Genomic DNA, 144,179 nt, shown 5'->3' with positions numbered 1-144,179 from the left:
GTATGACTTAGAATTTTAAATTGTGAATCTTCAAGGTTGAAATATGATACGAAAAAACCAAAACATGAAAAAAGGCAAAATCATACGTGTAAGTCAGAAATGTTTGATGCAAAATTGAAAATATGAAATGACAACATTAATTTCTTTTCTCACCTTCCTGACTTTATCAAATTATTTTACTCTTTATTTCAGATTTTTATGATTGAACAAGAATATTTAGAATCCTCAAGATAAATTTTACATTTTTATACTGGAGGGAATCTGCAGACCTCATACTGGTGGGCCAGTTAGAAAAGAAAGATTGATGATCTTGTGGGCCTGATACAACTGTACCACGGGCCAGATTTGGCCCCTGCGCCTTGAGTTTGACACCCCTGCTATACGTGCTCAACAACCCTCTTGTTGCAGTTGTAACAGTCTGAATTTTATTTTGAAATGCAGTCAGCTAAAAATCGAGTAGTAGTGATTAAAACAGTAGCAGTGGCCTAGAAATGGGATTTAATTGTTAAAAGGGTCATAAAAATGGTTAAAAGGACGTAAGTGTTAAAAACAGAATCCTTTTAAAAAGGTTTGAAACACTTTTAAAACTGTTTTATGTTGAAAGTACTCAGACTATAAGGATTTTCCTGTCATGGGTCGTTCAACTGTGCACCTCCTAAGTCTTTCTGAGAAATGCTGTCTGTGATTGATTAGTCATGCCTGCTTAGGCCAGAAGGGGGAGCTCTCCGCCATGATGCCTCATTCTTGCTGAAGCTGCTTGAATGACAGCATGTGTCAGAGCATCTTCATTCATATTATCATTTCTCAGGTAATAAATGAATATTTATTTGTGTTTATCCTTGAAAAACATTTGTAAAGGTTTTATTTTAAGTATTTTTAGCTGAAGCTTAAGCGTTTTGGTTGGGTTATTTACATTTTAAGACTAACTTGTGACTGTTTTAAGCTAGTTAGCTTGGTTCTATCTGTTGTCCACGCAGCACCACAAGTCATGGCACAATTCAGTGCGTTTGTATTTGTAAAACATGCAGCTGAGTAAGATATACAAGAAGACAGAGAAAGACACTATTTTGATTTGTTTCATGGATATATTTACAGTGCTTAGTTTGTGTGAGGAGATCTTATGCTTTATAGTTCACCTAAAAACAAGAATATAAGAAACAAGAAGTATAAAGATGAAAGAAAGACATAATAGAAGCTGTTAAACTAAGATATTGTTGTTTATTTACCTGTTTTTATTTTATTTGCTTGTAAAAGGAAAGTGATACTAAATTAATGAACAGTTTTTGTGAATGATTGAGTGATTAAGGAAATGCAAATGTTTCGAACCAAAAGAAACTTTGTACCTACAGTGCTTAACAAATGTATTAGACCACCCTAACCCTAACCAAAGTAAGGTTTATGCCACGGCTGCCCTAAATTAACAGCATTGGTAATTACTAATTAAAAATAGTAAAGCACATTAATATTTCTCGATTAATATGTCAAAGTTATTTACTTGCATTCCTGAACAGAAAAATTAGTTTTAGTGGTTGAATGTTATGCTTGATTCATTTCTGACTTCTCAGAGAAGCCCAGTGAGCCGGCTCAAATTTGGGTGAATTCAGTTTGAAATCCCTCATTCCTGTTCAAAATAGTAAAATGTGGAGAGCTCACTGAAAATGAAAGAGTCCGCATTAAAGCACTTCATGATGCTGGATGGTCTCTGAGACAAATATGACAGGTGGTCTAATAAATTTGTTAAGCACTGTATGTAAACAATTTTGAATTTTTATTAAATTCTTGTTGAAGCTGCTTGAATGGAAGCATCGTGTCAGAGCATCTGCATTCATATTATCATTTCTCAGCCTTTTGTAGGCTGCGACACAGTCTAACCACTAATGTTGAGTGACAAATTTAAAATTATAAATTATGTTACGTATGAAACGTATGGCTAAATAATACTGATATAGGATCAGGTGGTTCACATATTTGGCCAGCAGAGTTTAAATGAATGAGTTAGCCCAATTAAAATAAAGCCATTTTACACATAACCATAGATTTACTGAAAGAGAAGCACTATTAATAACCTACAAACATCAAATCTTTAACAGTCTTCAATGCATCCTCCATTGTTTTTTTCCCCTTTGAGTAAAATACCATGAGTTAAAGGCATATGAGAAAAGTCTCCAAAAGCAAGGAGTGACCTAAGAACAAAAGGAAGAATTGAAGAATTGAAATCCTTTGTGCTTAAATGTCCACATTTGCACCCTAACTGACCCACAGCACCACTAAATAATAATAGTAATAATAATAATATCTTGAATTTATATAGCGCCTTTCAAGAAACCCAAGGACGCTTTACAGGAACACATAGACATGGACAGACTATGTGAGGGGTAGGATGAGTGTAAGGGGTGGTTTAGTGAAGACTGTAGGCTGTGGTGAACAGGTGGTGCTTGAGATGTTTTTTTGAAAATGTCCAGAGATGGAGCGCTATGGATGTCTGCAGGAAGAGTGTTCCAGAGGGTGGGAGCTGCAGCACTGATGGCTCTGTCTCCATAGGTTCGGAGTTTGGTTTTGGGTATGGAAAGTAGGCCAGTGTCTGAAGATTGAAGGTTGCGGGATGGTGTGTATGGATGGAGGAGATCAGAAAGGTACTGAGGAGCCAGGGCATGGAGAGATTTGTATGTGAGGAGGAGGATTTTGTAGATGATACGGGACTTGATAGGGAGCCAGTGGAGGTGGATGATGGTCGGAGTGATGTGTTGCCAGGGTCTAGTGCGGGTGAGAACTCTAGCTGCAGAGTTTTGGACGTACTGAAGCCTGTCCAGGGTTTTGCTGGGTACTCCAGACAGGACTCCATTACAGTAGTCCAGGCGGGAGGTTATGAAAGCATGAATGAGTTTCAGCCACAGAATCAGGGAGTGATGGTCGGAGTCTGGAGATGTTGTTGGGATGATAGCAGGCAGATTTGGTCAAATCCTCAGTATGCACTGATTTTTCTGAAAATACTGCTCTAAGCTTTTGGTAATCCTTCAGACAAATCTTTTGAAGCTATTCACGATTTAGACCAATCAATACTTTTACAATTTTGTACTTTTTGTAAGGTGACCTTGACTGTCATGAAAGGCACCCTTAAATAAAATGTATTATTATTATTAATATTTCAGGTTATATTTCATGCAGCAGCACAACAGACCAAAGAAATGCACATGGTTTTTAAATGGGGCACGTTTTTATTGAACAGTATGAACAGCTTCAATAATTTTTACTTTTTATAACAAAAAGTAGGTGATGCCACATCTGCCAGGCGAGCCTGGCTCAGTGGAGGCTGATCCCAGGATGTTACCAACCAACACCAGAGAACGTGAATAAAAAGGTCATAGGACAAAGGAAGAAAAAAAAAGCTGGAAGGAAGAAAAAGAGGTGAGCAGAGTCAAGAGTCTCTGAATGAGCGGCGGTTTCCTCTGCACGCCATGTCAGCTGGCTCGATTGCACATGAATGGTCACGAGAAAAACATAACATTGTCCCTCTTTACTTCTGGGCGGGGATCATGCTGTCGATGGCCTCTCCCTTCTCCAGCTTCTTCTCCATCTCCACCATGAGCTTGACACCATCAACCACCAGCTGGACCTGCTCCACCTCGGAGGAGCCCAGACGGTCAGCGTTGGAGATGTCGAACACACCACCAACGGAGGCGGTGTCCACACCACCTAGAGAAGACAAAGAAGAAGTCATGATGAAAAAAAACCCCTCAATCTGAGCAAGTAACCTAGTAAGTGAAGCCAGTGGTCACCCTGCAGTTCCGGTGGCTGCAAAAGCCCAGAAAGTCCCAGTAACACCCGAATTAAAACACCCAACTTTAACAGCAGAATAGGCATTCTTACAGCCCAGCTTAAGAGACAATTTGGTCTGAACAGCTCGTTTGTTTGGCAAAATTTCTTATATCTCATCTATTTTCAATTTAATTAGGAGCATGCTTAATCTGACTGACAGGTGGATGTGTTGCAGCATTTTAACAGGAGGTAACCCTAAGATGAGTTGACTTTATTAGATTAACATTAGTGTCTTTAAAACCCTGTGACTGACGGCCAGCCTGCCTCCAATAACAGCTGGGATTTACCCCAGCATCCCCAACACTAAACAGGATAAGAGGTAGTCCTGGTCTCATTTACCTCATGGAGAGAAGTTAATTGACTAAAATTTGTTGGAAGCAGACAATGTGGCTGCCGAATATGTCGCCATTGCAGCTGAAAACTAATACTAACATGCTTGGTTTATTTTTATGAAAAGAATTATGAACTGAGCCTTGAAGCAGCATTAAAATGGCATTCAACAAACTGGCGTACGTCAGGGTTTGGTACGTGTAAGCCTCGTGGCACAGACCTATCAAAGAGCGATCAACTCCCAGGTCTCAAACACAAACAGGAAGTGAGAATAGAAGGTCTAATTATGATGTTAACTGATTGAAGCAAATCTTGCAGGTCTTTAGTTAATCTAAGTACAATCTGAGGTAGTTTGATGCCTGCTAGTTTGAGTTGTTGAAACTTCCTGTTTCATGGCGAGAGACCAAACACATCCTGAACATGAATTCAATAAATTTCCTGCTATGACCTCCTTTTAGGCTCTGTGCAAAATACACTGAAGAACATCATGCAGGTCTGAAGCTTATTATGTAAAGTCTGAGGCAGTTTGGAGCCTGTATGTTTGAGTAGAAGAAACTTCCTTTTCATGGACACCAATCCTTCTCAAGCCACAGATGAGCCATTAAGTTTAATACATGGGCCGAATTTCTTTCTATGAAGTCTTTTCAAGCTTTGTGCAAAACCAACTGAATCATCATGCAGGTCTTATGTTAAAAAAGTTAAGTTTGAGGCAGTTTAGAGCCTGTCTGAGTAGTAGAAACTTCCTGTTTCATGGTGAGATGCCAGTCTTTTACAGGCCACCAGAGACATGTCCTTTAAGTTTAAAACATGGGCCAAATATTTGTTTTTTTGTGAGGTCTGTTTAAGCTCTGTGCAAAATTTGAAGTGGATTGGATTCACTCTGTAAGAGAAAGTAAACATTAACACATAAAAACTACTGTGAATTTTTGACAAGAATAAAGAATTACATTTTCATGCTTCTTATTTGTCTGGTCTTGTTCCTGTAATTATCTTTTTTTTTTTCTTTTTTTTTGGTAAGAGTGGCTCTAAATATGAACTTTTCTGAGTTTCCTCCACTGGTTGTTCTCTTGTCCGTTTCTCGTGTTTGAAAGCACACAAATGTCACTTTCTCAACCGCTGAACTGTGATGCATGATGGTAAATATTCCTGGGACAGTAACAATCTGTTGTTCACTTTTTTCCCAGTGCACTGCGGGATAAAATGAGTGCACTAGATAGAGTATGATAATGCTCACACAGCATTTAACAGCTTTACAAAATGGTATTTTCACCACATAGTAGTATGGGTGACAGGGTAGAACTCTGTGCACATCAGAGTCTCAGTAGAGATCTCAGATGACTGACACAGGTAGATTCGTACCTGTGCCACGCTTCTGCAGACGCAGCCTTTTGAGGATCTCCTCAAACTTGGCGTGTGTGCTCAGTTTGGGCAGCTTGACGTGGACACCACCACGCAGGCCGGTTCCCAGGTTGGAGGGGCAGGTCAGGATGTACCCGAGATGCTCGTTCCACATGAAGCCATGGTTGTGCTTCTTGAAGATCTCCTCAATCTGGTAGATTAAAAGAAGCAGGAGAGTCAGAGAGACACCATTACTCAGTCAGACAGTCTATAGATGGAGTATGATCAGTGATGATAAAAAATACAATAAATGAAAGCTAGACTTGTTTGCATACCTTGCCCAGGCCGACACAGAAACGCCTGAAGACCTCCCTCATGTTGCCACCCTTCTGCATGGAGATGACACGCAGGTGATCCTCCTCGTTCACCCAGACCAGGAAGGTCTTGTTGTCGTTGTGCCTGAAAGGCATGCAAAGTATAAGCCCACATGTCATGGGGAAACACAAGGAAAACTGTTCTGAGAGTTTTCACATCAACAGATACTGGTCATACTCACCAGATGCCTCTAGCGTCGGGCCAGTCACGGGCCATACCAGCGCAGGTCAGCAGGGGAGAGACGGGCTTGTCAAACAGGAAGTGGTCAGCGATCAGCTGCTCCTGCTCGGCATCAGTCATGGACTTCAGGGGGTAGTACTTTCCCTTGAACTCGCCATCCAGGCTGGTCAGAGCTGAGGAGAGAAATCGGGCACATTAGGACTGAAAGTTCCTCACTGTTGGTTTGGGAGGGCAGACTAAAACTTTTCAGAACTCACCCTCAACGGACAGCCTCTCGATCATTCTGCGCTCGCCACGGCTGTTGTGGGGGGGCAGGGTGAATCCCTTGATGCTGCGGCCAGTACGGACACGGCTGGACAGGACATAGTTGGGGTCCAGGTCGTCACCACCCTGAAAGATAAAGTCTGATGTCAAACAGACGCCACAGACAAAGGCTCTGACTAAACCCTCAGAAAGCTGAAAAGAGATGTTTTATCACATCTGATTCTCAACATTTGATCACAAAATTTTGATATACATTTCGTGGGAAAAAATGTGTAACACGACTGCCCTCTACAGGTTAGAACCAGGCTACTGCAGTTGATTTTTTATTGGCTGAGCTGGTACCATGTGACATCGTCAGCCACTTTAGAATCAACTGTTTTTATGTAGCTGTTTGATTTAACCCTTAGAGGGCACTGAGGCCGTTTTATGGCTTTTTAAAATCTTTTATTTTAGAAATATTTTGACCATTTTAAAGCTAACAACATACATTTAGAAGGTTAGTGTTTTTGATAGAACCTTTAAATGTAACAGGTCAAGAATAAGCTCTGTAGACTTTTTGCACACACTCAGGGTGTTGGTGACCAAAAATGCCCCATTGAAACCCATTAAAACCACGATTTTTGATCCCCTAGCTATCACAGTAAAAATGTGCATTTCATAATATTAGGCTTTCATTCTGGAGTCATTGCTTCAAATTTGTAATTTTTCCTGTTTGACATCGATTATTATCCATTTTACAAACACCCGGGTTTTGCACTTGAACTGACATTTAAATGGTTAAATTCCCCAAAGCTTAATTCACATTTGACATTTATAATTAGGTCTGATAAATTTCGAAATAGATGCAAAAAAGATGGAAAAAAGGAATTGATATTATTTTTATCATTATTTATGTATGCTGCCATTTTTGGTCTTTGAGTGTAGAGATTTATTCTACACCAACAATAGGGTTTAATGCATAAAAAAATATTATAAATGCAAAAGGCCTTTTTTTTTTTCATTCCCAGCTAGATGCACCTCAGCCAAAAGTCTGGGGTTTAGTTATCCTTTAAGTCAGTGGGTTTTTTTTGTAACATTTTATTCTCAAGTGTGCAAAAGTAGAACTGCAGTACTGCACCTTCAGGTTCTCGAAGTTCAGGTCAGTCTTGTGCTTGTCAGTGGGCTTGTATCCACCATGACGGTCGGAGATGACGGGGTCCAGCAGATCCTTGAAGACCTCGTAGGACTCCTCATCACCAGCGACGCAGCCAACAGTCATGATGAAGGGGTGACCTATGGGTCAGTCGATGTTTAGCTGCTGTGGTACAGGCTCAGAAGTATTTCAGCCTTTTCTCTGAATATTTTAATGATTCTTACCGGGGTTGTCCACACCAGTCTGGATGACGTCATCCAGGGTGTAACCACTGGGGGTCTGCTTGTCCCTCAGCCTGCCATAGATATCCTTGGTCAGGGCAATGGCCATGTGGTTGTTGTGGTTTTTCAGGTCAGGGAACTCCTCCTCAACTTTGTAGTTGAGTTTGAAGTTGTTGTGGGTGTTTCCGAAAGGCATGATTGCTTTCTAACACTGCAAAGAGAGAGACATGTAGGATAATCAGATTTAAACTAAAACCTTCATGCTGGTCTTTGCCCAGCTGTGACACAGACATCTTCTACATTAGGAGATGTGTGTGATTCTGCAGGACAGCTGCAGAGTTTGAGCAGTGTTGGCAGAGGAATCCTGGTAACAAGTGTCACTCCATTCTCAGAGGCTCGGGTTTCTGGCTGAAATAGAGCTGGGGGGTGGAGTGGCTATTTTTAGCACCTACACATCTGACTGTATATATTCTTTCTTTAGGTGTCTGCAGCATGTCTGAGTAGCCTTTAATTCCTCCAGACACATGCACAACCCCAGACTCGCCAATTTTGAAACAACAGCAGTCTTTTCAAGGAATTTTCTGCAAATAATTCCCTTTTTTAGAGTTGCAGGAATATGATGAATGCATCATCATCTAATCCAGGTTGATTGCATGACAACAGACTGACTATGAAATAATGTCCTTGTGATGTCAAACGTAATGTGATCTGACTGAGAACAAGATATTTCTAACATTTTTGTGGTAGATATCACAATGCTAAAGCTAACTGTCTCATTAAGTTAAGCCCAAAAAGCCGCCCAATGAGTCTGACCCTTAAATGGATGAGCTTAATTACACGTTATCAAGAGCCGTCAGGCACCGTCTCACACTGTGAAGCACCTGTCCACATTAATCACTACCCACTGTCCACGTAGCATGCCCATTCACAGGGAGCTTAATACATGTAGAGTGACTCAAGCTAACCAAACAGCAAAGCAGCTTCTACTATGTTAAGTATCATCTTCATGCACACATTTTCCCACTTTTTTTCCCCAAAAAATTAAAACGCATTCAAAACTTTGCACAAAAACTTTAAAAAGTTCATCAAAGAATCCTCTTTGTCATCCTAAATGAAGGGACAGTCCTTTAAATCTGCACATGCTCCTCTTTAAAAGTCAACCATCTCAGATATTTCTTTACCTTCACACCAGACAAGAACAGAGGTAACAGTCCTTGGGATCAGATCCTGTTCACCACGGCCAAAATAGGGGTCACCCAACTCGGGGGGTCTCTGCTGCCTGCTTATATACCTGGCCAACACTCAGCCATTGGCTTTGCCATTTTAGTGCCTGCTGCGTCCTGATTGGTCAGATCGTTCACACTGATACTCTGAACACTTTATGAAAGGGACACATTTACATCTCAGTCATCCAACACGGGTACTGCAGCTGTACCCACACCCCCAGTCATTCCCCTCACCCTCCCCCTGGCCCAAACATAGCGCCAGTTGGATGGTGGGAGTATCCAAGGGGGGAGGGGGGTCACAAAGGTTGTTGGGGCAACTGTAAAAAGCTGAGCTTCACTTTTGCCTACCATGTTGTGGAAGTCAGAGGTCGACATGTCAGGCGTGAAGATTGGAGTTATTATCCTGGTTATAACATGGCTGCTATGTCCACAGAAGCGTTTGGGTAATCAGCATAAAGTAAGGCTGTCAGAGTTAATGCATTAATCACAATTAATAAAGTTCCATGCTTAGTGCATTACATTTTTTTTAAATTCCATGCTTTATTGTCCCTTCAGCACACCTTGGTTAAGCCACTGCAGCATCTCTCTACAGCCACAGAGACATAAAAGAAGTCAACCACTGCTCCTTAATGTCTCATTTCACTTTAAAAAGAAAGCACACAGACGGCTGAGTGGAAACGTGTGTTATCAAACATTTATCTTTTTACTGCCCCCTTATTTCCTTTCAGTCCATAACAAGTCCCTTTTCCCGTGGTTAAGTGTGTGTCATATGCTTCAATCCACTCAGTTGCTCAAGTTGCTCAAGGCATACTGCTATAACTTGCAGAATGTAGCTTTGCATTGTCTTGCTAAAATAGGCTGGAATATCCTTGAAAAAAGAGGTCATCTGAATGGAAGCATATACATATGCCAAAACCTCTATGTACCTCTCAGTATTAACAATGCATTCACAAATGTGCATGTGACCCATGCCATGGGTAATAATACACCCACACACCATCACAGATGCTGGCTTTTGAACTTTGCTTTGATAACAATCTGGATAGTCTTTTTCCTCTTTGGGTGCATCTTACAGGGTATTTTGTTTACCATTGAAAGGGGCATCCATGAGGGCACTTTATCATGTTTATTTTCTGAAGGACATTTTTCAGGGCAGTCTATCATGTGAACCTTATGTGGAATTATCTAAGAGGGCCCTTTATCATGTTTATACTCTATTGGGCATCTGACCGGACACTTTATCATGTCTAGCTTCCATCGGGATATCTGAGAGGGCACTTTATCATGTTTATCTTCTAGTTGGATATCTGGGAGTGCATATTTTCCTGTCTCGCTTTTATCGAGATATCTGACAGGGCACTTTATCATGTCTATCTTCCATTGGGATATTTGGGAGTACATTTTATCATGCTTATCTTCTACTGGGATATCAGAGAGGGCACTTTATTATGTCTAGCTTCCATTGGGATATCTGAGTGAGCGCATTATCATGTTAAAGCTCGATTTGGATATCTGAGAGGGCACTTTATCATGTCTATCTTTTACTGGGGCATCTGAGAGGGCACTTTATCATGTCTATCTTTTATTGGGGCATCTGAGAGGGCACTTTATCATGCTTATTTTCTATCTGGGAATATGAAAGGACTCTTTATCAAGTGAACTTCCTATTGGGATATCTGAGAGTGCATTTTATCATATTTATCTTCTAGTGGGATATCTGGGAGTGCATTTTATCCTGTCTAGCTTTTATCAAGATATCTGAGAGGGCACTTCATTATGTTTATCTTCTATCAGGAATCTGAGAGGGCACTTTATCATATTTATATGCTAGTGGGGCATCTGGGAAACGTTATTGTGTTTGCCATAGAATTGCCATAGAATTATCCAAGAGGGCACTTTATACTATTTTGTCTTCTATAAGGTGAGGCCAGGTTTGGACATTCTACCCCTACCCTGGCTTAGCACCTTGATTTAAAGGTAATTTCTGGGGACATTCATCCATGTATATTTGTGTGGTTAAATAGTTCATAATACCTTGCCTGTTTTCTCACTTATTTTAAAAATATATGATAACTTTTTGTGTTCTGTTGCCTCTCTACACACAGCATGTGCCCTTTTTATTATTTTTACTCATGCACCTCAACCATACTACTGTAAGTACATCACTGTTAACAGCACAGACACTGATCTTGTTGCTTCTCATGCCATTAACTCTGTCAAGTCTTAAATCTATATTTATGTTGCAGAAAAAAATGACGATTGCTGCAAACTAAACAGACCAGCAAGCAGCTTAAGCCTATCAATACTTTGGCCTGAACATTATTTGAATTACTGGAAAAGCACAAAGGTATGCCCCAATCACTGTATGCCTAATGTGGTATGTGTAGGATGTTTTTGGGCCACGTTGACTCTCTCTCCAGCATCAACAAAGCTGCTGATAAAGCAGCAATACAGAAGCAGTCAATGGCTGTTAGAGGGTCAAAGTTTAAGGAACACTGTTGTGATAAAGCAGACCATCCAAACTAAAATGTACTGTAGAGATAACATACTTTAGGGGCAGCTGTGGTTTGAGATGATGCAACTGTTTTTTCATTACTTTGTGTTCTTTACTGTTAGGACAGCTGAGAGATGAAAAATGTAGGGAGGAGTGAGCAGAGACCAAATGGTCACAGGCCAAAGAAACAGAGTTTGTCTCTGAGCATGCGGCACATGCTCCACCAGCTTGAAGGAAGATATTTTCAAGGGTTTTTTTTTCCAAGATGAAGCAGAGAATCGGCTCCAAATGTTCTTGATGACTGCTCGGTGGTTCATACACTAATGTACACTTGTCTTACATCCTCATGCTCAACTTTCAGATTAATGGAACCCTGGTCCTCGGGATCATTTTGGAACAGTTTGCACCCAATTAACACTTAACTGAAATCCATTCTGATACACATGCATGTTCCACTCTCAATTTACAGATGACTTTTGGAGGAAAACCTGCATTAATGACGACTGCATTAAGATAACATTTGAGTCATTTTTTTTCCCACTCCTCCTCTGAGCTGCAGAGAACCCACTTCAAACCATTCATGACCTGATGCTCTTAAATTGATGGCCATGTTATCAGATAATAGAATTTCTCTGGTAGCACTTACTGTCAGAGGGAATGCCGTTTATGAAAGATGATGCTCTCTTTGACATTAGCCTCATTAGCTCTTGATACTGTATTCTCTCACATGTCTCACACTATTTTACTAATGCATTGGCCCTGCAGCTGCTTCATGTATCACTTCATTATAATTTCATTCAGAAGAATCAGTAGTTTTTTGTTCCATCCAACTTACAGTAGCTTACTGTTGGGGCTTTTATTTGAATATTTGAATATGTGGAGGGCAGAGCTTCATGCTACATGTGAAATTTGAAGGTCATCAGATTTTCAGTATGAGAGTTGTGCATACTTCCTGTCAATTTGGCGAGATGTTGAAATTCTCAACATCACCAGTGAGACAACCTTCTATGAAACCTATCTTATGGCCAATTACTGAGGCCTTTCTTTCAAAATCAGAGCTTAATAGGTTAAGCTCAATAAGAGGAATGAGGATATGACCCATTTGTGTCACTTCCTGTTGCCAGTAGGGGGTGCTATGATGAGACGTTTGCATGTGGGTGTGTTCAGCGTGATACAAGAAAGAGCAGAAGATTGCAGATTGTTTACCCAAGTTATGATAGGTAAGTCATTTTGCACCATATAAACATGGGTGTCAAACTCAAGGCCTGGGGACCAAATGCGGCCCGCGGTGAAGTTTCACCCGGCATGCAAGATCATATCTAATTTGGAATTGGCCTCCTGCTATTTAACCTTAAAGATTAAACAAAAGCCTTCTCAAGTTATAAAAGTCTGAAAAAGTATAGAGTAGAAATAATTAGATAGAAAGTTAGGAATGAAGAAAATAAAGTAGTTTGTTTTCATTTCATATTTTCATTTTAAATCTCAAGAATATGACTGAAACTTGACTTTGACTTATTATTTCATATTTTGACCTTTTAAATTAATAATTTTGACCTTTTTTCTCATATTGTGACCTTCTAGATTCACGATTTTTCATTTTAAATCAAATCTTGAGCTTTTAAAGTCCTGACTTTGACTTTTAATTCCATGTTTTCACTTTTTAAACTCCTGATCGAGAATTTTATCTCATATTTTTACCTTTTAGAGTTACAACTTTGAATTTTATCTTCTATTTTCACTTTTTGAACTCTTGATTTTCTATTTTATAGCATATCTTGACCTTTAAACTCATGATTTTAACTCTCTAACTCATATATTTGCCTTATAAAAACCTTATTTTGACTTTTAATTTTGTATTTTGACTTTTAGGACCAATAAAGTTGACTTTTTATCTCAGATTTATTGATGCTGTGATATTTAATCATTTTGACTTTTTTTTTTTTTTTTTTAGAAATCTTAAAATCATTTTTCATCACTGTTTTATTTTCATTACCTGTGAAAACACAGTTGACAGTGTTCAGTTAAATCTTGACCCTGTTAGGCCCTCAGGTTAAACCTAAATTCAGATTTCGGCCTTTGCTTTGATTGAGTTTGACACCCCTGATCTGAAATGTCTTATTTTGAAATTGAGATGAAGCTGGTAGACTTCCTGTTGGGATTCGGGCATGGGTCCAGGAGGCTTTTTTGTAGGTTTTATAGTAAACCATATGCAGACTAGCCAAGGCTGAATGATGTCGGGGGTGGGGGTGGGGATATTTAAAGGGAAATGTAGCAAAATTAGAGGTGGAAATGTTCAATTGCTGGAGGGGGGCGCTGTGACAATGTGATACATTGATGTATACATGTTTTCAGGATCAACGTGTGATCACCCCTGTGAAGTTTGGTGATGATTGACATGAGCACTAAGAAGTTATGAGCCATTGTTAGTGTATTTTTACTGCAAAAAAATGTACAGTTTAAGTTTGGGCTCTGGTTGCAGCCCTGCCTTATGATGAAAACTCACCATTTCTACAACTTTGGTTCTCCAGGTTGTCTAGTATGAGCAAAAAAAAAAAAAAAAAAAAAAAATCAGGAGTCAGTCAGGCAAAATCCCTTGGACAAGTTCATGAAAATATAAAACTTGTGAATCGCCCAGAAAAAGCCCATATATGACACTTGGCTGTTTGTAGTGCACTTCCTGTACATTTTAGAGGATGGCCCTAAGATTTTTTCTGTCTAATCATTAGAGCTGTAAAAAATATCAATATGGCAATATATCGCGATACTTTGGCATCCGATACAATATCGATACTTCAACTCTTAATATCAATTTTTTGGTAAAAAATAAAAATTCATATTTTAGCCGAGTTTTTAGTAAAATACGACTTGCTCACACGTTTGTATGAGCACAAACAGCGAGTTAAAGAAAGGAAATGCCGTTTGCAAGCTCTGTCTTGCTGCCGTGAAATATAGCGGGAACACCGCCAACGCATTGTGTGATTTACATATACATCATCTCTATATTTTTCTTAGTTAACTGTGTAAAATATCGCAATATATCACAATATCATGATATCCTGATATATCGTGATACTATCGTATCATGACCCAAGTATCGTGATGCGTATCGTATCGTGAGGTTCTTGCCAATACTCACCCCTACTAATCATGATACGTATGTGTACCGATTTTCATGCACGTAGCTCTTACCCAGTTCCCTGTCTCACTTTTGGGGCCCATGCATGATAGACTTGCACAATTCGGCTAAAATACAAAAATTTACATTGCGGGACGATTTATAACTCTGTTATAACTTTGGTATATTCTGTGAAGGAAGTGACACAAGCATGGCAAGCATTTCAATATCTCACCAGTTTGACAGGAAGTATGTACAACTTTCATGCCAAACATCTGATTGCCTTCAAATGCCACATGTGTGATCAAGGTACGCCCATCTACAAGTTCAAAAGTTAATTTAATTTAATTTATTTTCATTGTGATGTGGCACCCATACTGGCCACAGGAAGTGATATGATTGGGCCATTTCTTTATTGGCAAGCAACTTGTTATCATTCCGTTTCACAGGACGTCACTATAACCCTTGAATGAAACTTGCATCAAGTCTCACATGTATGATTAGGGTCTGTAGCTCCACATTATGTAATAACGCCCCATTATGTAATAATGTAATAAATTTTCAATTCATTATGTAATAATGCCGCATTTTGTAAGCCACTAAGCGGTTAGGGTTAGGGCAAGGTAGTAGGGTATACCCTGGAGCCCACCTTAAGTCCTAGGGTTAAGGTTAGGTGTTAAGTCTAGAGCCCTGAAGGGGGGTTAGGTTTAGGCATAAGTCACTAAGCGGTTAGAGTTAGGGCAAGGTAGGGCATCCCTTGGAGCCCACACTAAGTCCTATGGTTAGGGTTATTACATAATGGGGCGTTATTACATAATGTGGTGCTACAGGGTCTGCCCCTCTACTTATTTAAATGTGTATGACATGCTTTTGCTAATGTGCCACCTACTGCAAGGAAACAGAGGCTTCTTGAACATATAGTGTCCTGTCTTTGTTCTAATTTTTAATAATAAATAACCGCTCTTGAAGGATCAACATGCTTTCTGTGCTCTGCCACAGTATACTGCACAGGTTGCTTTCATCCAATTATTCCCACACTCCTGTGGTTGCCACATGGCCCGACATGCTCAGGGGGGCGCGTGCCCTTCAGCGCTTCTTGCAGCCCTAGTGAAATTTTTTCAAACAAAGTTTTGGTTGATATTGGGAAACATTATTTTCAATCTGCCAAGGCACTTTCTATGTTGTCAAAGGTGCACGGATGAAATGTACCAGTTGGATTTATTTCAATATTTAAGCATCCCTATTCTGAGGGTTGAAAATGTGGTCACCCCAATCATTCACTGAAATCCACCGTAAAAGTTCTGTTTATTTAAGGTGTTTGAGGAACATTCTGGAGTGAGATGCTACATAGGAGAAGAGCATCAAACACATCAGAGATTCCCATGTGAATGAATGGACTTCTGGTTACACAGTAGTGGAAACAAGGCGGTACATTAGAAACTCAAATGAGAATCTCTGAGTGTTATCACAGGCCCTTTTCCAACATGGGGACGTCCCTCCATGTAGACTCTGCGGGACGTCCCAGCTGTCTCTGACGGACAGCTGACCGGCTCACACCTGCTTCTTCCAGTCCCACTGACCATTACCATCCCCCACCCCTGCCTACAGGAAGCATGGAGGACCCTCTCTCCTTACTAAATATCTAACCCAGCCCTGCAGCACACCTCGGGTGCTTCACCCCTACTGAACATAATGTTCTATAACGGTTCCTCATATACTCTGACAGTTGTTTTACTCGTTTTCTGCTCTCCACTCTGCAGATCGTGTCGAGCTGAGCGTTGGCTGCCCACTCTGCCTCTGACATAAACTGAAACCTCGTCTCCTGTTACCCAGCTGTCTGCTGCCCGTCCCCCTCTAAATGGAAGGCTATAAGTCTGACTGAGCTACACTAACAAGACACAATCTCATAAAATTTTGATCAGATTTTGAATTAAAATCAGTTAAGCTAAGTAAGCATCTTAATGAATGAAAATGATTCAAATGAATGTGTATTTTTGACAGCAAGGGATTTCCTTTCTTATGCGGGTCCTCGGGGGGACTCTGCTTTGTGTGTACAAATGTGAGTACGAGGCTTAATAGTTATGAGATTAGGGGTTTAAACACAACTGTCTGTAAGGTTGTAAGTATAAAACTAGCATGAACAGATATCTAAAGATCTGCTACAATAGTGTGGGTCCATTTTTACCAACTTCAAATCAATACAAAGTTATTTTAGTGGTCTTCCTTATGCTCCTGAGATGAGTAGTTTCTACATGATAGAAGTGGCCCGTTCACACATCATATTCCCGTCACACATGGTGTCGAGTTTTCTCTGACACACTCCATGCTTCACACTGCCAGTGATCCCAGAGAGCTCTCATAGCATTCTGACAGGCTGTTACAGTGATTTTACATTTAACAACTGTGGAACTCTTAAAGTTTTGGAGTTTGACAAAACATTTTTTCGTGTGATTATCACTTTTTGATGGCTCAGCAATGCAAAAATACTCTGAAAACCTCATGGCTGTTATTAAGAGGGCTGACATTAGCATTACAGGTTTACATTTCTCAACCAGCAATTACAAGGATTTATGTGTTTCTTATGACAATGTGTTACAGAGTCTCTGACTGTGGTTATTTTTGTCAAATACTTTGACCATGGTACAACCATGGATGATAAAGGATGGATGAATAGATTGATGGATGGATGAACAGATGGATGATGGTTGGATGAAAGATGATTGAACGGATGGACAAATAAATTGATGGATGATAGAACAGATGGATGGATGAACAGTTGGATGAATGGATGGATAGATTGATTGATGAATGGATGAAAGAACAAACAGATGGATAGATGGATGGGTTATTGATTGATGATGGATTACTGGATAAGAACAGATGTTTGGAGGGTTGGATGGGTGATGGCTTGTTGGTTGGCTTGTTGGATTTATGAACAGATGGACTGATGAAAGAACAAACAGACAGTTGGATTGATGGCTGTATGAACAAATGAATGGATGGATAGATTGACAGATGAATTAACAGATGGATGGATGATGGATGATTTGAATAAACACATGTATGGATGGATGAATGAACAGATGTATGGTTGGACAGAATGATGAATGAATGGAAGGATGGATGATGGCTGGATGAATGATGGATGGACAGATAGACCAATGAATGGATTACAGATGAACAGATGGATCAATGTATAGAAAGATCAATGGACTGATGTGTTTCTCAATTAAAAAATTAGGCTACCAAATTACTATGTTAAATAGTAATATGTTTGTTAGTTTAGTAAAAGCTCACTTTCTCCACCAGAAAACTCCAGAAAATGTGTAACAGCTGAGAAAAATGCATTATGATGTGGTCATTATCTTCATGACATCACCTCCTGTTCTTACCTGTTCACACACTGCAGACCAGGAAAGAGATATGCAGATGGACACAACACACTGACGAAAAGGCTGAACATTTTCTCGTATAAAAATGCCATAAAGCTGTAAAACATGATAAATCAAGTCAAAATCATATTTAAAGGCGTTAATAAATGTATTTTTTTAAGCAGAACACCACCTGTGTGCTGCAGGGAAACACTTCTGTCAATTTAAAAATCTATGAATACCTGGTGAGTTCATACCTGTGTTAGCCTACTGTTTGATAGCTACTGGATGGGTAAGGAAAAGAGACAATGTAGCCTGTAACATTCAAACTGTTGTAATAGACATGAGACAAAGTTAAAATGTGTGTTCACCAGTATTTTCTGTGTGTTGTGGTGCACTCTATGTAATGTTTTTAAAGCTTTAGAGATAGTAAACAATAATTTTTTGCGCGCGATGCTAACAGCTTAGCATGCCATGCTAATCGCTAATATATAATGTCAATATTTACCACAAAATGCTAACTGCTAATGCAGGGTGTTAACTGTTAACGCAAGATGCTAATCCACAGTTTTATGCTGAGTTACAGTGTATGCTTTGCAACTTTTTTTGTGGCTAAGAAATGCTAATCACGAAGCTGAATGCTAATTCTGGTCAGTGAAACAGCACAGACACTGGAGTGAAGCCTTAAAGGGCAATTCACTGATTTTGTTAAATAGTGGAGCAGATAAGTGAAATAATCGTTCAAATGGTGATACAAGCATGAAATTTGGTACATGTACTCTTCATGGTCTACATTTTTCAAAAATAATGCTGGCCACGCAACAATCCAAGATGGCGACCATTTTCCAAGATGGCAGACACATCACACCGAGCCCTGTTGTAATGGGTTAAAAAAAATTGAAGAAAAAAACAAAAACAATTATTGTCCAAGTCTAGGTTTTTGGACACTAAAATGGCAAGTGAAGGTAATTTTGTCCATGGCAGTTGCATAGTAGACCTTAATCAAGATGGCGTCCAAGATAGCTGCCGCAAAAGACAAATTTCGCCATATCTCAGCTGCTAATAGAGATAGACAAATGATTTTTGTGTCTAATCCTACCTTTTTTAGGTCAGAGAATCTAATGGACTTGTTCCAATAACCATAAAGGCTACCTGAACTGCTGCATCAAAAATGGCATTAAGGATGTCTGCCATGAAACATAAATTTTCATGTAAAAATATTGCCGGGCGCGCCGGTAGTCGAGTGGTTAAGGGCTTGAATCCGGCCCGAGGTCCTTTGCTGCATGCATTGCCTATGTTGTTTGATCCTGCCTTCCAAAGTTATTTATCCAACAAAGAAATAAAAAACACATCCATGCATATCCTGGCTTAAAAAACATATTTTCGGGGTTAGGTGATTCAAAGGAAAACTTTATAAGAAACTTAAAATTTTACATTCATTAAAAGATTTTGTCAGCTGCCATGTTAGTTCCACAAGAAGGCCAAAATTCAGCAATGGTACACTGGTTATTTCATCACACTTCTAATGGATGTCAAAGTAATCAAGAAGGTCTCAGTCAGAACCAGCAACAACCTTTGCAGTCAAGAATGTGGCATTGATTTATTGGTTAATGTAACCCTTTACAAATAGTGTAGGTCCCACCATCATAAATAACCACCAGGGTCAAAACTCAAAGGTACTTTTTGGTACCCAATATACGCTAACAACAGTGACTATTACACCATGGCATTTAAAAATAAATAAATAAACAAGTAATAAGAAGAGAATGAATTCAACTGACACATTTTTTTCATGTCACACTAACCCACCAACGTCATACTGTAAATACTAAAACTTCTCAAAGTGAAAGAAGATCTTATTGATGATGCATAGGAAACAACACAGATGTATGTATACATTCATGTTAGTACAAATAAGCACCATGATTAGAAATAAAGAAATAAAAAAGATGCCAAAGGAGTAAAGAGTCACACCTCACATTTGCAAGTGCACAGAGCTGTACAGATGAGACCCAGCCTGTAGCACTTGCACCTGCCACAACAGCCTGATTTGCAGCCGCATTTGGTCAGCTGTTGGCAACTCTTGGCTTTGGGGGAGTTGGCTGTCCAGAAGACCTGCCATTCTTCACCAACCTTTTGCCAACCCCAGTCAGCAGGACTCTCTGCTCCTGGCTGACACTTGGTTGCCTGGGCCCAAACATGGCCAGCCTGGTAGGCAGCACACCTGGTGTGCTGGAGCAGAGCTGCTTTGGTTGGTGGAATTGCCTCGTAAGCTTCTGCTTTCTGGCAAACATGTCAAGTCTGGCCTCATCCACAGTGGCAGCAGTGCTGGACCTGTCATACATCAGTAGGACAAACTTCTCCAGTATCTCCAGGTTTCTATCTTCCACTGTGAGAGGGTACTGGCTCAGCTTGGAGAAGACAGGGGAGGCCTCTGGACAAATGTCCATTTCTTGCCCTTGTTGCGGAAGGCTGTCCCTTAAGTCCCGTGTGACTGTAACTACATGAGCAAGTCATGTAGAGCCCCTTTACCCTTGGCTCAGCTCTCCTGCGCTGGCACGCCCTGTCAATTCAGGTGTGGCTATCTAACTATATCTAATAACAACCAACTACTGTTTACTAGCTAATTGATATGGGGCTGTTAGACAGCATTTGGGACAATAAACTAAACTATACTACAACTACTAGTCTAATACTACAGTATTAGTGAAGTTAGATCAGCTGACATTGAACCCCACGCTGAGTTACACAGCAGCGATGTCACCAGTGTGCCTTGGTTGTGTGCTGACATTCACTCTATTGCATTTGTAAGCTCTCATCATTGCCTCAGTTCTGTACTTACAGTGTGAAAATGGCTCCATTGGATTCTACGGCCCAAAAAATGTATGTGCACACCAAAGAAAATCATCTATATATATTCGGTAGTTGCCTAGGTATGAATACTTACTTGGATGCCATCTTTGTAATCAAAATTTATGTTATGACAATAATTAAAACTAAACTCATGAAGCTGGTCATCAAAATATCAAATATTTTTTTATCTTAAAAAAATGATTTGGCAACAGTTAAAAAAATGAAATAAAGCAAAATGTGGTCAGGCAAGTCAGCCATCTTGAAAAACGATTGCCATCTTGGATTTTTACATGGCCAGCATTATTTTTGAAAAGAGTAGACCTTGAAGAATACATGTACCAAATTCCATGCTTGTATCACTATTTAAACGATTCTTGTGAAATTTGCAATTATCCACTGCACTAAAATGAATGCACTGTTTTGGTGTAATTAGCCCACTTTAAAGGTTTAAAGTGCAATAATGATGTGGCTCAGATGAATCTCTTGGCTAAAGATGTTATTGTGAAGCTAATTTGTAGCAATTATCGCTTTTATTTTCATGTATTATGATGCAATAAATTAAAATGTGTAAGAAAATGGTTTAAAAAGGGAGAAAAAGAGGATAAATGGTTTGAAAAGACATATAATGTATTGAGTTGTTCAAAATTCCTTGTGATCATGATGAGTGGTTTATGTGTTGTTTAAAACTAATAGTTCAATATTTTGCAATTTTATTTAATGCTATTTTGATGTATTTCCTTGTTTTTGGTTATACAAAACAAAATACAATGAATTAGGAAAATAAGTCAATGAGGTCTCATGCTAAGAAAAAGAACTAAGTAACTTAAAATTCTTCATTATTTTTGTAGGTTTGCTTTTTAGTGGTCTTGTGAAGAACCAGGACATAGATGAACTTTGTCATGGTGAGCCACCCAGACGGTGAAGGACATGGTGTGGCCAGCCATATGACCTGATCCAGAGGACGCCAGAATCAACTGATTTGCTCGCTCTGCCCCAGATAATACACACACACACACACACACACACCTACACACACCCACACACACACACTTTCAACCTACCTGGGTAGTAACTAGTATTAGAGCTGACACTGAACACATACGCACTTGGATTCCTGCAACTAAAACTGAACTCTTTGCCCACTTAGAATTTTTTAAACCCCTCCTGACAGAGGAGAATATGAGTTGGGAGGCCACCTTAAAGGGACTCTTTATTTCCTTTTAGTTCTAAGAGAGCTCTATTTTGATTTGATTTCTTCTAACAGTATTATAATTAATGTTCGTTTATGCTGAGAAGTCATTAAATTTGTCTCGTCCTTTAAGTCATTTAAGGTGCTTACTCCTATCGAACCTGAAAGACCTGTAGTAGCTCATCAACCCAGTCAGATTAGGAGCAGAGGTGCTACAGCTGGATGGATGGATGAATGGACAAAAAATAATTGGAAAGAGAGAAGGATGGATGGATGGACAGATGGATAGAGAAACACAAAGATTGAATGATGGATGAATGAAAGGATCAACCACTTCATGGATGGCCGGATGGATGGATGGATGGATGGATGGATGGATGGATGGATATATGGATGGATGGATGGATAGATGGATGGATGGATGGATGGATGGATGGATGGATGGATGGATGGATGGATCGATAGATAGATGGATGGATGGAGGAACAGACGGATAAATCGATCACCAAATGGATGAAAGATGGATGGACAGTTGGAATGATTGATGGATGGATGGATCCATCAATCTAAGATGTTTGCAAGGATGGATGGAGGAACAGTTAGGTAAAAGAATGGATGGATGGGCAGGCAAACAGATGAATGGTTAGATGGATAAATCAATGGATGGGTGGGGGATTGAATGGATGGATGGATCTTGCAATCACCAGATGGATTGACTAATCAATTAATCATCAATATATGGCTAATGGTATGGATGGATGGATGGATGGATGGATGGAGGAACAAATCTGAATGGATGATGGATGATGGATGAATCCATCACCAAATGGGTGAAGGATGGATGGACAATTGGAGTGATGGATGAAAGAATGGATGGATAGATTGATGGATGGATGGAAGAATAGATGGATGGATGGATGGGTGCCTTTACTAATAGCAACAATTTGACAGGTGTCTTTAACCCTGTGAATGATCTGAGTCCTCCTTCACAGCAGTACAAAGTGGGATTACTGGTGCTATTCATAGCAAAGAGCAGGTTTAGACTGTACTGTCCACAGTTTGAGTCTCCAACACCGACTGAATCCCTTAAGGAAGGAAGGATTTGGCTGCCATAGAAATGTGGGTGAAGATAATACTGAATGATGATGAGTGTCTAGATTTGACACTCTCAAAAATGTTGGACCAATGTCAAAGTCTGCTCTACAAACCAGTGTTTTCCAATCACCATATGAAAGAATATCATTTAAGGAAGGAGGTTTAAAGCCTGGCAAGAGGAATTTTTATGCTGCATTTTTCCTTTGATTTGTCCCCTTTCTATAGTTACTACCTTCATGGTGCATATGTAGGTAAGGCTCACAAAACAGCCTTTAAACTTTTAATCTGCAGAAGGAAGTAGTATCACCTGCGAATGGGACACCAGATCGAGTGTCTAGCTGCTGACATTTTACCCAGAGCCATTGACTGATGTTGGTCTAGAACAGTTATGCAACAGGGCGGTGATATGATGATGACGATGTGCCTTCTCCTGATGTCAGCCAGGGAATTCCTGCAGCTTCACAAGATGCTAAAACACCCATCAGCCTACTTAAGTATTCCCTCATTACAGCTCCAAAGATTTAGACCCCCAGTGCTGCATTGTGCCTTGAGTGTTCAATTATGGGAGTATTTTAAAAGGAGCTTTGGCATTGGTGGCTTTTTTGTTTGAGGGGTGTTCAGTTTCATGACGCAGAATGGGTTTTTTTGAAACCTTATAGTGTTGACCTTAAACACTTTCTGCCATCTTATCCCACAGAGCATGTTGAAGGAAGTGAGCATTAGTTCATGGCCTTGCAGGACACTCACTTGAAACATATACAGCTTGACCCCTACAAAGGAATCCATGCCAACTGCACTGACCTGCGTCAGAATAGCTCAGTGTCACGCTGCAGCTGCATCCTGTGAGACGCTGCAAGTAGAGGTGGGAGCAAACTGTGTCACACTGGACAGGAACGGGAAAAATGTATCATTTAAATTTCTGCCACCAGTAGTCAGAGTCGTCAGTACTTCCTTCATGGAGATACATGGTTGGGAAAGTAACATTATGTGCTTGGCAACCACATACAATGACAGAGAGAGCCTCTATAAATAACACCTTTATGGCTGGTGTATTTAAAGCTTCACTCCTGCATTAAATTCAACACCTGTCTGTAGAGACAGGCTGCCTGGAGATACTGATCATGAACGCAGAAACTCATTTAAGAGATAAATCCTGTTCTTAAAGAGTAGCTTTTAAAGTATCCCTGTGTTTAAATGCAAATAAAATATCTGCTTTATCTAACCATGAAAAGAAGCCTAAAATCTCTGAATAATGAGTAAAAATGATAGCTTTGATAGCGAATAAAATGTTGAAAAACTGTCTAGATTTGATGTTATGCAAGCTGAACTTTGTTCCCCTGTTCTCAGGTGGGTTGCAGCCTTGGTGGTTGGTCGTACTCCATTGAAACTAAACCCAGCAGCGTCACGTGTCCATAGTGTGGTCAGGGGAGAGGCTATATTTAAACCAGGCTCACTGGTCCATCTGCACCCTGTCAAACAAGAGGCTCCGCCCACACCACGACTCCTGATTCAATTTCACAGCGTCAGTCCTGTACCTGTCTAAAACTTAACCAGACTTCTCTCAGCTTTGGTCAAACCCATCGTTTTGAAAAACCTTTTAAAGACAAATTAAGCTGCAAAATAAATGAAACACAGTCAGAAGCCAGACATAAATATGAGCACAGGGAGTTTTGCATTTTATTCATGAACTCAAAATGAGTCAAGAAAACCATGTGAAAAGGGCATCATAAACATACATTAGATGCATTATAACACATATATGATGCTGTATAACAATAGTTATAGGCACTTCTAATATGTCACAGTGTTATAAGCATTCATAAATATTTAGGACGCCTTATAAAAGTGTTTCTCAACCCAGCCCAACCAAAGAGCCAAAATGTAGAAAAAAAAACTTTGCAAGAGCCAAAATCCAAACCTGGGGGTGTCAATCCGATAATTACTAAAAACACAGTATATCAATCAGAGCATGCAAAGAGCTTAGTTTCACCTTTATTTCATCATTTTTCTTTAAGATAATTATTTGGGTTTAAAAGCTAGTTCAAGCCATTCCTTTGTAACTCTGTCAGAGGTTTTTAAACTCCGTTGTATGATAGTTTTGTTCATTTTACAAAAAAAAAAAAAAAAGGATAATCCTCTTTTTTTAAATTTTGCTTATTTGTTACCAGCCAATCTATATGAAATAATAACTGATATATTTTTTAAAAATACTTTAATATGGTTGATATTAAAGAGAATGTTAGAAATTCTTGAAATTTAGAAATGACATACAGATGAGTGATAAAAAAAGTAAGAATAATTTTTTTTTTTTTTTTTTTTTTTTTTTTACTGCATATCATGCATGAATACCAGCATCAGATTCATGAAAACTTGAGACTAGACACAAACATAAAAAAGTCTGTTTTGGTCTATCTGACAGAGTTGACAAACATTAAGATATGATTTGCAAATTAATCGTATTTTTTTGGAACATGTTTTGTCCCTTTTCTGAAGAATCAGTGATATTTATCATGTTCTTTCTTGCACACGTGATGGAAATTTACTGGCAAAATATAACGGTTTACTCTTAAATCTGACATTTAAAGCCTTCTGTCTAAGTGTGGGAAACAAATTAATTGATATGACTTGCAATGGATCATTCCTGGGGTCAAAATGATCTTTTCTTCAAGGTTTGCTGGGGGAAGTATTTTTCCAAGTAAGACGTGAAAGAGCCAAAAGTCATCACAAAAGAGCCACATGTGGAGGGCCTCTTAACATGGATATAACAAGACCACTTCCAGTCAATTATAATAACAATATAATTCATTATGTTAGTGATTATGATGTGTTGTAGCAGTTTTTCTCAATTGGAGGATCGAGACCCAACTGTCTCGACCCTCTGGAACTGTTTTCTGTGGGTCTTGATGGTATGCCTGGTAAAAACCATCGTCAGTGATGCAGTAGGCCTTAGCAGACATAGATCCATACATTTCATTTGACTCTGTTCTTAATGGTAACAAATCATTTGGTTGTTTTCTCAACATCTAAACTTATTCAACTCATTTGGGGGGGGGGGGCAAAACTGATTTTCTAAATTTTACATGTAAATTTTGCAAAATATCAACTAAGCAGCCAAAGTGTACAACTTATTATGCAGAAAAGAATAAATACAATAAATTCATGCATTGACTGTTCAGTGTTATCATAATGAAACCCTTGTCCTGTCTCTTCATTCAGTTACAGTGCCGTGAAAAAGTATTTTTCCCTTCCTAGTTCCTTAGTTTTTGAATATCTATCACACTTAAATGTTTCATATCATCAAACGGATGTTTTTGTTAGACAAAGATAACCTGAGTATATACAAAATGCAGTTTTTTTAAATACCACCCATCCATCCATTTTCTATACCCCTTATTCCGTTCCGGGTCGGGGTTTGGCTGGAGCCTATCCCAGCTGTCATTTGGCGAGAGGCGGGGTACACCCTGGACTGGCCGCCAGTCGATTGCAGGGCTGACATATAGAGACAGACAACCAGACACACTCACATTCACACCTATGGCCAATTTAGAGTGATCAATTAACCTAATGAGCATGTTTTTGGTGGTGGGAGGAAGCTGGAGTACCCGGAGAGAACCCACGCATGCACCGCGAGAACATGCAAACTCCGCACAGAAAGGCCCTGACCAGGAAGCAAACCAGCAACCTTCTTGCTGTGAGGCAACAGCGCTAACCACTGCGCCGCCGTGCTGCCCATTTTTTAAATACAATCTTGTTTATTAAGAGAAAAAAGCCATCCAAACCTACCTGGCCCTTGTGAAAAACTAATTTCTCCCTAAACCTAATAACTGGTCATTCCATCCTTTGCAGACACAACTGAAAGCATGCATTTGTGATCACTGGAAACACATCACTGTGGAGGAATTTTGCCCCACTTTAATTTGCAGAATTGTCTTAATTCAGTCACAATGAAGAATTTTCCAGCATGAACCTGTTTAAGGTCATGCCACAGCATCTCAATCAGGTTTAAGTTCAGACTTTGACAAGGTCACTCCAAAACCTTCATTTTTTAAGCCATTCAGAGGGGGACTTGCTGGTGTGTTTCAAATCGTTCCTGCTGCATAACCCAACCCTTAATGAGCGAAAGTAGGTTAGTAATGTCATAGTCCTGTCTCTTTGTGTGGAAAGGTTTTCTAAAAAAAATCATCAAGGTCATTCTGAATATACATCAGGAAAAACTGCAGATTCGGATTTGAAGAGAGACCCTCTGGAGCTACAGTGTGCACAAGTGTTTGTTTAAACCTTGGTCAAAGGGGACATTAGAGAAGAGTCAACAAAGACACCTCACTTTGCAGAGCTCTGATTGGTTATCAGCGTTGTCCTCCTGGTTTTATTTGACCGGCTGTCCTGTTATGTTAGTGAACTCTGATTCCCTGGTGCTCTGTCTGCCCTTGTCTCAGTGAAGTTGAACTGGTGTCCTCCCAGACTGAGAAGGACAACATGGGTACTGGACACTCGCAAGAGGAGATTAACAATGCAGTTTCTATGATCCATACCAATGTGATAAATAGGTACCCACACTTTCTACCAGATGCAGGCCTCGATGAGTCAATGCTGAAATACTCAGGTATTGACTCCAACGCTCAACTGAAAGCCTTCGCTAAACTACAGGCTGATGCCCTGCCAGGGTTCGTTGACAAGGTGGGGACTCGTTTTGCTCCGCTGACTGCAGTCCCTGGTGCTGTTGGACTTGGAGCATTGGTGGTTTCAATGATCATGGAGCTGATCATCAAGGCTGCTCCTGAGACAGATAGTTCATACGACATGTTCCGACGTGTTTTTGGAGAAGAGAAAGCCTCATCTGTCCGAGATACGATGTCAGAGTACATTGGGCGCCATCGCACATACATAAACAACGAAGGACGAATTAAAGAGGAACTAAAGAGACTTGAAGCTCAGCTGTACAGTCATCTCATCAGTCTCAGAAACTCCCTGCTGTATGATGGGCAGATGAGCACTCGTGGGTTCAAGATCTGGGTCAACGGAGCCGCCTTCCACATCCAGATGATGATCCACGAGGCTCGACTGAGTCTTCCTCAAGGTGGTAAACCTGAACTGGAATATGTCCAGGCCATCTCAAATGCTATCGACTTGCATCTGGCAGACCTGGACAGTTTGATTGAGAAATACAAGACCTTCAAGTTAAGTAAGACCTTCATGGGTCCAACCATCACGGGGTGTTCCGTAGAAGACAGAGAGAGTAATATATATCTCACTCTGCCTGAGGAAATACACCCTTGTTATAATCCTGTGAGGGAGCCTTATATCAATCTTGTTTTCTCTACACATAAGCCAATAACAAGCTTGAAGGGTCATTTTTCAGGAATCAAGAACAACCTCAGCGTCCTGATCAACCAACAGGATTCATTCCCTCTGGCACCAGCAGCCTGACGTCCCTCTGACACCACTGTTATAGTTCAGCCATCTTTAATAACAGCTGTGTTAGCATTAGGAGGAATGATTCTGAAAAAATGTAATTGCTGTCATCTTAACTCATTAATTGTAGAGATTTTTGGATAAACAAAAATTGATGTGATGTGATTTAACTATAATTCTTTTAATATTTCAGCCTTCATATAGACTTTGTTTGATCATTGGAGTTACATTCTTTTTACTTCGATGAGCTTGTATTTACCTGACACAAACATCAGTGTTGTCCTGAGGGTTTAGAAAAACCATGTATGACTATGTACTAGATACCTGTGAGACAAGAAGTTCTGCCTGTTATGTGACATGATGCATGCTGGATGTGTACAAAAGATGCCTGGGTGAAACATACTTTGCATGTTCTGCTTTTACCATTCTTCATGGCGTGGTGAGGTGTGTCCAACTGCAACGGAGCAAATAAAACCCAGAGAGTTCCTCTTGCTGATTGTTGTTGGTCTCTTAATTCCTTGTCTTTTAGAAAAAAAAAAAACCTTCTACAACAGCAGTGTTTACCTGAGGTGTTCCGGCATTTTTTCCTGGGTATCGGCCGATACCAGGTACTGATCCGATACCAGCATGAACTTTCTGGACTGACTGTGCAGACTAGCAAATTATTTTAGACCTATATTTGACTCAGAACATGGCTCAACAAATAGAATCATAATATACAGCATCTCTGGGACCCTAAAGTTGTTTTTCTGCTGATTATTGAGTTTTACTGCTAAATATTAAAACAACAAGAATACAGGGGGCTGCATCACAGACTCTCTCTCACTCTCTTTCCATTATGCTCTATTCAGGCAGCATCACATGATTACTGAACAGCCTGCCATTGGCTGACAGACCCTCACAAAGAGTTAACAGTATGAAGGTTAGCATCCTAGTAAGCATTCTAGCTAGTGGTAATAAATCATCGTAGTTTGATTAATATGGATAAAAAAGATGTTTAATATCGGGTTTACTGGTGTGAATTTAATCATTAAAGTCCCCAAAAGTCACACAAGTTCAAGGCTCTCTGAAAATGCTGCCCACAGTATTCAAAAGCATCAATAGCGTCAATGGGAAGGCACAACGGCTAGCTTCAAGAGAAAAAACAAGTAAGAGGCAATGATTTATAGTTCAAAAGTTATTTAACTTAACACCATTCTTTGCTCCTGCAGTGGATCCTTGCCTTCTTCTTCGCTGCTCTATAAACTGTAGCCTGTGCATGCAGTGCTTTCTGGCAGTGAAGAAGAATAGATTTCTGGTTTAAAGAGCTTACATTTAGCATGGCTAAACAAAGCAAAATATAAAGCTAAACCAGACTGTATCAGATTGGTACAAACTTGTGTACTTACCCATACCAATGTCTGCATTTTAAGCAGTATTGGACGTATTTTTCTGATACTGTTATCGGAACAACCCTAGTATTTACTAACATATTTCTGACTTAAAATTTCAGCAATGCACTATGAAGTATGCACAGCTATAGCAAAGTCAGGCTTAAGTGACACAATGAATTAGTTTTATGTGTCATGTTGAACTCAGAGGCATCTGGCTGTAGACCTCTATGGAGGGGTGCAAGGTTATAACAGTTTTGGATTTTTCATTAGTTTCTATTTTTATTTCTTTTTCACATTCTGTGTTCAATTTCAGGTTAGTTTTTATTAGTTTTGACTGCTGGTTTGTTAGTTTAGTTTAGTTTTTATTTTGCAAAAATGCTTTGTTTTAGTTTAGTTTTATTAGTTTTAGTGTTAGGGCTGACTGAGCGTCAGACATTTTTAAAACATAATAAAACAGGCTACTCTTTACTTATCTTTTTATTTACTTATTGATGATGTTAAAATTCAACTCCAGACATAAAACTACCACTGTGTGAAGTCTTAACCAATCAGATCAGGCAATTTTACACTCCCCAGACTTGTGTGTAGGTGCCAGTCAGTATAGTTGTGCCAAAGACTAAAACTAAGGATATTTTGTCTCCATCCAATGAAAAAACTGGCACAGGACTCCCTGTAAATAAGTCTGAATTCAAAACCTTTATTTAAAATGGAGTAATTTTATAGTATGATGAGAGGGTTTAACCATTCCTTCATTCTTCTGTCACATGAGAGCTACAGATTTAAAATCAAAAGGTTGAAGTTACCTTTATAAAGGGGGCCTACAGTCTACGTTTATTAGCCTATATTACGATACTTTACAGAGCCATATCACCCACTGCTTTGCTCTCCTCACGATTTACCTCTAGCTAGAACATAGTGACTCTGGTAGAGGAAAGCAAAAGCAGGATGGTAGTTTGGTTTCTGTGTGGAAAGAATTTCTCAGAAATTCAGGATGAAGATCATTTTGAGCACACATCAGGAAAACTGCAGATTTGGATTTGAAGAGTGATGGAAACATGGAGCTACAGTGTGCACAAGTGTTTGTTTAAACCTCGGTCAAAGGGGACATTAGAGAACAGTCAACAAAGACGCCTCACTTTGCAGAGCTCTGATTGGTTATCAGTGTCATCCTCCTGGTTTTATTTGACCGGCTGTCCTGGTTATATGTTAGTGAACTCTGATTGCCTGGTGCTCAGTCTGCTCTCGCCTTCCTGCAGTTGAACTGGTGTCCTCCCAGACTGAGAAGAACAACATGGGTCCTAGATTCTCACAAGAGGAGATTAACAACTCAGCTGTTGTTTTTCATACTTACATTGATAATTCGTACCCACACTTTCTACCAGATATAGGCCTCGATGAGTCAATGCTGAAATACGCAGGTATTGACTCCAACGCTCAACTGAAAGCCTTCGCTAAACTACAGGCTGATGCCCTGCCAGGGTTCGTTGACAAGGTGGGGACTCGTTTTGCTCCGCTGACTGCAGTCCCTGGTGCCGTTGGGCTTGGAGCGTTGGTGGTTTCACTGATCTTGGAGCTGATCATCAAGGCTGCTCCTGAGACAGATAGTTCATACGACATGTTCCGACGTGTTTTTGGAGAAGAGAAAGCCTCGTCTGTCCGAGACACGATGTCAGAGTACATTGGGCGCCATCGCACATACATAAACAACGAAGGACGAATTAAAGAGGAACTAAAGAGACTTGAAGCTCAGCTGTACAGTCATCTCATCAGTCTCAGAAACTCCCTGCTGTATGATGGGCAGATGAGCACTCGTGGGTTTAAGATCTGGGTCAACGGAGCCGCCTTCCACACCCAGATGATGATCCACGAGGCTCGACTGAGTCTTCCTCAAGGTGGTAAACCTGAACTGGAATATGTCCAGGCCATCTCAAATGCTATCGACTTGCATCTGGCAGACCTGGACAGTTTGCTTCTGAAATACAAGACCTTCAAGTTAAGTAAGACCTTCACGTATCCAGTCACTGTTGGGTGTGAAGTAAAAGACACAGAGCTTAATAAACATTTCGCTATCATTGGGTTGGATTTGGACTTCTGTTATAAACCTGTGGAGGAGCCTTATATCAATCTTGTTTTCTCTACACATAAGCCAATAACAAGCTTGAAGGGTCATTTTTCAGGAATCAAGAACAACCTCAGCGTCCTGATCAACCAACAGGATTCATTCCCTCTGGCACCAGCAGCCTGACGTCCCTCTGACACCACTGTTATAGTTCAGCCATCTTTAATAACAGCTGTGTTAGCATTAGGAGGAATGATTCTGAAAAAATGTAACTGCTGTCATCTTAACTCATTAATTGTAGAGATTTTTGGATAAACAAAAATTGATGTGATGTGATTTAACTATAATTCTTTTAATATTTCAGCCTTCATATAGACTTTGTTTGATCATTGGAGTTACATTCTTTTTACTTCGATGAGCTTGTATTTACCTGACACAAACATCAGTGTTGTCCTGAGGGTTTAGAAAGACCATGTATGACTATGTACTAGATACCTGTGAGACAAGAAGTTCTGCCTGTTATGTGACATGATGCATGCTGGATGTGTACAAAAGATGCCTGGGTGAAACATACTTTGCATGTTCTGCTTTTACCATTCTTCATGGCGTGGTGAGGTGTGTCCAACTGCAACAGAGCAAATAAAACCCAGAGAGTTCCTCTTGCTGATTGTTGTTGGTCTCTTAATTCCTTGTCTTTTAGAAAAAAAAAAACCTTCTACAACAGCAGTGTTTACCTGAGGTGTTCCGGCATTTTTTCCTGGGTATCGGCCGATACCAGGTACTGATCCGATACCAGCATGAACTTTCTGGACTGACTGTGCAGACTAGCAAATTATTTTAGACCTATATTTGACTCAGAACATGGCTCAACAAATAGAATCATAATATACAGCATCTCTGGGACCCTAAAGTTGTTTTACTGCTGATTATTGAGTTTTACTGCTAAATATTAAAACAACAAGAATACAGGGGGCTGCATCACAGACTCTCTCACTCTCTTTCCATTATGCTCTATTCAGGCAGCATCACATGATTACTGAACAGCCTGCCATTGGCTGACAGACCCTCACAAAGAGTTAACAGTATGAAGGTTAGCATCCTAGTAAGCATTCTTGCTAGTGGTAATAAATCATCGTAGTTTGATTAATATGGATAAAAAAGATGTTTAATATCGGGTTTACTGGTGTGAATTTAATCATTAAAGTCCCCAAAAGTCACACAAGTTCAAGGCTCTCTGAAAATGCTGCCCACAGGATTCAAAAGCATCAATAGCTTCAATGGGAAGGCACAACGGCTAGCTTCAAGAGAAAAAAACAAGTAAGAGGCAATGATTTATAGTTCAAAAGTTATTTAACTTAACACCATTCTTTGCTCCTGCAGTGGATCCTTGCCTTCTTCTTCGCTGCTCTATAAACTGTAGCCTGTGCATGCAGTGCTTTCTGGCAGTGAAGAAGACTAGATTTCTGGTTTAAAGAGCTTACATTTAGCATGACTAAACGAAGCAAAATATAAAGTTAAACCAGACTGTATCAGATTGGTACAAACTTGTGTACTTACCCATACCAATATCTGCATTTTAAGCAGTATTGGACGTATTTTTCTGATACTGTTATCGGAACAACCCTAGTATTTACTAACATATTTCTGACTTAAAATTTCAGCAATGCACTATGAAGTATGCACAGCTATAGCAAAGTCAGGCTTAAGTGACACAATGAATTAGTTTTATGTGTCATGTTGAACTCAGAGGCATCTGGCTGTAGACCTCTATGGAGGGGTGCAAGGTTATAACAGTTTTGGATTTTTCATTAGTTTCTATTTTTATTTCTTTTTCACATTCTGTGTTCAATTTCAGGTTAGTTTTTATTAGTTTTGACTGCTGGTTTGTTAGTTTAGTTTAGTTTGTATTTTGCAAAAATGCTTTGTTTTAGTTTAGTTTTTATTAGTTTTAGTGTTAGGGCTGACTGAGCGTCAGACATTTTTAAAACATAATAAAACAGGCTACTCTTTACTTATCTTTTTATTTACTTATTGATGATGTTAAAATTCAACTCCAGACATAAAACTACCACTGTGTGAAGTCTTAACCAATCAGATCAGGCAATTTTACACTCCTTAGACTTGTGTGTAGGTGCCAGTCAGTATAGTTGTGCCAAAGACTAAAACTAAGGATATTTTGTCTCCATTTTAATTCAGTTTTAGTTAGTTTTGTAAGTGCACTTTACAGTTTGAGTTAGTTTTTGTTTTTTTGGTAAAGCTTGGTTTTTATTTAGTTTCAGTTAACTAAAATGATTTTTGGATTTTAGTTTTAGTTTTTTAGTTAGTTTTAGTTAACTATAATAACCTTGGAGGGGTGTTTTGGGCTCATCTGTTGCAGACTGCTAAAATGGGGTGACCTCGACTGTGGGGCAGGAGTTGACGTACAAACAATTTGTTGGATTTTTTTCTTAGTTTGTGGTGTGTAATTTTGAATTTTATCCCCTTACACCTCGCCTGAACATTTTTGGTTCAGGTGTCTAACCCTAGCCCTTCTTGGGTTTCCCTTAGTGTGTGGTGTTTTTGTTAATTTGATCCCCTTATAACTTAACCTAAGCCTAACGTTTAGGGTTCAGGTGAGTGCCTAACCATAACCTTCTTAAGGATTTGCTTAGTATGTGGTGAGTCAAATTAAAATTGATACCACTCAACAAAGTTTTGATTTGATTCATAAAATTCTTTCACTGTGAAAAACTGCCACTTACTGTAACCTCTGACAGCGAGATGAAAATATATGTTATTCAGTACGTCATTCTGGTTCTAGCTTGGGTAATGTACATCACTTTCTGCCCCACCATAGAGGTCTGCTGCCATATCCTCTAGAGGACACTCTGCAGAGCCCACACCACACACCATGCAGCTGCGTCATAATCTCACCGCAGCAAACACACCGTCCAAAAAGACTGAAACATAGGGCTGCCTCTGGCCAAAAAGAGGCCCTAAGCAGACTTAGGCCCCCTGACTGCAACTCTCCGAACACTCTTGCCCATCGTAATCACCTCACATCGCTCCTACAAAACTAAAAATAACTTTTAAAATGAACAATAAATAATAAATACAATGTTGTTGCAATTTTTAATTAAACCTGAGATAGTGAAAAGAAACAACTGAGTTACAACAATGTCCCCAACAGGTATAACATATCAAAAACAACCTCTATCTAAACCTGAATCTGGAAAGAGTCACAAAAAAGCTCAACCAGTCTTTCTTTGATTGTAATTCATAACCTGAGTATCTCAAGATGCTTTACAAAGAGGGCCGGTCTAGACTACACTCTCTGTTGCGGCCTATTATATTCGACCAGCGTTGATCACCATGAGCACAGCACTAGCAGTATTTAGTCCCATTACTGTGGTGACATAAATCCTCCCTAAATATAGAGCAGGACTGTTGAGCAGTCCAGACTTACGTTAACGGCTCTCTGCCGAAGCTGCACTGGGATTGGAAAGGTCTTGAAGGAGGGGCGGGGCTGGAGAAATGCAAGAAGAGCAGAGGGACAAGAGAAACAACAAAACACCAAATGAAAGACATTTTTATGGCAGTTGTGACCAGGACTGTGGCAGGTACCAGACTGACTCCAGCTAGCCACTTTGGTCGGTGGAATTTTTCAGTGCCAAAGCTCAGCATTCTCTGGTGGAGATTTGTCTGAGTGAGAATTAGATATGTTTATGAAATCCACTGCATTTCTGATTTTAAAATAAAGTTAATTAACAGTAAGTGCTTTGATATTAGTATGAACTTAATATCCATTAAAGAGGGAAACGGAGCATATGTTTCATCTCATACCAGACGTTCCCAATGTGGCAAATAGCAAATAATTTCCCAACAACAAATCTGTGGCTCGTCGAAATGCTCAGTAGCTAGTAACTTTCAAAAATAAGTGGCCACAGTGGCCAGTGAACAAAAAAAATTAATGTCAAGCCCTGGTTGTGACCATAAACACATCTCCTATTTTTTAGGAAATTGCTATAGCATGATGATGTTGATGATGGTAGCAATATATGAAAAATTACCAGGAACAGCTTTGATTGATAGAAAACAGACATGATAGAAAACAAAACAATACAGTATTAGCATTAGTAGCTAGGAGGGTAACGAACTAATATTAATAAATATAGCAGTAAATATGCTTCTTAAACTGTTCTAGTAATGATTGTTGAAGTAAGGATCATGTTAATAAATTACGCTATGGTCGCTGTAATACTAGTGTTAGCAAAAATAATGCCAGTGAAGAGAAAGATGTATAAAAAATATATAAATATGGTAATAGCAATGCAGGTTGAACCATTTTTATATTCACTTAATGATATAAGATATTTATAGTAGACTGGGAGATCCAGTCAGTGGTTAATCAGTATTCCTGGCTACCATCACACCATGAAGACAAAAGAACACTCAGAGCTCAGACAAAATGTTAATGAGAAGTGTAAGTCAGGATTTCAGAGGCACTGAACATACCCCAGAGCTCAATTAAATCCATCATCAAACTAGAAAAGCACTCGGAGAGCGCAGACCTCCGCCATTAGTCCAATCTCCCAATAGTAAAGAATATGTTTAAAAAATTCCTGGATCCAGACGGTGATCCAGATCACTCCCAAAATGTAATCAGTTCTGTCTTATGCCATTTCTAACATTTCCAGAAAATTTCATCAAAATCTGTCCATAACTTTTTGAGTTATTTTGCTAACAAACTAACAAACCCTGCCGATCACATAACCTCCTTGGTGGAGGTAAAAGTGGAAGGAATATGGCACATGTGTAAATCTGCCTGGATCAGGCCATCCTCACAAACTGAGTGAGTGTGCAAGAAGGAGATTAGTGAGAGAGACCACCTAGACACCTATGACTTCTCTGAAGGAGCCTCAGCAGCTGAGATGGGAGAGGCTCTGCATACACCAACTGTTAGCCAGGTTCTTGATCAGTCCAAGCTTTACGGGAGAGTGACAAAGAGAAAGACGCAGTTGAAGAAAACTCAGATTAAATCTGAACTAGAGTTTGACTGTGGATCAAAGTGTAACGTGATGTTTCACACATTACTTCGTCGCCCTTATTACATAGAGCAACTAAAAATTTGTCAAACTACGACATACACTGCAATCCAAATTATCATGCAAATGATATTTTTCTCTGGTTTTCCTAAATAGTTAATGCAATTGTCAGAGCCTAATTCAAATTTTATTGAACAAACCTCCCAATGATTACTTTTTTAAAAACAAAACACAACAAAAACTCAAAATGCACTGTTCCACATTACTACGCACAACAAAGTTACAAAACATTTTATAGGTTGTAAAGAACTGAAAATGGTAATTTGTTGAATTTGCAGCATTAAGAGGTCATATTTACTGAAATCAAAAGCTATTTCATTAAAAAACATCTTAAAAGGCAAAGTTCCATGTTAACATAGGAGCCCTTCTTTGATATCACCTTCACTATTCTTGCATCCATTGAACTTGTGAGTTTTTGGAGAGTTTCTGCTTGAATTTCTTTGCAAGATGTCAGAATATCCTGAAAGAGCTGCTGTTTTGATGTGAACTGCCTCCCACCCTCATAGATCTTTAGCTTGAGGATGCTCCAAAGGTTCTCAACAGGGTTGAGGTCAGGGGAGGATGGGGGCCACACCATTAGTTTCTCTCCTCTTATGCCCATAGCAGCCAATGACACAGAGGTATTCTTTGCACCATGAGATGGCGCATAGTCATGCATGAAGATAATTTTGCTTTTCTTCTTTTTGTACCATGGAAGAAAGTGGTCAGTCAGAAACTACTTTGCTGAGGTCATTTTCACACCTTCAGGGACCCTAAAGGGGCCTACCTGCTCTCTGTCTATGATTCCACCACCTCCTTGCAGCCTTGTTGGGACATGGTGGCCATCTAACAACCATCCACTACTCCATCCATCGGGACCATCCAGGGTCACATGGCACTCATATTTCTACTCCCATACATCTAACTAGTCTGTGCTGTACTATTCAACAATTATAGCAACCTTTTTTTCTAAACTCATGATCAAAATATAAGAAATCAGCAATGAAAATAAGCTAAATAGGCTTATATAGAATATTGATCGAACTCTGAAATAAGAATTATAGCAAATTATTAACAGGTAACGTTTTATTCTACTATTAAAAATAAGAGCACTCAATGAAAAAACTGGCACAGGACTCCCTGTAAATAAGTCTGAATTCAAAACCTTTATTTAAAATGGAGTAATTTTATAGTATGATGAGAGGGTTTAACCATTCCTTCATTCTTCTGTCACATGAGAGCTACAGACTTAAAATCAAAAGGTTGAAGTTACCTTTATAAAGGGGGCCTACAGTCTACGTTTATTAGCCTATATTACGATACTTTACAGAGCCATATCACCCACTGCTTTGCTCTCCTCACGATTTACCTCTAGCTAGAACATAGTGACTCTGGTAGAGGAAAGCAAAAGCAGGATGGTAGTTTGGTTTCTGTGTGGAAAGAATTTCTCAGAAATTCAGGATGAAGATCATTTTGAGCACACATCAGGAAAACTGCAGATTTGGATTTGAAGAGTGATGGAAACATGGAGCTACAGTGTGCACAAGTGTTTGTTTAAACCTCGGTCAAAGGGGACATTAGAGAACAGTCAACAAAGACGCCTCACTTTGCAGAGCTCTGATTGGTTATCAGTGTCATCCTCCTGGTTTTATTTGACCGGCTGTCCTGGTTATATGTTAGTGAACTCTGATTGCCTGGTGCTCAGTCTGCTCTCGCCTTCCTGCAGTTGAACTGGTGTCCTCCCAGACTGAGAAGAACAACATGGGTCCTAGATTCTCACAAGAGGAGATTAACAGCTCAGCTGTTGTTTTTCATACTTACATTGATAATTCGTACCCACACTTTCTACCAGATATAGGCCTCGATGAGTCAATGCTGAAATACGCAGGTATTGACTCCAATGCTCAACTGAAAGCCTTCGCTAAACTACAGGCTGATGCCCTGCCAGGGTTCGTTGACAAGGTGGGGACTCGTTTTGCTCCGCTGACTGCAGTCCCTGGTGCCGTTGGACTTGGAGCGTTGGTGGTTTCACTGATCTTGGAGCTGATCATCAAGGCTGCTCCTGAGACAGATAGTTCATACGACATGTTCCGACGTGTTTTTGGAGAAGAGAAAGCCTCGTCTGTCCGAGACACGATGTCAGAGTACATTGGGCGCCATCGCACATACATAAACAACGAAGCACGAATTAAAGAGGAACTAAAGAGACTTGAAGCTCAGCTGTACAGTCATCTCATCAGTCTCAGAAACTCCCTGCTGTATGATGGGCAGATGAGCACTCGTGGGTTTAAGATCTGGGTCAACGGAGCCGCCTTCCACATCCAGATGATGATCCACGAGGCTCGACTGAGTCTTCCTCAAGGTGGTAAACCTGAACTGGAATATGTCCAGGCCATCTCAAATGCTATCGACTTGCATCTGGCAGACCTGGACAGTTTGCTTCTGAAATACAAGACCTTCAAGTTAAGTAAGACCTTCACGTATCCAGTCACTGTTGGGTGTGAAGTAGAAGACACAGAGCTTAATAAACATTTCGCTATCATTGGTTTGGATTTGGACTTCTGTTATAAACCTGTGGAGGAGCCTTATATCAATCTTGTTTTCTCTACACATAAGCCAATAACAAGCTTGAAGGGTCATTTTTCAGGAATCAAGAACGACCTCAGTGTCCTGATAAACCAACAGGATTCATTCCCTCTGGCACCAGCAGCCTGACGTCCCTCTGACACCACTGTTATAGCTCATCTTTAAAGTAACAGCTGTGTTAGCATTAGGAGGAATGATTCTGAAAATATGTAATGCTGTTATTTTACTTCACTGCAAATGCAATCTGAATTATGCTGAATTGTAGACATTTTTGAGAACTTCTCTAAACAATGGCACTTGAATGTTTGCATAAACTGTATGTCTAACATCTCTACTAGAATAAAATGTATTAAACCATTTTTAGACACACAGCTCAGGTTAAAGAAATCTCGCACCTTTTGTGGTTTGAAAATTGCAGTAGGCCATGCTGTGATGTAACCTAAATTTGAGTTAATTGCTCAGCCTTCGTATAGACCTACTTTGTTTGATCATTACAGTGACTGGCCTTTATTTGTCAAATCATGTTTTTGTGGAATAAAATCTCATTATTTGCACTGAACACCACTGTTTTACTCTCATCTTATGCTCTACATCACAGGTGATAAACTTAAGTTCTCACCTCGCCAGTGAGGGGAAAATGGGGGGAAATTAAAAAGAATTAAATAAAAAAAAAAACATATTAATTTACCATATGTACTACTGAAAGTCTGGGCTGTCTGTGGAATTGACTGGGCCCCTTGGATCAGCATTGGTGCTAGCATTCTTTTTGCAACTTTTAACTAGTTTTAGATATTTGCTGCCCTTTTTGCCCCTTTACTCATATTTCTGCTACTTTCTGCTACTTCTTCTTGGCATTTTTATCATTTTTTTTGCTGCTGTTTTATCAATTTGTGCCCATTTTTGGCCAGTTTTCCTCCTTCTTTTTGCCACCTTTCGGACATTTTTACCACTATTGTGTAACTATTTGGCCATTTTTGCCACTTCTTTAACGCACTTCGAACCACTCTTTTCAGTGTATTGTCCATTTTTTTGCTATCTCTGTTTTATAGCCCTGTATTTTGCCACCTTTTGTGGACATTTAACTATTTTTTTGCCACTTTCAATCTATTATACCAGATATATGCATATTGGCTGCTTTCCACTTATATTTGACACTTTTGCCCAATTTTTACACTTCTCAGTCTTTTGTACCACTATCATGCCACTTTTGCCTTTTTTGCCCCCTTCTTTTTGCCACCTTTATCCATTTTTGCTGCATTTCACACATTTTTGCCACAACTGTATCCTTTTTTATGAACAATTTTGCTTCTCTTCTTTGCTCTTGTATCCCATTTTCACTTTTTTGGGGGGGCCATTTTTGCGACAATTTTTCCCCTTTTGGCCCATTTATGCTACTTCTTTTTGGCACTTTTATCTAATTTTTGCCTGTCTTTGCCACTTTATTCCCATTTTGGCAACCTCTGTTTTGCCACTGCTTTTTTTTTGCACTTTTATCCACCTTTTTTGCCACTATTTTGCGAATTTCTACCCATTTTTGGACACTTTTCAACCATTTTAACCACTATTATGCAACTATTTGCATCTCAAAACCCACCTGTTCAGAATTGCTTATTCTTCATAATTTCTTTGTCCCATTTTACATTTTATAGTGTTTGCTTTTATCTATTGCTTTTATTGTACTTGTTCTTATATGTAAAGTGACCTTGAGTGTTCAGAAAGGCGCTTATAAATAAAATGTATTATTATTATTATTTTGCCATTTCTTTTTGCACCTTGAACCAATCTTTGCAGTAAATTAGAGTACATTCCAGTCTTCACTCATCCCATGTGGATGGCACCAAACACTGACATCAGGGGGTTATTCACAAATTATCAGAGGTCCACAGGTAATACTAGTCCCATGTGAATAGTAGAAAAATTAAAGTAAACATGTTATTGTGAAAATTCAGCATATTTGTACCATTTGTTCTTTCCCTTACTCAAAGCAAAAATGTTAAAGATGGATCTCAGACTCCACAGATTTGTCTGAGAAGAGATGAGAATGTGTTTGACTGTCACCCCTGTACTGCAGTATTAACACAAGAGAAGCTCAGGTGATGTTTCCTCAGTCATCACATGAGCTCCTCTCAGAAGGATTTACTGACCCAAACACATGAACAGCACGTGCTGCAGCTGGAGACGCTTTATTTAAGCGGACCAAACGTGTGAGTTCATTGAATGAATAAAGGCTGCACATTCCAGTGCTGGGAGAACAGTATGTGACCACAGATCATTGCACATGTGATGTGACCACATTCGACACGCTGTGCTGTGCAATGTTGTGCGCTCGGCTCAGCGCCAAAAGCCTGTGGAGAACTTATATAGTGTACGTGTTTCACCTTCATGAGTTTGTCCTCAGTCTGTGCTACAAAGGGCTGATTCTATTTAATTTACCTGTTTATTGATATATTAGACCAGGGGGTCACGTTTCAAAAAAGTTGGGACAGGGACACGAAAAGACTGGGGAAGTTGTTGACTGTTCAGAAAACACCTGGCACCTTCCACAGGTAAGTCGGTTAATTGGTCATAGAAGCTAGAACCATGATTGGGTAAAAAGGAACCTTCTGAAGGCTCTGCAGATCACAATCAATGATGGTGTGAGGTTCTCTAGTTTGTAGAAGTCTGTGGTGGCCAACAGTCCAACAGTTTATGAACAACTTTCTTTAATGACACTTATAGGAAATTCTAAGATTCCACCAGCTGCAGTCCATAACATCATTAAAAGATTCAGAGAATCTGGAGGAGTCTCTGTATGTAAGGGGCCAGGCTGAAAATCAACATTAAATGTTTGTGACCTTTGACCCCTCAGGGGGCACTGCATTGAAAACTGGTGCCATTTTGCCAGTGATAAATGATTTTTAGATTAGAAATGCCAACACATTAAACTGTAAGTCAAAGTAATGTTATTAAAAGGCAAATCAATGAAATAGAAAATTAAAACTGAGTTATAATGGTCAAAATATGAGATAATTTTTGTGCATATATATATACATATATATATATGTATATATATATACACTACTGCTCAAAAGTTTGGGATCACTTGGAATTTTCTTGTTTTCCATGGAAAAACTCATGAAATTAGTCTGAATAGGAAATACAGCAAATGAATGATTGGCTAAACAGGGTCTTCCCTGGTACCATACAGTTAAGCTGCTCCCACAAAAGCTCAGTAGGGTTCAGATCTAAAGACTGTGCTGGCCGCTCTATTACAGTCATAATTCTGGCTGACTGCTCATTCTTTAATTATTTTGTGAACATTTTGGTGGTGTGTTTTCGGTCATTATCCTGTTTTAGGATGAAATTGGCCCCAAGCAAGTGCTGCCCACAGGGTATGGCATGGCATTGCAAAATCTTCTGATAGCTTTCCTTCCCCAAGGTCCCTTTCATTCTTTCCAAATCCCTTTTTCTACGACCTACAAAGCCCCCCAGACCATCACACTGCCTCCACCTCACTTGACTGATGGTTTTAAGCACTGTTCTGGCATCTTCTCATTTGTTCTGCGTCTCACAAATGTTCTTCTGTTTGATCCGAAGACCTTAAACTTGGACTCATCCGTGCACAACACCATCTTCTGGTCTTCCAGTGTTTAGTCTTTTTGCTCCCTTGTTAGTAAAATGTTTTTTTACTTGTGCAACATGACTAACTTGGATTAGCGGGGGGATTTTTTTTTTAAAAATCTGTGCAAATATGTTGAGTAGACAGCTCAAACCGATAACAAACCAATGATCTGTAGTCATTCTACAACTACTGTCTTATTGTCTTAATGTGAATAATCAATTGAAAATCTTTGTGTCTGAGTGGAATCTGGCTTAAGTCTCCTGGTTGCAAATTTCTTTTCTCATTTATCCTCCCTGATCTGCTCTCTTAATAGAATTAGTTTAAAGCTCAGTGCACTGACTGCTTTCTGGCAGAGAGCCCTGACTGTAAACTTCTCTTGTCTGCAGTGTGAGCAGCATGTAGTGTCACAGACTGCAGATATAAGAATCTAACTTTTACTGAACATTTATTGAATCAGTCCATGAGGGAGATCTCCTATTAAAGAGTTAGGCAGCATTAAAGTCTGTGTAGTTGCTTCTGAGGAGAGTGAATTGACATTTCTGTGTATAATTGGTGTCCTGGCCCTTTAATCTGGGTTAACTCAGTAATAACATTAGAGGGATTTACCTACATCCAGTAGGAACAAGTGTTTGAACCGGCTCTAAATCTGTTTGTTCAACTGCTTCACCACTGTCGTTGATTAATGTGAGGGCAGCCAGAGTTCACCTCCAACACGTAGTCGTCATTTAACCTACAATGCACTGGGGCACAAGGGTAGACAGCAGGTGTGGACTTCAAACAGACGCAGCCAGGTGCAGACGTTTACACAGCCCCTATAACGTGTCTCTATGAAGAGGATCAGACCAGGGATGAAGGGAGAATGATAAATTAAATTATAGAGGCATTATTATGAAGAGTTTTGTCATGAATACATGAGAGAAGACTTAGTGTTGAGAACATCCTCAAGTCAAGGCCTGTGTCCCAAACTGCATTCTACGTACTACTGCATAATACTCAAACATTTAAACTGTAGAGTAAGCTAGAGGTCAGTTTACCATTCCTCTATACTTTAAAGCATGTTATCTCTGCATCACATGACTTTAATGTTTACATTTACAAGGCCAAAATCCGTAGGTTATGCCAGCAACAAGCTAGCTTTATTTCAGTATATTAGTAGAATTAAACAACAATAAAAACATTATTAATAATACAGCTACACTATATTGCCAAAAGTATTCTATTCTTGACTCGCATATGAACTTAAGTGACATCCCAGTCTTGAATCATAGGGTTTAATATGACCACCCAGTCCACTCAGTTATAGCAGCTTCAACTCTCCTGGGAAGGCTTTCCACAAGGTTTAGGAGTGTGTTTATGGGAATTTTTGACCATTCTTCCAGAAGCTGGAACCAAGGGGCCAAGCCCAGCTCCTGATAAACATATAATACTCATAATCCCCCCCTCCACCAAACTTTACACTTGGCACAATGCAGTCAGACAAGTACTGTTCTCCTGGCAACCGCCAAACCCAGACTCATCCATCAGATTGCCAGATGGAGAAGCGCGATTCATCACTCCAGAGAATGCGTTTCCACTGCTCTAGAGTTCAGTGGCAGCGTGCTTTACACCACTGCATCCGAAGCTTTGCATTTCACTTGGTGATGTATGGCTTGGATGCAGCTGCTCGGCCATGGAAACCTATTCCATGAAGCTCTCTACGCACTGTTCTTGAGCTAATCTGAAGGCCACATGAAGTTTGGAGGAAGTTTGGATAAAATAGAGGAAGTTTTTTTGCAAAAAATTATGAATGATAGTGTTTTACTTTTACATGTTTTTACATTTTGACTGGGGTTTGATTTATGTTATATTATTTTTCTTGGTTGTAAGTATCCAAATTAATCACAAACTTTGCAGTCTGTAATTTTATACTCTAAAAAGACTAAAGACAATAGACCATAGATCTCAGGTGGCCCCTCTCCAGGCTCGAGACACCTCATCGGTCAGAATGGAAATACACACTGAAACTTTCAAAATAAAATCAGATTAACCTTTCAGTTAGGTTAGATAAAAGTTTAGGTAACAGTTAAGATACCAAAAGCTAAAAGTCAAAAACCTGACCTGTAAAACTGAAATGTTCAGTAAAGTCGAGTAAACAGTCTGCCTACAAGAAAAAAAAAGCTTGTTGTTCATAAAAACATTTTAATAAGCTTATGGAGGTTCATTAGCTGCATAAGCTATGTAGATCACAGAACTATGTAGCCAATGTAGCTAAAGCTTAAGCTCACAAAGCCCATGGATATCTATTCTTATATCTTAATCTTCTACGTAGATTCTACGTAATCTACGTAGCTCATGTAGCTGCATAGATAATGTAGCTTACATAACTACATCAGCTGTAGCTACATTGCATGAATAGTAAAGTTAACTACGTAGCTAGCTTAGTTATACTATTAGGCTATTAATACGCTATTTCATGAATGTTTCCGACAGACTTTGTTTATAAATAAAGTTGAACAAAAAAAATTCTAAAACTGGTAACATTGTGTACATTCATATTACAGCGTTAACAGAGAAAGCACCTCATAGTACTGGTCTGCAGGAGAAGGCTTCTGAGATCCACGGTCTGCAGCCAGACTAGAAACGAGCTCTCACAGCGCTTTTTCTTCTTTCAGCAACGTTGTCACCTCTGTCCACAGTGTGTAAAGTTTCCTTGGTAGCATTTAGCTGAAATGACTTTTCATGAGTAGTCCTATCTAGTGTTTGATCTCCTGTGTTTATAAATGCTACATAGATAATGATAATGCATTATAGATAGGTAAGAGTTTCTAAAATATGTTGTTTTTATGGTGTTATTAAATCATTTCAGTTGTAGCTCTGTAGACTTAAAAAACAAAGCAGTTAACCCACCAGATTAAAGTCTGACCTTTTTGAGTAGTGATGCACATTTCTACATATATTATCAGTCATCTGTCTGTACAGGATCACATGTTCAACAACAGTCAGCCAGCTGATCTTAGGACTAAAAGATTTCAGACATCAGATATAAAGAAGTTTCATAAATGAAAAAATAAGCTGGACCACTTTGACACCACAGTCTGCAGCTTCAGGCTGAGAGAGACTTCATCTGCAAAGCTTTGGCTCTGAATTTAAATGAATTACACCCCACACTCTGAACTGTATGTGGGAACTTCATCTGACAGTACAGTGTGATGCCCCGCAGCAGTTTGGCCCTCTGTCACAGCGTCTGCTGCCCTCTGTTGACTCTCTGGGTCTCTGCCAACCTGGAGGCTTAAAAATAAGAGTGTTCTCTGTGTAACAGAGCCTTCACTACAGCACTGCTTCCCCAAATCCCAAAGGGAATTTCACTCAAAATTTCTAATCCATTCCCCTAAACTTTCTATATTATTCCTGCAAATTTTCATAGAAAATTATAAACAATTTTGAAGAAAATTCAAAACGACCCCAAATGTCCTCATACACTCCCAGGTATTTAAGGGAAATTTTATGAAAAGACTTAAATGACAACAAATACAAAAATGAAATTTTTTTTTCAGCATACTTCAAAATTTCAAGGCAAATTGAACACAAATTTTCTGACCAAATTCTGCCAAATTGACAAGTATAATTCTCTGAAAATTATGGATTTGTTTCCCCTCCAAACTTCCATTTAAATTCAGAAAATATTTAGAGAAAATTCCAACCCTAAAATGTCCCAAAATAATCTCCAAATGAAAAGTGTGCGAAACTTTCAAAAATAAGGATTAGGATATAAATTCCATGAAAATCCCTGAAATCTTGTGAAGCAAATTAAAAGGCAAATTCCTTCTAAAAGTTTTCATCATATTCCAAAACACTTATAAGTTATTTCCCTAAAAGATCTATGAAAAATTTCCAAACTAATGTCCTACAAATTCCACAAAAAGTACTCAAAAATTCCTCCAATGTTGAATATAACTTGGTGAAACTAAATAAAAAGTCTAAAGATTTAGATAAAATTATCACCAAAAATCCATGAAGATCCCTGGATTTTTTTTTTTTACAGTTAATTCCACAAAATTGAGCAAATTTCAACCAAACTTTCTTATCAAAATCCCCAAGATGTACCAGTAAATTCCCCCCAAATTCTATGGAAAACTATGAAAAAATTTCCAACAAAGTCCCTAAAATCGCATGAGAATTTGAAGAATTTTGAAAAAAACATCAACCCCAAAATACCTCCAAATTTCTTCAGGTATTTCCTGAACACGTTTGAAATGTTCTGAAAAGCGTAAAGACTGTCATACAATTTTCACTTAAAAATTTGAGAAAATTACAAAAAAAAAAAAAAAAAAACATCAAACACAAACTATCTCCTAAAATGTTTACAAAAAAATCCTGAACATAAAATAGGAACTTTTCCCACATTTCCAATAATATTACTTAAACATTTATGGAACTTCTGGAGTTATATTTTTATATATATATAAAAAAATTGTAACGGCTGAATTTATCTGTTTTGCAGGAAAGCTAAAATGTCCTCTTCTGTAGCTGCAGGGTCTCAGGAGGTTAAGCAGCTGTAAAAACATAATGACGCCCCATGTTACTGACTTGTCTCGTGTTTGGCTCTTTTTGCCTCTTTGATTTGATGCAACCATGAAAGCACGACACAAAAATGAAGGAAAAACTGCCAACATCAGTGAATTTTATTAATCTTCAGCTCCATGTTCTCCTTATATACCACAACGTCTCCGTCTCAGGTTACAGTTTGTCTCTGAGGGGAGGATGTAAAATTACTCATACAGGTCAAACTGTGTTCTTCAGTCTGTTTTTAATCATTTCCAGTGTTAATACTGTGCCTCATGAGGATCTAATACTGACCCATCCATCATCTAAACACGCAGGTACTCAACAAAACTCTTCTCAAGAAGTTTTCACAGTAGATTCCACCTTAAGACAATTTAATCCATCTTATACTAAGATTCGTGAGTCATTGCACACTTATTAGCTTTGAGCCCGGTTTGCAAACAACCTGATTCAAATTGTCAAACAGGAGTCAGCGACAAAACGTTTCTATGGCTTGAATGCAACCCAGGGTTTCAACACGTCGGGGAGTGAATTCAAGTTAATACAGAACCAAACGACACCATTTATTCTCACTGTAGGCGTCCTCACAGGACCCAAAGTGAACGTTTTCTCCCACGCTGCTCGTTGTGGTTCATTTCATGGCATTTTTTAAATACTTGTAAGAAGTCAGGAGCCCTCTGTAGCGTACCAAAGCGATCCTGAAGTTTGTTTCTGTGAGAGGGGAGAGGATTGGCGCTACATTCAGCACCAGCTCTTTATTTTTAACGCTAAAAACAGTATTTCACAAAGCTTCCAATCCTGGGTGTGCATCTTCTTCTTTTTTTTCTCCTGAAACCCAAAAACTCTGAAGTCATGCAGGATTGCAGGTTGATTTTGTTCCCCATTGTCACTGACAGAATCTGTTTTAAACTAGAAGTACTTCCCTTGCTCTAGCTATAAATAAACCTTGAGCTCTAAGATATATACTATATTCATATATTTTATATACAGCCATCAACTGACTGATATAAATCCTGTTTTTTTAAATGATATTATTCTAAAAAATAAATAAAGTACCTGTGCAAATATCCACAAATTGAAGTGTTTCACATTTAAGACATTGGCGCCCTCCAGTGGCTAGTTCTGGGTATTACCTGTACAGGTACACTGGAAGGAGCTGATTCAAGTCAAAGCAAAGTGCATTGAGGTCTATATTACCTAATGCTAATATACACCACAATGAGAAACGTCCAGGGGAGGACGAGGACAGACTCCTGGCATCCTAATGGCGTCTGCTCAGTGATACAGCACGAACCAATCAGGACAGAGAAGATGGGGTCTACGATGTGAGATGGTGGGCCGAGGAAACGCTCTCTGTGACGATAGAAAAAAGTGGGTGTAACATACGAAGGTGGCGGACAGCTAAGGGTCCTGTCAGATGGAGGGACGGGTGGGAGAGGGAGCGCAGGGGAGGTCGGGGTTTGGGTCACCATGAGCAAAGCCACAACTGAGAGATAGTATCAACAGTAAATCAGCAGCCAAACAACATGATCTCAGTAGCCTACGTAAATATCACAGTACGTTATTCACTAAAAACAGGGAGGGAGATCAGAAAGCTTCCTCTCTTTTTATGTCTCTCTTTTTTTATACATTTAACATGTTCTGAATGAAGGCGCTGGGGTCGATCACTTTAAAGGCAACTGGACTAACAAAAAGAAAACACTGTGCACACTGCCTTCATCACGCCTTCTCCAGAGTCAGAACGATTTCTCCTCTGATCCTCCCAGAATCAAGGACAGGGTGGATTTGAGGAGGTGGATGTTTTTCTGCGAATGTTGGTGTGTAATCTGAGAGCTTGTCCCTGTTTGTTTGATGTTTCCCATCAACATACTGAGATGAGATCACATGGCACAAGAAATACAACCAAAGAATTGCATTGCACTGAAAATCAAACAGATGTCAGCCTTGTTTGCACAGGAAAAAGTGTTACCTGGGCATCTGTAGTTATTCTCAGTGGACAAGTAGTTTGTCTGTGGTCGTAGTCCCATGAGTGCAATTCACAGGAAACTAAGTGAGCCTTATGATTGAAGAGTCATGATGATATGAGCTGTCTTGCAAACTTGTAACTGCCTGCAACAGGCTGCTGGCAGCATTCTGAAACCCTTGAAGTTCACAAATTGGGCATAAAGAGTTAGTTCAAGTGGTACCGTATAATTGAGACCAGCTATTCTAACGCGAGCTGTCATCAGCTGATGGTCAGCTGATTTGATTCTAAGCACTGGATTGGCTTCTCACACTCATGATGCCTTAGCTGCACTTGTTGCTGCTCCCTCTATGTGCTTTTGCTACCCTCCTCCACCCCAGCTCCTCCTTTGCTGCTTCTGACTAAATCAGTGTCATTCTGTTGTCATTGATGCCTGCTCTGCTCTGAGGTTTTTTTTACTGCTTCTCTCCCTGCCTCAGGCTTTCCTCGTAGGCACAGGAAAGGCAGGAATGCTGTTCCTGCCTGATGCTTTCCACGTAGGCTCACGGAAGGCCAGGGTGATCCCAGAACAGCCACACCCCCAGATATAAATAACAGCAATAAGTGCAAATTAATAACTGCTAGTAAAGAAAAACTATTTATAACTGTAAACCATGTGGGTTACTTGACAAAGTGGTTCTGACTGGACTGGGGAGATGATGTTTTGTTTCTGAAGCAATGACTCTTTTTGCTTCCACTTTTGCTTTTCATACCTCTCTTGTAGCTGCATATAACTGATAGTGTAATGTACAGTCTGAATAAAGAACAAGAGGTGGTAAATGACTTGCTACAGTTGCTACTCTGCTGCTGAAAGCAAAAATATTAAGAAACAAAAGGGTCCAGACTATGGAGCTGTCTGCGGATGCTTAAAAAAAAATACCCAGGATATGAGTGCACCAGCTGGGCATGAATAAAGTCAGTCTTATCTCCAACATCCATCAGGTTTTTTCCCTACTAGTAGTAAGGGGTGGAAAGTAACTAATTACTTTAACTTAAATTACAGTACATGTACTTTTGGACATTTTTTTATGGAATAAGGTACTTTGCACTCCTACTAAGATCCAAAAGGCTACTAGTACTACTATTACTCTGTTTTTAAGCGTACTAGTAGACATTTTGTCTTTTTAGCGAGGTTTTTCGCTTACTAGTCTACAACTAGACATTACCTCATCGCCACTCAAGTCTAAATCGCTCATTTTAGTGTTGTTTCAGCTTAGCTTTCTCTGACAAGGCCACAAACTTTAACAACTGATCAGATATGTTGAGGCGGAAGAGCACGTAGCCAGTTGTCAAAGCTCAAATTGCAAAATAGTGACGTTCTCAGAGGCCTCTGAGTGAAAAATAAAACATTTCATACATTTTTGCTATAACGCACCATTGAGCCAGCATTGTTTTTAGGCCTATATCTTCCTTAAACTTGCTAAATTACATGAAGCATCAATACCCATCTGCTACGCTGTAAAGCTCAGCTTCTTCAAGCTCGTCCCGTTTGAAGGGGCAACGCTCACTAGTATTGCCAGGTACCTCATATAACCCAACCTCAAAATTACCAAAATGTCCCTTTATCTCATTCTCATAGGGAGCCTGTAGTATCATTACATGTGTGACTGCATGTCCTCTTAGGGCCTCCATACAAATCACCCAGATGTGTGACATTTAAAAAGGATCAGACAGATAAAATACATGGAAGCTGGGTAGGGAACTTACCAGGGTGACAAATAAGGCAAACTCTTGTGAATTGCACATTTTGGGTCAGTTTTTTGATTAACTTTGATCCCCGGGTAAACAGCTCCTGTGCAATGAAGGCTTTACAGTTTGTCTGTTGTTACAGATCTTTGACAACGAAAGATTATTCAAATGTGTCCCTGCAGTCCTGTCCTCAGTACATCATTCTGAAGACGGATACAGGGGTCAGATAGGGAGTGGGACGTTTAAAAATCCCAACATTTTCTGAACAAGCTTTAATGACAAAGAGCAGCACTGACAGAAGATGACCTCAGCCAATCAGAGAGCAGTGTGCTTGTAGTTTTTGCAGGACTTTATTCAATCTTTAAAGGAGCCTGCAGGAAAATCATCAACACTTTTCCATCAGTATTCATCTGAAAATTAAAGACAGTCTTGATAAAGTCTGAACTCTTTCTAATGGCGGTGACTTTAGTGAGTGCAAACAATACTTTAGTAGTTCAAAGTGTTTTTATTATGAGAAAATATCTTCTACTTCTTAGTTGATTCACTGGCTTTGTAAACATTTTTCAAATGAGTTATTGGTCTTTCTGAATAGCTTCAGGTCTTATTTAAAGCTGCATGTGAAAATGGGCAAATAATGAGAATGCTGTCCAGTGTAGCTACTTTAAGTGGCTACCATCACTACCTCCTACTTAGCATTTCATTCTACTTTGACTAGTAAGATTTTGATGGTTTTTGATGCAAGTTTTTGGCAAAACCCTTTTTTTTAATTGAAATTAGCATCACATTTACATCCAAGTTACCATGATTTAAGGACGTACCCTGCTGACAAAGAAAGTGCTAACTGGGTCTTAAATTCTGGTTTTACTCCTTCTTTTCCAGTGCCAACCTGTCATCCTAATATGCTTTAATCAGACTTTAAAAGAAGAGATGGTAATAAGTGATGCCACATTACCAGAATGTTCACCTTTACAAGTATTTTAATAAAAACAAAGCAAAAAATGATGGCACCAGATTATTGGTACTTTCTTGTTTTCAAAGCCAAAATTCCATGCAAATATCTGCAGAGGAGATGGACACTCTGGTTGGCTTGCAAATGTCCTTGCATGAACACAGACCAAACTTGACGTAACTGCAAAATGCAACAACTTGGTCCATTATACAGAACTATAGTTGTGAAAATATCTTAAAAGTCCACTTTTAGTCACTAAAATGATACTTTACCAACGCCCTGTGTCTGCAACAAGCTATTCTTTCCCTCATTTTGTTGCTGATAAAACTGTTTAAACCAAGACGTTCCGACTGTTTTGTGCCTGTCCCGTTCAGGTAAACTCATGATAAGAGAAGTGACAACTCTCTGATTAAATGAAGTGGAAGATGTCACTGATTTTTACTCCAGGTCTACCTCTGATTGGCTGCTCCAAAGCCTGTCAGCGCTGCTCTCACTGACCTTAATCCAGCGCAGTCGTCACTGCTGTATGTACAGGAATCAAAGCAATGCAACCCTCTGCGGCTGCTTATCTGATCACTGAGTCGCACCATCTCCACGTTTGTGTGCATGTGATTGTCCCCAGGTGATGAAGAGTCAGCAGATAATCAGGTCATCCGTGAGGGAGAGAAAAATGAGCGTAAAGGTGACATATAAAAGAAGAGTTTAAAAAAGGACTGACACAAAGAGATGATGTTTTTCTGTCGCTGTGGAGGTGATAGAGGGTAAAAACAAAGATCAGAGCAATAAATAACAAAATAAAGAGTCATTATGGCTAGAGTAGCAATAAAAAATACTCGACTAGTTCTGTCTGATCCAGGTCCAGTGGGTGCAGACGCTCAGTGAAGAAGTTGGCTGAGCGGGGTGGGTGATTAGGTGGAGGGGGGTGCTTCAGTCTGTGTGACTTACGGGTCAGATGTGTGTGTGTTATGTGTGTGTTTGTGTGTGGTGGGGGGGAGGGGGGTAAGTCATGAAAGAGACAGAAGGAGAAGTCTTTTCTCTCGGGTCCAGCCCCTCGCCCCTTCTCCGTGATTTTTTTTCTTCGATTGTTTCCACCCCCCTCCCGTTGCGCACACACATCGACACTCACTCACACAAAAACACACACCGGTACGCAAACACCCCCTCCGCTTCAAAGTTCAAGGTCTTTAGAGATTTGGGTGGCAATGTCCCGAAAAGCTAGCGGCGCCCCCCAGAGTCTCGTGTAGCGCACCCCGTTAGAAGTCTCGGAGGTGCCCGTGGAAAGATGGCACACCTCGGCCTCGAAAGCCACGCGGCCCCCCGCCACGCCGTGGGTGCAGGACAGCAGAAAGGGGCCGGCAAGGTGGACCTGGCAGCCGCATCCGAGCGCCGCCTCCCGCAGAGCCAGTACCACCTCCGCAGGGTCCCGCCGCCCACCGCCTCTCAGATCCCAGCCACGTCCGACGGCCCGGGGCTCGGACGCTTTTTGATTCCCAGGTAGATGGCAACTAAGGAGAGGAAGAAACAGAAATGGTTAAATTTACTGCTTAAAAACAAGAAAATAGTGCTATGATGGTGAAATGTAAATGTCTGTTCATCCAGGTCATGGTCATCCAAAACTGGTCCAAAGGAGGCATCTGGACTTGACTGAAGTTTTTACAAGTCCAGTTTCCCTCCTTTGTTCCAAGTTTAGGATATGAGAAAATATGCCAATATTTAAAAAAACTTTGGCAAAGTCTTCAAACAAAAAAGAATCGAAACCAGTATGTGTAGAAGAATCCACACGTCTTAGTGCATTTTACAGTAGGCAACCATGCTTGGGTGTGGTTGTCCTCCCCTCCTCTCCACTGGTCTGCTTTCACATTAGTAACACTGTTTCATACCCGACCACGTTTATGAATGGTTTCTGTCCACAGTAGTTGGTGGTATGTGCAGAGTTAGTTAATTTGCAAATCCACCAAGAAGAAAGAAGAAGTGGCGTCCATCCTACAGGCTACTGTGAAGGTTTTTATTATTCTTAAGATACCAATAACTATTCTTTTCCTCCTTTTATATGTGCTGTGTAGCTCGGAGGTTGAAACTGCCCTGTGCTATGTGGATTAGACGGTTTTATAGGACACATTTTTTATTCATTTCAATGTGTTCTTGATTTTAGCACGGAGAACGGACTAAGCCTGAGATCTCTTATCCAGGTTGCTCTGATAGCAGCCTTCAGCTCATCTGGATTGTTGAGTCTGATGTCTCTCATCTTCCTCTTGACAACAGTCCAGAGATCCTCTACTGGGTCCAGGTCAGACCAGTTGGTTGGCCAATTAAACACAGTGACACCATGGTCAAAAAACCAGTTTCTGTTAGTTTTGGCTTTGCTGTGGACAGGTGCCAAGTCCTGCTAGAAAAGGAAATCAGCATTTCCATGAAGCTTCTCAGTAGATGGAAGCATGAAGGTCTCTAAAATCTCCTGGTAGATGGCTGACAGCTTTGACTCTGGACTTGATAAAGACCAGTGGACCAACAGCAGCAGATGATATGGCACCCTAAACCATCACTGACTGTGGAAGCTGAAAACACTGGACTTGAAGCACCTTGGATTCTGGGCCTCTCTGATCTTCCTCCAGACTCTAAAAATGGACTTTCATCTAAGAACAGGACTTTGGACCACTGAGCAACAGTCCAGTTCTTTTACCCCTTGGCCCACCCTTACGAAGTCTTTGGTTCAGGAGTGGCTCGGCACAAAGAACACCCTTGTGGACCTGACCCATCTGTGTGTGGTGGTTCTTGATCCACTGTTTCCAGCCTCAGTCCACTCCTTGTGAAGCTTCCTTAAGTTTTTGAATCTTCTTTGTTTGGGCGGAGCTCATCTTTGTTGCTTGTACTCGTTTTCTTACCACACTCTTCTCTCCCAATCAACTTTCCATGAATCTGCTTTGACACAGCCTCTGAGAACAGCCTGTCCTTTCAGCGGTGACCTTCTGTGGCTTACCCTCCTTGTTGAGGGCGCCAATGATCATCCTCTGGATATTTGTCAAGTCAGCAGTCTTCACCGTGATTGTGGTTGTGTGTAGTGAACCAGAGTGAGAGAAATAGCTGACAAGAAAATGGACTTTTCCACAATATTCTAATATCTTGAGATAGTAGATTTTTGATTTTAGTGAGCTTTAAGCTGTAATCATCAAGAATAAGACAAAAAAAAGTCTTTAAATGTTTCACTTTGTATGAAATGAATCTGGAATGTATGGAAATTTAACTAAACCTAGCCATCATTTGGAAGTTATTCGACTCATTAAGCAAGATTTATTCCTACACAGACTAGTCGAGGCATCATTTTTCAGAGCAAATTTGAAATGTGTGATTTAAAAGACTATGCCTGATCAAGCCAAACACTCAAATCATTGAATTGTTGAACATGTTCCGTTTTGACGCCGTTGAGCGCAGAAAAAACAGCATCAGAAGGGGCCAAGTTCTGTCTTGAGAAAACCATGCATTCATTTAAAATAAACTACACAACTCTACTTGCTGGCATCCCCCTAGTACCGTGCCTAAATTCCCTTGAAGTTTACATGGGACCACCCCTTTAAAGGGACTCAGGCACTTTTCCTCAGTACGCTAAGTCTGCATTTACACTGGCCAGATGAATCAGACTCTGCAGACAAGCAAACCCAGATCTGGGTTGGGGTTCCTACTGTGAAACCGTCCTTAATTGCACATAGCATCTGTGTTAAATATGCAATAAAACAAACTGCAAACTCAGACCTTATGAACTATTTAAGACTGAACTTTTGCAGCTAATTTAAAAAAAAAAAAAAAAAAAAAAAAAGCCAGTCTGAGCTTTTGCACTGAGTTGACTCTGATAAGGTGCTCAGGTGGATGATTACATTATCATATAGTACTTTATAAGAAAGATTAAGCATTGATAAGAAATAAGAAAACAGTGCTGACTTGAAGATCATCAAAAGCAACAATCAAGTAAAACACTCCAACATCTAAAATTCCAGGTAAGAAGAAAAAAAGGATAAGAATCCCATGAAAACAGAAATAAACATCTTTTTTAGTTACAGCTGTGATTGCAGCTGCCACACGTGTACTGACCTTGTGACCGCAAATCTCCGGATTCCCTCAGATTCATTTGTGACCCTGTGGGATAAACAGGCTGGGTGAGAGGTAATCCACAACGAGTGTTTGAGCATCCAAAACCCAGACAGACGGCATTCAGAGGATGATCATTCAGTGAGACCGAGCAGGCATCGACAACAAGCATGTGATGTACTGAAAAACAGTTTTGTCATGTTCCTCTACTTACCTGTTTTAAACATTTAACATGCAGATAAAGTACAACCAGCTCTCTCTTCATCACGTTTTCAAATATCACAGTCACATCTAGTCTGACGGAAACATGAGGAGAAAGTGAGAAAAAACTCTGGAAATACATTTCCTAAGTCTGATCTTTGTTTAATTTCTCCTGTTGTATCTACGGAGGAGGAGGACGCATATCCATGCGTTTTATTTTCAGCTAGTTCTACAAAAGACAAAATCATGGAACCAAAATAAAGCAGAACTGTTCTGCAAAAATAAAAAAGCCATTACTTAAAAGGCTAAAGTGCCAGCACGTTTCAACTTACAAAGTCTTCTTTAGGGCTTTTAAAAACAGAGTGACAGTTCACAGAGTTTAGAGATTGTGGCATCTGCCTTTCAACCAGAGTCGATCGCTCATCTCAGGTGAAGTCAGAACAGTAAAATCCTAACTGGTGCTTGATTATGTTAATAATCAAGTAATAATATCTGCACTTCTTTTTCTATGATTTCAATAAACTTTTACAGTCACACAGTGAAGGTGGCCAAAAATGGATGCCATACATAAATACTGACAAAAATATTAACCTTTAACTTATTCCCACATTTTAAGATTTTTTTTTTAGAAGGACAGACCTGATCGTAAATTTCCAATGTTTTTTTTCTTTAAGTAATTTAAGTTTATGGTTTAAGTGCAAAAAACAAACAAACAAACAAAAAAAAAGAAATATTTTTCATTTGCTAAATGTAAGTTGGATTTCCTTTGAAAGGATTATCACAGCCCTGATTATTTTAATCATGAGCAACAACTTTGATTTTTATGCATTTCCTTTTCTATTTTTTAAGATTTTTTTAAGATTTTAATAATTAACCCTACAGAAAACCAGATTAAAACATGTGATTTCGTCACATGCCAAATACTAGAAATAGGAAAAACTGCAAGTCTGAAGCAGTGACTCCAGAATAAAAGCCCAGTTTCATAAAACAGAGGTTATTGTTGACTCATAACATGTTATAAATAAAAATGTCTACGTTCTATGAAAAACATATTTACCGAAATATTTGTTTTTATCAATAATACAGTCAGATAATCCAATAAAGAAAACAAAAAATCCTGATGTAATCAGGATTAAGAATGCTAACAGTCATACTATTTGTGTTTCTGAAAACAGCAGAATGAACGTTTGAGAGATTTAACATTTCTAGGATATCGTTTTTGGTTCATTTTGCTATAAAAAAAAAAAAACTACTTAAAACAATTAAAAGATAGTCTTTCCAAGAATGATGCACCAAAAACTCTTGCTATTGATTTTTTTTTTAATTGAAAAAGGAGAGAAAACCTTTCAGATCAGACCTTAAAGATATATCCACAACATTTTTTTCTCACTTTCCTCTCTGGGCTTCCATACATTCTTACCAAACAACACATGGAAACATTTAATGACTTTAAACACTCAAATACAAAATGAAAACACCATCTCTAAGGGTATTTTATGCACAGGAATCCTACTGGTGGAGTTGAAATCAACTTTTAAAATGACAGAGACACTGATCCTAAAACCTCAAACTTAAATGAATAGATAAATAAATAAAATGAATCTCTTGATGGCGACCATGCTTAAAACCAAGAGTGTGGGGTGTTGACAGTATGAATTAACAAGTCATGCAGACAATAATTAATAGATAAAGGGATAAAAAAAAGTCAGTCAGGCAGAGGGGACTGAGTCCTGTGAGCAGGCAGACGGCTGAGGCAGCACAGGCAGACGAGAAAGAAGCGACAGACATGGGAACTTACTAACTGTTTTTGGTCCTTGTGGAAGAGTACAACCCGACACTGATTTGTTTGAGCCCTGGCGCTTGGACGGGTCAAGGTTGACCCTATTGCCATGACAGAGGGGAAAGCACAACAAGATAAAGATGGAGAAAAAACAGGGAATTTGGGGTAAGAGGAGCGGGTGGGATAGGACAGAATAAAACTGGATCACAGGAGAGCAAGTGGAGGAAAAGAGCGCAGCGCGGGAGCTGATTGGCAGGGATAAAGCTGAGGTTTGATAAGATTAGACATGTGTGATTATGACGACCGGGAGGGAGAGGGGAGCACGGGATAATCCAGGGCCACACAAAGGCTTGCCAAAAGGCCTGGGTGAATAAATGTTCTGATAAGCAGGGATCCATACCAGGCGGTGCGCAGGCTTAAAGAGGAACTGCAAAACAATGCCACACGGTTTCCTATCATTTTTTGACTTTTGTTTTCATCGGACGTGATTTTAACTTAACTGGAACAACAAAAATCACTCAAATCCAAACCCTGAGAATGGAGACTAAAAAAATAAAGGGTTCCAATCATGAAGGTCTTTATGTCCTTTTACCTGACCGTCTTACTCTGATATAATCAGGGGTTGGCATACTTTATCAAAGGGGTTCATAACATTCAACCTGTGCTTCTGTAGGACCATATACCGTTGTTTCCCCATTTAAATCATCTGTGGTAAAAACATCCATTAAGGTTAGTAACAGCAGGTGAATGTAGGAGTTCACAGATAAGAATGGGCTCCACCAATCAGAGGCATTTCTGAGTGGTTGTGGTTGGTGTGGTTCTTTGCTACCAGATAGCAAATCAGAGAGGTTAATGTAGGTTTGTGTCTTCATGGTATGTCTACCTTGGATGATTTTGAAATTATAACAATGATCAATCCACAAAAGCAGCATAGATATTGAGATGTTGTAGCAGATGGTGATGGCACTGAAGCCTGGTTTATGCTTCTGTGTTGAGGTCACCTATGTCGCCGTTTCATCGCTCCTGTGCCTCAGAGCTACTCAACAGTGCTACTTCTTATGCTATTTCCTGATCCCGCTTCCACATTTTCAGCTTGTTTGTGTTCAGGAACCCTTGGCAACTGAACCTAGCATGTTTTTTTTTGGAGTTGGAGGTGAAAAATATCGAGAGGCAGCTGACGTTCCTACAGAAATTTTAAAAAATGCATCAGAGGAGGTGGAAAGTTCAGCTGCTTACTTGATGAGGTAGAGGATGGGGGATTTTTATTGCACTGTTAGGCCACCAAAAGACATGGCTGAATGCATACCTGATATTTGCTGCTTGTTGGCGAGCAAATTTGACTAGTTAGATAAGAGGTATACTTTAATGCCCCCATAGTGAAATTTGTCTCAGACTCCGTCCCACAGTTACAAAATCAATGGAAGACGTGAATAGAGGTCATTCAAAACATATAAAGGCACTGGTGGGACTGATGGGGTAACAATAAAAATGTCTATTTGTGCCACATTTAAACAACTTTTCCCATCCAATTTAGTCACTTTTCATCATTTTTTGCACAATCTGGGCCCACTTTTGCTACGTTCACCAATTTTGCCAAGTTTCAACTCACTTTCATCATTTTTTTACACCAATTTTTTAAAATTTCAACACATTTTTGCCACTTTAAACCAACTTTTGTAAATTTTAGACTGTTTCCATGACCTTTCTCCAGGGCAAATGGACCGTTGATCCGGTAGTGACCAACCAACTCGAGATGAAAGATGCTAAACAGCATGTTCGCCCTCTCGATGGGAAATTTGAGTACCAAAAAAAAAAAACCAAGACGGAACAGTCGACCGACATAAAGTATTCTGCACATTGTGCAGGAAGGAGTTTTCTTTTCACTGAAAGCACTTCCAGCTTAAAATACCACAGAAGCGCGAAGCATACGGTCGTCAGGGATTCTGATAGCACTTTGGCTAATGCGTCGCCAAGCTTGCAAAATGAAATGCGATTAATACAGATTACAAATGAATGATATTTAATTATGATTAATCGAAATTAATCTACAGCAACCCTGTGATTAATCTGATTAAAATTTTAATTGTTTGACAGCACTAGTTTTTTAACAAGGCTATATACTATGGCACCAATAAAAAAAAGGTATTTGTGATATTTTTTGCTTTGATAAGAGTGGTTATTATTCTGGTTAAATATAAAATATGGTTATCACATATTAACTTTACAATGGACCATGATTTTGCTGACCTCCATGGGCCTCCAGTTTGTCTGGGCCCCCCTTTATCCCCTCTTATGGGCAGCCTTCTCAGCACATGACTATTCTACAACGTGCATGGCTGTGTTCAGCCACCTTCAGGTACAGTTACAGTAGACTGGCACCTTATCTTGGGGGTTGCTGGCTGAAAAGGTTGAGAGCCACTGGTCCAGAATACATATAATAAACCAGTAGGTGCTAACTAAAGACTGACAGTCACCAGTGCTAACCAGTGGACATTCATGGGGCTTATTGTCCGTAAATCTTGGACGTGTAGTTTGAGGAGATGCACATGGGTCATGTGTGTAGGTCTGTATGTAGGGTCCAGAACCTTATGGTGTAGGCGTAAGCATAGTCTAGACATAGAAGCATAAATCAGGCTTTAACAGTGAGTTTGTAAAGGCACTTTGTGGCATTCCAGTTTAGATGAACCTCAGCTGAAACTTCAGTTAGTTGATGATTGAAACCTTTGGGGCACAGCCTTAAAAGGCATTCATGTAAAACGGTAGATGAGAAGATTGCTGTAAAATGAAACTAAAGCCATAGAATGCTTAACGTAGCCTAGCACACTGCCTTTTCTTAGAGGTTATTTTTTAAACTTTATGCCCCTTTATAGTAGGAGGGGATTGAATGCTGGAGATGAACTCATGCTGCTTGTTTGGAGGTCAAGATGCTCTCCAGCACCCCGTCACATACTGTAGACTTCAAATGTTGGGAAAGAATAAGTCTGACTGCATCCCAACGTTTAAAAAATACACCTCCAGCTTCACCTCCTGAGTGTTTGGTTATGGTTTTTACGATCAACGTATAGAAAACATTTAAACCTTTAAAGCTGCTTGAAGAATTTTCTGGCCAGAACTTCCTGAGTTTTTCTTGTTTTCACCAACTCACAGCCTTTATGCTAAGCTAAGCTAAGCTAACTGTCTCCTGGCTTTAGTTTCACACTGATCACAAGGACAGTTAGGTGGTATTTTGCGTGATTTTTCCCCCAAAGAAGATCGTATGAATATACCTAAGAAGCAGATAAAAAGCATATTTAAACAATAAAAACCTTCAAGCCATGCTGTTAACCAAAAACATAAAACATCTGCGGCTAAAGGAAGAGTACAACAGTTGCGACATCCACATTTTTGCTTCCCTGCAGAAAGCTAGATGGAGAAACTAGCAAAGAGAGCGTTAGCATAAAAACAGGAAACAGCAGAATCAGCTAGCAGTGTATTATTTTCTGAGAATGTGTTTGATGTGAAATATTTCTTAAAGAACTGTCAGGAGGAGGAACATGTAGATCTCTGAGTCAGGTGTGGCGTGTGCTGCGTTTCTTGTATCTACCTGCGGGTGAGTTTGGAGGTCAGCTTGGTAAAGAGGTTGGAGGTGGCCCTGGTGCGGGCGTGGGGCAGAGGACTGGCTTCATGGTGGGACAGGGTGGGTGAAGTCGGGGGTGCTGAGTAGACCGGGGGCCCGCGGTCCCTCAGTTGTCCCCCGTGAAAGGTGCTGCGGATCGTGGATCCTCGGGTCAGACGGCATCGGTCTGAAGAGGAGGAGGAGGAGGCGGCTCCGGCCCCGGAGATGCTGAGCGTGGAGGGAGACGCTGCAGGCATGCGGTGACCCAGAGAGCTGCAGAGAAGAATAATGCATGTTATCGTCACAAAAGCATCACCATATACACGTATACACAGACTTTTATTTCAACAATCAATGTTTGTTTTCATAATTAAAAGGTTTTCTTTAGGCTGACCACAAATCAGATAATTTTCACATCTTGCTCGATGTATATAAATTATATATATAAATTGCTACTATTTTTGTGAGCTGTAAAAGTATGCAGCACCTAGTTGAAGTTAATTCCTAGTCAGCTTACTCTCATTGGCTGTAAGCTTTTTTTAGTCATGTGTTCCTCAATGTCCGCTGGGAGTCAGGAAGTGGGGGACAGCCATTGGGAATGAATGGGAATGGAGGAAAGTTAGTACTTTACAGCTCTAAATGGATCTTTACACTGCAATTATCATCATAGAATTTCTCTACAAAGAAACTTTACAAAGAAAGGATTTTTACCACAGTTTAACTGGTTTACCTGGTGTGAAGACAATCAATATAACAAATACTCAGTCCTGCAGACTTCCTAGCATCATCTTGTCAGATGAAGACAGACAAGAGTGTTGAGGAGTCTCATACTGAGCTAAGACACTAGCTGAGCCCTTTTAACATATAAAAAACTCCTCATTTTGTCAAAGCCATGCTGTAAACTGAAACAATGATATGCAATCAACCTTGTTGTGCAGGCGAACAGCTCTCTTATAGGAGCCACGGTAGCTAGCTCTCGTTTGAGTGCTAGTTTCCTTTCCACCCTTGTTGGTTGTTATTTAATCCACATTGAAAAGCCAAACTGGTACCAAATAAAGAGCTGTTAGGGATCCAAACAACCAGCTCTACTGAGCTGAGCCAAGAGATCTGAATTTCTTAAAAGAGATGGATTTCCCGTCACAATGAGCGAGACTGGAAGATGGTGTGATGGACTTCAGCTGAAGAAAACACATTTTAATGTGCTGATTCATGACAAAACTGTACTGAACTGAACCAGATCACTTTGTGGATACGAACCATACACAAGTGTAGTGTGACACTGCTCCAGGCTTTAGACGGAGGCTTTTTCAATGAAACAGCTCAAAACATGGCCTTTCTGGTAGCGTTTCTCTATGTAGAAATCATTCTTGCCCTCCAAGGGAGTTCTCCACCGCTGTGTGATGTCATTTGCAAATAACCTATAAAAATTATTTGAATTGATGTGTATTTTTACAGCAATATGTCCCTTTATTTTCATGTAGATCTCAAGGGCCCCAGCTCTTGTTAAACAGAGGGGGGTTCTGTAGAAAAAAGGTTGGGAACCACTGCACTAGACATTTTGAACAGTCCTAGGGACCCCAGGTTGAACTAGTGCACTAAACTTTTATGCTACAGTCTGCTGGGGAGGCAGTGTAAAACACAAGGATGCAAGGTGTCTGAACAAACTGGTGAAAAAAGCTGGCTCTGTGGTTGGAATCAAGTTAAACTCATTGTAGGATGTGGTAGAGAGATGCACAATGAAGAAGGTGCAGGCCATTGTGGGGAACATGGATCAACCACTTCATATCTCCCTAAATGACCGGAAAAAAACAACGGTGGTGGATGGCTCCTCTCTCTTCACTGTAGGACAGAAAGATACAGAAGATCTTTCATACCATCAGCAATAAGACTATATAATTCTACCATAAACAGATGAGACTCCAGACAAACGAATTTCCCTTCGGGGATAAATGAATTTATTGTATTGTATTGTATTGTAAACAGCTAACACATTTTTACCATTTACATGGAAAACATTACTTATTTGAAAGACTGCGACATAAGAAAGCCTGATTTGCTCATTGAATCTGTTTTGTTGCTGTGTCTCGTTCATGTTTTGTGCTGCTTACATGTGACTGACCACGATTATCTTTATCTTCACTTTGGTCTATTTGGAGTTCCTCTTTTGGAGGGACCAGAGGGTGGTCAGGGAATCATTCCAGCTACCCTCTATACCAGTAATACTCAACGCCTGGCTCTTGAGCCACATGTGCTAACTTGGACTGGATCTTTCAAAGGTGCAGCTTGTAAAATTTGGGAATATTAGCAACATCTACCAGACAGAATCTAGACTGCGATGTCCCACTTCTGATGCTAACTGTGGTCACCAGTGCTTTCTGTTATTTTCTCCCATCTGTGATACTGTAGGAACATGCAAACTGAAAAAATGTAAGATGGTGGACTTCATGGAGGGGACTCATACTAAAAAATAAACAATTTTATATATTCTAGTGATTAAACACTAATTTGTATGGGCCTTCTAATGATTATTCAATTTTGTTTTTACCACGCAAGTTCCGCAAAATGCTGAATGCTAAATATTGCAGACTATTACACACTGCACCTTTAAGTCTTACATGGATACATAACCCCCAAGAAAACCTTAAAAAAGGAAAATTTTGACTTCAGAAATAATCCATTGCAAGTCACATCAATCAATTTGTTTCCCACACTCGTAGGCTTTAATAGTCAAATTTAAATATCAACCTTTATTTTTTGTCCGTAAATGTCCATGGGATGCACACAAGAAGGAACATGCAATACATATATTTATGAGTATATCTCACTATACTATCTTTTATTATTGTTTTGATTGAGAGCCCCCTGGGGAAAATTAACATACTGCATATTAACTGTAGCTAAAGGCCCGAGCTTTCAGTAAACCAGCCTAGAGTCATTACTTACATTGGAAATATTGTTTAAAGACTGATAAATAAAAGCAGACACAAATAATGAATGTAGAATAGCTTATCATATGTTAAATGCTTAAAATTGTTAAATGCCTACATCTTTAAATATTTGTTTTTCTCCATTTTCAATCTCTTTATTCACTCATACACTCTCAAAATAATGATCTTTACTGATTTTTTATTCTGATGATATTCCTCTCACCCTCCTTCACATAAACTTACATGATGTCTTTCAGCTACGTTTACTCTGACAACTTTAGACATAAATGGAAAAAGACATGTGTGGCTCTGCCATTGTTATGGTTGAAGATGAGTGTTTAATTTTAGTAAAACTAAAGAACCGGAGCCGGCAAACTTCCAAGATACCAAATGCACCGGAAAGTTCTATTTCAGGTTTTCACACATCCTCCGAACAGGAAAAAAACTGAAGGTTAAAAACTGACTCCTCTCTAAGATAATAACTGAAGGAAAAGAAGCATCCATCTTGTTTTTATCTTTTAGAAGAAAGGTGTTTAATTTATTTTATGACTTTAACAAAACCTCTACATAACTGTATACTGATAAAGCTCTAAAATCCTATTTAACATGTGTGCTTACATATGTTATGAATCAAAACTAATTTATATTATTAATTTGTACCTGTTGTCTTTGCCGTTCTGCAGGAGAGAGTGTCTGTCGGCGCCTGAGCGATCTGTGCACACGTACGTATTCCTGCGTGTCATGGCGCTTCCAGGGATGTTATTCTGCAGAGAGAGGTTGATGTCATTTTAAGAGTAACTGATGAAATTCAAGAAGTTCAAGACCAATAGCCCTTGAACCTACAAGAAATATAACAAAGTAAACATACATTTTATACTTTTATAAGACTTGTTTCTTTGTGGATGCGCTGCTCTGCTGAAAGTCAAAGCTGAAATAACATCCAGGACTCAAACAGATAACAATTATCCTACACTTCCCAATCTCTATTAAACAGAAAAGGATTCAAACATTGTCACACAGAGTGTTTGTGTAACTCTGTATGCCTCTACCTGATTTGTTGTCAGATTGTGGGCATGTTAAAGTGCTGTAAAGGTTTACATATCTGTTAATTGTGTTACCAGACTGTAGAGATAAAGAACATAGGCTGTAAATTAGGCTATAATATGACAGTAGAGTGGACACTAGAGTTGTTAAATGTCATTTTTACAGCCAAAAAGTGGAATGAATGGTTTTGAGGTTATAATATTTAGTAACGCCATAGTACTCTAATGTGTTAGTTTTAGAAGAAGGTAAATGTCACAAATGACTTTTCTCAGTATGTAACACAGTAATATAATAAATCAATTTCAAAGGCAACGCTAGCCAACACTGCTTAAGAACTCACACACCACTGCACAATGCTATATTCATTATCTGGAATAAAGTCGCCTTGCCTAGTGTACTGTATTGTCAAAGTGTGATTTGGATTCAGTCATGACCCCTCTCTCTCACTGACCAATAAAAGTCAAGAAGGGGTGGGACTTATGAGATGAAATTCATCTACAACAACAAAGGCAGAAAAGACCCTACTTGTTTCCCTAGCTTGTTTTTTTTCATGCACCTAGACCTGTTTTGGATTGTACATCATTCAACAGCATCCCAGTCTAGAACTGCTGCGGCAAAGTCTGGATTCCTTTAGATTGTTTTACATTTCTCAGTAAAATTTCCTTGAATTAAAGCTAAAGTCAATCATACAGAGCAGGTATAAACTGACTTGATGGTCACTACAAAGGGGAGTGGAAGTGCAGAGATACTTAGCAACAGTTAGCACCGGTAAGAGGCACTCTGAAACTAAGGTTGTGGCCGCTGCAAGTGCAAAAATGTAATAGAACAATCGCCTTCAATAGTCCTTACTCCTTCATCAACAATAATGTGATCTGCTGCATTTCATAGTGGAAGCTGGCTGGCTGGACTAAAAGCACCAGGACCTCATCCTAAGATCCACAGTGAGCTTCCTGTCTGAGAAGGAAGTCCGTCTCTTACCGTGGTGGCAGTCATGTCTTTGCGGCGGTCTGGGATCTCAGACTTGTTGGGGTTGTTGGCACTGCTAACCATGGGGCTGGAGGGGGGGAGGCTGTGGCTCCCCATCACACTGCAGCTCGCCTTACGAGAGGGCATCCGGCCCTCCCGCAGCTCCCGGTCGCCTGTGCTGGTCGGGCTCCTCTTGGGGTGCATGACGGGCATGGAGGGCCCGCCTTTGTTGTGGAGGACAGCAGAGCACAGAAACAAAGGGACTCATATAAGGAATATTCTGTGCACACAGGGACATGGGAGATAAACCTCTGCACTGAGTTATGCAATTCCTAATGAGAGCTTAGTTTAAATGTTAAACTAGTGGACACAATCAAATATCCTTTATATTTGATGTAAAAACCCAGAAATTTCGTGAGTTTACGTCCTAAAGTAAAGAACCATGAGGTCAGAGAAGAGGCTCACAGAAGTCGCTGTGCCGTCGCTGCCTGTGGTAGGTGGAGGCACTGCGCTGCGTCTTGCTGTGTGAGGAGGAGGTGGAGGAGGAGGAGGAGCCGGTGGCTGAGGAGTGCTTGTTGGTCCCGTTGGTGATTGGGCTGGGTCGGACCCTCGCCAGGGACAGGCTACTGGCTGAGCGAGCTTCACTGCCCTCCTGTGACGTTACAGTAAAGAGGAAAGATGTCAGAAAAAGCAACTAAATGTGGTAAGAAAGCAGTTGCTTTAATGAATTTTTAACAGAATATCAATCCTTCAGGATACAAAAATCTGTTCATAATGTTTGGGTATGAACCTCTGGACCCTGGAGAGTACTGATGTGTTGCCCACGATCGAGGCTGTTCAATTAGACGGTTCTTAAATGTGAATCTTTGGAGCTGGCTCCCTGTTGAGTGCCAGTTTTCTTTTCTCCCTTTTTGTTTATATTTAGTACAGATTTAAAAGGCTAAACTAGAGCCAAATGAGGAGCTGCTTGGGAGCCAGAAGCCCAACTCTTATCAATGAGCTGAACCAAATGATCCATGTCTATTAAAAAAGACTTATTCCCCATCTCAACGAGCAAGGTTGGATGGAGAAACAAAGGCACGACCAGAGTGTACTGAGCCAAATTGTAACAAATTGTACAAACTTGATGACTCAGTGGAAATGGATCATACACGAGCATCATGTAACAAACCCATGCAATGCTTTAAAGACCAGTAACACAATTTTAAACTGGCTCCTGAAACTGACAGGAAGCCAGCACCGATGTGGCGTGGTCTCGACGTCTCTTGCCAGTCAAAAGTCTTACAGCTGCATTTTAACTATCTGTAAATGATAAGAGACAATTGTTCTACACCAACATACAAAGAATTACAATTATTTAAGAGAAAGGTAGTCATTTTGAGGAAGGTAGGGTTTACCTTCCCTAACAGTCTCAGCTGAAAGAGCTGGTCTAAAATTACTCGGTGATATACCAAGATGGGTATAGAAAGTCCTTTCTTCAGGTATTCTTTCAGGTATTACTGAAACCTTTGCATTACAGTACCTCTCATGCCCAACTGAAAGCACAGCTGAATCTCTAGAAGGGATGGAAAAGCCTCATTTAGATTAAATCACTATATATCCTGCTGTAATTTTCAAATTGCAGAAAGTGCAATGTTTCTTTGCTTTGAAATGTGTTTCAAAATACCAGATAAGTACGTTTTCTACAGCAGATATGGTATATGTGATTTTTTCTAGAATAGTTTGCAAAAAAATCCTACTTTTCTTGTTCTTGTATATCTTTGTCTTATTAAAAATGAGAAAAACATAAAATACCTTCAATACAGCAATTCATATTGAATTGGCAATGAGTCAAAATAATTACAATTGGATAGTTTTTCAGAATTGTGCAGCCTTGGTTTAATCTAGCAAATATTTGGTTATGATTTAGAATGATTTATTGTTTGTTGGGAAAAACATAGATAAGAAACTTGACAAAATAAGTGCATATTAAATTGCAATTGCAATATGGGGGAAAAAATTGCAATCAGATTATTTCCCCAAATCGTCCAGCCCTAATTTCCAGCATCAACAGTTAAAGAAGATCATTAAACACTCTTTAAAGGTCTGTTTCTGAGCCGTAGTGCTTTTTACAACCAGACTGAAACTTTTAAAACCACTTTCTCCAAAACCTTACAAAGCACATCAAGATTGTATTTTTTAGCAATTTAAACAGCTGGCACAACCATAAACAGCACATAACATTATCATTTTGATAGCGCCTCTCATGCAGAAATAATAGTTTTTTTTGCTGTGGTAAGACATCACCTGCATAGAACCAATAAAAGCAACATCCAGCAAGTGAGCTCCTTTTGCAAAGCGTCTCTTTCAGTCTGCCTTGGGCTTTAACACAGGCTATGTGCTGGAAGACATCAGCTCAGTTTGTCTATAACCCAGCACAGCTGTGATTCAACTAATAAATACCATAACATCAATTTAAATACAAACACAAGTCCATGATGATTATAAGAAATGAGCTGTGGCTCTGATTGTGGTCAAAAAAGCAGCTGTAAACACTGTAAAGTCAGCACTAAAAGTAGCTCTGCTACTGACTTAATTTAGTGGTAAACATGTCCAACAAGTTCTTCTAAATAACCATCCCTAGTTGTTTTGTTATTCCAATGCTTTTATTTTGAGAGAGCCATATCAGGAAAAGTGGAGCTTTTAGAAGCAACAATGATGAAACTGAAAACCACAGATTTCTATGATTGTACACACAGAGACTTAGTAAAGCAGTGTTCTGTGATCGTATGCCATCACAGGCTTATTGTAGGATGAGAAGGGGGTTGTAGTGCTTGGACATGCATTTAAATGAGTGATGCCTTTAAATGTTGTTATGAAATATAATACAACTACCACACTGAGCAGAGAAAAATACCACAGTATCAACTGTAGGTGACACTGCCCAGCTCTGCAGCGTATAACTCACGTCTCCTTTGCGGCCCAGCAGTAAATATGTGGCTGTGACCTCGTTGTACTTCTGATTGAGCAGAGAGTCTTTGATTTCCTCTGGAGTGAAGCCCATCCCCACCATCACCTCTGAGGAGCACAAACAGAGAGAAGTGACTGTGAGAGACGATACAGAGATGTTTATATCATTCTGAATCAGACTGGACACAGCAGACTCACCTATACGAGCTGGATCACTGTAGTCCTCCACAGGTTCTATGTGGGGCTTCAGGTCATCCCCATCGTACCCTGTGTTGATCCACTTGTCCTTCATCACTTGCTGCAGGAACAAAAACACAGAGATGCATCAGTTATGATGGTTTTCACCAGGTTAGTGATACTAACTGTGGGGTTTGTTCTGCACTTATTACCTCCAGTGTGCAGCGTTTGGAGGGGTTGAGCACCAGGAACCTGCGAAGGATCCCCTCACAGTCTGTAGACATGTAGAAGGGGACGCGGTACTTTCCCCTCAGCACACGCTCCCTCAGCTCCTGTTGGATGTACACATCATGTTAGAGCACATTTTAAATACAAAAATTAAAATAAAACCAAGAGAAAAGCTGCAGCAACACACAACAGAACTCCAGTCAGTGCATTTCCTTTCCTTGTAACTTCCTCTCTTTAACTTTTGTTGTTTAATCTTATTCTAAAGCACTTTGGGACCTCTTTCTTTAAAATACAAAACATAAATACGAATGTTTTTTGTGCAATTGATGGTTGGTTAACAGTTTTGCCTTCGTAAGATTTTTATACAGTAGATGAAACAATCCTTTTTTTGCAAAGCAGACACTTGGTGTTCTTTACAATAAAAATAGGTATATATATTGTTTGTGTTCTGTGATTAATGTGATTTTAACACAATATAAACTGTGTGGAAAGAACGGCTTCCAGCTGATGCTGAACCTAATGGGGGTCAAAACAAACAAAATTTCTATCAAAAAGTGTAGCAAATTTATATAGATGCTGCACTAATGTGACATAATGCTTAACCTATATTAGGTCTGTAGTTTCCACACCTGATTTTGTTTCTTTTATCAACCTTATTTGTTAAACTTAAAAGTTTGTTTGAAGGACTGATGTTTTAGCTCTGATCTAGAGCAAGTTTTTCCTTTTTTTTTTTTTTTGGCACTTTTAAATATTTTTTTCCCCCAGCAGCAGCCTCCATGGTTGAAAAATAAAGTTAATGCTTAAGTGCTGAAAACTGCAGTTCCTTAAGCGTCCACTAGATGCTGGCAGCAGATAGATCAGACGTCACATACACACCTCATGTTAAAATGCGGCTTTTAGAGCAGATACAAACGCGTTTACAGCCTGGTAAAAAAGTTGGGTCGAAATAGTTCAGATCTTTATGGACACTGTACAGGGGCGTGGTTGGTCTGTCAGAACAATCCGATCTTTGGCTTGAAAATTAACACAACGTGTGGAGGCTGAGGACTTGACTTCTACATGTCTTGAAGTTAAAAATGGAAAGCCTCAGGATTCAGTCTCTCTGTAATTGCTCTTTATATCAAGAATATCGGTCAAAATGTACTGAATGCAAATGGCCATTTCTATGCTGATGACATTGTCTTTTATTGCTTTGCTCCTACACAGCATCAGGCTCTCTGAAAAAACAGGAAACTTTTGATGCCGTACAGGATGCTCTGTGTGAGTTAGAAACTGTCCTAAATCCTGATAAAACCAAACACATGGTAAATAGCCATGAGCCTGTATAGCGCCTTCTAGTCCTATTAGGACTCAGACTCTACCTACTGAGCCACAGTTGATCCATGATGATTTCAAATTCAGAGGAAATGTCGCTGAACCTGAACCCATCACCACATCTCAGGGTGATATGACATATTCTTATAAATACCTTGGGTTTCTTATTGATGAGTTTTGTTAATGTAAGTGTTCTGTATGATTGAATAGAGTGGCCTTCATTGACCACACGTACACAAATCATTGTCATGTCCTTATTTATAAGGCAATATTTCATCATCTTCTATCATACATGTGTAATTTTATTTATGTGCTGGAAGCTACAGTCTTCACTATGTGATTCAAACACAAGACTTGCTCTTGCTATCTGTGCCCAAAGTCCATCCTGAAACGGGTAAAAGGAGTTTCAGGTATGCTGATCCTGCAGCTCTAGTCTCTTTTTACTCTTTTCAAAAGTAAATTGAAGGTGTTAGAGGATGCATCAGGTTGTAGATGTTTTTTGACTGATGACTTTCTGCTCTGTGACTCAGGATTTGTCTGATCTTAGTAACTGCTCTGTGTCTTTGTTAAATGTGCCACTGCCTGTCTTGGCCAGGGCACTCTTGTAAATAAGATTATTGATTTCACAGAGGTTTTCCTGGTGAAATAAATTCAAATAAATACATTTTCTCTTTTTTTGAGGTCATCCCTTTTAGTTTAAATCAATTGATGCATAATGTGGGGTGTGGCTGATATAACTGCAAATGAACACATAGTAGCTGTGTGTCAGGAGGCCTCAGCTCCACCTCTTTATCTGTTACTACGTTGATCTAAAGTTAGTGAGATGATGTTTTCAGTATTTCAGCAGACAGTCCTAAAAAGACAGCTTCAGCGACCAATGGTTGACATCGTTCAGACTTTGCCCAGTAAACTCTGCAGTCTGTGGTTTATCTCCAGCATTTTTTCAGATTTGTCTCAGCCTGTTGTTAAGCCTGTGGTTGAATTGGGAGAATTCATTTCAACTTGAAGTGTAAGGTCTTTAATTAGGGTCACATTCTTGTTTAGGTCTCTATCTCCACCCCTTTTTGTCAGCTGGCTGTTACAGTGCTTTTTTTAGCTCTCAGAAGCTGCATTAAGTTCTGTCGATGTTTGTATAACAAGTACATTTTACATATTATATTTTGTAATAAAAATGCATCCATCTTCTAAAACAGAATCAAATGTAATTTATCCTATTTTTGCCAAAACAAACAAAATAAGAGGAACAGGTCAGTTCTAGTACAGGACAGGCTTAGTTTTCCTTTAGATATATTCACTGGCATTGGTTAAAATGAATTTGGAAATATTGGTGTATCAGCTATCTGTAAATATCTGACATATCCCTCCCAAAGAGGCAATTATAACAAATATCATTGCCATGTCTGCATTATGCATCCTTACAATAGCACATAACCAGCATAGCTGATGCTGAGTGAATGTAACTGGTAGCAACTACACATTCAGCACCATTTAAAGCTCTCCGATGAGACCGGAGTGATGTAATGTTGTCTGTTGCATTAAAACATCTCTGCTCCGTCTCTGCAGGCCGTCTGCTGTGCTGCTCTCAGACAGATGAGAGGGGTTAAACACACATTAGTCTCCTCCCTCCGGTGGAGCTCTGGGGGGCATTCATTGCCATCTGCTGGATTTTGGATAAAGATATTACCTCACTTTTTAAAGCAGCAGGTTTTTACTCCAGAGTGTAACAACATTACAGCAGACGAGCAAGGAGAGGACACAACCGCGGCTTTTTAAAGGTTATTCACAAGTGATGTGACTTTAAGTCTGTGATATAAAGGTTGTTTTTACATCTGCTGAAAATCTGGGAAGATTTAAAAGACAAAGAAACATACTTTATACACACTGACCCAATAACCAAGCCACTCCTCGACCCATCTGTTTAGTATGCTCCTGCAGACAGTGGGGTTTCATGTAGAGTCTGTTCAACAGGAGATTTTTGGCTCTATATCAACGTCTTATTTACACTATAAAATTACACATACCACAGATATTCTGAGAGTAAGGATGTTCCAACATGAATAATTTAAATCCAGTTCAATGTGAATTTGTGTTTCCTTTATTAGTCTTAAGTAAAAAAACATTAGTGAGCATTACAAATTGAGCTGAATTTAACACAAGCTCACAGTGTGAGCTGGTAAACTTTGCCAACTGTGGCTAACATTAGCAGCAGAACCACCCACTGTCAGGTTAGCATCTACACACCTGTGCTGAATGTGTTTGTTTTTAGTGGATAGGAAAGGACTTGGGGAATTTTCTGGACATTAATGATGGATCCTATGTTTGATAACACAAGGTATGGATTACTGTTACCTGTCTATCTGAGCTATCTGTAAGCTTTCTTTAAAGGTGAAATGAGATATTAAAGGGGACATATTTCACCCTGTTAAGACAAGCTTATATTGGTCTCAGAGGTCCCCAAAACATGCCTGTGAAGTTTGTCGCTGAAAAAACACTCCATTGTTGGATTTTTGTATGTCTAAAAATCTCTGTTTCAGCCCTGCCCAGAAGGAGCTGTTTCTGTGGCTTTAAATGCAACTGAGCTGTCTGACTCCGCCCCTCTCAGGAAATGGATGTGGCATAATGGATATGGCTCTCCTGATCCTCCTCTCAGCTGCCAGTTGAGAGCAGGACTAGGAGAGGAGGGTGGAACTTTCTTCCAAGCAGGGAGGGGCACCCGAACCTGGGGGGGGGGGTAACTCCCCACATGACATCATGAGGGGAAATCTGTTTGCTGAAACGACTTGTTTCAGCAAACATTTTCTAAAAGGTGAAGAAAGAGAGGGGGTAGAGAATGGATTTCTCTGGTACTTGAGGGGATTGTGGACAGGACAGGGGAACGCATTTGTGTTAGAAAAACCTGAAAAAGTGATTTTTGCATACTATGTCTCCTTTATAGCCCATGTACACAGCCAGCACTTTTAGCACAGGCAGTGTTTATCTTCAGTACATAGCCAGCATAGGCTTCGGCTAAGCTTGGGTAATTCTCATGGCTACTGCTGCTTCATATCCTATTATTAGTCCATCCTTAGGGTGACTTCTCCTGTACCAGTGTTAATTTTACCAGCTATTTTTAATTTTAGTCTTAGTTTTAGTCTTCAAATTAAATGCATTTTAGTTTTAGTCCCACTTGAGTCATTTTAATCATTTTTTGTTTTAGTCTAGTTTTAGTCAACAAAAACTCCAAACCTTTTAGTCTAGTTTTAGTCCATAAAAAGTCCTCACATTTTAGTCTTTACTTTTAGTCCAAGCATTTTTTTTTTTTTGCTTAAATCTGGAACCAAATCAGTGTTGTATGTCCTCTGTGCCCTGCCAAACCTGGGTCTACATAAAGTCTACATAATTAACACTGTCCTGTATGACTTAAAAAATCCATCGTACAAAAACTCAAGGACTTTTCTTTCGTTTTTGTGACTCTAGACTGATAATGGGTTTATTATGCATCAAATTTACTAATAAGGGCTGACAGTTACATTTCTGTAGAAGGCGGATCAAACGTTCAGTCATTACTGCTAAAGTTGTTGCACTCTTGATCGTTCTGAGGTTGTTTTGAAAGCTGCAGGGATTCAAAGACAAAAGATACCCTAAAACCCACATCTTTCATACATACATCTATCATCTTTTCTGGGGCTGGATGTGGAGCTTTGGGGGGCCTGATTTGGACCCCAGGCCGCCAGCTGATAATCACTGTGGCAGAAAATGTAAAAACATGCTTTTCACTCGGACATGATGCCACGCCTCCATAAGTCTATGATTAAGTTCCCCACGATGCCCAAATTATAAAAGAGTCAAAGAATAGTTGAAATAGAGTTGAAAACCTTGTTTGAATTTTAACTAAAATTGTTTTTATAGTTTAGTTTTATGTATTTAGTCAGTTTAAGTTGACTATAATATTCCTACTGAACGCCGAGGAGAACCCCCAGCTGTACCCTGACACACAAACCCAGACTCCTGCTGTCCACTTGCCTTCAGGTTCTGTCCGTCAAACGGCAGTGAGCCGCTGACCAGCGTGTAGAGAATCACTCCCAGGCTCCAGACGTCCACCTCGGGACCGTCATATTTCTTGCCCTGGAAGAGCTCGGGGGCAGCGTAGGGCGGCGAGCCACAGAACGTGTCCAGCTTGTTGCCCAGCGTGAACTCATTGCTGAAGCCGAAGTCGGCGATCTTGATGTTGGCGTCGGCGTCCAGCAGAAGGTTCTCCGCCTGAGTCATACGTAGCAAAGGAAGAGGAGGGAGAGGAGGAAGAGGCAGGGAGGGATGGACAGCAGGAGGGAGGGACGTCATTTACAGAGAACAACGTGAGGACGGGGAGGGAGAGGAAGAACAGCATAGTTGGACGAGGAGGAGAAGAGGAATGAGAAAGTGGGCGTCAGGAATGTGAGTGGTGGTGAAGAAAAAAACGAGAGCGTGAATGAGGGACAGATGGGGAGGGGGTTGGAGTTTGTGTGTTGTCCAACAAAACAGATCCTGGACATGAGTCATCCTGTATATATGTCACTGAGTGTCTTCACTAATGTAATCATCGATTAAAACAGGAGCATGCTCCCACGGCCAGCTAAAAAGCTGCCTCTCCACTCAGTGCTCAGATTAAGATGCTCAAGGGCCGTTTTCACAGACACAGATTAAGACTAGTCCCAGATTATAAATTTCTCTTTCAGTGTAATCTGCCAGTGAAAGAAATGTCCCAGTCTTGGACTAGCTTTAATCTGACATGTCTGAAAGCAGCCCAAACATCCTGCTGACTCTCTCACCTTCAGATCTCTGTGGACGATGTTCTTCGTGTGGCAGTAGTGGACAGCAGAAACAATCTGTGAGAATGAAAAGACAAATACAGGTTAAGAAGAGACCACAGGGATTGGTGAGGACAGGTGGGATATGGGCGAGGTTTAAGGCGTACCTGTCGAAATTTGGCTCTGGCTTCCACCTCCTTCATTCTCCCATGGGACACGAGGTAGTCGAACACTTCACCTGTGTGCACAAACAGATCACTCTTTATATCAGTATTTACTATCAAGAGCTAATATTTTCATATTTCAAAGTTGAAGTGCTGTTAAAGTGTCATTGACCTAAAAAGTAAATATTTCCTGTAGCCAGTGAACACATCACTGCAAACTCTCCAGCTCTGAGGACATTTTGATATTTCTGGAAACTAACTCACTCCTAGTCTGGCTCAGATTTAAATAAGAGGGTTAATACAGCTCTTCTTCTGTCCATTTAGATTAAAGCTGAAGTCCGTTACCTTTTCTTGGCACAACAGCTAGCCTTGATTTGTGAATTAGTGAGAAAATCAGTCCCCTCTAAATGCCACTAATTAACCGTCTTCTCTGATTTGCCTGCTGACCCACCAATCACAGAGCCCCCTTTCATAGCAACCAATGCCAGTCTACTTCTGATTAGAAAAACCTTAGCCTGGGCCAAGTCTTTTCAGTGCTTTGTAAGGGAGTCCTGGCCTTTATTGCATTTTTTTAACATGGTTTAAAGGTGTGTCTGCACGAGTGACTCAACATATCTGCATGATATTATATGAGTATTTTTATCCTGCTTACTAAACTGAAGGATAACTATGAAAATGTTGTTGCAGGGTTTCCCACTAATTTGATAGACCATGGCGCTCTGTAAAAGCCTAGTTTTATAGCCATACTCTATTTTGCCCCACTCCCACATTTTCATGAAGCCTACATTTACCTGCTCAGCAGTAAACCCATACGTGCACATGGGTGCAGAGTGGTGTGGATGAAAATAAGCTCTGCGCTGTGTGACTGAACTTTGGACAGCGACAGGAGACGAAGCCATGAAACATTTTGAGTAAAACACTTACTTCTCTACCAAACAGAGGTGTTTCAGTGGGTAAACCAGGTAAACCCAGTGAAGAAACTGGAGCACACGAATCACTTGATGATGTTTAATCAGGTGCAGAGGACTAACGTTTCGACGCGCACTGCGCCTTCATCAGAGTCAAACAGTACTGGTGCAGTACTGGTGAAGTACTGGTGCAGTACAGTATATGTCGTAGGCTGGTCCGCGATGGCACTGAAACACCTCTGTCTGTTGCTGGTCCTTCTGTGAGCACAGACCTCCACTAGTGGAGGGGCTGAAGGGCAAGAGACTCTCTTACCACTTACTTCTCTACCATTTAGGATCCATGTAGGATCTGTTTATCTGGATTTTTGGAAATTAATAAAAACAGTATTAAACTTGGTCTCTCAAAAAGAGAGCCCATTTAAAAAGTTAGACTTCACTCTCATGAGCTACATAAATAGATGAATAAATAAATGAATGAATAAATAAATAAATAAATAACCCTATGAATAGTTTTTGTACTGTCAGTTTATTGCACTGTTCTTTTATTGGCAGAAGGACAAAGAGAGCATTAGTTCGGCTTAAATGGTCATTGACCAAAAGTTTATTAAAGATTACATGTAAAGTTACAAAATGTCACAAATATCACCCATCTGTGTGTCTTCACCCTCGCTCTGCACAGAGATAGGAAAAAGTGAGCTCCCAGAGAAGAAAGCTCCTGAGCCCAGAGAAGTGTCTCTCTTTTAATCTTCAGGGGAGGGTTCTCCTACACTTCCTGATGAGGAGGAGTCCTGTGAATTATGATTCTTCCCAGTCCAGTGTGGCCTCCTCAGTGTGTAACAAAGAGTGGTCTCACTAACGCTAACCTTAGCTGTCATCCTCACTGTATACAAAAAGAGCCACTCACTTGTAACTCTCATCTTAGCAGAGGAAAATGTTAACTGTATATGGAAAATACTATGTGTTGTCTTGTAATGTATTACAGTACTCTCCCTTATCATGTTTTAACCAGTCTTAATTTTGGCCACTATTTTTTCATTTCTACCTTTTTAGTTTTAGACTGAATCCCAATTCTCCCCTTAACCCTCAATCTTACCCTCAAGCTCAACCCTCAGTCTTAACTCGCCCCTAAAAACCAAGTGTAAGGGCCATCTCATGACTTAGAAATGGGACACCTCTTAAAAGCAGATACAATTTCAGACTGTAGAGGGCAGTATTGTGCCAAAACCGTGTAGTCTGTCGATTCAGAGGAAGAAGAAGAAGAATGAGAGCGTGTTAATATTTAACCAAATAACATATATAAACACTACAACCATGGACATATCAGCTGAAAGTCAACGTATAACACGGCCATTAGCTAACATGAAACACCAGCTGTAACTACTGACAGATACGTGGATATGGTAGATCACACTAGCCTGGTTATTTTATAAAAACTACTGTCCATAGATTTCACGTTGCCTGTATCTTGTTAAATCAACCAAAAAACTACATTACAACCAAGAAAATGACATGTCGTAGGCTGGTCCGTGACAGCACGGTTACCAGCTTACGATCGTAAAAGTAAAAGTAAATGTTACGCTACAAAAAGGTAAATAATAATAAAATAACATTAAACTAAGATGTTGGGGTGGTTTTCGTAATTTTTAGATCTGTATTAACACAGAAATTTACATTTGTAGCTTGATTTCTTCCCCACATTCGTCGCCATTTTTCTTTGAGTGATAACCCTCAATACCAAGGGAGCTCCAGGAACATCTCAAAATTGAGGGATATAAAGCCCTCAAACTCGCCCCTCAACTTGGGAAAGCCCTCGCACTTCGCGGGAATGCACATTTTGAGACTGAGGGTTAAGACTGAGGATTAAGGGAAGAAATGGGATTCAGCCTTGGTCTAGTCTTAGTCCACAAAAACTCAAAAACATTTTAGTCTAGTTTTAGTCCATAAACAGTCCTCACATTTTAGTCTTTACTTTTAGTCCAAGCATTTATTCTCCTGCCTAAATCTGGTACCAAGTCATGGTAGTGTGTCTCTGCACCCTGCTAAAATTGGGGTCCCTGCTTTCTACAGCTGGAAGGCAGAATCGATACAGATGCATTGTTTGTGACAGATTTACCTACAGTGGAGAAGTATCATGGATTTTGATCTTGATGTCTGATGAAAACTACATTACATTTGAGTCTAGTTTTAGCCATATTGACAATAACTACACTTAGTTTTTGTCAGTTTTAGTCATTACAGATGTATTTTTGTTAGTCTTAGTCAAGTTTTGTCATGGAAAAAAGTCTGTCGACAAACATTTTTTGTCATAGTTTTAGTTGATGAAATTAACACTGGTTTTAACACTGTTATCTGCTTGTAGTTCATATTTAAACATTCTGATTAAATGGCCTGCTCTTACATTTTAGCCTTCCAGGCATTTAAGATCCATCAAAAGTCCTTCATGGTCCGTGTCCACAGCAGACATTTTTGTTAAACTTCTCATTTTCAAAACAGAGCTGATGTAGTCCAGTGTTCTCAGTACTCAGCGTCCTCTGGTCAGCTATCTTATTTTTGTCATCAGTGCTCTAAGTTGAAAACATTTCCCTTATAGGAGGGAACAGCCGTCAATGTCACTTCTCTCTCACTGGCCAATCAAAATCAAGAAGGGGCGGGATTTCTGACATCAGCTCTGTCAACAGCAATAGTGGAGGAGAAACTTATCTGACTTGAATTTTTGAGTGTAAAGTTTCCAGGCCGTCTGCTGCTAATGCCAGGACAGGATTCATTTAGGTTGTTTTCATTTGTACTAGGTGATTTTTCCTTTGAATCATGAAAATATGAAGCACTCAGAGATATTCAAAAATTATGTCATTGACACTACAGAAGAAGTTAAATTTCATGACTGACCAAAAATACTGGCAGCATAAAAAACAGCTTTTGACACACGTATTTGTTTTTTATCCTGAACCTCAATTGAACAGCCTTAAATTTAAAATCTGTGACTCTGTTTAAGCTCAGAGTGTTGGGGTGATACAGTTGAGATGAAAACATAAAAATGAGACTGTTGACATGAAACAGGTACAGGTAGATATACTATAACAGAACAGCAGTGTTTTAAACGGGGATTAAACACGGCTGGGTTGGTATTTCTACTGAATTTGTGTCTAAAGTCATCTTATAAAGAAGCTTTGTTACAGCGCAGAGGCTGCCCAGTTATTAATGTTGTGCTGTTGTGCTCTATTAAGTTTGAATGTAGAACCAGACCAGATCTAATTGGGGGGTTTACAGTCATCTGCTGATGACTAGAGTTCACCTACCTCAGCGTGTGAACGGACAGGCGTAAAATACCAGGAATAGGAATCCTTTACAGAGGGAGGGTTACTTTAACTCCACATTTTTGTTTTAATCAGCAGATAAAAGAAAGAAAAAGACTTCTCCTACTTTTTGAAAGGGCAGTTTCTTATATTTTAACACTGGTTTTATAGTTTTAATATTTTAGAAGACAAAAAGTCTTTTAGCTTCAGTAGGAAACTCTGGCAGATAGACATGAGAGGGACAGGAAAACCTGGCACAAATTCAGGACGATGTGATCAAAGTAAGGGATGCACAATGTTAGATTTTTTTCCAACATCTGATATGTCATTACTAATAAATTCACTTTGGCCAAGGCTGATAATGCAACTGATGTATAAATGATGTTCATACCTACAACTTCAGCCCTCCAGCCTCTTGTATGTACATTTTGTTCTTTGAATACTGTCAGAAAAGCTGTTTTCCCTGTTTGCCTTTTCCTGCTTAGCTCACAGTTTCTTTGCTGTGCAGAATTTTTTGCATACTGACATGCGACCGGTATCAATGCTCACGTCACTCTGAGCTAGAAAAAAAGTCCCAAATGTGAACTATCCATGTAAACGATACTTCAGCTGTCTAGGAAAAAGTCCCCAAGTGTGCCTGTAATTCTGCTATTTTACCAACATAAAGGAACTGAACTGTGAACATCAGACATTATGACAGAGGCTGGTATAAACAGGCCAGCAGGGCTGTGCAATCGCAGTATTATATACCACAGATGGAAAAAATACTCTTTACTTGGTTTAAAACAGATTGTTAATTTTGGTGTAGCATAAGTTGGCAGCTGAATCAGAAATGACTGGCAGGTTTCATCACATGCCACCTTGATTTGCTGACCATTTGGGCTAAATTCATTTACTTCACACAGTTTCAGTTTTGATCAATGACAGACTGGCTTAATAGTAAAAACATAACTTATTAAAGTTCAGTTTAAAGTCTGTCATGGTCATAGAACTATCATACTGACTTTAGTTTGCTTTTTGAACATATCTAACTGTGTCTTAAGGACTGAAGTTTTGGCTCTGTCAGAGTTTCCGTTAGCTGGTATTTACCGATTTTTGGCCAGTTTCCCAGGCAGATAAAATTGTCAGTCCGAAAAGTATACCAACTGATAAAGAAGTAAGTAGTGAAAAATTTCAAATCATATATTGTGTTGCTTATTATGTGTGTCGCAAGAACCCTTTGATATAAACCCAAAGTAATTTTACTACGACCTACTTCCTGTTTGGTGTTGGGGTTGTTTACCTACGTAACACAGCACGTGGCTAATTTAGCTGCCAAATATTTATCTGATCAATGTGGACGACATCAGAAAAGCCCATCTCCTGGGGGCTCAAGGGCTGCTGAAAACTATGCTATCATCGCTGCAGGTAATGAAGAAGCTGAGAGGAAGGGGACTGTAGAAAGCTGATGAGGACAGACCTGGGCAGAGAATATAGGGTATATGCAGGAATCTTGAAGTTAATTTTAATACCTTTTTAAGACTTTTTCAAGACCTTCTCAATATTTTTTTAATACCTCACCGCCACTTCAAGCTGTAACCATTTACATCAGTGATATAGCTCGCCCTGGCGCTCTCAGAGACAATTTACGAACGCACCCACAATAGCCTAGTTTTTTATGTACCTGTTCATCTTTGTTTTTTAATGAAAATGAACAAATCCACACACTTTTATGATGTTTTTGGTACTCAAACTCTTGGAAAGCTAATTCTGCAAAAACACTTTCAAAATTTAAGACTTTATAAAGTCGTGATAAGACTTTTTAATACTTTTTAAGGGTCTTAATTTTCCCAAAATTGATTTTAATACTTTTCAAGACCTGCGGATACCCTGGAATAAAGTCGTAGTGGACTTCAATGAGTGAGTAAATCTGCCTATGACCAGCTCTCGGTTGAACAGCACCATATCATTTCCCCGTAGCTGGACGCTCAGGGCGTTCTGGCAGCAGCAGAGTGGGAATCACCATCAATAAGAAGAGGACTGAACTGAACTATCAGCGGTGGACGCTTTTGTCTAATGTTGGGACTACTCCAAAGAAACCCAGATGTTTTTATTTATTTATTTATTTTACAGCAGAGGTTACAGTTGAGATCATCAGTCTATGAGGACTATCAAGAGACAACTGATGGTAAGACTCATTTTCAGTTGTAATGCAGAGCTTTAAGGTTGTGTCTAGTAAACAGAGCACTGGTTAGTTATTTGTTTGGATGATTTGTTGGTGTTTTCAGTAGAAGATGGCTGTTAGTTACAAAGTTACATTAGCAGCTAATGAGCTAACAGGCTACCTTAGAGCTAACGCGCTAATAGGAAGCTACGTGCTGTCTATGTGTTAAACATAGGCATATGCTGTCCAACTGACGACATGTGTAAGGAGCAGCTCACAAGTTTCATTATGTTTGCTTTGACAACTTAAAGTCAAATGAAAGCATGTATTTCTGCAGTCATTCCCAGGGTCTGGTCAGGAGTTACATGTGTCCAGTCGGCTGGAATACCAGGGTAACAAATCCTCTGGTTTACCATCAGTCTGGCTTTTTACTTTCTTAGTCTTGGGTCAGGATTGGAAAGAAAAATATGTCCTTAGTCCCATTTTAGCGCAGATATGAAGCTGTATCATAGTGTTTCTGTTTAATGTGTTGTATATGCTGTTAAATGCAGGTTATGTGTCACATGGCATCCAAAGTAAAAGTCTGGCAGTTGTTCTAAATGGCCAAAACTTTTTAGAACTGCCAGCCATTTCGGCCAACTCCGGGTCTGAATGACATATATATGCTGGCATCAATTTCGGTATCGGCCAAAATGAATTTGTGGATAACGGCATATCAGATCTCGTGCATTCCTATAAGTTATCATCTCTTCACTTAAGAAATGTAAACATTTTCATTACACTGTCAGCAAGATCAGCAAAAAATCAGTCAACACTGCTGACATTTATGCAATTCAGAAAATGCACTCTCTCTCCTCTCTGTGCAGCTTTTTTTTTTTTTTGCTTAAATATTGAAATTTTAGGGCCTGTGCCTATAGACCATGGTTTTTGTGCAGGCAAAATCCAAAACTACAGTTTCAGAGCACTTCTCACTGGCACTTATTGTTACTTTCAAAGCTGGGATTTGTTTTCCTCAGTAATTTCCTTAAGGTTGTTTTGAATAGCTCTTTGTGCTTAACCCTTTAAAGCTAATTATATTTCATACACAGTTTTCTGAGACCTCTGTCTAATTAACATGATTAATAATTTCCTTAAAAACCTTTTGTATACAGTCCAGTAAATGAAAAATGTCTTCCAATGGATTATCAATTGCCAGAATTGTTGAATGCATTAAAAGTGATAGAAAACAAATACGTGACGTCATGGCAATTTTCTTTTTTTTTTTTTTTTTCAAATTTGGTAGAAGATCAACTGAACATCTCACTTCCAAAAAAAAGAGAATTTTCTGGCTATCATTTGAGGTTTCAGGTTTTAAATGGTAAAATTTTCATCTTTTCTAGAGCAATGACTGGGAAGGCATCCAAACAATGTAAATGAATCCAGTTTTTACTAATTTTTAACACTATAATTCTCTGAACTAGATTATTTTTGATCTAGGAGGCTCAGGCTTGACTGGGAATAGTGGTCTAATTGTTTTGACAAATACACTTGAGAATTATTTGGAAAATTGAGTTGTGATGAGCCACACTGAGTTCAAAATCAGGCTTAAAACATAAAGTGTGTCACCAACCTTGGCTCAAGCTCATAGACAATCATTGTGTAGCTGAATAAAGGCTGTTTCGTGGGTGTTTGGGGTTAAACACTCACCTCCACTAGCATACTCCATGATTAGGTAAAGGGTCTTATCCGTCTCAATCACCTCAAACAGCTTTACTGTAGGACAAAACAGACACAGATTAAAATCCTTTACATATATATTTAAAGTAAATCCTGCTTACATTATGAATTATTGCACATCCGTCTGTCTGTCTTAATACCAAGGAGCCTGCTGCTGACGCTGTGGGGGAGTTTGATCCATATGGCATTCAGCTTTAGAAAATCCAACCTCATGACCTCTATATGAGGCCTGTGACTACAGGACGCTACCGTCTGCTCTAGGAATACTCCGAAGCAGAGGCTCTAAACTGGTGGGACTGTGTGCCTGGAGAAAATATGCTGGAAAAATCTATAATATACAGAAGCCCTTAATGGGCAGACATCTATATATTCAGTTTTACTCCATTTAACAGTGATAACCAGTCAGCTGTTTTCAACCTATGTAGCTCATTTTCATGACTTAAAAAAAGCTGTTTTTGAGGTTTGAAATTTAGAGGATAAAGGATTAAAACTGAAGAGATGCAGTGTGGATAGAGAACTTCTGACATTGCATGATTTGACAGTCTCATCAAACCGACTGAGATGCATGTAGAGAGGGTGTCTTACCTATGTTTGGGTGATTTAAGCCTTTCATTATTCTCACCTCCCGAAAGAGCTGTAAAAGAGAAGAAAAAGAAATTTAATATTTAATAATATTACCCATCCATCCATCCATCCATTTACTTTTGATTATCTGAGAGTGGATTGCAGTGGCAGCAGACAAAGTGAGTCAACCCAGACATTCCCCTCTCCAGAGACACTTTCCAGCTCCTCCTGGGGGTTCCTGAAGCGTTCCCAGGCCAAGAGGGATATATAATCCCTCCAGCAAGTTTAGGATTTACCCCAGGGCCTCTTCCTAGAGAGACGTGCCCAGAAGACCTCCACAGGGAGGCGACCAGGAGGCATTCTGATGCCCAAACCACCTCAACTGACTCCTGTCAATGAGAGAGAGGCGGTTCTACACCAAGCTCCCCTTGGATGATTGATGGGGCTTTTCCACTCTGACTTTTGGCTGTGCCGATCCAAACCAAACCATGGTAATTTACTTTTCCATCACCAGTTTGGCCATGTTGGGCTACGCCCAGCTCTGGAGCAGGGCCTAAGTACGCCCCACCTCCAAGCTCGCCATGGTAACATCACAGAGGTTTGTCATCATCTGGGGATGCCTCAGAACTGTTTAAGTAGCAACCACTGCACCAAACTTTGGTATAACTGCAGGATTACCAATAAAAGATCAAGAAAAACTTTGAAGTAGAAACAATGGGTGTTTTTTGCTCTTCTGGTGAAACAAAACAATGCTTAGTGAAGTGCAGGAATTTAATGTCATCGACTCAAAACGCTGCGTCATCATCTCTAGACGTGCCCTGAAACAGGTAGCTCTGCTGTGGTGAAAAACCAAATCCTCTGCCGTGCCAGGCTGCCGGGCTGAGTCAAACCAAGTAGAGCCAAGATGCTCAGTGTAATGGAAAAGCCCCACAAGCTCCCCAACCTGTCTCTAAGGCTGAGCCCAGACACCCTTTGAAAAATAAAAAACACTTGGGGGAAATTTGGAGGATTACCTGAAGCTCATGACTAAAGCTTTGCCTTTTGGCTCAGCTTCCTATAACAAAAGCCACAGAAATGCTGACGATGCTGCACCAGTTCATCAATCTCATGCTTGATTTTAGTCTCACTGAGATGCTTGAACTCCTTAACATGAGGCGAGGCTCCCTCCCAAGTCTAACATTGTCCAACATAGATCCATGGCCTTAGACTCAGAGATACTGACCCTCATCCTGACCTCTTTCCACTCAGCAGCTAACCACCCCAATGCCTGATAGAGGTCCAAACAAAATGGAGTAAAACATTTGTTTCTAACCAGACAACATGTACAAAATGACTCACAGTAAATATGACAGCACTGAAACTTTTTAGGTCATGTTTAGTTGCTTTCTTTGTGTCAGTGACCCACTTTAGGTTACCTATTTAAAAGATTTTCTCAACAGACTGTTCTTTGTTCTGCTTTTACTTTGTAATTTATGCTGTGAAAAGCTAAGAATACTTCAGTTTTTAAATAAACACCTGCATTTATTTTTAAAGAAAATAAAACTGCTGGTGAATCAAAAGTTTTGACTTTAGCTTTACTGTAAAGAACAAATGTTCTACTTAAGTACAAGTAAACAGTATGTAATTTAAAGCTGACTTTAAGTACTGAGTAGCTACTTAGGAGTTGTACAGTAAAATATGATCTTTCCAATTTGCAAGAACACAGTTCTTTTTCCTTGGGTCACTTTTTTTGCTCTCATATTCTTATTTTGTTTGGTATTTCTGACACAATATATTCCATAGAAAGTGTTTGGGAAGGGCAGGACTTTTCAAAAAAATCTTCAGAAGGTGATTGGAGGAACTTTCTGCCCGTCACATTCATGACGGGCAAATCAGAACAACAAATGATGCTGTGTGCATGTGCTGTTCTTGTGCAGGCCACCACTGCACAATTGTTAACGGTGTTAACAAAGTTAATGGTAACTCAACTGGACGTGAAAAAACATCTTCTCTGCCAAGACAGGCTTTTGTAGCTCTTTGCACTTGTTTTAAAAAGAAATGTGGTCTAGTTCTGATTAAACTGACGCTTTCCTACAGCTACATCCAAGCTAACCTTAATTCTCACATACTCATGCCAAAGCAGGTCTGCAGAAGAGCGAAAACATCTTTCACAACATGAAAAGCTTTTAGGGTTGTTTTTATGTTTTATTTCATACAGAAACGTGGCCCAGTTCTAGTGAAACAGACGCAGTGCTAAAGCTGTATCCGAGGTATTAATCACACAGAGACAGCCAAACAGTACAACTAAACCCTGCTCAAAGCACAACTCTGTATGTATGGCTCTGAAAGTAGAGTCACTCAGTCAGTCAGTCAGCAAGAAACATACAGACACATGTAGGTCTGACTTCGGCAGTCAGCCAAAAAAGACAACTAAGTCAGGCTGACACAAACTCAACAGGGCTGCCTGATTACGAAGTGTCTAGAATATTCTCTACTTTATCAATGAACAGATCAATAAGAGTCGACTCAAACGTACATCATGTAGGTGCAGCGCCATGGGAGCAACATCAATAAAAGACGCCTACGCCTCCAGTTATAGGGTGCCAAAAAAAAACAACCCTTGAATATACCAACAAACTGATCCAAGTCTGATGTCAGATAAGAGAATGCTCACCAACACAGGTGAGCTCTGTGAAAGCACCTGTGGTAAACATTTAAAGACCATACTCAAATCTAAATGAGGGAAAAAAACAACTAAAAACTTGCTTTTCTGTGTAGACTGTTTCTAGATCTATAGTTTTGACATGTTTTTTACATTAGAAGTGTGAGGAAGATGTCAGACAGCAGAGTTCAGACTCTTCAACAGAGTCCCAAGAAAAGGTCCGATCAGGCAAACAACAGTGGGTGAACTTGGAGTGTATAAGGCAGCATTTACAGCTGCACTTCTTTCTACTTTTGAGATGCCCTGATTTATTGGATCTGAATATAATTAGCATTTTTTTAAATCAACAAGACACAATCATTAGATCTGAACTGATGCTCCTTGTCAAAAACACAAAAACTGATCAGCTGTGTTAAATCCTCTGGTGTCTGTGGCTGAGAAAAAGCACTCTGTGTGCTGACTGAACTGCCAGCCAGTAAGTATTAGATAAATCAGAGCTGTGAATCTGCAACACCTTCAACCATCAGCTTAAAAACTCTATTAGCTCCTCTCATCCACAAAATAGAAATGTATTACTGTATGAAAATAAACACGCAGAAATAAAAATCTACAAAGAAACTTCAAATAAGTAAAATAAACAATGATTCAACTCAACAAACAAATTTTGGCTATTCCTATCTTTCTTGACAGATAACGTTATCCTGATTTGTGATTTTTGGAAATAAAACTATCACTGAAAAACAGTGCTAAGCCTGAAATGTGCCGTGTTTGTTACAGGATATCTTTGATGAAACTGTCAACTATGTGCTTACAAATGTTTGAGGATTTTAAAGCTGGTCTGGAGTCTCTTTGTGAGTGTAAAAGCTACATTAACATCCTGCTGCTTGGCTTTTTATCATGCAGTCTTTAAACCATTTTAATGTGCTCTTAATTCTGCAGCTAAAATCAAACCTAACAGCTGTCAGAGATCAGGACAGGAGCAGCGCATGCCAACAAAAATTCCCATTCTGAAAATAAAGGGAACACTTTAAGTCTCTTAGACTGATTTGAATCAGAGTATGCAGGAGGGCTGGGCAACATGGACCACAAAGTCACACCTCAATAACAAACAGCTGTAATGATAACAGAAATAGAAACGTTAGGCACTAGAGATGCACCACTGCATCAATTTAACACCAGTATCAGTGGATATTGGTGCTGCTGACAAACAACAGCCATCACCAAAATAATGATGCCTGAACAGATGTCAGCAGCCCATGTTTATCTGTAGTGTCAAATCGATTTAATGCTGCCATCTGCTAAACTGAATAAGAGGTTTTTAACTGGGCAGAAGACGTCGACTGTTGGGCAACCTCTGAACAGTTTTCATGCTCAAACACTAGAGAAGCTCTGATTGTGAATATTAGGGTCAATGCAATGTTTTAAGTAACAATGTAGCTAGTGACGATACCGATGTTGTTTTTAAAGATGCTTGCTTGGCTGTTAAAAATTCTTTTTTAACATTTTCTCTCACATTTAACCATAAAACCAGATCAAAGCTTGACCAGCAGATCACTTTTCCTACCCTAAAAAAAATCGGACTTGATTCAGCAGCTACATTTACCAAATTCTGGTAAAAAAAAAAAAAAAAAAAAAAAAAAAAAAAATTACACAACATAAAAACGTTCATAACTGATATCTGTTTGTGAAACAGAATTTGGGTGATGGCTGATGTTTGTCATTAAGGTCCATATCAGTGTTAAACTGATGCATCTGTGCATCCCTATCAAACATTAGAGAAGATGTTAGCGTAGCTGCAGTCCTACAACAGAACAAGTAATGAGGGAAACATCTGCATCACCAAGCGGCTATACTCTTATTTTAATAATGTGTATCAGTATTGACCCCGTATTTTACAACCAGAACACCCCTATCAGATACCAAATATTAGAAATATTTTATTTCTAAACATCAAAAATTGCTGGTAAAGTCATACACAGTCAAAATTGTACAAAAATAATGGCAACGTTTAAATATATTGATGTTGTCAACATTTACAACACTCTTACACCATGTGTCTCAAAATGATCAAACCCCCATTATTTCAATGATCAGCTCCAGATTCAGGATGTTTGAGGAGCAGGGTTGAGGAAAAAGGGCAGGAGTACTGTCTGTGCTGGGGCACCAGTACTACAGAAGAACTTATGGCACTTAATTCCATTTTCTCCTCTATTGGGTGTGTGTCAAAGCAGGCAAGCTGTCAGATTTGGTGTACCTAAAGAGCACCAAAGATGCTACTTTGCTAAATTTGTCCACTCAGAGTGAACTCTGTTAAAATCTGTCAAACTGGAGGCCCCAAAGAGGGTAAACTTTTTTATGTTTTTCCACCATAAAGGCATCCACAAAGGCATTTTGTGAGTGCTCCCTTTTCAAATTGCATAAATTTGTTTGCAGCATTTAGGAAAGTGTGAATAAGTGGCAAGGGGAGAAATTATGTAAATTTACAAAAGAAAAAAAAATTATATATTGATATATATAATGTAAACTCAAACATTTCAATTTTAAAAACTCATACAGCTATCAGACAAAAACTTATAGTTAAGTTTAAAAAGTTGTACATTTATGGGAACCAAAGCTTAAAATTTTTGCAATCATAAATTAAAAGATTGGAGGAAAATCATTTGAAGCAATTTTTCTTGAACAAGTTCTGCAGTTGAGAGCCTCAAGAAATCACACTTTAACTGGGACTGATCAGTGATAAAGTACTTTTGATTTTAGCTCAGAATCATGACATGGTTATCTGAACGCTGAAGAGACATTTCTATAAACTGTAAACTTAAGTCCAGTGATTTTAATTTAGTTTCTCATATATTTATAGCTTAATTTGTCATGTATCACTCTATACACTTGAAATGTTCAAGCTCATAATGGCAAAATTAACTTTTTAAAGTTAAAAATGTCAAGATTTTTACATGTAAATATTCAACTTTTTTTTTTAACTAAAACAAATTACAACTTTTTCTCAAACATCATGAGTTCCTTCTAAAAAATGTGTGACTTTTTCCTGAAAAATTAACAGATTTCTGTGTCTTTTAAAATTTTTTTAGAATGTCCCAAATATGCCACTGAATCATGCCTAAGTAGTGGTTGGAAGTAAACTGGTGTCAGTACTGTCACGGTAAAATTATAGACGGCCTGTCTGGGACTGTAATATGAGCTGAGCTCAAGATACCGTGTCTTTAGCTCAGAGCTGCAGCAACTCGTATTACAGTGACTGACAATTTGTTTGTTTTAAGTCCATGACGATTCAAAGGAGTAGGCTGTGGTGCTAAACCAGGTCAGAGGAGCAGCTACTAGGGTTGTTCTGATACTGATACCGGTACTGCTTAAAATGCAGGAACTGGTACCGGCGAGTACATGAGTTTATGCACTGATCTGATACCATTTGGTTTAGCTGTATATTTTGCTTTGTTAAGCCATGCTAAGTGTTTGCACTATAAACCAAAAATCAATTCTTCTTCGCTGGCGGAAAGCACATCATGCAAACACTAACGTTTAAGAGCAGTGAAGAAGCAAAGGATCCACTGCAGCGGCAAAGAATGGTGGCTGCATGAAAGGTTTTCTCTGAATGTGATCATTAAAATGCCTTCCACACCAGTGCTGTTGGACACGACAAGAAGTGACACAGTTTATCAAAAGTTAAATAACTTTTGAATTATAAATTGTTGCTTCTTACTTGTTTTTCCTCTTGAAGGTAGCCGTTGTGTTTTCCCATTGATGCTACTGATTGAATCCTTTGAATCCATGGCAGCAGCATTTTCAGTGAGCCTGGAACTCGTGTGACTTTTGGGGACTTTAATGATTAAATTCACACCAGTAAACGCAACACTGAAAGACTTTTTTTATCTGTTTAATCGAATCATGACCGTTTATTACCGCTAGCTCGAATACTATTGTGAATGTTAACCGCCATGTTGTGTACTCTTTGTGAGGGTCTATCAGCCAGTTGCAGGCCGTTCTATAATCATGTCATGTTGCCTAGATAGATCATGATATATAGAGAGAGTGAGACTCTGTGATGCAGTTTCCTGTATTATTGTTATTTTAATATTTAGCAGTAAAACTCAATAATCAGCAGAAAAACAACTTTAGGGTCACAGAGATGCTGTGCATTACGATTCTATTTGTTGAGCCAACTATAGGTCTAAAATAATTTTCTAGTCTGCACGCTCAGTCTAGAAAATTCATACTGGTATTGGATCAGTATTCAGTATCGGCTGATACCCAAAACCTTGGTATCGGAATCGTATCGGGGAGAAAAAAATTGTATAGGAACATCGCTAGCAGCTACAGACTCTGTACTAGGGTAAACTCGATGGTACCGCTGCTAAGCAAAGCTATATTAACAGTAAACATGTAATGCTGACAAATCTTTCACAAGTGCTTTTATTATGAACGCCCACATCAGAAAATGGGGTGTTTTCAGGAGCAGCTCGACACACCCCTGAAAAAGAATGAAACCTAAAACACAGTCAGAATCAGTTCTAAAGAAGGGAACACAGAGAGACTTAGAAAGTATTTTTCTTATGCTCAGACATGACTTCAGTCTTTTAGCTGTTTCAGGTTTCCTTTTGGAGAGAAGGGGGTTGTAACCCTGAATATGCAAATGAAACAACCCTAGAATTAGACCTATAAATTCAGGACTTTGTGTTCCTTTTTTTTACTGGTGATCTTAACTTTTAAGTAACTGTGAACCCTGTGAACTGTCACACCCCTGAGACTGATGTAAAGTAAGACTGCAATTACAAGCACACTGAATATTTTCACTGAGTTTATGGCCAAGAAATCCACATTATTATCCTAAACTATTCTGATACAAATGATACAGTCTTCCCCTGTATCTCATTTCATCATATATCAATGTGCTTCAACGACTGCAAGTATTTCCCAGCCCTACAGCCTAAAAAATCCCACTTTCCATAAAAAAACAACCACCAGTGGCCCACACAAATGTGGCGAGCCAAAAACAGACCAACTTCCTCTGTGTGTGTCCGAATTCTCTCTGCGTGTGGAGGATATATTTGTACACTTTGTCGGAGCAGAGCAGGGGATTAAATTTGAGCCAGATCCCCTGGTTTCATGTTCATAACATTCACACACTCACTCTAAAAAAAAAAGAAAAAAAAAAAGAAAAAAAGAAAAAAAGCATCATGGCTGAAAACCAGTGACCCTCCTCCTCCTCATCAACCCATACTGGTTAAAAAAAAAAGATGGAGCGATAAGCTTTTCTATCCTCTTTTCTCCATCCTCCCCCTCTCCTCCGATGCGAGCGTCTCCCTCCGTCCCCGCCTCCTTCATTCAGCCGTCTCCTCTCGCTGTGCAGCAACGTCACTGTTGCCATAGTGACCCAGGTATTAAGACCGGGCTCTTTTCCCAGCTTCTCCAGCTGTGCGAAGGGGGAATCTTGGGATACGTAGTGCTGCTGCGGCGTCTCATTACGCAGGCGTCCCAGTTAATTCCCTGCCTGTCAGATCCGTCAAAACAATAAACAATCCCCACAGCTACGCCCGGGTCATCGGTGGTGAATAAATAGTAATCCTACGATAAGGCTGGCGGGCGCACAAGCTCTGAGGCTAAAGGGCCGCTGGATTTTAGAACAGACCTACCAGGCGGAGGCAAATATGGACAAAAATAGTCTACAACTCTGATTGAAGGTGTCTTCTTCTATCAGAGAGGACATTCTTAAGATCTCAAATTTCCTCTTGAAGAGATCCCTCCTCTTGGTTTGATTTCACCCCCCATACATCCCACCCATACAATAACCCCCTACATACATTACCCTCCAGATTATGCTAATATAGGCTCTTTCATGTCGTCAGTACTAAGGATTTTCTCTAGCCCACGGGAATGTAAAGAAGCAGCTATCATCACCGGCCAATTGTCGAGTATTCTCTCCAATCAGCGGCCAGTCCTTCTCTTCTCTCCTCAGTCCTGTCCTCAGCGTTGCACCATTGTCTCCAACAGCAGCTAGTCCGATCCAAGAACACAAACCAGGCAGAGAGACAGGATAAAACACAAACTGGGATTACAGTTCTCTCTTTTAAGGAGCTAATATTCAGGCCAGGAACAAAACATCTCTGCCACGATAAAAGCAGCAGAAATACTTCCTGATGAGTCAAAGTGTTGGGATTACAGGAGACAGGGAGAAAACGGTGACATGTTGCACTGAAATACTGCCGTCTCTGATTTCTCTGATGCAGGTGGCCTTTGCTGTTGCATTTATTCTCCTGGGCTGGTGCTCTCATGGATAGTGCTCCACTTTATAGTTGAGTTTCAGCTTCTCCACTGGTGACCAAACTGAGCCGATCAGGCTGCAGTTGGACCGACTGAAAGTGGTCATCTGGTATTTTGGACTAGCGACTGAATGGTTGGCAGGGCTGGAGAGTGACAAATAACATTTTGGTTGCTGTTATGTGTACTTTTAGAGTACTAAACTAAAATCAGTTATTTAACTATGACTTAATGTTAGGGGGAGTTTTCAGAGCTTTCAGTCACATCACCACTGCAGAGGCCTGGAGGGCAAAGAGCATTAGAGTAGTAGTAGATATTGACCGCTGCAAAGAGTTGCATTATGGGACACTTTAGTCCTCCATCTCATCAAAATGAACCAGCTGTGGACTCAGGATTTTTGAGGGGCAAAAATGATAAAAAAAAAGCATCTACTTCATTCATTATGATTACTACCCTACTACCCCTCTATAAAAATGGACGAGGAACCATCTAAATTTTATTTAGGAAGTACTTATTTGCATTTTTCTGTGGTTGCACTTCCCCTTGGTTTTGTACGCTCACATCAGGGGAAGGGACGTCTCAATTCTCTTTTGAATCGAGGGCTAGGGTTAAGGGTTGAGGGCCACAGAGCTCTTGAGATGAAGATTTTTCAGGACTACACTTGAAACCAAGCAGTGTGATGAATTTCCCACCATGCACTTACAAAATGCCACAACAGACTAAGAAGGCGGTGCAGATGTACATATTTTAGCATTTATAAATAATTATAGAATATACAAAAGTTGTGTTTTCTCATATATTCAATCTTTAGCTACTAGGGATGGTAGTTTATTGAATTTTATTATGTACACGTGTAAACCAGAGCTGTTAACTGTATAAATACAGTGCTTAACAAATTTATTAGATCACCACCCAAAGTAAGGTTTATGCCACAGCTGCCCTAAATGAACAGCATTGGTAATTACCAAAATCATTTTTATGTTTCTGCAATGCTTAATACACCAATATGTAGAAGCTCTTTAACCCAAATGATATTTGTAATGCTAAAACATAATTATTATTGTTATCCATGAATTTTCACATTTACTGATTTACAAAAAAACCCCTGAATGCTTGATTCATTTCTGACTTCTCAGAGAAGTCCAGTGAGCCGGCTGAAATTTGGGTATAAAAAGGTGAATTCAGTTTGAAATTCCTCATTCCTGTTCAAAATGGTAAAACGTGGAGAGCTGACTGAAAATGAAAGAGTCTGCATTAAAGCACTTCATGATGCTGGATGGTATTTGAGACAAATATGACAGGTGGTCTAATAAATTTGTTAAGCACTGTATAAACCACACACAGGTCCATAGTATGAATGAGAAGGTTGAAGCTTTATTGTCACCCCTGATAACAAACTGTTTATCAGCAATGTGTGATGATAAACAGCAATCAAATGGTGTCTCATTTCTTAAGGAAAGGTTTTCCCCCCTACCTCTTACCACTCTTTTTCAGGGGGCAAGAGGACGGGGTAGACGAAGGGGAAGGGCTAAGGGGTAGAAATGGGATTGGCCCATTACCACTTATTGTCCACTGGCTTGGAGGCAATTAATCATACAGTATATTGACCATTTAAAAAGTAGTGTAGAGATACTTTGTCATAAATTGTTTACTTAGAAGGCATTTAAAAGGAAATAAGTCAAGTTCTTTCCACTGCCTGGGACCACTTAAGAAGGCCCATAATTTTGTCACTTAAGAGTGCACAAATGTGGGCACTTTGTCAACATCTGTCTATTCAGAGGGTAAAGAAAGCCACATGTCAAATTTTCTGTACATAGAGGCCACTTAAGAGGCAATTTTCAAAATTTTGTTTATTCATTAGGGCCCTTAGAAGGGCACCTTGTCAACTTCTATCTATCTGAAGCAAACTTAGCCAAGTTTGTCCACATAGAGGGAATGTAAAAGGGTAAAAGTGTAAATTTCATTCATGGTTAAATAGGGTTGGGTATTTTTTTTTGAATACCAGTGCTTAATCTATACTGTTATAAAACATGCCGGTGCCTAAACAGCGCCTTGATTGATGCTTTTAAGAGAAAAAAGGTGTTTTAAAAGTTGGCAGCTGTATAAAAGCTGCCTCAGTATTGTCAACTATTTAGAAAAAGATGGCAATAGAACATAAAAGTAAAGGAAACAGGTCTAACCTCTTCATTTAACATGTGTCGTGTCTTTCCTTTGGAGTGAAGTGGATCCTGTCAGGGTGGTGAGGTAGTGAAATGAAGAACCAAAATCCATCTTGTATTTCGATGCAGTGTGTACCGGTACTATGCTGGTACTGGATCTCAATATTCATCAACTATTTGGAGAGCCCTTAAGGGGGACATATTACGCAAAAATCACTTTTTCAGGCTTTTTTAAAAAAAATACATCCCCCTGGCTTGTCCCCCAAGTACCAGAAACATTTCCCCCTCTTTCTCCACCTTTCAGAAAATGTGTGCTGAAACACACCGTTCTCAGATTTCCCCCTGATGTCATGATGTCCTGTGGGGAGTTAGTCCCACCTCCAGGTTCAGTTGGCCCTCCGCGCTTGGAAGAATTAGGATCAGGATCAGGAGAGCCACATCCATGTCCTGAGAGGAGCAGGTCAGGGGCGGAGTCAGACAGCTCATTAAAATTTGAAGGCATAGACACAGAAACCGCTCGTTCTGAGCAGGGTTGAAACAGAGGTTTTTAGATATGCAAAAATCCAATCCTGGAGTGCTTTTTCAGCAACAGACTTCACAGGCATGTTTTTGGGACCTCTGAGACAACATAAATTTGTCTTAAAAGGGTAAAATATGTCCCCTTTAAGATGCAATTTGTCAAATTTTGTCTGTTCATAGGGAACTTAAGAGGGCACTTTATCAACTTGTGTCTAATAGAGGGTACATTGTCACATTAGAGGGGTCCTAAGAGTGCACTGTGTCACATTGTCTCCTCATAGAGGGCACTTAAGAGGACACTAGGCCATTTTTTCCACTGAGAGTGCACCAATGAGGGCTCTTTGCCAAATTCTGTCTATTTATAGGACCCTTAAGAGGGTATTTGTCAAATTTTGTCCATTTATAGGGCACTTTTAAGGGCACTTTGCTGTGTTAAACCATGATAGGAGAATATAAGAGGGGCAACTGCCCCCCTAGGTGCTACCAGGACTCTGAGGGGGTCACTCTGAATACTTTCTGAATGCAGTGTATAACTAAAGCATTGAGTGAGGATGTTCAGCACAGCCTTGAACATTAAGGTAGGGCGTTTTAGTTTAATTTGATGCTTGTGCTCTTCTGTCACACTGTTTCACACACACACAAAAAAAAACCCACACAGGAGTCCCTCCTGCTCTTTCACCTCTGCTTGTATTCTGACAGATTAAATGCACAGTTTCATCAAAGATCTGCCTGTAACTGTTTATCATCTCCTCTTCTTCATAGAAATATTAACAAACAAGTTTCATCAGTTCTTGTTGAATAAATTAATTCTGGTCGTCACTGCATTTAAGGTTAGAGATTCAACACAGAAACTTAAATCAGGCTTGACAGAACATAAGGATCCTGGAGGCAGTAGGATTTGTGACAGATCAGAGAGGTTCCCTTCATAAAGGTGCACAAAAATCAAACTGCACCCTGGCTACACCTCAAGAGTTAACACTCTCCCTCACTTATGAAGCCCGACATAGAGACATCTTCCAGTCTACGTAAAACATACAAACACCGCACAAAGAACAATTATTTCATCCCTGATTTGGTCCTTCTGCTCTGCCCACTGCTTGCCCACAGGCAGAGCAGTGAACGCAGGCTGAGGGAGGCACAAAGAGATAAAAAGAAGGAGGAGCAGCAAGAATTACGGCTAAATGAGGGAGACACTTTGGCCTACATGTGCACATGAGAAGCATTATGGGAAAAAGGGTTGATTGAACGCTTGTCTGCATCTTTTGTCTGTTTTTTGCTCTTTCTTCACTATGAGATGCTTCGACATCAATAAAACACACGAAAGGGCAGAAAAGATCCTGAAAGACGGGGTGAGGAGAAGGGCAGAGCAATGTGGACCACAAATTATACCTCAATAACCTTGCAAAGCAGATGGATACGTTCGTTTCCTTGTTTCTCACTGGCAAATTCATCTTGCAAAGCTTCCGTCTGAACAGTTTGGGCCTGGTTAGAAAGTAGTTAGGAAGCAGTGGCAAGAGGCCGGTGCTGTTATGGCGGGAGACATTAGTGTGGGTGCTGCTAAAGCACCAGTTTTATCAGAACTTGACGAGATTTCTTCGTAAAAAGAAAAACAAAAAACAGCAGTGAGCTGTTTTCTTTTCATAAACATCAAAAGTCGTGTACTGACATGTCTACAGTCGCCATGGTTTGCGTTCTGCAGTTCTATATGGAGACAACGTTACATGTTTTGTTGCTCTGATTGGCCCGTAAAGATGTGACAGACAGAACGTTCATCCAACCACCCTCCCAGTTTTTTTCAGAGGCTCTGCCCTTTCCCGAACACCGTCTATGGAAGGTTTTCCAGATGGATGCGTGAAACAAATCCATCTGGCGTGTAAAGTTAATATCTCAATACTTTTCACCGATATATACCCAGATTTGTTTCTGTTAAGAAATAAAAAATGGTTGACTTTAACCAAAATGTATAAACTTTGATATGACTGTAGTAAAACTCACACCATTGTCCTCGACACCCAATATTGGGTAGTTTTACTAAATATAATATAGTTTAATAATAACAGTATAAGTTTTCAGACAAACTCCCACACATTGTCATTATTCTACAAAAATTATGGAAACATTTCTCTGTACTGAAGTTGTCAACATTCTTTACTCTATCTATTATTTTCCCATTCAGCTGAATGCTCATTTTATTTTCATTCAAACTAGTCTAAAGAGAAGAAGACCCTTAGATAACAGTCATTTCATCACAGGGTCATTGTGTTTGTGGGTGTGATATGAGCCTGATATACTCTCTACAATGTGGCTAACATTAGCAGCTAGCATCGCCAGCTTTCTTTCCTCTTTGCAGATTAATATTGTGTTTGATATGTGACCTCTTTTCACTTTAAGTACTTACATGTGAGTTTAACCCTCAAAAGCCTACATACCACTTTATTTCCATAAACTACTGAAAAAGTCATACTATGCTGTTCCTACTACATGCTCACTGCTAAGCTACCGCTGAGCTTCTCATATTTATGTGCCATAAAGTGACGAGGGAAAGCTCAGACAGGAAGGCAGCCGCCATTAACTGTAGCTACAGCGGCCTCTAGTGGCGGGAGGTTCATTACAGTTTAAGAGATGGGATTTAAAGCCCATGTTTATACAATATTCTAGGTAATTAGTTTAACCAAGCACATCCCTACTCAACATAACACTCTCCCGTAGATTCAGGCATTTTTAAAACACCAGCATAAAGTTAAAAGTACTGATTTAGTAAATGAACAACCCTACGAAACCCAAACCCTATCTTAGCTGGGTTACTAAAACAGAGAAAGCAACTGAACCCTTGAAAGTGTAAATGCTTTCACTTTAATTGGAGATCAGTGGACTACAGTGAGTGATTTTGTACATGCGCTCCTGCATCTTTCACACTGTATAACAGTGTTAACAGTGCATCTAGGGGTGGGTAAAAATATCGATTAATCGATGCATCGCAATATTTCCTCCCCAATTCAATATCGATTCAGCAAATCTATTCACCTCCTGGCCAGTGGGGGTCGCTGTGCGTGTGATTTGTGTTGTATGGACGGAGGCCGCACTCCACCAAAAAACAACTAACCATAACCATGTTATGTGAGGTTTATCACAATTTCCAAGAGGACAGAAATATTATCTAAGTTTATATGCACTTAACTTTTTCAGTGTTTATACAGAACTTACATGTTTTTTACTTTTGTACTCCATATGCACAAATAAGTTATTATTGTGCAAATTTTTATTTTCAGATGTTTTATTGCTCAAAAATGTGAGGTGACTTACCAAATATGTTCACAAGGGCATGAAAATAATTATTAAAAAAATTGTCAACAGGTTATTTGAGTATTTCTACTTCTTACTGAATCGACATGGAAGCATTTAAATCAATATTGAATCGAATCGATATCGAATCGAATCAAATCGATATCGAATTGCAACCTAAAGAATCGAAATCGAATTGAATTGTGAGGTTCTTAACAATGCCCAGCCCTAAGTGCATCGCTGTAAGTCATGGTTTCAGACTGCACTGGTGTAGCAGAGCAGCATTTATTCAAATAATCAATCTAAAAGTCAACATCATAATTTGACTTCAACCTTATAACAGTCTCTGCAAAGAATCTCTTTGCAAAATAATAAACATGATTAATCATGATTAGCTTTCAAAATTAAGTGATTAAGCATGATTTTTTAAATGTATTATTTGACATCCCTATCAATAACAGAAATACTCCTGAAAAAAAAAAAAGAGTTCAATCATAATATAGGAGTTAATGTTTCTGACTATAAACAATCCTTTTACTGAGCAATAGTCCTTACACAATTTTTCTTGATTAACAAAAACAATATAAATAAACAGTACTGTCTTACCCATTATCAAGTCTGAAAGTGAATTTATCCTACAAACGTCATACTAAATTGCCCAACTGTAGAGTGGAGCCATGTTGAATATTATCTACCAGTCCAGATGTGAGCCATTTCAGCTCCAGAGTCCAGTCTGCATCTGTCCACTGCTCTGAATCTGACCTTCACGCACAACAAACCTCCTCCATTCAGGAAGAACACTCTCCATGAAAAACTCTCCTCCAAACACACACCTCAGTCTTCCTACAGGCACCAAACCCAACATCACTGACCACCAAACAGCTACAAAAACCACCGCGCTCTCCCCGGTAATCCACTGCAACGTGTGTTCAGGAAAGTCAAATTAAGAAGACAAACAGAGAGAAAACGATGGGTCGGTCAGAGCGCCGTTTGTGAGATGAGTCACCCTCCTCTCAGGGCGGAGATTAGCTCAGAGAGAGACGAGAGATGATCTGTGGAGCAGAGGTCTCCTCTCTCGCCCATCCAGTCTGTAGCACCTGCCAAACAGCATCACATCCCACGAGCACCCTCTCCCTCTCTCTCTCTTTTGCTCTCTCTGTGAGGATGAGGATGAACCTGAACCTCTCCAGCTCCTCAACAACATCAAACTATTCTGCTGAATGTGACCAAACAATTCACATTTCTGCTGATAAAGTCACTGTTTGAAGCTGCAATAGTTCTATTTTTCCACCTGAAGACGTGATAGAAAAATAATATTCCATCTGGATAAGGAGGCTAAACTCACCTTTTGTAGGCTGGTTGGGTTCAACTGAGTTTTGTCAATGATTTTTATTGCAACCTGGAAGAAACAGAGAGAGTTTTTTGATCAGAAAAGTAAAAACACATAAAAACACCTTCTTTACATACTTTCTGTGCTTATTATTAACAACCTCCTCCTCCATGCAGTGCTTTTAGTGTTTCCTCAAAGATCTTTATATCTTAATTCAACACTTAACTTTGGAGTAAAGCTCTGAAGATCTGTCTTAGCTATTAACTGATGTTTAAAATAACAATTTAGCCAATGCTGATGTTTCTTTAATACGTCTTCAGGTATAATCAACAATTTTCCATGCATTTGACCATGAAACCTGATCAGAGTTTGTCCAACTTCTTCTTCCTCCGCCCTAAAAATCTCTGATTTGATTCATTGGATAAGTGATCCAGAAATACTTTTGTGATCTTGCAGCCTGATGCTACATTTGAAAAATTCATTTTTATTTGTTTAAAGCCAACTTAGCTGTCACATGGAGTTTTATTTTGCTGATTCCAAGTGTATTTTCACGTTTTGCTCTAAGGAGAAGCTTCCGTCTAACTACTCTGCCATAAAGCCCAGATCAGTAGAGGAGTGCAGTGATGGCTGTCCTTCTGGAGCTTTGTCCAATCTCCACGCAGGATCTCTGGAGCTCAGTCAGAGGCTGTGTCTGAAATCACTCCCTATTTACTGTAGAGTGAATACGCCATTTTGTAGTGGTGTCCAAATCCTGGGTGAGCATTGTTATTCAATATATAGTGCACTCTTCTATCCCACAATGCATTGTGAAAAGTAGTGAACAACCAATGGTCACCAGCCCAGCAATATTTACCATCATGCATCATGAACGCTACTCTCAAAACATGGCAGACGAACGAGAGGAGCACAGGAACACAGATAAAAACATTTTTAAAGCTTTTTTGTTTGTTGGTTTTATCCAAAGTATTCTTTGGATAATCTTTAAGAAAGTTTACAAGTTTATGATGTTTACAAGTCATAAGGCCATCATCTTTATGCAAAATAAGAGATAATACACACAAAAATGTCTATTTTGCCACTGAAGTCACTAAACTTTATCTAGTAGTATTGGGTTTTTTTTATGGAAATATGTTACATTTAGTATCAGTTTTCAGTGAAATTCTACTATAAATTTCAATCCTCAGCTGTTGTCATGGAAATCTACTAGCCGTTGCAGGGTTGCCAGGTCTGAGTGACAAAACCAGCCAGTGAGAGTCGTGCAGTTATTTTGTTATTTTGTAAGCAGAACCCAGAAGTTAGCATCACATGGGTTCCCTCAGTGGCTAGCTTATGGGATTTTTCAATGGGTCTTTGGATCTTTAGTTAAAATAAGATCTATGTCCAACAAAAGTTTATAAAACTTATATGTTTCATTCTTAAAGATAATCTTCATAAACTGCAAATACAAGCATCACATCTAGTTTGTTTATAAAACTGATGAAAGTAGAAAGCTAATGTCATGCTATATTGAACTACAACACTGTCAAATTAATTTCACGTCATCATTCGTGGATATGAGTGAGCCACAGGCTCAGTTGCTGTGCTCGGTGATGACGTATATGGTCCCGGCAAATGCTGTAGTCCTAGATAGCTGTCCTTTAGCAACCGCCTTTATTACTTCTGCCAAGGAGGTTATGTGATCGGTTAGTTTGTTTGTTTTTTGTTAGCAACATAACTCAAAAAGTTATGGGTTACGTTATGATTACATTTTCCAGAAATGTCAGAAATAGCATAAGGAAGAACTCATTAGATTTTGAGAGTGATCTGGATCACAATCTGGAACCAGGAATTTTTTTAAAGGATCCTTTACTATTGGGAGATAGGGCTAATGACGGAAGTCTGCGCTGTCCGAGTGCTTTTCTAGTTAAGAGATAAAAAGATTCACAATTCAAACGAGGGGTATGTTTCAGATTTATTATATGTTGTGGGGTAAAATGTTTTATTTCAGGCATTTAACCGAAAACCCATTCAAAAATCCCATAGACTCTCAGACGAGGGAACAGGAAGTGCTAAAATGCTAACTCACTTCAGCGTTTCAGGACTCCTCCCTGCACCACTCTATGGCTGATAAGAACTAGCCCAAAACCAAGCCCTATGCTGAAATTCAAAATAAGTCAGTGAAACTTCCCCACACCACATAGATTGCTTGTGTGTGCGCTGGTGTGCTGCCTCTGTGTGAGGGACATGTCTGTCTGTGAGCTAGCATAGCCTAGCAGATCTTTGGTTGTGTGCCATGTTCCATGTTTTCCTGCTTCTCTGCTGGTTGGGTGTAAATAAAGTACTTTTTCTACTATGGTATTAAATACTAATACACAAGACATCATAATTGTGTCCGCTCAACCTGAGGATAAAATATCTACCCACAGCAGTAGGTAAAAAAGTAGCCCAATTCTGCAGGAAAACCACAGACCTGGCAACCCTGAGCTGGTGTTGCTAAACGTTTTTATTGTGTAACGGCGATGCAGTCAGAGTAGTGTAATCATTTTTGTGTTTTGCAGCTGAGTCCACTATATAGACCACTGCTGTTCACTATAGAGTGGACAGGGAGTAGGGAGTGGTTTCAGACACAGCCAGAGTGATCATCAGGTTTTTTGTCACCTCTCTTAATAAGGCCTTTCTATCCCGATTGCTTAGCTTGGACCAGCTCTTTGAGGAGTCCTGGTTGTGCCAAACTTCTTCAGTTTGAGAATTATGGAGGCTACTGTGCTCGTGGGAACCTTTCAGTGCAGCAAAATTTGTTTGTAGCCTTCTCCAGATCTGCACCTGTCAACTCTGAGCTCTGCAGGCAGTTCCTCTGACCTCATGGCTTGGTTTTTGCTCTGTCAGCTCTGAGGCCTTCTACAGAGAGGTGTGTGCCTTTCCGGGTCATGTCCAATTAGTTTATTTTACCACAGGTAAACTCTAATCAAGATATAGAAACAATTTATAACAATAAAAAAATGGGAGGAACCTGTGCGTTTTTGCAACAGGTCTGAATACTTGCGTCAATGTCATATTTCAGTTTTTTATTTTTAATACATTCGCAAAAGTTTCTTAATCAGGCTGCAACATAACAAAATTGAAAAAAGTGAAGGTGGTCTGAAAACTTTCTGAATGCACTTTAATCAGATCCCACTGGAGTGATCGTTCTGCACATGCTCCCCTCAGCTCTGGGCTTTGACTTGGAAACTTGAGGAGCCTAATTCCTAATTGTAGCAGGAGTCCTAGAGTTATCTGTTCTTAGTGATCATAAGCTAAAAATATGGCACTTATCTCATTTTTACCAAAAGTAAAGCAAAGGTTGTGTTCAAAATATATGAAGGAGTAAGGTTTCTCCATCTTTTCAGCATTTGGCATATTTCCAGTTCACTGTTCACTAATTTATGAGCAACGTCAACAAGAAAAACATCCACAGAATCTGAATCTGAAAGGGGATTTATTACAATCAACTGTTATGGAGTCAGACATGCTCTTTTTGATTAATGGATTCTTCAACTATGCATTTATTCTGGAACATCCCAATATCACCTAACCCTGACTTTACAATGCATGTAAACGTCCCAAGTCATTCAGTACCTAAAAAGCACTTTATGGACAATATATTTTATTATTAGTGATGTCTTTCTCAAAAATCCCATATTTCTCCTGCTACAGGTCATTTATGATGACAAATATTGTTTGCATGGTTGTGCACGATCTCTGACTCCAATATCATTTGTTTCCATTTGTTAATAATGCAGTCATATATTTTAAAAGTCCATTAAGAAGACATTAAGTGGTCATACTGTCTGATCAATAAAGCAGCCTTTAATCCTACAGGTTGTTCATGATCTCTTATTGATCTCTGAAGCGTTATTAATAGACATTTCAGTATCTTAATGTAGTGAAATTATTTCTTTAATATTAATATTTTCTCTGCTCCATAAAGATGTCATGACAGTCTGTATCTAATCAGTCTGTTAGCTTAAAAGAGGACAGGACTGACGTACTGTACTAGTAAGAATAAAAAGTTACTTTAACTCTTTAAATATCACTTTTTCTTAAACCATGGCCGACTCATGCATCCTTCCCCTCCCTCCTTGAGACCACCTCTGCCCCACATCTTACCTCCTTGCCCGTCAGGATGTGGCGGGCCAGCTTGACCTTGGCGAAGTTCCCCTTGCCGATGGTCTTCAGCAGGCGGTAGTTGCCGATGTGCGGCTGCTCGTCTGAGCACGAGGCGATGGAGTTTCTGCACCGGGCGCCCAGCGAGCGGCTGGACTGGCTGGTGGCCTTGTCTGCCCGGCTGGACCCCAGCGACACATGCTGAAAGAGAGAAGAGGAAAGAGGGGGTCACTGACTGTGCTGACTCTAATATTATGGTAATCACATCGAGAAGCAGCAGCAGGGTACAGGATCTTTAGGACTGTTTTCTGGTGAAATGAAGGCGTCAGAAAGCAGTTAATCTGGTTAGTCACCCTTGAACTCTGCATGCTAGAAATGAACTCTGTTAACAGAGAATCAAGAGAAAATGTGATGTTTCAGGACAGACTGTTTATACTGTAACCCGCAGACTCAGCTTAATACCATGTCTTCAATGTTTTCTTGTTTTATTGCACCATTTTGATTTTATTTGGAGCCAGTGGTAACTAAGTTTAGGTGGCAATTAGAGATGTTCCAATATCCTTTTTTCCTACAGATTCCAATACCAAGGTGTTAGGTATCAACCAATACAGAGTACCGATCCGATACCAGCATGAACTTTCTGGACTGACTGTGGAGACCAGCAAATTATTTTAGACCTATATTTGACGCAGAACATGGCTCAACAAATAGAATAATACACAGCATCTCTGTGACCCTAAAGTTGTTTTTCTGCTGATTACTGAGTTTTACTGCTAAAGATTAAAAATAAAATAATACAGGCGGCTATACCACAGACTCTCTCTCTCTCCATTATGCTCTATTCGGGCAGCATGACGTGAATACGGAACATCCTGCCATTGGCTGACAGACCCTCACAAAGGGTAAACATCATGATGGTTAGAATTCAAGCTAGTGGTTATAAAAGACTTAAAATGGATAAAAAGACAAACAATATCGGGTTTACTGGTGTGGATTTAATCATTCAAGTCCCGAAAAGTCACATGAGTTCCAGGCTCACTGAAAATGCTGCCCACAGGATTCAAAGGCATCAATAGCATCAATGGGAAGGCACAACGGCTAGCTTCAAGAGGAAAAAGAAGTAAGGGACAACAATTTATGGTTCAATAAGTTAATTTACTTTTGATGAACTGTGTGACGTCTTGTCATGTACGGCACTGCCGTTCTGGAAGGCTTTTTAATGATCACATTCAGAGAAAAACTTTCACAGCCACCATTCTTCGCTGCTGCAGTGAGTCCTTTGGTTCTTCTTCGCTGCTCTAAAAACAGTAGCTCATGCATGCAGCGAAGAAGAATTGATTTCCAGTTTGTAACGCTAACATTTAGCATGGCTAAACGAAGCAAAATATAAAGCTAAACCAAACAGTATCAGATGGGCGCATCAACTCGTGTACTCGCCGACACCAATACCTGCATTTTAAGAAGTTTTGGATGTATTTCCGATACTGGTATCAGAATCGGAGAAACTCTAGAGATAGTACAGTATCCCGAGTTGTGGTAAATATCCAAGGTATTTAAAAATAGGCAAGGTACACTATATGGACAAAAGTATTTGGCCACAACTGTTAATTACTGAATTCAGGTATTTCAATCAGACCTGCAGCCATAGGTGTATAAAATCAACCACCTAGCGATGCAGTCTCCATTTACAAACATCTGTGATCCTAAATAGGTTGTTCTGAAGAGCTCAAAACTTAAAGCATGGTTCTGTGATGGATGCCACCTTTGCAATAACACAGCTTTTGAAATTTCATCCCTGCTGGATATTCCAGGGTCAACTGTTAGTTGTGTTATTAGAGAAGTGGAAGTTTTTAGGAACAACAGCAACTCAGCCACTAAGGAGAAGACCATGTACAAACACAGAGAGGGGTCCACGACTGCTAAAAGTCACCAACTCTCTGCTGATCCTACAGCTGAAGAGCTCTGATCTTCTAATGGTATCAATGTAAATACAAAACCTGTGTGTCGAAGCTTCACTGAATGACTTTCCATAGCCGAGCAGCTGCATGAAAGCCCCACGTCATAAAGTCCGACACCAAATGCTGGACAGAGTGGTGTAAGCACACCAACACTGGACTGTGGAGCAGTGGAAACGTGCTCTGTGGAGTGATGAATCACGCTTCTCTGTTTGGCAGCCAGATGGGAGAGTCTCGGTTTGGTGGATAACGAGAGGACTTCACCTGCCTGACTGAACTGTGCCAACTGTGAAGTTTGGTGTCACCAAAGACTGCATGAAATATGAACACACTAAAGTGATGTAATACATTAATTCCTGTAATGGTTGTGGGAACCATTTTGTAAATGCTGACTCCACCTCCTGGAAAACAGCAAGAAAACATCTATCAGTCAGTCAAATCTGTTATACTCCATACAAATTTTGTTCAAGGTTTTATTCAAGGTGTAGAAACCCTGAAAAAGTTGGGGTTGCCCAGAATTTTTAATGCAAATGTCATGTGTTCACAACACAGATTGGTCTGCTTTTCTTTTTAGCCAGTGTGACCAGTCATCACTAAGAGCCAGATGCCCTGGGGTGATGAAAATCATATAATGACACAGTTAAAAATACAACAAATACATGCCGAAAACTATGACCACCAACAACTGATGGTACTGTAAACATCACATTTATCACTTCAGTGATTAAAAGATATGAAGACATTATTTTAGACTCAGTAAAACCATCATAGTGACTCTGACAGTCATCATATACGTCACTTCCTTCATGTCAAGCACTTCTGTCAAGCCATGAGCTTGTGCTCCAGGGCCGCAGCTGATAAGCCGTCACTCACAGCTGCAGTGCTGGAGGATAAAAGACAGGGAGAGACACAGTGATCTTCAGGAAGTGAGTGGCTTAACAGCAGATCATGTTGACCAACAACTGAGGCAGAGATATGTTGAGAATTTTCAGGTAATAGTTATTAATGCAGCATTTTGTCTGTATGTCATCACCATAAAGAATAAGATACACAAACTATCAGACAAGCTGCAGCCGCTCTATACAGCAGAATCAATTCAAACTTTTTAAATGGGAGTTGTGTTTGCACATGCAGGAAACAGCAGGAGAGGGTTAGGGAGAAAGGTGCATGCATGATAAGAGAGATGTGATGCTGGTGGTTATCAGTGCAGCACTTTACGCATGAACAATACCATCTAAGCTTGAGTAGAAGACTAGCTAAACCTGCTCTGTACTGTAAATGCATTGGATCCATTTAGTAAGATACTAATCAGATTATCTATAAATACAACCCAAATTTCACTAAAGGTGGGGCACCGTGTTAACCTGGCATGCCAGATGGATGTGTTTCACACATCCATCTGGTAAACCTTCCATAGACAGCGTTTAGGAAAGGGCAGAGCCTTTAAAAAAAACTCAGTGGGTGATTGGATGAATGTTCTGTCTGTCACATCTTTACAGGCCAATCAGAGCGACAAAACACGTGACGTAGCCACTACCGAGGGGTAAACTCCATAGAGAACTGCATAATGCAAACCATGGCAACTGTAGACGTGTCAGTACATGACTTTTGTCATTTTTGAAAAGAAAACAACTCACTGCTGTTCTTTGTTTTCTTTTAATGAAGAGATGTCATCAAGTTCTGATAAAACTGATGCTTTAGCAGCATCTATGCTAATCTCTCCCGCTATGATTGTACCGGCCTCTTGTTGTGCAAGCTGCTTGCTTACAACTCCGCCGTGGGACGAGAGCTTTGCAAGATGGATTTGCCAGTGAGAAACACAGAAACGGGCAAATCCATCTGCTTTGCAAGTTTATGACTTATGTCAAAGTCCCCAAATTCTGCTATTCAGAAACCCCAATTAATCCAGGTTAATCCAGTAGCTTTGCTTCTAGACTTTCCGTCCAGGTTATAGGTACTGGTTTTGGCCATGATGGGCATGGCATCATGCAGTTGAGGTAGCTCTAGAGAGGTAGAGGTACCTCTATAGAGGTAGTTCTTTATCAGAGCAAACACAGCACATAAAGCTTTCCATGACAGAAAACATGTTTCCACTGTTCTTGGACCTGCTTCAGCATGAGTTTGGGATAGTTATGAGCAGGGTTACATTTTTACTATAAGCAGGTGTATACAATGGCTGCTACTGCTATAGTTATTAGCTGTAGACGCAGCTGTAGAAAAGCAGCAGTTTAATCAGACCTCGACTACATTTCTTAACTGAAACAAGAGCAAAGAGCCAAACTGCAAGCTTCTCCTAACAGAGATGTTGTTGCATGACTCCAGTTAGGCTTTGGCATGAATTTAGCCACCGACAAGCTGTGCTGTGCTGCTCATAAACTACAAAAGGGCTAGTCTGTACAACTCAGGTTAGTACCAGAGCTGCAGTACTAGCCTGCTAAATGGATGCATCCCTAATCATGTCATATAGTATGGGGATAAAGGTGCATGTACTTGTATTCAAGCCAACTGTTTCAGAACAACACATCCTGCACAGTGCAGACTTGTGCATGTGCAGAACAGATCAATTCTGAGATCCACACAGCCCTAAAGGGGCAGATTTAGATTGAAAATAAAGTAGTAAATATAAAAAAAAAAGTCAAAAAGTCAAAAATTACCTGAGTATAGAAAATCTGCCACCTTCATTGTATGATGTGGCATTGTGGGTGTATGATTTTATCCTATCATATTAATATAGTAGCATATTGTATCATATTGTAGTGGTATAGTAATCTGTCATGTAGTATTGTTCTGCATTGCAATTTAAGTCGCTGAACTCATGCAGTTTTCACCCTAAAATATAAAAAACGAAATCCTGATAAATTGTGAGAAAATAATCTGCAGATCAGTCAATGAAAAATGAAAATTTAATTGCAGTTTTGGTATGAAGCAGCTTTATGTCTGCTGACAAACCACAGAAATACAAGGAGGAGAAAAATGGGAAAAATAAAATGTAAAATCCAGGAGATGGAGGACCAACAACGCCAGGTAGAAAAGGGTCAGAAAAGAAGAAGAAGAAGAGGGATGACTAGAGCAGAAAGATACAGAAGGAAGAAGAAAAAAAAGGAGCAGATGCCGGCACAGTGGTCCCTGGCCGGCTTCAGGCCCTGAGGCATCACACTTCCATCCCCCCAGCATGTCATCCTGCTCTCACAAACACAACCACGCAGCCTGAAGCCCTACCTTCAGACACTCCCCTCCTTCACATGCTTCTTTCTCTGTTCTCACGCCCCACCTAGAGATGACTCGAGCCCCCTCTCTCTCCCCCCACATGAATAAGAAGAAGAAGAAGAGGAGAGCACTTGGACTGTAAGGCCTCTTCACCTGTGCCAACACGGCAACACAACATTTGAGCGGGTCCATTCACTCGTCTGTCATCACAGCTTAATTGTGGAGTGATGACAGCCGATCAGACTCATTCTGATGGAAGATCTGCATTCATAATCAATCATGCAGCTCTTAAACACACACTCACACATAAACACACACACACATGCAGTGGCTTAACCATCCCTCTGTGCTCAAAGCTCTGCTAACAAACAGATGGGGAGGGAGGGGGGATGACTGCCAGAAGTGTTTAGAGGAGAGAAATGACATAATGCAACATCAATCAGTGCAATTATTTACTAGATAGATAGATAGATAGATAGATAGATAGAATTGCTGAATCAGATGAGGGAATTCTTGTCACAGGGCAGAGGAAGCGACCTATTGGTCAAACTCTGATCTGTTTTCAGGTCAAACATAAGAGAAAGTGATGGCATACTAGGATTCTTGCATCAAAAGAAGAGATGAAAAAAACAGCATCAGCTAAATTCTTGTGTTTAGTACCAGTTTCAGAATTGGCCATCATTTTTACAACCTGTGTGTCTCCATCTGTTTGATACTGGGGCAACAGCAGTCTTTCAAACCCAATATTGGGCATTTTCATCTTTAGATATAAAAAATTGTAGGGGAACTCCAGCACAGCATGTAAATTACACAAACATGTTTGTAATAATTAGAATAATACATGGAGCTGGTAGGGAGCATTACATTTTGCAGCTCCTTGCCCATTACAGACACTTTTCTAGTAGTTGCCATCATATCGGTGAAACTTAGACAGTTCTCTGTCACTCATTCGTGGTTGGCCTGTTGTGCAGTGATCCCTGCTGGGGTTATTTTGCTAATATTTCTGGTGGATTGTTGTTGTTTTTTGTTAGACACATTTGCACCATAGGTGAAGTTATCCACTGAGCGTTCTCGCCTGAGACTTAGGTGCTCCTAAAGGACACAGTGTTTTAGTATGCATAGCCTTGCAACAAGATTGACCTGCGTTGCCACAGATTTTCAAGAGCTACCACAGGACTGTAATATTGTAAAATACAACACATAAAAATTTAGTTTAATTATATTTAGTGTGCACAAACAGACACTTTAAAAGTGTTAAATGTAACTCTCTATTAGTCTAATTAACACTATCAATTCTGCTGTGTACTTGACTTCATCACAAAGGTGTGACAGCGCCTGAACGACCTGGTTGGAGATCTATTCTCTTGTTCTTTCCAATAAGAAGAGATCATATTTGACTGTAAATATGATCCTCGCAGTACTTAAAGCAAACTTCAAATTAAATATGTTTTACTTTTACTGGGTAGAATTTCTGACCAGTACTTTTACTTCTACTGAAGTAGCTTTTAACCAGTTATTCTACTTTTACATGAGCACAACAGTCTTGTACTTGTTCCACCTCTAGGTGCTGGTAGCCCTGAGGTTAAACCTCTATGTCCCATGTAGAGAGGCTGTTGTCATTGAGGTGGGCTTTCCAGGTTCAAATCTGGCCTGTGGCTCCTTTACTACATGTCATTCCTCTCATTTAGTTTCCCTCTATCTAATGTCATCTCTCTGTAATAAAGGCATAAAAGCTGAAGAAAATATTTATATATTAATGAAATAAAATATTGCTAATTATTTCTAAGCAAAAGAGAGAGCACTGTCCAAATTGCACAAATTTTGTTAACAACTGAAAAAGAGGGGTGACATTACATCTACTTTTCCAGTCGTTACAAACACGACTGTCAGTCACCCTCAGGATATCCCACTGTCCTTTCTTTGCAAGGAAAGCATAAGAGCCCCAAAATCTTTTAACATAATGATGAATATATGGCGGTATATTTCTAAGCAACAGAGAGAGACAGTACAAAGTTGCACAAATAAATTACCATTAATTGGAAAAGGGGGTGAAGCTGGAAAACAGCGAGGCCTCTTGCAGCCCCACCCCTTTACACCCACTTTTACAATTGTTGCCAACATATTTGTGCAATTAGGAAACCACGCTGTCTCTCTTGGTTATGGATGTGAACATATGGGGTGCTTGTGGCTTAGTGGTTATGTGTGCATGTGCAAAGCAGGTGGCACATGTTCAGCTTTGGTCTGTAGCTCCTTTCCTTTCCTGCTTGTTAGTCCCAACTCTCTCAATTTCCAAATCTGTCCAAAGTCCTTTCGCTGTCATAAGGGACGAAAAAAATATAATATCAATATTTCTGATTAAATGGAAATTTTTTTACTTTAAATTTTTAAGCAAAAGAGAATGAACACTGTCTAAATTGTACTTACACTTTGACAAAAAATAGGAAAATCCCCACTACTCCTATTGTTGCAATTATGTCTGTGCAATTTTGACAGTATTCTCTCTTGGCTAAAGTGATGACCATATGGGGTGATGGTAGCTCTGTGGTTTTGCCCACATGCCCCCTGTACAGAAACTGTTAACTCTGAGGAGGGTGGCCCAAGTTTAAATCCAACCTGTGGCTCCTGTCCTGCATGCTCTTTCCTACTCTCTCTTAGATTTCCAACTCTATCCACAGTCCTTTTTCTGTTATAAAGGAATAAAAGCACAAATTATTTCTTAAAATGAATGAAAAATATATGACCAGGAAGGTTAAAACTTAACAGAGGGAGCCCTGTCTGAATTGCAGAAATATGTTGGCAAAAAATGGGTAAAGATGGAAAAAAGCAAGGCCTCTTGCAGTTCCTTACCCATTACAGCCATTTTTTTAATCACTGCTGACATATTTGTGCAATTTTGACAGTGCTCTCTATCACTGGTAGCCTGGTGGTTTTGTCCGTATGTACTGTGTACAGAGGCTGTTGTACTTAAAGTGGGTGGCCTATGTTCAAATCCAACCTGTGGCTCCTTTCCAGCATGTCATTCCCCCCTCTCTCTCTCTCTCTTTCTCTCTCTGTTTCCAGCTCTGTCTATTGACCTTTCTCTATAGTAAAGGCAAAAAAGTCTCAAAAATACTTATGAATTTAACAATGAATAGTATTCAACTGTGCAGTTTTAAGCAAAAGAGAGAGAGCGTTGTCTAAAATGAACTAATATCTTGGTAATAATTGGGAAAGTGGGTCCATTACACCCACTTTTCAAACTGTTGCAACTGTATTTGTGCAATTTAGCAACAATTTCTCTGTTAAAAAAAAAAAAAAATGACCAAATATGGAGCTGGAAGCCTTGTGGTTATGTCGGCATGCCCCATGTACAGAGGCTGTTAAAGTGAATGGCCAATGTTCAGATCCAGCCTGTGGCTCCTCTCCAACCCCCTCTTCCTCTGTCCCTCTTCAGTGTCTTCATCTATCCATTGTCTATTCTCTGAAATAAAAGCATTAAAGCCCCAAAATATTTTTGTGGAGCTGTGACGGGCAAGTCTTCATGCAACTCCTGAGAGTGTTTCTAATCGTTGCCACTGTATCTGTGCAGTTTGAACAGCGCTCTATCTCTCTTGGTTATAAACATGGTTTTAAGGAGCCTTTTGGTCGTATGCCTCATGTACAGAGGCTGGTATCTTTGAAGTTGGCTGTGCAGGTTTAGATCTGACCTGTGGCTCCTTTTCTACATGGTAATCCCCACTCTATCTCCATCGCTTTCTGGTTTCTGACTCTTCTCAATGTTCTTTCTCTGTAATAAAGGCATAAAAGCCCAAAAATAATTACTCATCTATAAGTGATGAAAATATATGACTTTGAGAAAAGGAGAGAGAGCACTGTCCATGTTGCACACATATGTTAGCAACAATTGGAAGAGAAGGCCTTGCAGCTCCTCGTCCGTGATATGACACCCACTTTTCCAATCGTTGCCAAGATATTTGTACAAATTAGTCAGTTATCTCTCTCTTGGTTAAAAATGTGACCAAACTGGGTGCTTATAGCTGTGTGGTTATACCCCTGTATGCTCCTGTGTACAGAGGCTGTTGTTCTTGAGATGGGCAGCCTTTGTCCAGTTCCAGTCTGTGGCTCCTTTCCTGCATATTATTCCCCACGTTCTCTCTGCAGATTCCCACTGTATTCCCTGTCTTTCTCTTAAATAAAGGCATAATGAAGGCATAAAAGCACAATATAAGTAGATATATGACATTTTTAATCAAAAGGGAGAGAGAGGACTGTCCAAACAGCAAAAATAAAATGGCAACAATTGGAAAAGGTGCTCCATTTTACCTACTTTTCCAGTTGCTGCCAACATATTAGTGCAACTTAGATATAACTCCCTCTATGTGGGTTAAAATGTGACCATATGTGGTGCTGGTAGCCTAGAGGTTATGTCTGCAATAAAGGCATCACAGCCATTATATAATCACTTCTACATATATAAAATATATATGGCTGTATATCTTTTAAACAGCAGAGATGGATCAGTGTCTAAATTGCAGACCTTTGCTGGCAGCATTTTGCCTTTTGTACCCACTTTGCCAATGCGACCATAATTTTTCAATTTAGCCAGAATTTCTCTCTTTAACCCTGACTGTATGCAGCACTGGTCACTTTGTGGTTATGTCCACATGTCACATGTAGAGAGGCATTATTTTTGAAGAGGACTATCCAGGCTGGAGTCTTGCCCGTGGCTCCCTCCGTGCATGTAATTCCCTAATCTCTCTCTTTCATAGTTTCTGACTGTATTCACTATAAAAATAAATGCATCAAAGCCCCAATAAGTTATTTATATATACATTATAAATGTATGACTGTATATTCTAAGCAAAAGGGAACGAGAGAGTGAAAGAAAGAGAGGGAGAGAGAGAGTGCTGTCGAAATGCACAAATATGTATGCAACCTTTTTTTACCTCCGCCAGGAAGGTTATGTGATCGGCAGGGTTTGTTAGTTAGTTAGTTTGTTTGTTAGCAACATAACTCAAAAAAATATGGACATGGATATTGATAAAATTTTCAGGAAATGTTAGAAATGGCATAAGGAAGAACTGATTAAATTTTGGGAGTGATCCGGATCACTGTCTGGATCCAGGAATGTTTTAAACTATTCTGTACTATTGTGAGATAGGGCTAATGGCGGAGGTCTGCGCTCTCTCAGTGCTTTTCTAGTTATTTGTGCAATCTAGTAATCTCTATCTCTCGTTAAAAATGTGACCATGCAGGATGCTTTTAGCCCCGTGGTTATGCCCCTGTAAGCCCCCATGTACAGAGGCTGTTGTCCTTGAGATGGACGGCCTATATCTAGGTCCAGCCTGTAGCTCCTTACCCACATGTAATTCCCCATGCTCTCTCTGCAGGTTCCATCACTATTCACTGTCTTTCTCTGCAGTAACAGCATAAAAGCCCTGCCCAATAAAATTATATAGAAATGGTAAATATATGACTGTATATTTTTAATCAAATGAAATAGAGGACTGTCTAAATTGCACAAATAAATTGGCACCAATTGGAAAAGGTTCTCCATTTTACACACTTTTCCCATTGCTGATAACATATTTGTGCAATTTAGACAGCATGCTTTCTATCTGGGTTAAAAATATGACCATATGTTGTGCTGGTAGGCTAGCGGTTATCGCTGTATACCCCCATGTACAGAGGCTGGTGTCCTTGAAGTGGTTGGCCCATGTTTAGCTCTGTCTTGTGGCTCCATTCCTGCACGACATTCCCTATTCTCTCTCTTCAGTTCCCACCTTTATCCACTGCCCTTACTCTGCAAAATAAACCGCTTATAGTCATATATGACTGTACATTTTATGCAACAGAGAGATTAAATTACACAAATATGTTGGCAACATTTGTTATGTGTTTAATTTAAACCGTGTTCAGAAGTTTACATGCAATATTTGATGATTAAAAATCAAAATTGGCCAGTATTGGGTGTCTGTGACTACTATCTTTTTCCATGGTATCAAACATGTATTATTTGATTTTTGTATGAATGCTTCTATATACGCTTAAATACCTATAATAAATACTCTCTATTTATACTAAACATTTCATTTAGATCATCTTGTGGTCAGTAATCATATTACTGTTAGTGGTTCTTACTGTAAACAATCTTTTTACTGAGCATTAGGCCAAAATAATTCATTTAACATTCAGTCACCAATGACCAGATGGAGCCAGACATTATTTCAACACTAAAGACATACATTAATATAAAGAAATACTGTCTAACTCTTAGTCATTTTGAAAATACATGGAAGAAGCCTTGCCCAGCCCTGATACATAGATAGATAGATAGATAGATAGATAGATAGATAGATGTTTTCTGTCTGTCTCACATGAATGAATCCTCTCTGTACAGCAGCAGGCCTCTGTATGGATGTATGGCGCTGCTGTCTGACACCCACTGGCTGTGGGGTTGGGCGCTTCGTAGCCTGCGCAGCAACGGACTGCACATCATTTTACGCAGTAATCCCCCCTCGCTTCATACCGACAACCCAGATATTCTCTATACATTTATTTCGGCCTTCTGTGTGCGCGTCCCACCCATGCAATTTGAGGGGAATGCACGCATACACGCATGCACAAACATGCACATTTATATAGGCGGCAGCGGCAGCAGCAGCAGCAGGGAGCATAATGTGACATCACTATCTCTCCACAGCCTTATAATCAGAGGTGACGGCTGGTTTTCAGGCTTTCTGCGCATATCCGCCGAGTGTTATCGTATGCGGATGGACTCATTCCGGGCTGTTTGCCTGCCATCAGCTCTTTCCCAAGGTTAGCCCATTTTGACAGAGCCAATCCATCCAATATCACCTCCAGAGTCCTTCCCCCTAATGAGGAAAAATAACAGCCTCATCATGCACCGTGAACATGCACAGAGGATGCAAAAGGCCACAGACTGTAGATGAAGGCTGTTTTATTATCAACGATGCATGATGTACCTTGTGCATGCACACAAACAGACACAGGCTATAGGCTGTAATTGCACTTACATGGTCTCCACTACTCCTGTCGTTTCCAGACGGTAATGCAGATCGAGAGGACATGTTGTTTTGTTGCTTTTTTCCCTGAGTAAGATTCACGGGGTGTTCGCTCGGAGGGTGTTTTCAGGCTCCACAGACACAATAACATCCGCAGATGAGACCCACCGTCCCGAATCAATCCGCCTCTTCTCCAGCCGGCCGAGCCGCGGTCCAGAGGAGACCTCTGCCTGTCATGGCAGCAGTGAATATGTGGAGGGAGGGTGTCCTCAAACGGGCTGCATTTTCTTCCACCATGCACGGTGCAGAAACTGAGGCCGATCAGCGATGCAGCAAATGCAATGTAATGCAAATCCCGAGCATCGAATAGACTGTGCTAAAATGCGGTGATGTTTGGCCGGAGCCCAGCGTCTCTGTGTCGGCTCTCCACCCTCTGCCTCATATCTTCACAGCAAACAAACACGGCTCCTCCTGGATGACGATCTCCATGGCCGGGCCGTCCGTCAAACACTGACCGAGAATCAGTCACCTTAACCGGCCACCACCTCCACCAGCTCCGCCTGCACAAACACGGCTTCACGGTGCAGCGGGGAACAGGCCGAGATGTTCACAAATCGGTATTCCCGGTCGGTGAGATGCGCACCAACAGCAAGTCAGCACGAGAGCAAAGAGACGGGACATCCGGTCTGGCGTTTCAAAGTAAAAGCCCGCCTATGCTCTAATACTACCGGTTTGATATGAGCACTCTCAGTGAAGGCAGGTCCACCCAAAGACATGTCTGGGTCCCTGATAGACCCTGGACAGTCCACGAGCAGCATGCGGATTAACCAGTCGTCCCTTCTTGAGGAAAAGACTCGATCATTTCCCCATTTGACCTTTTTATCACTTCTCCAGGGTTTTTTCAAAGTATTGTTCTGCTTTTCGTTTTAATAAAATGTCATTTATTAACATAACAAACGTCAGAGTAAACAGAATTAAGACACACCTTATTTCAAGTGATTAAAAAAAAAAATCTTTTATTTTTTTCAGCTGAAGCCAGTTTGGCCTTTTTCCAAAAGGGTAGTTAACAGCTAAAATTAAAAAAAAAAAAAAAAAAAAAAAAAAAAAAGCTTATTAACCTCTTAAAACTCACATGTACATATCAGGACGTTATATTTTGGCTTTTCTTAAACATAGTAGTAAAAATAATAATAAAAATAATAATGATGATAATGACAATGATGATGATAATAATAATGTTAATAATAATAATAATAATAGTTTAGAGGTGTTTACAATGACATATGAATCAATGAATAACCCTTTTAAAGATTATAAGTATGATGAAATGATAAAATGATGCTTAATACTGTGGAATAATTATGAAGGGTTACTATTAAAGAATTAATATTTTTATTTAAATATATATTTTGTGCTGCGATATGTATGTTTTTCTATAAAAATCAATTTAAGTCCAGCCTCTTAATATTTTATATATATATATATATTTTAATTTTACTGTGATTTGCCTCTTAACATTTTATTCTTCCTCTATGTTAACTGTTTTGCACCAAAAGTCAAATTCCTTGTATGTGAAAATTTACATTGCAATAAAATTCAGTTCTGATAATGATTCTGATTAATCAGTTTATGATAAAATAATAATAATAATAATAATAATAATAATAAAAACAGTGTATGTACAGTGCTTAACAAATTTATTAGACCACCTGTCATATTTGTCTCTGAGACCATCCAGCATCATGAAGTGCTTTCATTTTTTTCAGTCAGCTCTCCATGTTTTACCATTTTGAACAAGAATGAGGAATTTCAAACTGAATTCACCCAAATTTGAGCCGGCTCACTGGGCTTCTCTGAGAAGTCAGAAATGAATCAAGCATAACATTCAACCACTAAAACTGTTTTCTGTTCAGGAATGCAAATAAATAACTATAATTTGAGATATTAATCAAGAAATATTAATATGCTTTACTATTTTTTCGGTGTTTTTGTAAATCAGTAAATTTTAAAATTCATGGATAACAATAATAATTATATTTTAGCATTATAAATATCATTTGGGTTAAAGAGCTTCTACATATTGGTGTATTAACCATTGCAGAAACATAAAAAATGATTTTGGTAATTACCAATGCTGTTAATTTAGGGCAGCTGTGGCATAAACCTTACTTTGGTTAGGGTTAGGGTGGTCTAATAAATTTGTTAAGCACTGTACATTTAGTGCATGTACCCAGGGTGCTAGTTTGATAATTCACTATTATATCTATATAACATATGTATACAATAAAAATGCTGTACATTTTTCTTAATTCTTAGTAGGACCTGAAGCATGGTTTGTTTAGCTCACAGGACATTATGTGCTAAAACTGAATGCTTACTTATGTGGTCAGTCCATTTACTCACACACTCTTTAAACCAGCAGACACAAAGACTGGCTGGATCAATGGCCCAGTTTTTCAGTGACACGTTGTTTCACTTTTATTTTGTAAGCCTATCTCTAAACTTCCTGTTGGAGCTACCTAACCAAGTTTGACTTCACGCAGCTGAGATGCGCCACATCAGAGATGCTCACAGGTCCACACACATCACAACCCACTGCCGGTTCTACCAGCGTAGATTTGTGCGTAAATTTGCATAAAGTCTCCAAAGATGGCCGATGTTTAGTCTCATCCTCTAATTGTGGGATTGTTTCCTCCTTTTAGCTAATCTGCTGGTGGAGATGGTGTGAACAAAGAGAGGAGAAATGTCTGCTTAGGTGGGAAGGTCCATCTTCAGTTATGAATATAACTGAAAACACAGAGGTATCACTCCATAATAAATCCAAAAACCCTGTATATGGGGCTGACTAGCTTTTAGTAACTGGGTAGAATGAGGGAAATAGTATCCAATATAAAAGATATGAATCATTGTGCAAAAAAAGTCAGTGAGTAGTCTCTTGGTTCCAAGATTTCACCCTCTACGACTGGCCTCATAAACTACCTCTGTCCATTCTCAGCACACTTAAATTGACTTGTGCATGCACAAATATGTGGGGGATTCCCTAAAAACACCCAGGAGCAGCATCACTCCTCTTTTAGTCTCCTTAATCCTCTGAAATAGTTTTAATTCCCTGGAAACTTTCATATCACCCAGTGCACAACAGTTGACCTGCTGTGCCCCAAAATAAGGACCTGATTTGACTTCCAGGGTTATAAGTGAGTCAGTGAAGAGCAGATGAATGCAGACATCAGAATAAGCCAGCGTATTCAGGGAGGTTTAAGTCCTTCATCACTGTAATGGCTTATTGAAGTCAAACCACAGGATGTAAACTCTTTATTAAGATCATGAATAGAGATCTGTGCAGGGGTGCAGTGTCGATTCCCAGGGCATGCTGGTTACCATCACTCCTCCTGGACACGATGTCTGTTCTAGAGCAGTTTTAGTGAGAAATGAAAGATGAAATTGCGGGTTCTTCTCTGTAAATAGATCGGTTAATAGGTTATTAACCTATAGGTTATAGGTTATTTAGCCTTTAATACACAATTCTCTCTGTGTACCTACTTATCTACTCCTCTTCATCCCCTATGGGGCATAAAGCTTCAGTGAGCTGAGGGTAGAAGGTAGAAGCCTGACAAAGAGCGATCCACTGGTCCTCCAGTTTGGGGGTTGGGTGTAACGCCAACAACGCCACATCGTAAAAAAACATAACTGTTACAGAAACTACAATTAACATATCTCTCTATATTCGGTGCCAGATAGTACCTTGAAGTGTTAACTTTTTGTTCAGTCACCAATTACTAAGTTTGTGAAGCATGCTGGTTGCAATATCATGCTGTGGGGATGCTTCTCAGCAGCCGGCCCTGGAAGGCTCGTAAAGTTAGAGGGTAAGATGAATGCAGCAAAATGTAGGACAATCCTATTCAGTCTGCAAGAGAACTATGGTTTGGGAGGTTTATTTTTACAGCAACACAATGACCTGAAGTATAGAAAGAAAGCTACACAGAAATGGTTTAAAGACAACAAGGTGATAGATCCACTCAGACTCAGTGCTGTGATTGCAGCCAGTGGTGCATCTCCAAAATACTGACTCAAAGGGGGGAATATTTATGCAGCCTCCTTATTTTACATGACATATTTTTGGTTTAACTGTTATCACTTTGTATTCATTTGGTTTCACTTTTTTTTTCATATCTTTTCTTGTGAAAAAAAAAAATTATATTGACCATAATTGATTTATAAAATCAATAAAATGGGTAAAAAATCCAATTGAGAGAATGCTTTTTTAGGGACTGTATTTCAGGTTAAATTTAAAGCAGGACACCTTGTGCTTTCTTTAAAATTTTGATTAATTTCTGGGCCTTATAACCTTGCAAAGCAGATGGATTCACCTGTTTCCATGTTTCTCACTGGCAAATCCATCTTGCAAAGCTCCTATTTGAGCCGTTTGGGCCCAGTTAGAAAGTGACAGGACCAATCAGCATCGAGGGGCAGAACTTTCGGGCGCAGTAGAGTTGCAAGCAGCAGCAAGAGGCTGGTGTAATTATGGCGGAAGACATTAGCATGGATGCTGCTAAAGTGCCAGTTTTATCAGGACTTGACTTCTTCGTTAAAAGAAGAACAAAGAACAGCATTGAGTTGTTTTCTTTTCAAAAACGGCAAGTCGTGTACCCACATGTCTATAGTTGCCATGGTTCACGTTATGCAGCTCTCTACGGAGTTTACTCCTCGGTAGCGGCGCACCTCGGTTTGGGGCAATGATGCCACGTGTTTTGTTGCTCTGATTGTCCCATAAAGATATGACGGACAGAACGTTCACCCAATCACCCTCCGAGTTTTTTTTTCAAAGGCTCTGCCCTTTCCCAAATGCCATCTATGGAGGGTTTATCAGATGGATGTGTGAAACAAATCCATCAGGCGTGTCAGGTTATAGGCCTTACTTTTAAGGTAGCATAATGATAAAATGGTGTGTATCAGGTAAAGACGACACTGATTCTTGGTGTCCTGAGTCTAGAGAGTAAATTGCATTTCATTCTCTTCCCTAAAGCTCAAATAAGCACAGAAAAGTGTTTCCACTGGATTAAGCTGTGTGGAAGACCACACGGTCAGCTCAGGAAGATCAACAAGGATGTCAACATTTGTTCTGAGAAAACAGGGTGTAAGCAAAGTTTGCAAGTACTGCAAATATGAAGCCTCATTCCCTATGTCATTAACATCATGTTACTGCAGCCTTCTAAAATTTGCTCATCATTTTGTCTTTATAACTTTGTATTTTTGCTGTTTGACTCTCAGACATCAGTGGTGTAAAGCTGCAGACAAACGTATCCAAGTCAAAACCATAAACCCTTACAGTGTGCCGGTAATTTTTCTGAGTGAGATGAAATGATGGGGCTTAGGGATAGGTCAATCTGAAGTGTTCACAGTATCAAAGAACAAGCAGAAAGAGTATGACTCAGTTTTATTACAGGAATAAAGAAAGCTTGTTTGTGGTGAATTCCCTTAATTTGAGCTGTACTCAGACATCAACTTATCCCAACTTGTTGCAGAAATTTACCCGTTGGCTGGCAGGAAATAATTCTAGGGTTAAAGTGGGGATAAAAATCTTTACTTGCTTGTGTTTGCATGGGATTTCGTTCATAAATGCAGCTTAGTTCCTTCTTTAAGAAGCCGTCTATCTTAACCAGGGTGCTGTGGCACCAGTCCAGCAGGTGTCCCAAAACTTGTGCACCACCATTATGTTTAAATATAGGCATTTCAATTGTTTAAGAGATTGATCCTTTTAATTCTATAACTAAGTAAATACCAGTAGCAATAGAAGGATGTTAGTTTTAATCAGTACATATTTGGTTTGGTGGTTAGTCAAATTTTTAAAGGGTGCCTCAGCAGGAAAAAAAGGAGGCAAAAACTTGTTGACACTTATCCACAGATATTCATTTGATCACATCTTTACACAGAAATATGACTCTTTTTACCCCAAATCAAATTACACAAGCACTCTGATGCTACTTTCTCCAACAAGCGCAGCTTATTTCTACTCCTTGTTGAGGTGTGACTGGTATTTTTCCAACAAGTGTCTGTGCACTGGTATAAGAAACACTCATTTCTTCCCTGTTTTTAGCAAACAGAGGACTTCTGTTGAAGAAGACATCCAGACTCTCAGAGTCTGCCTGGCCTACTTTTTACCAGCAGTCCTCCACCTCCACTCTCCACCCATTCCCCAGAAAGTGTAGTCTCTCATTTCCACTGACTGTCTCATGGCTCTGCTGTGATCTTTATAATGGTGGACAAGTTCAGGCAGATCCCCTCACCTCTGTCTCTCTGACTTCCGTTAGCTCTGGAGTTGGTGATAAGCATGTTTTCAGGCTGTAGAGAAGACACCGTGGGTGATCTCTGCCGTCTAACCACAGATACTCAGAGTATCTCCACAACGATCTCTGAGCTCAAGAAGAGTGTAAAAATAAAGTCAGTTTGAGCTGTTTTCAGCCCCAAAGCTCTCTAGGAAGAACACGATTCCTAAAACTTCTTTACTGTCTATAATGCACAGTCTGTGAATATAATATTGGTCAGGAGCTGGGATCAGTATTTTGGTTAATCCACTGGAGAACATGAACATATGAAACAATTTTCATACAAATCCTTCTCATGATGCAGATTAGATTCATTCTAGACTAGACTGATAATCATACCAGAGCAGAGACCTCTTCACGTAAACAAAGATGTACCTGCAGTTCCTTGAATGGCCACTAGAGGCTGGCTTTGAAAGTGAGTCAACCCCCATAAAGCCCCTTATTAAAAAGCTCAGATTTACAGACGAATTTAAAATGTTTAGAGACAACTAGAAAAATATTTTTGGGTTTTTGATTTTTAACCTACAGGTGGGGTTGTTGCCTTTTCATGCAAATATCCAACAAATAATTTGTCTCCCAGTGTGGCTGATTTAAAGATGCATCAGTGTAAAACACTGCTGTTGCTGTAGTGTTCCCCTGAGGGAGACTGTAAAGCCAGCTCCAGAATAAATTGTCAAGAAATCCTGTTACATAAAACAGTTTTGGTAAAAATCTCAAAGTTAAAAATTTCTGCTTCTAATCTTTCCTGATCTTTAATTAATCAATTAATTAATTTTGCACAGTTGTCACACTTACGTTTCAAATTGTCAAAGAAATTTAGATTTTAGAGAAAGATAACCAGAGAAGGTACCAGATGCAGTTTCTATATGAAAATTTCATTTATAGAGAAAAAAAGCCATCCAAACATACAGTACTTTACCAAATGTGGAAAAGAAATTTCCCCTTAAACGTAAAAACTGTTTTTTCTACCCTTGGCGATAACAACAGCAAGCAAATATTTGTGATAACTGGTAATGAGTTTTTCACATCACTGTGGAGGAATTTTGGCCCACTCTTCAGTCCTGTTGGAGGTTGTTCCAGCATGAACAGCCTGTTTAAAGCAATGTCTGCATCTCAGTCAGATTTAAGTCCAGATTTTAGTCCACTCCAAAACCTTCATTTTGTTTTTGAGGGAGCCAGAGGTGAACTTGCTAGTTTGTTTGGGATCATTGTCCTAAGTAATTTGAGTGCACTTGAGCTTCAGGTCACATAATGATGACATCTCTTTAGGATTTTCTGGTATAAAGCAGTATTCACGTTTTCTTCAGTTTCACAAGTGGTCCAGGTTCTGAAGCAGCAAAGCAGACCTAAACCACCTCACTACCAACACCATGTTTGACTGTTGGTATGATGTTCTTTTGATGAAATGCTGTCTTAGTGTACTCCAGATGTAACAGGACGAACACTTTCCAAAAAGTTAAACTTTTGTCTCATCCATTAAATGATTCTCTGAGACTCGGGATGCAAATGTATCTTGTGTGGTACTGGTTAATTTAAAATGACAACTCAATTCAAGATGACACATTATGAGGGACTCATTATGTGTCATTCACAGATAGGCTGGTTTGAAGAGCTGGCCTGATTTCATTAATGACTGGTTCTGGCTCCTGTCACCCCTAATTCCTACATACTTCGTCTGCACAACGATCCACATGTAAAGCCAGCTCCAGAGAAAATCACTCTTTCTAGTCAGTCTTTGCAGGTCCACAGCACACCCTCCGGCCTGTCTTTGGACTTCAACACGTGCCAGAAGCACCACTCCACTCTGCTCCATGACTGGTCTATTATCAGCAGAGGCTCATCACCCTATCAGTGTGATGTCCAGTCCCGTAGCAAAAGCCACCAGTCATCATCAAAGAGTCACTGAGAATATTCAACTGTCAAGACGAAACTTGCTCTTTAGTTATGCTGGTGTCAAAAGATGATTTCCAACCCAGTGGCCTGTCAGTTAGGATAAATGAGCACATCAAAGGAGGAAGTTGCAGTCCATATACACTACATTGCCAAAAGTATTCACTCACCCATCCAAATAATTGAAATCAGGTGTTCCAATCACTTCCATGGCCACAGGTGTATAAAATCAAGCACCTAGGCATGCAGAATGGGTCGCTCTCAGGAGCTCAGTGAATTCTAGCGTGGTACTGTGATAGGATGCCACCTGTGCAACAAGTCCACCTGTGAAATTTCCTCACTCCTAAATATTCCACAGTCAACTGTCAGTGGTATTATAACAAAGTGGAAGCGACTGGGAATGACAGCAACTCAGCCACAAAGTGGTAGGCCACGTAAAATGATGGATGCTGAGGCGCATAGTGCGCAGAGGTCACCAACTCTCTGCAGAGTCAATCGCTACAGACCTCCAAACTTCATGTGGCCTTCAGATTAGCTCAAGAACAGTGCGTAGAGAGCTTCATGGAATGGGTTTCCATGGCTGAGCAGCTGCATAGAGCAGTGGAGACATGTTCTCTGGAGTGACCAATCGCGCTTCTCCATCGGGCAATCTGATGGATGAGTCTGGGTTTGGCGGTTGCCAGGAGAACGGTACTTGTCTGACTGCATTGTGCCAAGTGTAAAGTTTGGTGGAGGGGGATTATGGTGTGGGCTTGTTTTTCAGGAGCTGGGCTTGGCCCCTTAGTTCCAGTGAAAGGAACTCTGAATGCTTTAGCATACCAAGAGATTTTGGACAATTCCATGCTCCCAACTTTGTGGGAACAGTTTGGGGATGGCCCCTTCCTGTTCCAACATGACTGTGCACCAGTGCACAAAGCAAGGTCCATAAAGACATGGATGAGAGAGTTTGGTGTGGATCAACTTGACTGACCTCAACCCGATAGAACACCTTTGGGATGAATTAGAGCAGAGACTTAGAGCCAGGCCTTCTCATCCAACATCAGTGTGTGACCTCACAAACGTGCTTCTGGAAGAATGGTCCAAAATTCCCATAAACACACTCCTAAACCTTGTGGAAAGCCTTCCCAGAAGAGTTGAAGCTGTTATGGCTGCAAAGGGTGGACCGACGTCATATTAAACCCTATGGATTAAGAATGGGATGTCCCTTAAGTTCATATGTGAGTCAAGGCAGGTGCGTGAATACTTTTGGCAATGTAGTGTATCTTTATTCAGTGGTTCAACTAATTTGTTTGGTAACATGTGGAAAAGGATAAAAAAAAAAGGATTAGTCCGTGAATAATTCCCAAACCATGTTTCAAATCAAGCAAACAAAAAAATCTTTTCTCCGATATAATTTTACAAAAATATCCAGAAAACAGGCAATAATTTATAGAAAGTTTAAGGCTAAAAAAAGGTCATTCAAAGACAAGGAAACTTCCTGTCAAATACTCAGTTTATGCTTTTTACTCAAGGAGAGAGACTAGTGGCACAGAATAATATCGAACAGGTTATCAGTTCTTTAAAGATGAAGTAACCTGTTATTAACAAACTATTTCCATGAGAATTTGACTTCCTCTGCTGATCTCCAGCCTCCACCCGCTCAGAGCTGTGCTCCACTGCTCATTCCTCCAGAGCTGCATCCAGATGGTGAGGGATTTACACTGTCTATCTGAGCAAACTGCTGCATGTCTGGAATCTGGAGTATGTGAAATTTGAGGGTTAAACAGGCCTTAGCCTTTATTTTTATTTTTGTGTTGCAGACATTAAAAGGCAAAATGTTGCCAAATGAAGAGCCATCTGGGAAAAAAGGCCGGCTCTTATTACTGGGCTTAGCCAAACAATCCAGATCTCTAATGAGATGAAATTCCCATGACTCCAAGTGAATCTGAAGAGCTGTAAATAAAGCCATGCTTTCTGTTGAGTACAGCACATTGCATCATGCCAGTTAATGAGGCGGTCTTTAATGCATGCCAGTACTCGTTACGTTTATAAAACCAAACCAGTCAGACCTCCCAGACCCTCTCTGTCTGACGTCTGAGCTCTCAGATACCAAACTGTTCTCAGCACGTTGTGTCTACACAAAGCAGTAAGGATAACATTTGGTATTCAAAATCCCAAAGCAGATCTAAACTCCAATTAATTCACTGTATAAACAGTAAAATCGTGTTTGTTTACCCGGTTTCTTGAGACTCATTCTGAGTATGGCAGCACGCCAGGGTCAAACCAGTTTAATAGTACTGCTGCCTACAAACACATATGAAGATTTCTGACTTTTACTGCTCAGGCATGATATTTTTACATGTGTCTGCACAACCACACTTCAAACCTCACAGTTTTAGTAAATAAACTTTAGAGAACGCACTGAGGAAAGTCTGTAGACTTGCAGAAAAGTTTCATCGTGGTGTTTTAAGCCTCTGCTTTAGAACACGGTGGAGCAGCTCTGAGCAGGAACGTGCCTCAAAGTCTGTCAGTCTGTGTGTGGAGGTTGGGATCGGGCCACAGATTCACACACTCAAGCACTTCGCTCCGGACGTCAATTAGGTCAATACGGGTTTAGTGCCGAGGCCTCAGCCTGTAGGTTGGGACTGAGCCAATGACCTGAGCATGGGACAGGAAGCTGCAGCCCGGATGTTGTATGTCCGGATTGTGCCAAAATAATGGATACCATTTTATTACATTTTATTCATTCACATTTTTTCTAAAAATGCAGTTAAAACTCTTGTGGGGTATTTTTGACCCTTGCTATATATTTCTAGAGACTTTTGGATTTTATTTTTTTCATCAAAATAAACCTGAAAGTGACTTTTTTCCCTTTGATTTGCTTTTTTTGTCTGAGACACTGACCATAAATGGGGCGGAGCATCTGAACTTGTAATAACATAGAAGAGCCACTAGGGGGTAGCAGTGTGCAACAAATGTCAGAAAGCCTAAGGTTGTGCTGCTCTGTAGCCATATGTCCGGCTTTAGGCCTGACAGTCTGGAATCTAAACGCCTTGTCCGGCATCCTGCACAGCATCTAGCCGGGTGCTTATTTATCCTCCTTTTGGAGTCGCACCTGAATGTAACACAGCATATTGTCCATTGCTCTCTTTCTCTGCACATCAGTTTGGTGTTTGTATGTTTAATATGATCCAGGTAATGTATATACAACGTTGACCAAACATAAACTGACCTGGCCGTGACACATTAGTAAATTGACCCTTAAGAAATCTATTTTTGGAGATCGGTGCCATCCATGATCAATGAAGTGGCGCAGTGTCTGCTCGCTCTCCCCCACTCTCTCTCTCTCCTGATACTTGCTGCACAGAAACTTTCATCACATCTGTTACATGAATTCATTTTTACTGTGATTGATTTAACTGTGGGTTTTTAAGACAAAAAAAAAATACTTTTTGATTTACTTTACCACATTTCTAGTCTTTGTCATCCTACTCTGCTAAAATGTGGTCATTCATTACATACAGTCAGATTATATGTACAAACTTTATACAAAATAAAGTGAGATTAATCAGTTTGATATTAAGACCTTTGAGTTATTAGTCTGGTATGAGCCTGGTTATGTGGTGGTAAATCCCTGAACTCATATTCTAAACTATGAGCAGCAAAAACCTGACAAGCTGTCCTCTCCTCATGGCTACAGGTAGTTTCAATCAGGTTTCATCCATCCCTAGAGGAGTACACCTTCTTACTTTAAGCAGTAGCAGGAATTATCTGTGTGTTTGACATACGGACATCACTCTCAGACTATGTGACTGGAGACAGTGGGTAACAAGAATATGTATGTGTTTTGGGCACCTAGATACCAAATGCTCTGTGTGGACACACCTAAATGTGAAAACAGTTTGATATGTGAAAGCTCAGAATGCATGCAGAGCTGGTCGGAGATGTCTTTATCAGGATTGGATCAGCTGTGGAGACACACATGCAGATCTGTGGATGCCTATTCTCTTGTGTGATGGATATGTGTAGGCAAAGTTAAATCAAAACTTGCTTTTTTAAATAATAAAAATAACTATTTCCTGAGTATCCCCAAAACACCTCATGGGCTGAATGGAAGCTGCTCACTTGTTGGTCTGTCTGATGTTCCTGCTGTAAACATAAATGCTGCATCATGAAACCGCCGTCCTGACACGTTCTTGGTGTGTGGAATGTCTGTGGAGAAGGGATGTGGAAAAGACGTCATCACTATTCTGTCTTTCAATAAACAAAAAATAGAAAAATTAAAGGAAATCATCTCTCAGACAGGATCTGAACTCAATGCATTCTGGGAAGTATTTCTGATCATCATTCTGTTTTTCCATAAAATGTAGTATTTTACTGTTAATCGCTTTGAATCATGGGAATCTACACAGGAAAAACCCAAAATACTGTAAAAGGAAACACATGAGCTACCTCTGGATTTTCTCTGCATGATCAACCTCATCACGCCTTTTTCTGTGGAAATGAAACAGTTGAATAAAATACTTTTTGTCTCTGGGGTGTCTGCTAACTGTTGTTGTCTTTAACATGCCAGGGCTAAGATTCAAGACAGACAAAGGTTAAGCTGGATTACAGGAGTGAAGTTTTCATTTTAAAAGTAGGCAGAGAGCATTTCATACTCTGTATGGGTCTCATTAATGTTAAAGTCTGCAGCATTTATTACAAAGGACATTTTGGTCAGTGTAGTTTTGGGCAGTTCCGTTTCCTGTTTGAAACTCAGACATCAGGAGAAACTCTTGTTTTTCTGTTTTCCTGTTTTTGAAAGAAAATGAAAGAAAGAAAAGGGGGAGCCGTTCGGTCATTTTGTTTTCTTGATTTAATGAAATACTTGAGGGAAAGGGACTCATGTGACCCACTGAGAAAGGTGAAATAAAAGCCGTATTAGTATTTAAGCCTACAAAGCCACCCACTGATTTGCAGTATTATAATTGGCCTATTTGTTCTCTACAGTGTACTATGGGCTGTATTAATATTAGGTGGGAAGTAAACTAATATGAATACATACAGTGCCGTGAAAAAGTATTTGTCCACTTTCTGATTCTTGACTTTTTTGCATATTTATCACACTTAAATGTTTTGGATCATCAAACCAATTTTTTATATTTCACAAAAACAACCCAAGTAAATAAAAAATTTTTAAGGGGGAACAAAATCCAAACTTATCTGGCCCTCTGTGAAAAAGTAATTGCCCCCCTGGACCTAATAACTGTTTGTTCCACCTTGGCAGCAATAACTGAAATCAGGCGTTTGTGATAACTGGTCATGGGTCGTTCACGTCACTGTGGAGGAATTTTGACCCACTCTTCTTCACAGAATTGTTTTAACTCAGCCATATTGGAGGGTTTTTCAGGATGAACTGCTGTTTAAGGTCACACCACAGTATCTCAGATGGATTTAAGTCCAGACCCTGACTGGGCCACTCCAAAACCTTACTTTTGTTTTTTTTTGAGCCATTCAGAGATGGACTTGCTGGTAGGTTTTGTGTTGTTGTCCTGCTGCATAACCTAAGAGCGCTTGAGCCTGAGGTCATGAACTGATGGCCGGACGTTCACCTTCAGAATTTTCTGGTAAACAGCAGAATTCATGGTTCCATCAATCACAGCAAGTGGTCCAGGTCCTGGAGCAGCAAAGCAGCCCCAGCCCCTCACACACACCGCCACCATGTTTGACTGTTGGCATGATGTTCTTTTTATCAAATGCTGTTATTTTTATGCCAAATATAACCGGCCGAACACCTTCCAAAAGTTCAACTTTTGTCTCGTCAGTCCACAGAATATTTCTCCAAAAGTCTTGGGGATCATCAGGATGTTTCTCGGAAAATGTGAGACGAGCCTTTGTGCTCTTTTTTGTCAGCAGTGGTTTTGGCCTTGGAACTCTCCCATGGATGCCATTTTTGCCCAGGGTCTTTGTTATGGTTGAGTCATGAACTCTGACCTTAACTGAGGCCAGTGAGGCCTACAGGTCTTCAGATGTAGTTCTACGTTCTTTTGTGACCTCCTGGATGAGTCGTTGTTACACTCTTGGAGTCATTTTGGTTGGGAAGGTTCACCACTGTTCCCACTTTTCTCTGTTTGTGAATAATGGCTCTGACTGTGGTTTGCTGGAGTCCCAAAGCCTTGGAAATGGCTTTGTAACCTTTTCCAGACACTTTGTTTCTCATTTGTTCTTGAATTTCTCTGGATCGTTGTGTGATGCGTTTCATCCTGAGATCTTGTAGCCTACTTCACTTTGTCTGACAGCTTCTGTTTAAGGGATTTCTTGACTCAACATATCTAGCAGTAATCAGGCCTGGGTGTGGCCAGTGAAATAGAACTCAGCTTTCCAAAAACTGTGGTTAATCACAGTTAACTCATGATTTAACAAGGGGGGCAATTACTTTTTCCACACAGGGCCAGATAGGTTTGGATTTCTTTCCCCATTTAAAAAATTAAATAATCATTCAGACACTGCAGTTAGTATTTACTTGGGTTGTCTTTGTGAAATATAAAAAAATGGGTTTGATGATCCAAAACATTTAAGTGTGATTCATATGCAAAAAACTCAGGAATCAGAGAGGGGGCAAATACACTGTGAGCCTGGACTGCTTAAGGCATTTAACCATGTAGACAGCAGAGTCAAGCTTTCTTTTCATGATTGTATTATTTGGTGGAGAAGTTTGTTTATTATTCTGTGTTTAAAATCAATAAGAAAGTAAATAAATAACAAAAATCAAACAAACAGAGAACAACGGAAAGAGGAGTGAAGGATCACTGGTGTTATGAAATAGCTGGATGGTTGTAGAAGCAGTTTTAGTTTACAGATATAAACTTCATATTTGGGGTGTAGATTGCTGACTGGTTAGGTCGTGTCCCATGTGGATGGGCAGGCCAGGTTCAGGTCCAGGCTGTGGCTTTTTCACCGTGAGTCATTCTCCACTCTCTCATCTTTGTCTCTGGCTCTGTCCACTGTCCTGTCTCTCTAACTCAAGCAAAAAAGCTCCAAAATAAACCTTTAAAAAAAGGAAACATTTTTAAGCGGCATTCAGGCAAATCTCTGTTAACAAAAATATTTATATTTAGTATGATGACAATAATGAAAGTGTTTCAGAATGGACAAAGTTTATGTCAGCATTGATGTTTCATTTATTTTCCACTGACTCTGACTGAAGTACACACAGACAGGCTGATGAAGCCACCAGTAGATGGCAGTGTGAGTGTGTTCAAATGCCTTCTGACTCATAAGACAGCATTTACCTATTAGACCCAATGACTGTTTGTTTCTCTCTCTGACTTTTTATTTGCTTACTTTTTTCCACACAGTAATAAATGAACCTTTCCATAGAATAACACAATCATACTTTGAAAATTTGATTCCTGCTGTACATGGACACATTCCTCAAGCAGCCCAGGCTTATTTATTCATATTTATTTATTTTTTCTCCTGATATTGAAAAATGACCAGAACTCTTACCAGTGACATTATTTTGATACACTTTATAGAGCAGACAGGCCTACTATTATGCCTTTTTCTTAAGTATGTCATCAAAACAAGAAAACAAAATAACAGAATTGAAAAAAAGGGAAAAAATGACACATTTTTTGACGTTTGTTTTCCCATTTTTTCATTTTTGAGACAGAAGCAAAAAGAATAAAAAATGAGGAAGCAGCTCAGGTTTTTCCATTTTCTGTCAAACACAAACTTCCTGAACCTCATTTTAAACTATAACCAGAAAACTGGTTATAGTTTCACTTTCTATGCTGTTGTCATGTTTCAGTTAAGCTGGCGCTACCATTTAGTGCTGTAGATTGTTTTGTCTGTATTTCTGCTCGATTTTCATGTTGAAATCTAACTAAAAAAGTCGTGTTTTTGATTTGCCCTTGCTGGGCCTACAGTAAAAATATGAAGACTCTCAGCCTTCCTCTGACTCCTCATCAGCAGTCACGTTTATCGGTAGGTTCAAATAAAGATAAATACATATAAATTGATATTTTATTGTCAAACGTAATGGTCTGTGTGGTGGTATCTGTTCAGAGACTCTACAGTAGTTCTGAAGTGCAACAAATTACAAAGTCTGAAATACTTAATAAAGTTGAAATAAATTCACATCAGTTCAAACATTTTTACATTTCAATAAACAAATTCACATTAGCTAAACACTTTTAGAAAACGACAAAAAAATAAATAAATAAAAATAAAAAAATAAATCCCAGAAAGTCTGATACAAAATGAGAAAGTCTGAAACACTTTCACAGAACTTAAAACACATTTCCAAAGTCTTGAAACTTTTGTAAAATTGTTTCAGACTTTGTATTTTTTTGATTTTCTTATTTTGTACGTTTGTAATTTTGCACTTCCAGACCACCGTAAGAATCTACTACTTAACATTGAGACAAAAAGTAGTTTTAAATTCCCAAATCTAACATTTCTGATGGACACAGTGTGCTGCTGTCTGTTTTATTCATCATAAAGCCCTCCTGATAAATGTTTTTTTCTTCTGCTGCAGCATACAATGACTCAGTAATACCTTACATACTGTATCTGCTGCAGGAGTTTATCAGACATTTATAACGGGTCAGTAGTTTTTGTGCTGGCTTTATTTTTCACCTTTAGAGGCCTGAAAGCTGCCCTTTGACCCTCTGGGAACCCCGGGACCCAACTGGGTCCTTTATTATATATTAAATATTTCAAAAATGAATAAAAACGGTATAGTTGTGATTAGGACTAAGGCTAATTTAAAGATTTAAGCTTTGAAAGAGGAAAAAAATGTTAATTTGTATGATTTTTAGGACCTTACTTTAAAGGGTTTTTTTGGTTCCTAGGGTCCCAAGTGTGAGTTTTTGATATAAACCTGTACTGCCCAAAAAATATCGATGGAACAAAACCAGTGCTGTTATAATTTATTGACAAATACAAGGCCCTAAAATTGTCACCCCAAATATTCCACTCTGCAATTCATAATTTATATTTTGCATTTTTCTTGTTAAAATAGGAGGTGCTACTATGACAAAAAAGACATAAAAATGTCAAATATATCTAAAAAATGAATTAAAACTTTATAGTTCTGATTAGGGCTGAAGCTGAATAAAAGATTTAAGCTTTCAAGGGGAAAAAATATCAATTGAATGACTGTTATAGCACTTTTTCTGAGGGGACCCGTTTGGGCCCCAAAGGTCCTAAGTGTGAGTTTTTCTGGAGGGACCCCAGAGGGTTAATAGTTTTATCATCTTTACCAACAAAAAGACAGTATACTGCACCTATCTTATATTTCTGTACCTCTATCACCCACTAGGTGTCACCACTGAGCCTCCATCTAAAATCAGAGACCCTCCTGGGTTTGGTCGTGGAGTCCCCGCTGTCCCCATGCTGGTCCCATGCCCCCCATCCGTCACAGTTTGTGACCTGTTATGTAACAAAGACAGGACAGAGTATGAGGAGCTCATACTGATGAGTTGATGGCTGCATGTGAAGAAGATGAGTAGCTTCACGTGTCAAAGGTCAAACTCAGTGATTGTTTGGAGGGCGAGTTTGCAGCGCAGCGTCAGCAGGAGGGCAGAGAGGATGTGGAGTCATTAGGCTCAAACTTCAACTGTGAGCTGATGAAAGATGGATGTGAGTTCATGACGGGGTGAGAGGAGCTGCTGAGACCTCATCATGCAGTCACAAACCCTTTACCTGGTGCTATTCTTGGGTTTTAAATCACAATGGGAGTCTAAGAGGGAGGTGATCGAGTTTCTGGTGTAATTTAACTTTAAGCCTGTCCTATAGTCCACTGAGAATCACAGTTGATACAAAACCCAAGAAATTTCAGAACATCTGGAACCAAAAGTGTCAAAATTACACAAAAATTTCAGATAGTTTGTCACACATTTATGGGTTATCTTGCTAACAGCCAATAAGTAATTCAATGATAAGTAATACTTGAAGCAGAAACAGTCGGATGTACACAAAGACCTAATGTACAACTGTCCCATGAAAGAAACGAGCGCTGAAGAGCCAGATGCTGCATTTCCTTGTTCAGCAGGTACTGTAATGACAGTGTATTCAAATACATGTTAATTTGTAGCTATATTAGTATTCTCTCTTCTTGGAAGACTTTCTACAAGATTTTGAAGTGTTTCTGTGAGAATTTGTGCCCATTCTGTAGAGCATTTATGAGGTCAGGCACTGATGTTGGACAAGAAGGCCTGACTCATAATCTCCGTTCCAGTTCATCCCAAAGGTGTTCCATGGGGTTGAGGTCAGGGCTCTGTGTTGGCCAGTCAAGTTCTTCCACACTGAACTCATCAAACCATGTCTTTGTAGCCTTGACTCTGTGCACTGGGGCACGGCCATGCTGGAAAAGGAAGGGGCATTCTCCAGCCTATTGCCTCAAAGTTGGAATCATAGCATTGTCCAAAATGTCTTAAAATGCTGAAGCATTAAGACTGGCCTTCATTAGAGTTAAGGGGCCAAGACCAAACCCAAAAACAGCCCCACACCATTATGCCTCCTCCACCAAACTTCACACAGTGGCACAGTGCAGTCAGACAGGTAACATTCTCCCAGCATCCGCCAAACCCAGACTCACCTATCCGACTGCCAAACAGAGAAGTCTGATTTGTCACTCCACAGAGCAAGTTTCCACTGCTCTACAGTGTCAGTGTGCTTCACACCACTCCATCTCAGCATTGGACTTGGTGATGTGAAGCCATTGGACTTGATGATGTGAAGCTTGCATGCAGATGCTCGGCCATGAAAACCCATTCGATGTGGCTGTGGCCTCACAGTTTTTGTGCTTAATGCCAGTGGAAGTTCAGAACTCTTCAGCTGTGGAATCATTAGAGTGTTGGTGACTTTTATGCACTGTGAGCCTTAGCAGTCGTTAATCCCACTCTGTGATTTTGTGATCTCCTGCTTCGAGGCTGAGTTACTGTTGTTGCTAAAGGCTTCCACTTTCTAAGAATATCTCTTACAGTTGACTGCAGGATATCCAGCAGGGATGAAATTTCCCAAACCGTCTGATGGCAGAGATAGCATCCATCACTTGGAAGATGCTGGAGAGGCCAGACTCCACAAAAACAAAAATTGAAAAAATATTTTGGTCCAATTAACATATTGTTTAATTTTTTTCCTGGAAAAATAGAAATAATTAATTGCTTTTGACAGTGAGATCAGTCCCAATCGCCTAAATTGCAACTGCCATGAGGGGGAGGTTGTGTAATTTTGGCTACATATTTCCGGTGCTGGCATGTTGTCCATTACTGGGTTTGATGCTAAATGCTGTGTTGTGATTGGTGGGAAAAATGGACAGGAAACCAGTCTATTGTTGTGGCTCTCTGGCAGGAAAACAGCAGCTTAATCAAGAACAGACTAATAAGGATGTGTTTATCATGCATTTACCAATAATTACTGATGGATGGATCTCTGTAAAACTGATCAAACATTAAGCCAACGTTGTAAAATGTATGGGGATTTTTTTAAAACAACACTCTAAATACTACTTCATATTTTCTTCTGCACATTTTCTGATTTTGATGATCTTCTGGGGGCCAGATGGGAAGCTAAGACGGGCTTGATGTGGCCCCCGGGCCACCAGTTGATGACCTAACTGACCTAAAGTCTAACCCAAGAGATAATAGGGCTGAACGATTTGGCAAAATAATCTGCGATTTTTTTCCCCCCATATTGCAATTTGATATGCGATTATGTCTCAGGTTCCTCATTTTATGTGTTTTCTATTTTACAAAAGCAATAAATAACTCTACATTATAACCAACATAATATTAGATTAAACTAGGGCTGATCAATTTTGAATTAAAAGGTCTATATATGATGATTTTGACTCATTCCAAATTGGATATGAATTGTTGTCTGAAAGGGAGTGATTTTTTTATGTCATTTATTAGAAAAAATGAAGAACCTAAAATAAACTGTATTTTGGCACAAATTTCAGGTTAAGGAAGTATTGCACCTTCTGTGATTTGAAAATTGCAGCAGGCCATATGGCGATTTAATCTAATTTTCGATTAATTGCCTGCCCTAGTACTCATGGTGCAGATGCAGGGGCGTAGCTAGGAATTTTGGGCCCCCAGAAAGAATATTACACAGCCCCACCCTCACCCTTAACTGGCTAGCCAAGCAACAAATGTTGAATCATTTTTTACAAATATATATTTATTTTTATTTATTTTGAAGCATAATGTCCAATCTATGAGCAATATTTTTACTATGTTAAAATCAAATTTACTTGCATTATTTTGCAGTGCCAGTCTATACCATTTAGATGTTTTTTTTAAGAGAGGAGCAGAGGCCCCCTAGTATTTATTTTACTCCATTTGATACAAATTTCAGTCTGTTGACCGATTTATTTTGTTGCTTTTGATCCAATAATGACACTAATTACTAAGAAAAAAATAGATAAAAACAAACTTTTCACAGACTCCTCAAGGCCCCCTCCCTACTGTGGGCCCAGGTAATCAGCACCCTTTCCACCCTGAGCTACACCCCTGTGCAGATATCTCATATAAAAAAAAATCCACCATAAAACATGACCAAAAAGTTGCAGCAGGGTTCACTATAGAACAGGCAACATGCAAACACAACTAAACACTCTGCCCAAGCGCATGATGGGAAACTCCACCCACATTTCACCCCTGATTTGAAACGGCAGTGGGCGGAGCTTAGGTCAGTTGACTCTTTATAGAGTTGAATTAACAGTGGTGGATCAAAACTGTCAAACATCTCACTCTGAATGGAGTAAAAACTAAAACTGTGATGTGGAATCATTCTCTCGCTATGAGCTACCAAACAGAGGTGGAAAAAGTGCAAGACTATTGTACTCAAGTAAAGGAACAGTAGTAAAAGAAATCAAAGTACTGTTTTCAAAATATTCACAATAAACTACTTAACTAGAGTAGTTTGAGTAAATTTCATTAGTAATATGTTGGACCAAACTGAACTGGACTGCTCGGTAGAAAAGCTCTGTTAGTCTGTGGGGAACACTGTCAACACTGCGCTGTTTTCTCTGAGCCCATTCATCTAGTCTTAGCCTGATTTTTATTGTCTTTTAATGATGTTTATCCTTTGATATAAACTGTTGAAAGATGGAGGGACATTAAAATCAGATTACTGTGGGAGTCTAAGACAATAGCCAGGTTGTATTGTAGGTCAGTATAACCTTAGAACATGAAAACAGCCTCCAGTCACATGCAGCAGAGTGGATCCTGTGGTGCACAGGTCACTCCTCTGTTTACCCTTTCTGTCACCTCCCTGTGAGATCAGATAAGCTCTCTTTTGGGGTCTAATGTTGTCAGTTTACTCTAAATGCTACCTCAGATTTGGGTTTCCTGCAACACCTCTTCCTGATGGGGTACAGAACACAACCTGCTTACGTAAATAAGCCTGGGGAGAGGCACGAGGAGCCAAAGGTGAGACGCTGCTGCCATATTTCACAGGGGAAGCCATTGTTTAGCTGCAGGCCAATTCCTTGCCATGCAAAGTAGTTTCCGTTCTTGCAAATGGCCCGAGCCAATAAATTTGTTGTTAACGGTAGGGATGGACAACTTACCGCAGAGATTGTGACAAAACAACGCGGGGGAGTCTTCTCCACTGGCTGCTTTTAGCTGAACAACCAGAGTTACCTTTGTCCACATGCACAAACATGCTGTCATCAGGAAGGCATTCAGGAACATTTTAGAAAGACATCAGCAAGAAGCCTCTGTTTATTAGCATTTTCCTTCACTAAACCATGACTTCATCATCTGATTTAAGTATTTTTGCATGGTGAAAAATGTGACTGTATGGAGACCCTGAGAGGAAACTGAGAAAAATCTAATTCATCTGTTTTCTCAGTCTGATCTGAAGTGTTTTTCTACACTGGCTGACAAAGACAACCAACCTGCCATGGCAGAGATACATTAGGAGACACGTACGTACGGTAAATTCAGAAGCTTTGAATGTGTGTTTTCAAACCATGGACAGTGAGACGTGGTCCTCGTGTTCCAGCAGTGTCATTATGGTCTACTACCTTCCTTCTCCACTCTGTCAAAAATAACTTTTCCTCTGAGTACTCCCAGTATCTGTTTTTCTCTAAGTAGGCATGTTTCTGAGGGTGTAATGTCCACGGAGGTCACAAATTGTGTTTCAGTTTTCAGGAACAAAAGCCACAAGAAGACTATTATTTCCTGTTTTTTTTATTTATTATTTTGTGCTGTTTAAACCAGACACAGTGTTATGGGTGGGCCTTATTGGCCTGGGTCCACCCATTCATCCCATTGGCCCACCCTAAATAAGTGTAAGAAAACATACTTTCCTTGCCTTTACTTTTATTGATTCATATTTGATATTTGAATGCTACCTAACACCTAAAATACAGTTTTAACTCTAAAAATGTGAAGACATCACGTCCATACAGCTTTCATGTGAGATTATAATCAGTCATAGTGGGCCCTTTTAGGATACACAGGCTTGTAATATTAATGCCAGTGCTCTTGTGCACAAATGTCATGGTTCTCTGGCGAGCATCGGCATGGCCGCCCATGAGGGGTGGAAAAGGGGAGAGCTCTCTGGGACCTAGCCAAATCATGGTCTACATTAAAGTTAATCTGTGAAAACTGTATTTTATATTCAACTAGAAAAGTCACACCTATCAAAGCAACAAAAATGAGTTTCAGTCTTTCAGTATAGCTGTTTCTTAAAACAGAATTTCTTTTTTTTTTTTTTTAGTATATTAACAGTGTGAATGGGCACATTGAACTAAAACATTTAGAAAGTAATGTCAGACCTTCTTAACAACACCTCACCACTCAAACCCACATTCTATTAGCAGGGTTGACTGCAGCTAATAAAAAATGCTAGCCTTGCACTGGAAGCCCCCCTACACACTCACACGTACGCAGTGGCTTTGACATATTTGAGCATACTCTACATGGAGTTGTCTGTAGCAAGAATGCATGGGGCTAGTCAGAAAACAATCTGAACCTGGGCCTCTGTGGCTGCAGTGGTTAAAGATTTACTGGAATGAGAAATGTGTACTTATTTGTGATTTTTGGTTTATTAATCTTGGCCTACAGAACACTGATGAGACCAGTATACTATGTACTGTACCACTGCATATACCATATGTAACAATGTAGAAGATCGTGGTGGGATAAAGAGGGAGGGGGGATGTCGCCATTGGGGGGATGTTCTTCTAGAAGGGTTGTAAAAGGGAAGTGCTCACTACTCATTGTACTACTGCCATTGAATTATGTCATGCTCTTCTCTTTTTGAAATAAAAAACAGTTGATTGAGAAAAAAAAGAAAGTAATGTCAGACTTCATAGCTAAGCCAAGATGCCAGAAAATAAATCAGAAGAAACTGTAACAACTTCAAGTGAAAAATGATTAAATAATTGCAGAAAGTGGCATAAATAGGTAGAAAATGTGGTGAAAAGGGGCCTAAAAGTGGCAAAAATAAGTTTAAAAGGAGGCAAATGGTGAAAATGTGCAAAAATTAGTTACAGTGGCAAAAAGAGGCCAAAACTGGTTGGAAAATGGGTACAAATGGGTAAAAGAATGAGTTAAAACGGCACGTCTGTGCAAAAAATTGTGTAAAGGGGTTAAAATGGCTTAAAAAAGCACAAAGACACTAAAATGGGCAGTAACGAAGGGTTTAACAGTGGCAAAAAAGGGCTGGAAAGGGGTGAAAATCTTTCCAAAAGTGGCTAAAATGGGTTTAGAGACAAAAACTGGCATGAAAATGGATTTACAAGTGAAAACAAATGGGTTAATAGTGGTTTATATGGCAGAAAAAGTGGTGGAAAGGGTTAAACAGTGGTGAAAATTGGTCTATAAGTGGCAACAATGGATTGAAAGTAGAAACGAGTGTTAAAAGAAGTAAGTGTGGCATGAAAGAGTGGATACATGTGGCTCAAATGGATTAAAAGTGGCATTTATGGGAAGAAAATGTTGAACATGACCAAAACCGGTTAAAAGAAACAAAAATGGGTGAAAAGATGAAAAACAAAAATGCAAAAATCGGCAAAAATGGGCTGAAAGGGCGGTTTAAAGTGACAAAAACGAGTCAAGAGTGGCAGATATGGACAGAAAAGGTGATGGAAATGATTAAAAAGTATCAAAATTGGCCAAAAGTGGCACAGTTGACTGGAAAAAGTGGAGACAGGATGCTTACACTGATGCGACTGATCCAACACCTATATTAAAATATCATCAATAAACCATAGCTGGGGAGGGTCCTTTAACTGAGTTTTTCAGCTAATTCTGTGGGCAGGCCTGAGCCTCAGATGATCCATAAGGTATGGAGAGAGGGCGATGTGAAGGACAGAAACTCTACTCTCTCAAAGGTTTTATCCCAACCTTTCCCTCGGGGACCAAAGTAACTGGCACTGCCTCTGCTCAGAGTAATGTCTGATTTCAAGAATGGAACAATATGAGGATGGAGAAGTGCATTAAAGAGAGCGCTTACTTACAGAGGGGGTATTGTGCCTTTTTTCAAGGCTTTACACCATCTCTCTGAAACCCACGTAGTAGCTTCACATGGTTTACAGCTCAAAAAACTCCTCCTGTTTCTCACACTGGCGTCCTGAGAAACACTTATTTTAACCTCCGTCTGAAACGCTTCGTTTTCGCTGCTGTCTCTTTAGATCCTATTGCGATGACCTCATCAGTTGGCTCCATTGAAATCTCGTCTCGGGAAGATCTCAGAGAGATTTTCTTCAGTTTACACTCTAATTCCAATATTTATGCCACATATGTTTATCTTGCGGTTTGAAAATTTGCATACGTGAAGTATGGACACCCAACATTGTGACTTTATATACGTTTTAAAAATCTGGAAAGTATAATGCCCCCTCTTTAAATCAGGGATTGTGAAGCTGGTGTATCAGCGCGTCCAGGCCACATAAGTTTCCTTGGGGTCGTGCTTTTTCAGCTCTGGTACTTTCTCTCTAAGTTATAAAAACCCCAGAGTCATAAGCCTGGTGTAGTTTCCATCTCTAAGGATGAGTTTGAGAGCGAAGCCCTTCCCCTCTTCAGCATTGTGATGGACCGAATGTCAGAACGCCGAAATTCAGAGCCACCAGTCAGATATGTCTTCAAAAATGTGCAGCAAAGTGACAATATGTTGCCTCAAATACGATGTTGGCTTACCTTAGAACAGTTGTTGTTAATTTTATTCATGTTGAGTTGATGTTGTGGTCTACTGCAAAACTTTTATCCAAAGGAGACACTTTTCTCGGTTTAGATGTGGCTTAGGAAAGGGTAAAAAATACACTTCGTCGCCCAGCCTTTCAGGATACCTTGTGCTGGAGTCGCATGTGCCCCATGAACACCGTTTGACCATCTTTAAACTTAAAATCTCAAAAAAACTCATAAAGCTGGACGAAAACGGACCTTCTCCCATTCATGTCAATGGACATCCAGGCAGCCGATGTCCGAGTGTATTGGAGTGGTATACGCACTGTGATTGGCTCATCGCGTTTGAGGGCGGGACTTAGCCATAGGTCAATTGGAGCAACAATTTGGCGTGCAAATCCACACAGACAGACATTTATAGTCGTTTTTATAGATATAAGATGATATGATCCATGATCTACCTGAAGTTCATTATTTTCTTTCAAAATAAAAGCAAATGAAATGAATCTGTATTCGAACAAGTCAATAACCCTTAGTTCAAAACAGAACAAACATGTAAAATAAAACAATAACAATTTAAAATGAATAAAAGTTGTAATTTCTAAATGTGTCAAAAATGAAATAAAATAACTTTTGAAATTATGAGATTAAACAGGATTAGAAGTTCTAATCGTTTGACAGCCCAAATCCGATCTCTTCTGTTTGATTTAAACTGTTAAGCCCAGGCCTCTTTTATTAGGCTACTGCTCAAAATTTCCAGCCCATCTTTAAATGAGTATAACTCTGTAACTACAAGGTCTACTTGAATGATAAAGGTACCATTATGAAGAGGGCACTTGTGAAATTTGTTCAGAAGTGTAAATATGTGTATATATGTTACTGGTTCAGAGAGAATCAAGTTGGCAAATGAAAATTTTCATTTTCGCCTAATTTTTTTTGCTATTTTACCATATATATCTCATAGAAATAATGCAGTTGAAGTCGAAAACTCTCCAGTAGGCCAAAGCACATTACCTCTTTCAAATTTCATGCCACTAGAGGGTTATCAGGACAAAACAAGAGAGATTTTAGTAAAAAAAATATCTCGGTGGGTTCGTAAGTCTCTGTCCAGAGGCTGAAGGCCCGCCTTTGCTCCATCTCTTTGCCTCTAGATTGTTTAAAAGTCAGTTTGAGTCAGCATTTCAAAATGGTAACCATCATTGTTTGGCTTCAAAACTCCAATCAGAAATCAGCGGTTGATGTCACTGAGACTAGGTCTGTTTTCATACAGCCTGTGAAG

General features: G+C 39.7%; 2 protein-coding genes across 5 annotated transcripts; both read right to left on the bottom strand.

Annotated features, from left to right (window-relative positions):
- Nucleotides 1-3,192: 3,192 nt before the first annotated feature.
- Nucleotides 3,193-8,994, bottom strand: ckma (creatine kinase, muscle a). The gene is made up of 8 exons (XM_041802218.1): nucleotides 8,838-8,994; nucleotides 7,660-7,867; nucleotides 7,421-7,575; nucleotides 6,297-6,429; nucleotides 6,041-6,212; nucleotides 5,820-5,943; nucleotides 5,506-5,695; nucleotides 3,193-3,693 (listed from the first exon to the last, which is right to left on the bottom strand). Exons 2-8 carry the CDS (start codon nucleotides 7,850-7,852, stop codon nucleotides 3,515-3,517), a joined length of 1,146 nt encoding a protein of 381 aa, XP_041658152.1. The 5' UTR covers nucleotides 7,853-7,867; nucleotides 8,838-8,994; the 3' UTR covers nucleotides 3,193-3,514.
- A 38,739-nt stretch (nucleotides 8,995-47,733) lies between these two features.
- mark4a (MAP/microtubule affinity-regulating kinase 4a) lies at nucleotides 47,734-118,465 on the bottom strand. Of its 4 annotated transcripts, none has more exons than XM_041801415.1 (18): nucleotides 117,592-118,465; nucleotides 105,417-105,614; nucleotides 101,307-101,360; nucleotides 85,112-85,160; nucleotides 84,497-84,562; nucleotides 76,470-76,540; nucleotides 76,324-76,380; nucleotides 75,539-75,775; nucleotides 70,207-70,326; nucleotides 70,016-70,115; nucleotides 69,816-69,925; nucleotides 67,334-67,520; nucleotides 66,881-67,107; nucleotides 65,519-65,622; nucleotides 61,920-62,204; nucleotides 58,355-58,437; nucleotides 56,359-56,403; nucleotides 53,598-53,780 (listed from the first exon to the last, which is right to left on the bottom strand). In XM_041801415.1, the coding sequence occupies exons 1-18, from the start codon at nucleotides 117,643-117,645 to the stop codon at nucleotides 53,716-53,718; spliced, it is 2,112 nt and encodes a 703-aa protein (XP_041657349.1). In that variant the 5' UTR covers nucleotides 117,646-118,465; the 3' UTR covers nucleotides 53,598-53,715. The 4 variants fall into 4 exon arrangements, with proteins under 4 accessions (XP_041657347.1, XP_041657348.1, XP_041657349.1 ...); XM_041801417.1 differs by having other exon boundaries at nucleotides 66,881-67,092; XM_041801413.1 differs by lacking the exon at nucleotides 58,355-58,437 and having other exon boundaries at nucleotides 47,734-53,780.
- Between the last annotated feature and the right edge of the window lie 25,714 nt (nucleotides 118,466-144,179).

Source organism: Cheilinus undulatus, linkage group 12 (assembly GCF_018320785.1).
Source record: "Cheilinus undulatus linkage group 12, ASM1832078v1, whole genome shotgun sequence".
Classification (NCBI taxonomy): domain Eukaryota; kingdom Metazoa; phylum Chordata; class Actinopteri; order Labriformes; family Labridae; genus Cheilinus; species Cheilinus undulatus.
The sequence above is the reverse complement of the archived record's forward strand: the minus strand, read 5'-3'. Positions and strand labels throughout refer to the sequence as shown.

Bases quoted from the DNA above. Each gene is read 5' to 3' on its own strand.
- ckma (XM_041802218.1), bottom strand. From the start codon at position 7,852: ATGCCTTTCGGAAACACCCACAACAACTTCAAACTCAACTACAAAGTT. The intron at 7,576-7,659 runs GTAAGAATCATT...ACTGACCCATAG, and splicing joins GACTGGTGTGGACAACCCCG to GTCACCCCTTCATCATGACT. The intron at 6,430-7,420 runs GTGCAGTACTGC...TTTATCTTTCAG, and splicing joins TGAACTTCGAGAACCTGAAG to GGTGGTGACGACCTGGACCC.
- mark4a (XM_041801413.1), bottom strand. From the start codon at position 117,645: ATGTCCTCTCGATCTGCATTACCGTCTGGAAACGACAGGAGTAGTGGA. The intron at 75,776-76,323 runs GTGAGAGAGTCA...CGTATGACTCAG, and splicing joins TCGTCCACAGAGATCTGAAG to GCGGAGAACCTTCTGCTGGA. The intron at 67,108-67,333 runs GTGAGCCTCTTC...TGTGCTCTGCTG, and splicing joins GCGACGGCACAGCGACTTCT to TCCTCCACAACAAAGGCGGG.